Source organism: Drosophila rhopaloa, unplaced genomic scaffold, assembly GCF_018152115.1.
Source record: "Drosophila rhopaloa isolate 14029-0021.01 unplaced genomic scaffold, ASM1815211v1 contig_2, whole genome shotgun sequence".
Lineage (NCBI taxonomy): Eukaryota > Metazoa > Arthropoda > Insecta > Diptera > Drosophilidae > Drosophila > Drosophila rhopaloa.
In genome coordinates this window covers 1,272,000-1,410,629 of record NW_025335083.1, presented here as the reverse complement: position 1 = coordinate 1,410,629, position 138,630 = coordinate 1,272,000, and the positions used below count along the sequence as shown (strand labels likewise).

Genomic DNA, 138,630 nt, shown 5'->3' with positions numbered 1-138,630 from the left:
TTTGAAGCAATGCGGCCAAGTGGTTTAACTTACAATGTACATGTACTACATGTACTTACAAATTTTTGGAAATTTGTAATTGAATTAAAGATTATCGATACCCTGTAAGGTGTAGAAAAATGTTATGAATAAATGCAAAATGAAAGTGACTGCAATCGATTTAAGTGTGCTTCAAACATTTTCGTCAAGATTTATCATTTAATTAAATTTTACTGCTCCGGGAAACTTTTCTTGCGAGGTTTCCATTTAGTGTGGCAAGTGCACCGAGCTAGACCGGAAAATCACCTCCATATAAAATGATTCAACATACGCACACTCGCGATGTCGGTTTTCAATAACCGTGCCATATTGTGTCAGGCACTGATTTGAGCTGGCCACCCTTCACCCCTGCACCTCCAGATTTCTCCTATATATCAGTTGCTTTTCGGGCGCTAATCAACCGCCTCCCCTCTCGCCCTGACTTCACAGCAGGCTCAACACACAGTCTCGCACAACACACGCACACAGCCAATAAATAATGGCGGAGGGAGACGGCTTCCATGCCAATAACAGATTTTATGCAGTATAAAAAGGTTTTTATAAAGCGTCCGACGAAGTCCTGAGCTCTATCTATCCCCTACCTTTTCCTCGTCAGAAACTTTTCATTGCGTGCCAATGCACTGGAGCCACAAATCATTTTTACTGAAAGGGTTAGGAGTACACAGTGAACAAATATTTCCAAATAACAAGGACGTTTTAATTAAAAATAAAATATTTGTACTTATTGCAACTTAAGAACTCCCTGCTTTGCAATTCTCATAAAGCAACTGTTTGTCAATCCTAGAATTTAATAATCGAAATTAAATTTGTGAATATCAGCCTGTACATTAAAGAAAAGACAATTGTTTTTAATAAATTTTATAATAGTGAATAATAAAGGAACAAATTAAGTTAATTCATATAAAATAGATTTAAGTTATAATAATAATTAATTACTAAACAGTATATTTCTTAAAGCAACTTAACTTTCAAAACTTTTCTTAGTGTAATTTTGATCCGTATAGCAGGACTAGCAGGACTCCCAAGTTATTTTCAAGTTTCTTGTTTTGTTTCTTTTGCTTGCTTCCTTGTTGGTATCCTTTTTTCAGCTTGGGACTCCCTAATATAAATTTTGACACCTGATAATTGCTTTTCACTCGCTTCCGCGTTTTGTGCTGGATGCGACGACGACAGCTGCAGTTCTTTCACCTGCCACCCCAACCCGAGGAGCACCCTGCCCCCTTCGCCCTTCCCCGTTCCCCTCTGAGCCCACCAGCACTTCGGGACTTCCCCCAAACCTCCCACCCCCCGCTGATGGTGGCCGAACATGCAAAGCTCCTGGAGTAACTGGAGGTCGAGGAGTATCTGCAGGATAGTTTGTTAGCTGCTTAACTGCCATAAATTATGACTATATTTTCGCTTTTACGGCGCCGTTTAATAGACAAAAGTTCTGGGTGAGTTATAGACGAAGCGTCAAGGTTGCCAACCAGCTTAGGAAATTGCCAATTAAAAGTCCATAAAAGTATATGATTATATGGAAATAGATGCAAGTTTTCGTTCTGATCGGTTGCCTTAAATTAAGACATTAACAGGGAAGCTAATTGCACATTATCAACCTTCCCTTTGGGAGCTGCTCTATTAAATGGCGTTAAATAAGTCGCGCCAAAAAGAAAGGAAAAATAATAATAATAGCAACTACTTTGTCTGATGAACAATGACTTTTAATTAAGTGCAACCTCAACAACACGTTCAAGCTACAAGAAAAAAAGACAGGGACAAATGGAAAAATGTGATACGTTTTTGGAAGTAATAAATAAACAAATAACTATAATTAAACAAAATAATAGAAATATTAAATATAATATTAATGCTCATCGTTACACCAAAAATGTATTATAAGACACAACCATTTTTGTTCGTGTTTAGCTATGGTTTTCTTGCGTAAAAATCTAAAATTGACAAAGTATCTGTTGTAAGTGTTTGTTGTCAGAGCAGAGTATTTCTTAGAGCAAAAATAGACGGAAATATTCCTTTGCAAGGCAGCTTGTGCAGCTATGATTTTAAATTAACGAAAATTTATCCGAAAACTTAAAAAACCACTGTTAAATTTAAATTGTAGGCTTCAATCCGAGTACTTAGATTGAAAAACAAGTTCGCAAGCGGAAAATCTTTAATCCTTCCAGGGCAACCGCATTTTTAAGCGTTCATCAGAACAAAGTGTGCTACGGTCTTATTGATTGACAGAATCAGCTGGGTTTCTTGACAAACAGTTGACATTCAAAAAACTTATGTGCAGCAAAGAGCCCCCATGCTATCGTACTACTATTTTGACATTCATTACTACATTTTTTTTGTTCCTATGCTGTGTCGGAAATATTTTATTTGTTAGCAATGCTTTCACATGTTGTTCAGCTTAAGGTGCTTAATATGACAATAAAAATAAAAATTCAATCTTAAAAAGTCTAAGTGTGACAATTAACTATACCTCGCGATCAATACACAATTTTAATAGGACTAACGAACCAAAATATCCATCCAGTACTCTCATTCCGCAACCTCTTCGTGCAATTCGTCACCACGTAGACTTCCGTCCATAGTGTATATAGTAGTATATAGTGAAAAAGCTCGCCAGATTACCAGCTCTCCCAACATCTCTTCCTCACTTTAAGTGAAAATCGCACTCTCTTATGTTTATGATTGTTTATACATATGACAACACGCACTTGGACATCTGAATCAGCTCACAAAAACCGGGGATTGGATCAGTTAAATTCGTGGCCCGTAATTGTGAAGTCGGGTCTTGCGGGTTTTGGAACTCAGCGGGTTGTGTACTTTAAGTTTGTGAAAAAGACTGCGACGATTTTGATAAGCAAGTGAAATAAGAATAGCAGCTCATAAAATGCGTCATACATTTTGTTGTTATAGGTGAGAAATATAGTGTATTTAATTATTAAGTGTTTCGAGGTGATACAAAATACCCAGTTTTCAACTAAGGTGCACTTCCTGAACAGCCCCATAACCCACAATGACCACAATTCCAAAGCTCGTGTATAAATCTGTGAGCCGACTTTCGATCCTTTTCCATTTATTGATTGATGCCGCTCATTATGCCGGCAGTGAAGCTCTTGCTTGCCCACAACTAATCACCAAAATGGCCAAAATGTTGAGACTGTCCACTGCTGCCACTTGTCACAGTTTCTCATGAGTCCACATGAGTGTCTCCTGATTGTGTGGGCAGCTCCAGTCATAAATTTAATATGACACCTGCAGGATGCTCCACTCGACTGCCCCCGTACCCCGTACCCCGTACACCGCCCCCTGACCCCGCCCACCCCTTGCCAGATGCATTATTCACACATATTTTGCTAATTAGCAAAATATTGTAAATGTTTGGATTTGCGCAGGCAACTCACACACACTCCTCGGAGGAGGTGATTGAGGGGGTGGCGGGGTGTCGGGCTGTTGGCCATCGGAGAAGTGCATCAAACTGAACCGCAATGGCTTTTGGTCGGCTCACATGGCTGCCCAAGGCCCCACTCCCCCTCCCCCTCTCCACACACACACACACACACACACCTCAACCTGTGTCGCTTGTGTTGATTTAATGCCCATGGTGTCGGCTTCTGGGATAACTGAGCCATAGCCTTGGGTGGTGGAGGGGGGCGAGGGGGTCGGGCGGTAAGGGGGCGTTTGCGGCTGCTATAAATTTTGGTTTCGACCGTCGAATGGACGAATTTAATTGAATATTCTGCTGACGGAACGGCAGGCTGTGTTGTTTATTCCCGTTTCGAATTGTGTTTACATTAGGCGCGACTCCACCGGATCGACTTGCAACCGAACGCCCTTTCTGGGCAGGAGTGTTATGTTCGTCTTGGTGACGGTCAACTTTAAGGGGGGGTGCGCTCCGCGGGGCAGGTTGAAGCGAAAGCGCTGCGCAACGCGATCAGGCCCTCCCCCCTGCTGCTGTCGGTGCACTTTTGGCCGAAACCCGTTGGTTCTCGGACTAAATCTCGGGATCGAATGGTTGGTTTACAATAGTGCCTTGTTCAGGACGACGGGGTCACCGCCGATGTAATGTTTATATTGTAAGTAAGGTTGTTTAAGTTTGTTTGACATTATTCGAAGATAATTGATATTTAGAAATACAATTAAACGAGCAACAACTGACATGTTAGACAGTTGTTACTAAGTGTTGCTAAACGGATACCCACTTCCTGCAAATTTCAAATGTAAATAATGTAGGAATAATACAATTAACATTTTTTTGTGCCCTTGCAGAGGGTATTCTAATTTCAGTCAAATGTTTGCAACGCGGTGAAGGTGACATTTCCGACCCTATAAAGCATATATATTCTTCATCAGCATCACTAGTAGAGTCGATCTAGTCATGTCCGTCCGTTTGTCCGTTCTTTGGGATTTGGTAATATTTAAGTATTATGGAATAACGGTTTTAATTAAATTTAAATCGGACAACAATATCATATAGCTGCCATACAATACCCGTGCAGAGGGTATTATAATTTTGGTCAAAAGTGTGCAACGCAGTGAAGGAGACATCTCCGACCGTATAAGGTATATATATTCTTGATCAGGATCGCGTCCTGAGTTGATATAAGCATGTCCGTCTGTCCGTCTGTCTGTTTATACGCGAACTAGTCTCTCAGTTTTAAAGATATCGAATTGAAACTTTGCACACACCCTTTGCTCCTTTGCACGCAGTATATAAGTCGGAACGGCCGACTATATCCTATAGCCGCCATATAACTGATTGATCGGAAATGCCATAGCTTTGGTGTTTGTAAAGTTAGGAAGTTGGGATTTTCTATGGGTTTTATTTTTGGCCAATCAATCCGACCTACCAAATTTCATAAGGATCGGCCGACTATATCTTATAGCTCCCATATAACTGAACGATTGGAAATGACATAACTTTGGTGTTTTTAAAGTTAGGAAGTTGGGACATTTTATGAGTATTAAGAATACATCATATGAATAATTTTGGACAATATAATTTATAAAATATTCTGCAAGGGTATATCAACTTCGGCTCCGCCCGAAGTTAGCTTTCCTTTCTTGTTTTTGTTTGGATTTTTAAAAGATGATGATTGAACAGTAGTGTTCAAAGATTCAGCAATTCATTAGCACAGAGATGTAGATTCTATCCCAACTGTTAGGTGGCAATCCAGATCCTCCAATCTAGTAGCTTTGCCTGCTCACTTTGAATTTTCCTGGATGACAGTTGTCGCCATTTGCCATTTGCCCTTTCCCCATTTTCAATTGTGGCAGCAGTCACCCAACGTGTGAGCAACTCACCAGCAGCTCCGGAATATCGAAATTGTTTGCAATGTAAGAGTTCAGGTTGTGCAAGAGTTCAGATGCCCACGGAGAAGGGCAGCAAGGCGAAGGACGGGGTTTAGCCCCCCACAAAGCGGCAGAGGAAGGATCGCCGGGAGCGCAAGGATGGCAAGGAGGTAATCCCCGGCGGGGGAGGAGGAGGAGCTGGTCCAAGCGTGAGGAACAGGTCGTCCACCCCCTCGATCGCCACGGAGAGCAGCGATTGGGGCGACAGCGAGTCCAGCCACTCGGACTCTAGCTTCAGCTCCACCTTATCCTCGAGGTTCTCCAGCTACTCCAGCTCCACCAGCTCCACCAGCAGCAGCTCCTCGTCCAGCGAAAGCAATGAGGAGCCGGAGGGCTCCACCAAGAAGCCCTCCTGCTGCCGCCATCGGCACTATCACCGCCATCGGCGCCACCACCATCCCTCGCGCCACTCGCACCGCCGACGTGGGCGTGGCAGCCGCCACCATCGCTGCGCACACGGCCGCTCCACGAAGCGCTCCTCCAAGAAGGGGCGTCGCGGCGTAGCCTCCCCCACCGCCAAGGCGCCACTTGTGATCAAGGAGAAGTCCCCAGCCGCGCAGGCCATCCTGATACCGGATCCCATTCCCCTGCCCGTGCCGGCTCCCATTCCGGCCGTCCTCGCCACGCATCCACATCCGCAACCGCATCCGCAGCCTGTGCCGGCTCCCGCTCTAGCACCTGCTCCTGTTCCTGCTCCTGCTCCTGGTCATGCTCATGCTCCGGTGGCCAAGCCAGCTCCCCAAGCGGTGCCCATGGAGCATCATCACCGCAAGACGCGCGTGCGCAGCTCCGGTTCCGGCTTGCAGAACTTCATCCCAGCCACCAGCAGCCACAGCCAGACCGTCTTCCAGGCGAAGACCATCACCGTCACCGTCACCAAGAGCACCGCCACTCCCACTGCCGCTCCAACCGCCATAACCATGCCCAATGATGGCCAGTCGATGGGCTGTTCCTCGGAAGGCAAAATCAAGGTCGGCGGTGCCCGATCCTCCAGCACGAAGATACGCCTTGCCAATGCCATGGCCAGCAAGTCCGCCAACCAGGTCAATACCCCGGAGGCCAGCTCGTCTTCAAAAGCTCTGGCAAAGCCTGTTAATCCCAGTTCGAGGCACTTCAATGTCAAACCCCGCACCCTCAGCAAGAATCCGGAGACCAGCAAGATTGGGACTTCCAACAATGAGCGACCGCGTCGTGGACCTTCCACGCCAAAGCGTCAGTGGGATGATGAGCGAAGTGATGGCTGCAAGTGGAAACAGCGGCGCAATCGTAGTTTCGTAGGATCAGGAGGATCAGGAGGAGGAGGGGGAGGAGGAGGAGGGGGAGGACGAGAAGGAGGTGGTGGAGGTGGTGGAGGGACCCGAGATGACTCCTTCGATTATCCCGACACAGTGTGTCCCCGTCCACAGTGCGACCTGCCTAAGGCGAACGGGACGCGTGGCGTTGGTAATGATAGCGGGACGGCGAGTTGCGGCGATTCACCGGCGAGTAGCGGCGGTAGTCGCGCCACGGAGCCTTCAGCATGCTCTCCTGGAAGGCGGACACCGTGATCCGCTTGCCGTCGATCAGGCCGCCGTTCATGTGCTTGATGGCGCTGGCGCAGTCCTCGGGACGGACGTACTCCACAAAGGCGTAGCCACGCCCCAGGCGCACCTGGTAGCGGTCCATGGGAAAGTCGACGGCGGTGAGGGCGCCAAAGTGGCCGAAGATCTCGGTGATGTGCTCCTTGGTCACCTGGCGGGTGAGTCCTTTGATGTGGAGGCGCACAATGCGGGCGGGCTGGCGGAATCTGAAGGTGGGCTTGCCATTGCGGTAGGCCACTTGGCTGCCCTCGGCGTCGGGATCATCAAAGGGGTCATCTCTGGTTCCTCCACCACCTCCTCCTCCTCCACGGCCTCCTCCTTCTCCTCTTCTTCCTCCTCTTCCTCCGCTTCCGCCTCCTCCCCCTCCTCCGATTCCTCCTGATCCTTCGAAACTACGATTGCGCCGCTGTTTCCACTTGCAGCCATCACTTCGCTCATCATCCCACTGACGCTTTGGCGTGGAAGGTCCACGACGCGGTCGCTCATTGTTGGAAGTCCCAATCTTGCTGGTCTCCGGATTCTTGCTGAGGGTGCGGGGTTTGACATTGAAGTGCCTCGAACTGGGATTAACAGGCTTTGCCAGAGCTTTTGAAGACGAGCTGGCCTCCGGGGTATTGACCTGGTTGGCGGACTTGCTGGCCATGGCATTGGCAAGGCGTATCTTCGTGCTGGAGGATCGGGCACCGCCGACCTTGATTTTGCCTTCCGAGGAACAGCCCATCGACTGGCCATCATTGGGCATGGTTATGGCGGTTGGAGCGGCAGTGGGAGTGGCGGTGCTCTTGGTGACGGTGACGGTGATGGTCTTCGCCTGGAAGACGGTCTGGCTGTGGCTGCTGGTGGCTGGGATGAAGTTCTGCAAGCCGGAACCGGAGCTGCGCACGCGCGTCTTGCGGTGATGATGCTCCATGGGCACCGCTTGGGGAGCTGGCTTGGCCACCGGAGCATGAGCATGACCAGGAGCAGGAGCAGGAACAGGAGCAGGTGCTAGAGCGGGAGCCGGCACAGGCTGCGGATGCGGTTGCGGATGTGGATGCGTGGCGAGGACGGCCGGAATGGGAGCCGGCACGGGCAGGGGAATGGGATCCGGTATCAGGATGGCCTGCGCGGCTGGGGACTTCTCCTTGATCACAAGTGGCGCCTTGGCGGTGGGGGAGGCTACGCCGCGACGCCCCTTCTTGGAGGAGCGCTTCGTGGAGCGGCCGTGTGCGCAGCGATGGTGGCGGCTGCCACGCCCACGTCGGCGGTGCGAGTGGCGCGAGGGATGGTGGTGGCGCCGATGGCGGTGATAGTGCCGATGGCGGCAGCAGGAGGGCTTCTTGGTGGAGCCCTCCGGCTCCTCATTGCTTTCGCTGGACGAGGAGCTGCTGCTGGTGGAGCTGGTGGAGCTGGAGTAGCTGGAGAACCTCGAGGATAAGGTGGAGCTGAAGCTAGAGTCCGAGTGGCTGGACTCGCTGTCGCCCCAATCGCTGCTCTCCGTGGCGATCGAGGGGGTGGACGACCTGTTCCTCACGCTTGGACCAGCTCCTCCTCCTCCCCCGCCGGGGATTACCTCCTTGCCATCCTTGCGCTCCCGGCGATCCTTCCTCTGCCGCTTTGTGGGGGGCTAAACCCCGTCCTTCGCCTTGCTGCCCTTCTCCGTGGGCATCTGAACTCTTGCACAACCTGAACTCTTACATTGCAAACAATTTCGATATTCCGGAGCTGCTGGTGAGTTGCTCACACGTTGGGTGACTGCTGCCACAATTGAAAATGGGGAAAGGGCAAATGGCAAATGGCGACAACTGTCATCCAGGAAAATTCAAAGTGAGCAGGCAAAGCTACTAGATTGGAGGATCTGGATTGCCACCTAACAGTTGGGATAGAATCTACATCTCTGTGCTAATGAATTGCTGAATCTTTGAACACTACTGTTCAATCATCATCTTTTAAAAATCCAAACAAAAACAAGAAAGGAAAGCTAACTTCGGGCGGAGCCGAAGTTGATATACCCTTGCAGAATATTTTATAAATTATATTGTCCAAAATTATTCATATGATGTATTCTTAATACTCATAAAATGTCCCAACTTCCTAACTTTAAAAACACCAAAGTTATGTCATTTCCAATCGTTCAGTTATATGGGAGCTATAAGATATAGTCGGCCGATCCTTATGAAATTTGGTAGGTCGGATTGATTGGCCAAAAATAAAACCCATAGAAAATCCCAACTTCCTAACTTTACAAACACCAAAGCTATGGCATTTTCGATCAATCAGTTATATGGCGGCTATAGGATATAGTCGTCCGATCCTTATGAAATTTGGTAGGTCGGATTGATTAGCCAAAAATAAAACCCATAGAAAATCCCAACTTCCTAACTTTAAAAACACCAAAGTTATGGCTTTTCCGATCGTTCAGTTATATGGCAGCTATATGATATAGTGGCCCGATCCGGCTCGTTCCGACTTATATACTACCTGCAATAGAAAGACAACTTTTGGGAAAGTTTCAAGCAGATAGCTTTAAAACTGAGGGACTAGTTTGCGTAGAAACGGACGGACAGACGGACAGACGGACATGGCTATATCAACTCAGGAGGTGATCCTGATCAAGAATATATATACTTTATAGGGTCGGAAATGTCTCCTTCACTGCGTTGCAAACTTTTGACTTAAATTATAATACCCTCTGCAAGGGTATAAAAATACTATTAGCTGTCTACAGTACAGGAATTTCCTTAATACTTATTATTTAAATAAGTAGTGAAAATATATTTAAACAAGAAAGGAAAGCTAGCTTCGGGTGGATCCGATGTTGATATACCTTTGCGGAATAGAGAAAACCAAGAATTTATACATAAGTATTTTTTCTTAATGTATAAGATCTTACAATATATGATATTGTATAAATATGTGTATATATATACTAAGTTATAGATTTAAAAACATCTTTGAATATGATATTGATTATGATTTTGGAAGTTACAGAACTTACAAAGATTCTGTGATGTTCTTTTGAAAATTAGTCTCGGAATACGTCTGGGAAATTCGAATGAAACTGGAAAAGTTTACCATCTTTCCAAAAAAATAATACTTTAAGTCGCGACAACAGATCCACAAGTTAGTTTTTATACAACGAACATTTAATTTACTCCAGAAAAGTAAGTATATTATTGTACAGTTGAAATCCCTGAAAACAAAATTGTATAGTACCTTTCATAATTATGCCCATTCAAAGGTTATTATATTATGGACAATTCCAACCCTATTAACTTTTTACGCAAGCTAGTCACTCAGTTTTAGGGCACCTTGATTAAAGTTGTTCAAAAGCCTTATTTTTAGTGAAGGTAGTAGTTGGAGAAGGCCGAATCGAAACGATCAAAACAATTGGAAAAATAAATGAAAAAATATAACTTCGATGTTCTTAGAGCATTATAATAATTTTAAACAATTTCAGGTCTTAGTTTTTAAAATAAATCATAAAGCTGCCAACAAAACGATTGCAAAATGTATCATAACTTATCAATAAATCGAAATAAAGCCGTTTTATAGAATATTAACTTTTTGTAGCAGAAACTTTGGATTGCCAAGTTTAGATTCGGTTCTGGTTGATTGTAGTTTTACGTAGTAAAACTCCGCTTCTAGTTTAAAATGTTTTTTTTACAAAGCCAGCAAGCTTCACAATCTGTCCGTAAATCGATTTTAACCAAATTTTGTAATCTTGGGAAAACGGGTTGAATTGTATTATAAGATTGAGAAATTTGAATGCAATTAATGGATGTTTTTTTAAATTGCCATGTACCTGGGTAGGTACAAACATCTACACTCAACTAAATTTGCTTGATCAAATTGATCAATGCCCATAATTATCCAACTACTAAGCATTTTTCGTAACAATTTAAAACAGTAATTGATGTTTTTTGTACTAATATTTATTTAAGCGTTGAATAACCAACTTAATGGCTTTAAAAAGCATGGAAATAACAAAGAAACATGAAACATAACAGAAATAAAAAAAAATGGAACAATTCTATAACCAAGACAGTACTACTCTTTCCACTCTTTGGACCTTCATGACATTTGAGTCTGAAGCAGTACCCCATAATTGGAAGTAAACATCTTGTTGCTGAGGCTGAGTTTACTTGTTCCTTTAAGTATCCAATCCACGTAAGTAAGTCGTTTGTAAAGATTGCGGTATAGCTTTACTCTTGGGAGGATTTTACTTTTAAAAGAGAAGTTGGAGTGCCTGGGACTTCCGGCTTATCGAAATGTTCTATTCGTCCATTCGCCATAGAGGTTCAAAAAGTTTTGAGGGACTTGAGTTGGCAATAAAGGCTGTATCATCAGCATATTCAGCAAAGAGGGTACCCGGTTCCAAGGGTACGGCAAGTCAGCGGTAAATATAGTATATAAAACCGGACTTAGTTTAAAAAATGTTTAACATTTCCTTAAAAAAAATGATTAGTTTACTGAAGTTTCTTGGCAAGCTATTGCAATTCTGCAATGCAATACCCTTCCTTCTTTCGTTTGTAAAATTTGTACAAACACACTGACCTTACTTTACACGAATCGAGTTCGAAAAAGCTCTCCTGGAAACTGACCTCACTAGACGAAAGCTTTCGGTGGTTGCAGTCCCAACTGTCGGGAAAGTGGCCTTCTAATCAAACAAATTGTTTCCCAAACTAAGTCCTCATTAGACGCCACAATCCATTTCAAAAGTAAATACGAACTATTTGATTTGGCAACATTTGTCAGGTCAGGCGGTTCCTCATAATTGTGGCGGTTCGACAACTCCTGCGAAACTGTGTCCTGGGCGAAGAAGGCAGATGGGTGGGAATGGCAAAAAACCACTGCATACGAAAGAGGGCAGGACAAAAAGCATACCATATCAAAGAGAAAGGGGGAAGTCAAGTCTCACAATGGCAGCAGTTGGCTAGAGTGAAACAAAAACGGACCATTGCTTTTTATTTAAAGTCAGTGTTGGCTTTAACCCGATGACGAAAGTTGGCCTGGAAATGTGATGGCACTGGCTGTATTTAATATGCTGTCAAATATTAATGCTGAATATTTATTGCGGCTTCGCGTCATTAAACCGATCAATGTCGCGCGGGCAAAAAAAGTGTCGCTGACAATAGAAATTATTTCACCGGCAACAACAGCAATAATGTCGAATTTCTCTGCCCACTTTTGATAATGGTGCAAATTTCCATTATCAATTATATTGATAACATTATATTAATTTGTCATATACCATGAAATATTAATACGTGTTAAATATGCAGTACGAATAAAAATTACGATTTGTCTCCAAAGCTCACAGGAAATGGCTGATGCATTTTGTTAAACGTATAATAATATATACCCATGAAGAGTATATCGTTTGTTTTTAGATATTTTTTAAGCATCTTAGCATCCTTAACACATCCTTAACACATTCAAGCGCCAATGAAATATTTTATATAAAAGAAAAAAATATAAATTCAAGGAACATAATTATTTGAAGATTTATTTTAAAAGTAACAAATTATTGAATATGTTTTATGTTAATAATATTCATAAAGAATAATGTTTATTTTTAAACACAAAAAATAAACATCTTGAAGAATAATTTTGTTCCAAAAAATAAAAGGGATAAATAATGTTTATTGATGATTTACATTTTTTTTCCCCACGCAATCTGTAAACCAACATGTAACACCACAAAATAAGATTGACAATTTAGCTAGTCTCTCCGTTTTAAGGCCAGATCGATTCACTATATCATATAGCTTCAATAGGAACGATCAGGGAAAGGATATAAACAATTTGCTGTGTTGTTTCTTATTTTATTCCCATTTCAAAATTATACATATATTTTATTTGAGAAGTATTTGTTTTAATTACTATTAAAGAGTTTAATACCATGACCATATCAAACATATATTTCATATGAGCAGTTGTTGTTTGATGTACCATGACCTGGAGTAGTCCTCATACGACTTTTGTGTTGGCACACAGTTCTGACACCCGATCTAAGCTATACTCCACGTAACGCACTCTGACCAACAATTATTTTTTTTTTAATTAAATGAAATACAATAAATAAACTAAATTAAAAATTATTTACCAAGATTATGTTTCAATTTTACTTAAAAAAGGTCTAAAAGAATTAGTCATAACAAGAAAGGAAAGCTAACTTCGGACGGAGCCGAAGTTGATATACCCTTGCAGAATATTCTGTAAATTATATTCTTCAAAATGATTAATTTGATGCATTCTTAATACTCATAAAAAGTCCCAATTTCCTAATTTTAAAAACACCAAAGTTATGGCATTTCCAATCGTTAAGTTATATGGCAGCTATAAGATATAGTCGGCCGATCGTTATGAAATTTGGTATGTCGGATTGATTGGCCAAAAATAAAACCCATAGAAAATCCCAACTTCTTAACTTTACAACACCAAAGATATGGCACTTCCGATCAATCAGTTATAAGGCGGCTATAGGATATAGTATAAACACCAAAGATATGGCACTTCCGATCAATCAGTTATATGTCGGCTATAGGATATAGTCGTCCGATTATTATGAAATTCGGTAGGTCGGATAATTTGGCCAAAAATAAAGATCATAGAAAATCCCTTCTTCCTAACTTTAAAAACACCAAAGTTATGGCTTTTCCGATCGTTCAGTTATATGGCAGCTATATGATATAGTTGCCCGATCCGGCTCGTTCCGACTTATATACTACCTGCAATAAAAAGACAACTTTTGGGAAAGTTTCAAGCAGATAGCTTTAAACCTGAGGAACTAGTTTGTGTAGAAACGGACGGACGGACGGACAGACGGACATGGCTAGATCGACTTTTGACTGAAATTATAATACCCTCTGCAAGGGTATAATAATATTGGCTTAGCATAGTTTTGTGTTCATTAAAATAAGCATAAGTATTAATTATAAAGATTTAAAATGGGTTTGCTTTTGGTTTGCTTTATAAAAAAGTTTGTTAATCTCAAAAGCTCGATCGTTAATAATTAATAGGAAAAAAGAGAGATAGCTTTGTTGTTTTTCAACACATTCACTAATGGTCGTAACTATATAAATTAGAATTAGACATTTATTTTACATAGTGTAACAGGCCAAGTATAATATATATAAGCTGGCCACATTATTAGAGCAGTGGCTATCTCTTTCAAGAGAGGTGCTATCCCTCTCTCTCAAGAGAACGCCAGAGAGAGCTGCCTGCGTGCAGCGAAACTCACTCTCGATCGAACCAGAAAGTAACGACGACGTGTGTGAGAAATAAATAAATTAAAATAAAGAGACAAACTATTCCTGATACAATCTCAGAAGTGGGATTCATAAAAAACTTTTTTTTATCAACTGAGAACGCCTATAATAATAAATAAAAATATGGATATAAACATATCGGAAGTGACAGTTATCCAATTAAAAAAGTGGTTGGAGCTTCTAAATCTGTCGACGAAGGGCACCAAATCGGAACTTTTTGCTCGGCTTTGCAGCGTTCCGGAAGAAATTCGCGGAAGGGCGCCCGAGAACCTTGTGGAGCAAGCTGAATTGGAAAATGTTGACGAGAATCGCAGTGAGCTGGAAGTGGACGCTGAGACTTTGGAAAATTTGCGAGCCGAAATTTCGAGGGCTCAGAAAATTCTAGAAAACTTAAACTACCAGATCAACAGCGCTGGTGGCAACCGAAATAACGGAGGCAGAGGAGGCGAAAATGCGTTTCAACAGAACGAGCAACGGCGAAACAGCGGCGGCGACAGAGACAACGGCGGCAGAGACGGCGACGGCAGAGACAGCGGTGGCAGAGAAGGCGGTGGCAGAGAAGGCAATGGCGGCAGAGGCAGAGACGACGGCAGCGCCGTTTATGACGAAATGGCATCGTCTGGTGGTGGGTTTTCGTCATCAGGATTTAACATGGCCAAGGAAATGTTGATGGACTTCACCGGTAAAGTGCCTGTTCGATCCTGGATCGCTCAATGGGGCAATATATCGGCTCTATATAGCCTTTCAGACTTGCAACAACGTATCTTGCTGATCAGCAAGTTAAAAGGCAGTGCCTTGCAGTGGTTGCATGCGGATGAAGGACGTTTCGCCAAGCCGACGAATGAGCTGCTTGAACAACTGCAGCTAGCTTTCGGGGGCGTCGAATCGAAGGCTGCATTAAGGCGCAAGTTTGAGGCGCGTATCTGGATGCCAACCGAAAAATTTGCTTTTTACTTTGATGAAAAGTGTCGACTTGCTCGAGAGGTCAGCATGGAGGTGGATGAGCTTTTGGACGGACTTGTGGAGGGCATTCCAGCCCTAGGATTGCGTACACAGGCCAAGCTTCAATGTTTTGATAGCCCGGAGCGTATGCTTCGTGCTTTTGCGGACATCATGCTGCCGAAAAGGGCAACAACAACTAAAGGGGCAACACCAAGGACGGATCCAGGAAACAGCGAGACACGTTGTTTCAACTGCAACGCAAAAGGGCACTGGAAGAGGGAATGCACCAAGCCGATAAGACCGCCAGGATCATGCTATGGTTGTGGCGCAAAAGATCACCGCTTGGTTGAATGTCCCCAAAACAAGAAGAAGGTCGAGAATAAATATGTAAGATTATTTAAAATTTTTAGTATTGAAAATCCTAACCAGCCCATTGTTACAGAATGCCTGATAGATTCGGGAAGCCCGGTGTCATTAATAAAACGTTCATACTTACCAGTAAACATTAAATTAAAACCTCAAGAAGAGGAATACTTTGGCCTAAACAAAAGCTTATTAAGGAGTTATGGTAGAATATTATGTTTTATATTTAAAAATGAAATAAAGATTTGGTTTAACTTAATTGTAGTGGCTGACGAATCTATGGGATGTAACATTGTGCTGGGTAGAGATTTTATGGGTGCTTGCGATTTAAAAATTGATTTAGATGCGCTGAAAATGGTTACTGTAGAGTGTATTGAAACCGAAGTTGAGAAGAAAGCGGAAGATAAAGTAATTTCTAATAATTGTATGGAAATTAGGAAATTTGAAACCGATTCGGAGGGCGAAGAGAGTTTAGGTAAAAGTTTAGGTACAAAGTTAGGTGAAAAGAGTTTAGGTAAAAAGTTAGGTGAGAAGAGTTTAGGTAAAAGTTTAGGTACAAAGTTAGGTGAAAAGAGTTTAGGCAAGAAAAATGTAGGTACAAGTTTAGTTGAGGAAAATTTAGCCAATCATTTAGGTGACAACAATTTAGGTACATCTTTAGGTGAAAAGAGTTTAGGTGAGAAAAGTTTAGGTACACATTTAGGTGGAAAAAGTTTAGATAAAAACAGTTTAGGTAAAAATTTAGGCGGGAACAATTTAGGTACAGGTTTAGGGGAGAAGAGTTTTGACATATGTTTAGGCGATGATGATTTAGGTGAGAAGGATTTAGATAATGTATTGTATGAAGAAGCTTTAGGTTCAGGTAGTTTAGGAAAGAGCATAGAGGATAATTTTGAAAGTGAAATGTTAGAAATAAACATTTTAGAAGATGAGACTAAAGAAATGGCTTACAATATCGGGGATCAGGTTAGTTATAAGGATCAAATGAAGTTTATTGAATCATTAGAGGAAAATTATATTAAAGTATTGCGACCTGAAAGTCCTAGAGTTAAATGTGAGTTGAATATTATTTTAGAGAACACAAAACCATTTAGTTGTGCACCTAGAAGACTGTCTTATAATGAAAAAGAGGCATTACAGAAATTGTTAGATGAATACTTAGAAAAAGGAATTATTCAGAGTAGTAAATCGGAATACGCATCTCCGATCGTTTTAGTGAAGAAAAAGACTGGGGAGTTTAGGTTGTGCATTGATTTCAGACGGTTGAATAAAATTATGGCTAAAGATAATTATCCTATCCCCTTAATTGACGATTTGTTAGATAAATTGGTGGGAAAATCGGTTTTTACAAAATTAGATTTAAAGAATGGGTACTTCCACGTTTTCGTGAACAAAGAGTCAGTGAAGTACACATCTTTTACAACGCCGCTAGGGCAATTTGAGTTTTTGCGAATGCCAATGGGTTTGAAGACGGCTCCCCAGGTATTTCAAAGATTTGTAAATGATATTTTTTCTGATATGATTCGTGATAATAAGGTGATAATATATATGGATGACATTTTAATTGCAAGCCAGAGTATTGAAGAACATTTAGGAATATTAGTAGAAGTATTTAGGAGATTAGTGGAGAATAAATTAGAACTAAGAATGGATAAATGCAAGTTTCTTCAAAATAAGGTAAAATATTTAGGTTTTCTAATTTCAAATGAAGGAATAAAAGCTGATGAGAGGGGATTAGAAGCTATAAAGAGCTTTCCTATGCCAAATAAAGTGCAAGCTGTACAAAGTTTCTTAGGTCTTTGTTCTTACTTTCGCCGCTTTATAAAGGACTTTTCGATATTGGCGAAACCATTATATGATTTACTGAGGAAAGATAGGACGTTTGAATTTGGAAATGAAGAGTTAGCTTGTTTCACACTGTTGAAAGATAAATTAGTTGCAGCCCCGGTGTTAGCTTTATATGATTACAAGGATGAAATTGAGCTCCACTGCGATGCGAGTGCGTTAGGGTTTGGGGCTGTACTGTTTCAGAGAAAGGAAGACAAGAAGTTGCATCCGATTTTTTATTTTTCGAAAAGATCAACATCGACTGAAGCTAAATACCATAGCTTTGAATTAGAGACGTTAGCCATTATTTATGCACTTAGAAGGTTTAGGATATATTTACAAGGGAAACGGTTCAAGATTGTTACAGATTGTAATTCTCTAACATTAACGTTGAATAAGGTAGATTTAAACCCACGAATTGCAAGGTGGGCTTTAGAATTACAAGAATTCGATTATGAATTAAAACACAGGGCAGGAAAACAAATGCAGCATGTTGATGCACTTAGCAGATGTAATAATGTAATGATAATAGAGGCAAATACGTTTGAGAATAATTTGGTAATTTGTCAGTCAAGAGATAGTAAGGTACAAGAAATTAGGGAAATTTTAGAAAACGGAGAGCATAAGTGGTTTGAAATGAGGAACGGGGTTATATATAGAAAGAATAATAATAACAAGTTACTGTTTTATGTACCAAATAGAATGGAGGAACACGTGATGTATAAATATCATGACGAATTAGGTCACATTGGAAGGGATAAGATGTTAGATGCGATTAGTAAAAGTTATTGGTTCCCGGGCATGAAACAAAAGGTTTGTGATCACATTCAGAACTGTTTGAAGTGTATAGCTTTCTCTCCTAAATTAGGCAAAGGAGAGGGAGCGCTGCACAGTATCCCCAAAGGGAATAGACCATTTGATGTTATTCATATTGATCACTATGGGCCAGTAGATAATAGTAGAGTAAAAAAGCATATCTTAGTGGTAATAGATGCATTCACGAAGTTTGTTAGGCTTTATACAACAAAAACAACGAATACAAAAGAAGTTATGAGTGCTTTAACAGACTACTTTCGGTCATACAGCAGACCAAAGTGTATTATTTCGGATCGTGGGAGTTGTTTTACGTCAACGGATTTTACAAACTTTACCGAGGAAAGAAACATAAAGCACATTAAAATTGCTACAGGGTCACCACAGGCTAATGGGCAAGTTGAGCGAGTAAATAGGAGTTTGGGACCGATGATTGCAAAACTATCGGAACCAGAGAGAGGATTACATTGGGATGTAATTATTGAAAAAGTGGAGTACTCGTTAAACAATACACTTCATAGCAGCATCAAACAGCTTCCTAGTGAAACCTTATTTGGAATAGCTCAGAGAGGAGAAAATAGTGATGAATTAAAGGAAAAATTAGGAGAGGAAGAAAAGATTGAAGATAATAGACAAAATTTAGAACAGATTAGGCAGAACGCGGAAGAAAACCAAATAAAATCTCAAACAAAAAACGAAGCCTATTACAATGCGAAAAGGAAGATTAATACAGAATATAGAGAAGGAGATTATGTCATGGTAAAGAATTTTGATAGTACTGCAGGGGTTTCGAGAAAGCTTATACCGAAGCACAAAGGACCATACATTATTGGAAAAGTTTTAAGAAATGACAGATTTTTATTAAAGGACATCGACGGGTTTCAGTTATCTCGGAATCCATACCAAGGTGTTTGGAGCGCAAGTAATATTCGGCATTGGATAAAAGATGAAAATAAATCTTAATCAATTAAATAGAATAAAAATACTGATAATAAGACTGAAATTATAAGAAAAAAAATTGTACAAAATTGTTAACTACTTCTAAGACTTAGCTTAAGATATGTTGTAACGCCGAGATAGTGGGCTATCTCAAAGCCAGGATGGCCGAGTTGTAACAGGCCAAGTATAATATATATAAGCTGGCCACATTATTAGAGCAGTGGCTATCTCTTTCAAGAGAGGTGCTATCCCTCTCTCTCAAGAGAACGCCAGAGAGAGCTGCCTGCGTGCAGCGAAACTCACTCTCGATCGAACCAGAAAGTAACGACGACGTGTGTGAGAAATAAATAAATTAAAATAAAGAGACAAACTATTCCTGATACAATAGCTACTATAGATACAATTGTTATGGTTATACTCGAATACAGTTCTTTCGCCCTTTCTGTTTATCAAAAGCATTGCCTTCAAAACCCAACTTGTTTTATTAATACCCTTGCAGAGGGTATAGTTTCCGAATAACTTCTTACCATTACTGGGCAATATATCGTGTCTATAGATATTGAGCTAATGAATAAATATATACCGTCTAAAAACTTGTTGTAAACTTCGTCTTGCAAAAATTGTCTTATTTTGTTGTTTTTTGGCCACTTTTTATACCCGTTACTCGTAGAGTAAAAGGGTATATTGTATTCGTGCAAAAGTATGTAACAGGTAGAAGGAAGCGTTTCCGACCCTATAAAGTATATATATTCTTGTTCAGGATCACTAGCCGAGTCGATCTAGCCATGTCCGTCTGTCCGTCTGTCTGTCCGCGACTATAGCGTTCTCTCTTGTTTTACATTAAGTTTCTCGACAGTTTTTATGCGTATTAAATGTTTTAACTCGTACGAACTAGTTTTGATCTTCGATAACTAAATTTACTAGTGATAGAATGTTTAATAACTTTCCCATAAGCGTTTTAGAAAATTGTTTGTCATTAAAGACGCTGGCAAATTTTTCAAACAATTTTAAGGGTATCCCTTTAAAAGGATATGTGACAAAACCGGTAAAAATCGAACCCAAAAGCCTGAAGTACTAATAAGTTTTATTTTGAGGGAAAACAAAAAAGGAAAGCTAACTTCGGGCGGAGCCGAAGTTAATATACCCTTGCAGAATATTCTGTTGGCCGGGATCGGCCGACTATATCCTACAGCTGCCATATGCATGACTAATCGGAAATGCCATAACTTTGGTGTTTGTAAAGTTAGGAAGTTGGGATTTTTGATGAATATTAAGAATATGAATAGTTTTGGAGAATATAATTTACAGAATATTCTGCAAGGGTATATCAACTTCGGCTCCGCCCGAAGTTAGCTTTCCTTTCTTGTTTTGGATTGTTACCAGATGATACCTTTTCACTTCTATTAGAACGCTTTTAATCGATTAAACAGTAGTGTTCAAAGATTCAGCAATTTATTGGCACAGAGATGTAGATTCCATCCCAACTGTTAGGTGGCAATCCAGATCCTCCTGGTCACTTAAAATTTTTCTGGATGACAGTTGTCGCCATTTGCCCTTTGCCAATTTTCATTTGGCAGCAGTCACCCGACGTGTGAGCAACTCACCAGCAGCTAAATTTGTTCGCAGTGCAAGAGATCAGGCTTAAGAGATGCCCAAGGAGAAGGACGGGGTTGAGCCGCCAACAAAGCGGCAGAGGAAGGATCGCCGGGGGCGCAAGGATGGCAAGGAGGTAATCCCCGCCGGGGGAGGCAGAGGAGCTGGTCCAAGCGTGAGGAACTCGTCGCCCACCCCCTCGATCGCCACGGAGAGCAGCGATTGGGGCGACAGCGAGTCCAGCTACTCGGACTCTAGTTTCAGCTCCACCGCATCCTCGAGGTTCTCCAGCTCCACCAGCTCCACCAGCAGCAGCTCCTCGTCCAGCGAAAGCAATGAGGAGCCGGAGGGCTCCACCAAGAAGCCCTCCTGCTGCCGCCATCGGCACTATCACCGCCATCGGCGCCACCACCACCCCTCGCGCCACTCGCACCGCCGACGTGGGCGTGGCAGCCGCCACCATCGCTCCGCACACGGCCGCTCCACGAAGCGCTCCTCCAGGAAGGGGCGTCGCGGCGCCTCCTCCACCGCCAAGGCGCCACTTGTGATCAAGGAGGAGTCCCCATCCACGCAGGCCATCCTGATACCGGATCCCATTCCCCTGCCCGTGCCGGCTCCCATTCCGGCCGTCCTCGCCACGCATCCACATCCGCAACCGCATCCGCAGCCTGTGCCGGCTCCCGCTCTAGCCCCTGCTCCTGTTCCTGCTCCTGGTCATACTCATGCTCCGGTGGCCAAGCCAGCTCCCCAAGCGGTGCCCATGGAGCATCATCACCGCAAGACGCGCGTGCGCAGCTCCGGTTCCGGCTTGCAGAACCTCATCCCAGCTACCAGTAGCCACAGCCAGGGCGTCTTCCAGTCGAGGACCGTCACCGTCACCAAGAGCACCGCCACTCCCACTACCGCTCCAACCCCCATAACCATGCCCAGTGATGGCCAGTCGATGGGCAATTCTTCTGAAGGCAAAATCAAGGTTGGCGGTGCCCGATCCTCTAGCACGAAGATACCCCTTGCCAATGCCATGGCCAGCAAGTCCGCCAACCAGGTCAAGACCCCGGAGGCCAGCTCCTCTTCGAAAGCTCTGGCAAAGCCTGTTAATCCCAGTTCGAGGCACTTCAATGTCAAACCCCGCACCCTCAGCAAGAATCCGGAGACCAGCAAGATTGGGACTTCCAACAATGAGCGACCGCGTCGTGGACCTTCCACGCCAAAGCGTCAGTGGGATGATGAGCGAAGTGATGGCTGCAAGTGGAAACAGCGGCGCAATCGTAGTTTCGAAGGATCAGGAGGATCAGCAGAAGGAGGGGGAGGAGGAGGGGGAGGAAGAGGAGGAAGAAGAGGAGAAGAAGGAGGAGGCCGAGGAGGAGAAGGAGGTGGTGGAGCGACCAGAGAGGACCCCTTTGATGATCCCGACGCCGAGGGCAGCCAAGTGGCTTACCGCAATGGCAAGCCCACCTTCAGATTCCGCCAGCCCGCCCGCATTGTGCGTCTCCACATCAAAGGACTCACCCGCCAGGTGACCAAGGAGCACATCACCGAGATCTTCGGCCACTTTGGCGCCCTCACCGCCGTCGACTTTCCCATGGACCGCTACCAGGTGCGCCTGGGGCGTGGCTACGCCTTCGTGGAGTACGCCCGTCCCGAGGACTGCGCCTGCGCCATCAAGCACATGAACGGCGGCCTGATCGACGGCAAGCGGATCACGGTGTCCGCCTTCCAGGAGAGCATGCTGAAGGCTCCGTGGCGCGACTACCGCCGCTACTCGCCGGTGAATCGCCGCCAGCGCCGCCACTCGCCGTCCCGCTCTCGCTCCAGCTCCCGCTCCCTACCGCGCTTCCTGTCCCGATCCCGTTCGCCGAGCTTCTCCCGCTCCCGCTCCCGCACCCGTTCCCGCTCAAGTTCCCGCTCGCAGTGCAAGTCGGGATCGCGCTACAACCGCCGCTACCGCACCCCCTCCCGTTCCCCCTTTTCACGCGGCCGCTCGCATTACCACCGCCATGCTTCGCGTTCGCCTTAGGCAGGTCGCACTGTGGACGAGGACACACTGTAGGAAGAGCCAGATAAATGACAGCGAAGTCAGCCAGTCCCATACAAATAAAGATTCCGTTGAACAAAATGTGGTTGGTGATTTGTTTTTTGGGGCCTTTAAAGATAATTTCCCAATTTCAAAAACAAACAAGAACCGAAGTTGATATACCCTTGAAGAATATTCCTGAAAAAGGTGTCACCGCCGATATATTGTTTATACCCTTGCAGAGGGTATTATAATTTTGGTCAGAAGTTTGTAACGCAGTGAAGGAGACGTTTCCGACCCCATAAAGTATATATATTCTTGATCAGGATCAATAGGGGAGTCGATATAGCCATGTCCGTCTGTCCGTCTGTCCGTCTGTCCGTCTGTTTCAATACCGTTTGCGAGCTCAGTTTAAAAGCTAGCGATCTGAAACTTTCACACTCGTCCTAAAACAAGTGTACGCAGATCAAGTTTGAAAACCGCCCCGATCGGATGTCTATATCCTATAGCTCCCATAGGAACAATCGGATATAACTTGCAAGAATGGAAGATATTTCGCGCAGTGTAAAAGCTATTGACATAAATCTTTCCAAATCGTATTTTTTTATGCATACCTTGATCAGGGTAAAAGCGCGTGACGATCGGACGTCTATATCCAATAGCTCCCATAGGAACAAAAGGGTAAAATCGGTTAAAATTTAATGATTTTTAGGATATTTCGTGCAGTATACAAGCTATTGACATGAATCTTTCCAAATCGTATTTTTTTATGCATACCTTGATCAGGGTAAAAGCGCGTGGCGATCGGACGTCTATATCCTATAGCTCCCATAGGAACAATAGGGTGAAATCGGTCCAAATTTGATGATTATCAGAATATTTCGCGAAGTGTGTAAGCTACTATCATAAATTTTTCCAATTCTTATTCATTTACGCATATCTTGATTAGGGTAAAAGCGCTTGCCGCTCGGAAGTCTATATCTTAAAGGAAATAGGAAAAATTGTTTAAGGCTGCGAAAGTATCCCTTTTTTTCTATTTGTATATGACATTTTTGCAGTATAAAAGCAATTAACTTGAAACGATGCAAATCTAGTTTACTTATGTATACCTTATTCCTTTCGCTACTTTTTCACTTTTAGCAATTTCGGCAAAGTCTGCAAGGGTATTAAAACTTCGGCTTGCCGAAGTTAGCTTCCGTCCTCGTTTTATAGTAAGTACACTTACACATTATAAATATTCTTGATCACGATCAATAGATAAGTCGATTTAGCCATGTCCATTTGCCTTTCCGTCCATATCAACGCACTGTGGGCCGAAAAACATTTCTTAAAAGTTGCCAAAGTAAGGTTGTTTAAGTTTGTTTGACATTATTAGATGATAATTGATATTTATACCCTTGCCGAGGGTGTTTTAATTTGAGTCAAAAGTTTGCAGCGCAGTGAAGGAGACATTTCCGACCTTATAAAGTATATATATTCTTGATCAAACTAGTCCCTCAGTTTTAAAGCTATCTTCTTGAAACTTTTCTAAAAGTTGTCTTTCTGGACAAACATCTTTTCCTCATCTGCAGAAATGTTCAGAACATGCCTTTTATCTACACACTGTCATACATTTTCATAATGATTATATTCAAATTTCGGCGTGCCAAAAAAATTGAAATTTTAAGTTTCAGTTCATTTGAGTTTTGGCTTAAAATCAAGAGTAGTTGTAAGAAAATAATTTCAGAATCAAGCTTCAAATGGTTGTATCATGAGCGGAAGGGCATGCACCATTACAGAGCTCATTTTCCGTGGTTCTTAAGTCTGTCCGCATACTTCCCCTTGCCCTTCCCTCTTCTTCCGCTGCCTTCCCATATCACCGACATATACTTTTATACGTTTTCTGACTTACAGCACATGCTCTGTTAGCTTTATTAACTGGAGCCTTTATTGTGGCAATGGTCAGGCGGCCGAAATGAGGGGACAGGGGACAGGGGACAGGGGACTCCGACTCTGCAAACGTTTCACATGCCAATTTTTTGCCATTTACCATGGCGTTGTGTGAAACTCGAGTCAAAATGCCATGGCGGCAGCAATTTGATTTTTTTGGTTTATGTGTGCTTTTTTCGACTGCCGCTTAACTCTTCAACTCCTGAGAAAAAACTAGCCACGTTCCATTCTGCCCCCGCGTCTCACACGCTGGCTCCTTTAATTGCCCACTCGACGAAGTTTATGGGGGCAGCAGCAGACATTTAATTTATTTTAATAATTATTTTTTATGTTTTTGCGCTGGCAGTTCTGCTCCGTTCTGCTCTGCACCGCTTTGGCCAGCCCTCCGCTTTTTAAATTAAATTATAAAGTCGCGAGAGTTTTTGTTGTGCTCACTTTTTTAATGAAAATGAAAAATGTTTTCATGTGGGTCGATGGTGCACAAATTCACTGGCAAAGTAAACAATGGCAACGGGTGGCGGGGCTTCAGTTGTTTGGGTATGGTACATTTTGCGGTTCGGTAAATATTCGCTTTGGGGCTATTGCATAATAAGGGTTGCTTCGTAAACCAATCCGTTGGCTATGCATTTTCACTTGCTCATTTTTCGGATTGAATCGCTCCAAAGGCATTTTCAGTCGATCTAACCATGACCGATCATCTGTAACCTTGCCCTTAACCTGTTTTGTAAATACAAAATTATGTAAAGATATTGGCTACTTCTATTTCCACAGAGTGGATCTGTGCTGTCTGGATATTTGATAAACCCCAATTTTAAAATGGCCATTTTATATCACACTGTCGTATTATATTTTATCTCTATTCAATTTAATATTGAGAATTTAATTTAATTGGTGTCGTATAGTTTGTTATTACAAAAATGAAAACAACTTTTTCGATTTTTAAAAAGTAATGCCGATTTTTCGATACATTTTGTGATCGTGGCTATGGTAGCTTTATGAAACAGTCGTTCAATTTTAATTTATTTTAAACTTAAATTTTAAAATGTTTGTAAAGTTAGAAAGCTGGGATTTTCTATGGGTTTTATATTTCGCCAATCAATCCGACCTACCAAATTTCATAAGGATCGGCCGACTATATCCAATAGCTGTCATATAACTCGAACGATCAGAAATACCATAACTTTGGTGTTTTTAAAGTTAGAAAGTTGGAATTTTTTATGAGTGTTAAGAATGCATCATATGAATAATTTTAGAGAATATAATTTACAGAATATTCTGCAAGGGTATTTAAACTTGGGCTCCGCCCGAAGCTAGCTTTCCTTTCTTGTTTTAACTTAACTTGATTAAAGATTAACTTTAATCACTAAGTTAATTTCTAATTTATTTACTTTGTATTTTATTTTCTTTGCCATTGGAGCAACAGTGATTGGGGTTCAGGGACTTGAAGAATGCTTTTCTTTGTGGGATAAAGAACATGAGGTGATGATGTGGGTAATGTTTATTGCATTGAGCAGAGGGCAATTTGTGGTGCGGTTTCTTTCGTTGGTTAACTTACTTTGGCAAAGTCTTAATCAATTTATTATAACCTGAGTTGTTTTATTTATGTTGGCTTTATGTAGAAATGTGGTGGGTTTTAATGATTTATACCTGGGAGTTGATAATCCAAGAAAGTTTTTAATTGATTATACAAATACTGTTTAAAATCGTGGGTTGTAATGTGGCGTGTAAATGAGCAGATTTAAATGCTAGGTCTCCAAATAAGTCTGCGGCGTGGTTTCCCTATATAACTATTTTGATAGGAATCCAAGTTATGATAATTTTGCAGAAGTGTTTGGCTAATATGGTTAATATACGTTTTTAATGAGAGCTTAGAGAGGAAAGATAGATTTAGGGTGGAGAAGTATGTAGGAATAATGCCAGATTTGATTAATCATTTTCATGAGTAATAATAAAGCCAGATAAATAATTCGCTTTGGATCCATCGGTGTATAAGAAGGTGTGTCGAGAGTAGGATGATTTTAATCAATTGAAAAGACTATTCCAAAGATGTGTTATAAAATTTAGCGGCTTGGAGAGGTCGAACCTAAGTTTTGAGATGTGGGAATTGTATTTGTTGTTGATGAGGAGTCCTAGAATTAAAGGGTATTGGTACTCGGAATGTTGGTATCGCATGTAACACTCTTGCCGATGGTTATGATGTGGAGTACTTGGCATTTTTATTTTGATATTATTGATTCAGAGTTTGTGCACCATTCGTCCATTTGGGTAAATAAGGATTGAAGGCTTGTTGTGTGGTTTTGTTTTGGTGTGCTCTATTATTAGATTGAAATCGTATGGAAGTTATGTGGGAGAGGATGTTGAAAGCTATGATAAACAGTATAATTGAAATGGGAAAGCCTAGAGGGATGCCATTTTTTAGAGGGAATGGTATTTAAATAACCTAGTCCATTTCTTGAGCAGGATTACTATGGAGTGAATGCCAATTTTGTCACTGCTTTGTTAAAATCAAGAGAGATCAGTGTTTGGTGTTCTTTAAGGAAAAGCTATGTCCTGGTTGATGAGGCTGTTATATAAAATGAACCACCACATCCTCTTTGTGATGATTTTGTCTATCGTTTTTGCAAGGCAAGAGTTAAGAAATATTGGGCGGTATGGTTTAATGTCGGTCCATGGTTTTTGTAGCTTTAGAATGGGAAGTACCAGGCTATGTTTGAATTGTAGTGTAAGATTGTGGTGAAATGATTAAGGATTCTGTGTTTAAATAAGACAGGGGGGTTCTTGATCATAATGTAGGAGATTCAATTTAATCATAGAGTTTTACTTTTCAGGGAAATTGAATAGGCATCTGAATTCCAAGAATGAGATGTATTTTTCTGTTTCAAGTGGCCAGACTTCAGTATTGTTTGGCTAATGTAGTGATTAAATGAAGTTTATTGGAACAAAAAGTTGGTGAGAAGCTAGAATCTTCGGCAAGTGCAAAAGTTTGCATTTTTGTGGGGTAGAGACGTCTAGTTGGCCCAAGATTTTGCTGTTGATGGAAGGCGTTAAATTCGGCTCTGAAATTTAAAAGAGAGGACCGTTTGGATTCTTTCAAAGCTTATATTTTTCGTTGACATTCAATCAAATAAAATCACTTATACTTTGTTTGAGTATGGCTTATTTAGATATCTAGGTCTTTTTCAGTACATATAGCTTATGATTCCATAATATATGTAATATTATATAATATAATGTATATAATATAATTTGTCTTATATAAGATGCTTCATTATTAACATTTTTGGATACTTGGTTAAAATCAGAATTAATATGGACTTATTTTCCGTAAGAATACCAGTCTGCATTTTAAGGTTGGTCTAGCGGACTAGGAAGGTTAAAGTTTGTTGAGGTTTATGGAGAATAAGTTCGGGAAACGGTCAGTGAGGGTCGTCAATGGTTTTCCAAAAAAATTCTGGGGCAACGATGGATGAGGCGTAGGAAAGGTGTAAGTGAGTGGGAGAAGTGGGTTAGTGATATGCTGTTTAACAGTATGAAATCTGAATGATCGAGCAGTTTGGCTAAGATAATACCTCTAGGCGTGTGAACGATACTAAAGCTCCGAAGAATCTAGTGGGAGCATCGTCGAGGTTAAAGACATTTTTAACATTTTTTTTTTATTTATAGTGTTTAGTGGATGAGGTTTAGATAGATATCATATTCAGGTTTATGTTCAATTAAGACTGCAGTTGCTTCACGTCTTGATTTGCTGTGAGTTGTTTTTTGGAAGATCGAATTGTGTATCGGTTGGTTGGTGATTGTTGCTATATTGTTGATAGAATGTATAGTCAATAGAAGTTGGCAGAGAGTTAAGGTTGGTAATGTGGGTTCCTAAAAGGTTTTAAACTAAGATACTAAATTAAAAAAAAATTTTTAATTATTAGTTTTCTTGAGGTCTATTGTATTTCTCATCTGGGTTGTGATGTGAGGCTTGTCTTTTAATACTAAAAGGGATGAGAGTATAAAAAATGGTTTACCCTTTAACTTACCTATGCATTTTTTTCGCAGAAACCAGCGATATTACAAAAATGTAGAAAATATTTGTACCTCCCAAACAATGGTAAGGAAATAGAAATATCCCAAATTAATAATACTATTGCCACTCGCAATGTTGGTTATACGGACGTGGTTTAATCGACAAGCAACTTTTCTTATTTGATGAACATGATAAATTTAATTATAAATTTATTGGTGTTGCATAGTAGCCTTCTTACCTAAAACATTTCAAGGACTTTATATATAGGTTTTGATGTTTTATTCTTAAAGCCTCTTTTAAATGGCATATTAACAATGATCCAAGCTTTCCAACTTAACAAAAGGTATAATAATGGGATATAGATTTGTCGATTTCTGTTTAAGTAAGCTAAAAAAAACACACATTTTCTCTGAAGTTTACATGATTTAAGACGGCATTTTATTTTTTCTTAAAACAAAGTGTAATTGTTTATGTTATATTTATTATACAGCTTGCAGTGCTTTGAAACTAAGCTAGAACAGGGCTGACAATAAAAATATGGTTATCGGTTGAGCCCGGTGACTTAGATATAATCTAGGATCTAGTCTCATTTTGTAGACACGTATGCTGATATTTATATTCCTGGCCTACAATAACAAATTTATAGTAAATCTAAAATATTAGTGAATAAAACTTAAATTAATTTTAAAAATGTTTGTCCTTTGCTTTTAGGCTTAAAAGTATCTGTGAGATACAGGCATATTCTCATAAGTATTAAAATATTTAAATATAATATATAAAATAGTTAAATGCAAAAAAAATTTTAAAAATCTGACAAAATTGTATTTCTATCGGACTGGAAAAGAACGTCCCAATCTTTATTCATGAGTATGGAGAATATTAAATAGAATATTAAACCAGAAATATAAATAGCAACTTTCGTGAAAAGCCTAAGAACATTTTTACGGTTTAAGCCCTTATGCATTCTAATACTTTGTATTTCCGTTGCGAATTCCAGTTCCCTCCATTTAATAATCGATCAATCCACTTTCCGCTTAAATTCTAAATTTACCTTAAACATCAACAACTTTTTACAGTAAGCAACTTTCCGAATAGCACAAAAATTATACATTTGTCTTGACCAACACGATTTATAAGGGTATTGCTTACGAAGTAGTTTATCTTAGTTAGACTAGCACTGGGTTTCCATGGGTATTTGTACACTTTCCCTCGAGTAGATTAGCCCGGCCACGCCCCCAGATAGCCGGAACCCAAGATCAGGGAAAGGGTCAGGATCGGCAGGATCGGCAAACAGGGTGCGAGGCGGTGGGCCCAGCCCTTGAGGTCCTGCATGCGATCCAGGTCGTCGGTCAGGGACTTGGCATCATGCTTTATGGGGTGCGGGCTCTTGCCGTCGGAACGATAGGAGGCGCTGTGATCCGATCCTGGAAGTAGAGGAGGGGAAAGGACTTCGATGATTGATTGAAATATATATGGTTCTTTTGTGACTCTTTGTTTTTACTACACCGACTTAATCAACTGACACATGCCACTTTATGATGCGCCCTTCATATTGCTGCGACTCGAATGTCATCAGCTGAATGTCCTTTTTCAATTATGCGCTTGCCACACGCCAACGAGCATAAACAATAGACCCAGGATGCGTTTATGACCAGCCATTTGTACCAGGCGACAATGCGAAAGAGATAAAACGACCGAGCACCGAAGGGCCGGGGGGAAGGCGGGGAAAGCGGGAAAGTCCGAGGGGACAGTGAGCTCAGGATACAGGATACACAAACCCAAACTGTTTGTCAACTGGCGGAGCAGAAAGTATTGCTGGCAAAAGGGACACAACTTTGCCTGCCCCACTTATTTATAACATTCTCACTTATACAGTTTCCCACTCAATCTCTTCGCAAGAAGCGAAAGTATTCCACCCCCCTTCTCCCCCCCCCCCTTCACTCATCCTCCCTGCCATTTTGTTTCAATTTCACTTGGCAGCATCGAAAATTGTTTCGATTTTTATTGCTTAAGTGCGTTAAACCCTTGCGCCATGCATTCCAAACAAGGAGGCGACTTGTGGGGGGCATTCAGGACACATGGCGATTGGGGCGGGGGGAGGGGTCTGTGTAGTGAGGGGGGAGTGGGGGGCTGTGTATTGTTTTTGCCATCAATTTATCGAACAGTATTTTTTGCGAGTCGTCTTCCCTTTTCGGCTGTTTGTTTGCCCGGAAATCTGGTTCATTGGACATTTGTTTGCCTGTTGGGCTCTGCTCTGAGTGCAATGGAATGGGCGTTTCGGTTGCTTTTTCGTCCAACTCGATTTGGTTCTGTTTGACTTTGACGTAAGGCCATTGGTCATTAGGTGGATGGCAAACAATTGTTTGCGAAAATCTTGTTTGGTCTGAGCCTGCGAGCAACCTGGAATATAAACATTCTACGAACTACAGTCAGTTTGTGGTGTATTGCTCCAGCTTCAGCACAAAATAAAATATAAATAAATAATAAATATCAATAAAACGTTAAAGTTTTTTGTGGGAGAGTGGGAAATTGCCGCCACTGTAGCAACTCCGCAACCTGCTTTTATCCAAGAAATCATTGCTAACTAATTTTTTTAGTATAGTCCAAGTCTGCTGTAGTAACACCAAAAGAGTTGGGCAATAAGACAATTAAATAATAATATTACAAAGCATTTTAGTCCATTCAGTCCGTTCGCATAATGTATTTGACATTTATATCCCATGTGGGAAAAGAAAGGAAAACAAGAGAGAACGCTATAGTCGGGTGCCCCGACTATCAGATACCCGTTACTCAGGTAAAGGGAGTGCGAGGGAGATGGAGATCATTTCGATAGGTATTGATAAACACAATAAAACTGCATTTTTACTTTTCCGAAATATTTAAATTTTTAAAATCGAATATAAGCGATAGTGGGCGTTAAAGGGGGCGTGGCACCTTTTTGAAACAAACTTGCGCTGCGTAGGAACTCCTAGAATCTGCATGCAAAATGCCAATCTTCTAGCTTTTATAGTTTCCGAGATCTCAGCGTTCATACGGACAGACAGACAGACGGACAGACAGACGGACAGACGGACATGGCTATATCGACTCGGCTAGTGACCCTGATCAAGAATATATATACTTTATAGGGTCGGAAACGCTTCCTTCTAGCTGTTACATACTTTTGCACGAATACAATATACCCTTTTACTCTACGAGTAACGGGTATAACAAGGAGTGGTCATGTCTACAACAGTTATGCATAAACATATAACATTTATTTTAGTTTATTTAGGTTAGCATTATCTTTTTTAAATCTGTTTGCAAATCTTTTGATATTAGAATATCGATACTGCAGAAAAAGAATCGGGGCACGCTTTTGCTTTTTGAGCTTCCGGGAGAGAAGATGTAAAACCACAAAATCTTATGTTTTTCCGTTTCAAATAAAAGTCACTAAACTATATTTGGAGTCGTAATTGAACCAGTCAGTAAGAAGCTGTAGCAGCGCCATCCAAATAGATAATACAACATTTTTACACAAATATTTTTTAGAAACGAACAAAACTAGCTTATTTGAAATTTTAAAAAATATGTATTGGAATTGCTTTTTTCGGACACTTGCGAATGAACATTTATTGTAATTTTTCCCATTTAAAAAAACCAAAAAACGAATTGGCGAAATAAGGCGACCCATCGTTGACCGATTTTCCATAATTGCATTAAAAAAATCAGGTTCTTATTAAATAATAAACATTTTTGTCCTGAAAATTAAAAAAAAAACGCCATGTTATGGCTCTTTTATTTAAAATACCATAAATTTGAGCCATGAAGCTTTAGGTTGTACGGCGCATTTCAAGATGTGGTTTTGAGAAAAAGCATTTAAAGTTTTGTCGAGTAGTGCATAGACACAGTTCTCTCAACATTCGTGGAAACTTAACAAACAAACTTCTCCAACTGCTTGGGAACATAGATAATTGCATGAGCTTCAAAATGTTAGTTTTAAGCACCTTTATGATTTTTGCCTTTTGGAGCCCAGCCCTCACCTAAATATGCCGGAAAAGCAAAAAAAACAGGATCGAGTGAATCGCCTTTGACCCCACAATTCGTAATCGACGCAGTCGAACTCCATTGCATTAAACGAACTTTGTCATAACTATGAAATATGGCCCGACGGCTGGTCCTTCATTTTCGGTGCTGCCACCTTCGGTCCATTCAGGGACTTTTCGTATTGTTTTTAACGAGAACCCTTTTATTTTTATAACGGAAATGCGCAAATTGCTTTGCACCGGGCTGGAAATGTATTTGCCAGTCCATGTGTGGGTGTGTGTGTGTGTGAGTGGGTGTGTGGGTGTGTGATTGTGCCAGTGTGTGTCTCCTGCTTTTTTATTTTTTTTTTCCGTAAGCAGCTTTTCCACAAAACTCCTTTGGCTGCCATTCCTGGCTGGCGTTGCCTTGGTTGTTTTGCTGGCGTCTGCAAACATTTCCATGTGTGAAAGCCGACAACACCAACACGCATCGACTCGTCTGTGTGTGTGTGTGTGTGTGTGTATGTGTGTGTGGCTGATTTTTATTGACGTTTGAGCATGTGTTTATGCGTGCCTCGGTGTGGGTGAGCAGGGGGAGGGGTTGGAGGTGGGAGGTTGGATGTTGGATGTTGGGAAAGTCCCAGCGGTGTCCTTAAAGAGCTTAGGCGCAAACGGGAGGGAGGGGGACGGAAAGGAGAGAAAGCAAAGAAGGCCCTGTTTGCCGAAGCAAAACGCTTTGGCTCAAACAGAACACTCTTAAAACTACTCGAAACTTTAAGTCTTTTTGCATAATTCCCCGGGCGATCCGCGGGGAGCAATTGGGGTAATAGAAATAAACTGCTTCGGCTTATGATACCTGGTATCTCTATCAATCCGCAGGATAAGCCGTGTTCAAACCAGGGATGGGGATTAGCTCTGGGTTCAGCCACAACTCCATTAGCGAGCGGCTTTCACACCTCGACTTCCGAGCCTGTTGCACTTAGGCGAAATGAAAGAAAAAGTGCAGCCTGCACTCAGCACTCGAGACTCACTTTGGTGCTGCCATGCGGCATATTTATTGTGCAGTTTTCCCCAATCCCCACTCCCCACTCCCCACTCCCCGGTCCTGTTTTCCCCCCTCCGAAGCACGCGATGTCTGTTGCATTTCATTTACTTCATCATTTTTCACTCCAAGGGCGGCCGGCCTGTGCAAATTACAGGCAAATTATTGCCAGACACTGAATGCTGAAGTAATCATCCGTCCAGGATTCGAGTTGGAGTCGCAGTCGCAGGCCGAGTTCTGCATTTCTGCATGTGACCTCCCCGGACAGTGCAATTTTCTTTTATTGCATTTCCTTGTAATTTGTGCCATATTGTTTGCCTGTTGGCCGCACAAATTAAATATGACAGTGCCAAGCGGAGGCAGCAGCTCCTGTGGTTGATTGCAACATTTTAATGACAGTTTAAGTGGCGAGCCGAATGCATCTGCAGCACTTAATGGGGACACCGGGTTTGTGGCCTGGGGCGAACTAAGCGCTGACCGAGCGAACGAGCCGTTCGACTCCATTGATAATTGGAAATTGAATTTAATTGGCATGCGGACAAGTGTTCGCACATCTGGGCGCAAGATAAACGGACTCAGTTAGCCCGACCACTGCAATTAGATGGAATTCGAAGTTTCATAGTGAATCGTTGATGTGAAGTGTACATTTAGAGTTGGATTTTTGCTTTCCAATTACTAGTCCTATTACAGGTGAGTAAATATCTCCTTATTGATTGTGTTTGCTTAATTTCCGACCTCAGCTGCAATTACTTTTTCCAAGCGCACAACATGTGTATGCAATTTCGTCTCATTGAATAGCTAAAGGCTTTAAGTATGCAAAGGGCAATTAACACAGTTGAATACAATGTGATGAAACGCAAACATAATTTGAATTGGAAATCAATTTTTTAGTACACATAAATGAAATAAGTAGAAAATAGAAGGAAGTTCAAATTCAAAATACCTATTGAATTTTGAAAATCCCTGGTGACGGCATCACTTTCGCTTAACACATTCCCATGTCCCCGCAAATAAATGTGTGTGGGCGGGGGGCGGGGCCATGTCGCCCAAAACGGGCGCTTTGGTCATGAAACTCGCTTGTCGCTGGCTTGTTCCGCCTTAAAGTGTCAGCGGCCGAGCAAAAACAGTCGCGACATATGCAAAACGCGGCAACGATAAGCGAGCCACCATACCACACCCCCCCTACCCCCTTGGAGGTGGGTGGTTATCCTGCTACACTATGCATAACCCCCTCCTGGCACGATATGTGCAACATCTAGCAGGTAATAAATCTAACTGTAAACGCAGCGCTTACGACGTTGCATGCAGCGCTTGAAAGTTGTCGTCATTGTAGCACCCGCATCCAAGAGCCCCATTTACCAACCATTTCCACCCCCCACTTCACCCACCTCACCCACCCCCCTTTAAATGGATGGCCATCCTGCGAGGGATGCAACATTTCTGCTTGCGTTTGCCAAAAACGACGGGATAAGTTTGGGGGCAGCGGCAACTCTACCGCCTTGACGCCTTGTGTGCAATTTGTCTGCTATTTTTATATTGCGCTTTTCGCTGCCCCCCTCTCTGCAGCACCCCCCTCTGCAGCACCACGCCCACTCTCATATTCAATTTGTTCGATTTGATTTTGTCGAGTGCATTTTATTTTTAGTCGAGCGCGTATGCAGAAAATTTCCACATCGCAGCAAAGGGCCTGTAAAGTTTTATGCGTTCGTCCTTGCGGAGGGGCGAAAAGGAACTTGTCGCCAATTGTGTGATCGGCGGAGGAAGTGGAAAACGCAGGGGCGGGGAGGGGACAAGGAACAGGGGAAACGGGAAATCGGAAAGCAAGTGTAAAACTTTATGCTTATCGATTGGCAGCTGCTCCACGGGGACTTTGACTTGCGCTTTAACCAACCAGTTCGATAGTTTCATCGGCACCTCGGGCTAAATTTTTCCTTCCTTTTGGCCAACAACAAATAGCAAAAGCCCATTATTATTTATTATGATTGTACATTACGATGGTCCGCATTAGCAGCACATTATAGCAGACACATTGTCAACTCAGCAACTGGGGTGAAGATTAGATGGAGACCGAATAGATCCCAGAAACCTTGCCGTTGCATGCTAGAAAGTCATATTTTCTCTGACAACCCGACAAAAAATACACACCAGCAGACAGACAAGAAAAGATACAAAAATGTGTTGGCCAAATATTTATACGCTTTTGCCATTCATGGAGGAGTATGTTGGACTATCGGAACTTATGATACTAATAAGGTGTTATATACTCACGTTTATTTTCAAAGAATGTTTAAAAACATTTTTGTGGGTGCAAAAGAAATCAATTGCGTTTTGAAACCATTTATAATAGTGTCTAAAAGTATGCAGTGAAAAATAGCACGTAATTCCTAATAAATCCATAGGACTTTCGTACACAATATACAGTATTGTTGCATATTTTTGTACATTCTTATAAGTGATATTAAAACCTTTGTGCTTTCTGAAGAGCCTCCTTACATACAAAAAGTATTATTTTTTTTACGGTATCCGCTAGTCCAATTCCCTTGGTTTCATGCCAAAGTTCTGTCGCAGCGTGAGCCAAAAGTATCTATATCTAACAAGTGGCGACAACGACATGCCAGGGACCCTTAAGCCAAGCAGCCAAAGTCGTTATGATTTGTCATAAGCATAAAATAAAAGGCGAAATATTTATGGTATGCTCCATCGCCCCCAGAGAAGGATTTCCCATCAATTGCTGAGCCTGCGAGTGGCTTAAAGAGGCGGATTCCCAGGAGGTTCCGAGGGGAAACCAACTTACCGTGGCTTTGTTGCTGCTGCTGGTGGTGCTGCTGCTGATGGTGATCCCTTCCCCGCGAGGAGGAGAGGTGATCCTGCGAGTTCCACAGACTGGACGTGGCGCCCACGAAGACATTGTTCAATCCCGAGGAGGACTGATCCAGGCCCTTGTTGTTGGACTTGCCGCGCTGCAGCTTTGTGTTCTGTTGCCCGATGCCGGGGTTGTAGTTGTACGGGTTGTTGTTACCATTGGCATTCTGGTTGCGTTGCTCTGCGATTCGGAGATGTGGCTTAGTTTCCGGGGACCCAAGAACTCGGGATTACTCACCTTTGTTGTACTTCACCATGACCACGGGCACTGTGTTGATCGAAACGGTCGGAGCCATTGTCGTCATCGTGGTCGTCTGGGGAATATCTGTGGAGGAAGGTAGGGATTGTTTAGCGATTCAAGGCAGCTAAATTACAGTCGGTGATGCCCAACTTTGCTGAAAACACATCTGAACCAGCTGCTTTAAGAGCAAAGAACCAACATTCTGCAGGTTAATTGAAATCAATGGATTCGAATTTTACTTTAGTTATCAATTTTCCCATTGCACCAACTATGCGAGGTATTACTAGGTATTATCTGAATCTTTGCCGCCATATAAAATAAAGATATTTAGTGTTCTCATTTTGGAAAGATATTTGTCTAAGCGATAAATCTAGAGTTAGAAAACCCACAGGCTTGATTGTTTAATGAAGTTTTTTCGTCAACTCCTACTATTTGTGGATTGCCATTAATTTCCTGGAAATTTCCATATGTTTCACTTTCCCTACCCAAGAGTGGAGGAAGGGTTTCGGGCCGCAATAGCCTGCTGCTCGTAAATCAATCACTGACACTGGGAAAATGGTCACCTTCGAACTCCGAAAGACCCTTTGTTTTGTGAAGCTATCCGGCAAACACACATTGCCGTCGGCTCACGCAGAGTCATTGACTCAAATTAATTAAAAGCATCGGCTGGGCAAATAGTTTGCGCCTAATTGCCGAGGGCGCTCCGACTTATGGCCATTGTTGTTTGGCTTTCGGCTACGGTTATTGTTATTGCTATTGGCTCTGCTATGGTATTCATGTAGTTATTGTTACTTACGCCAATACTTACGGTACAGTTTGATCGCGCCGTCAGTGTCGCCCAGGGAGTTTTTGGCCACACATCGATACGCCCCGAAGTCCTGGATGTCCACCTCGAATATGGTGAGGCGCATGGTTATTTTATAGCCCGATTCAAAGGTTTCCGGCACAAAGCGCTCACCTGAAAGCAGAAACGTAGGGCGGTGTAAGGACCTTTTCCCGAAACCGCAGTGCACTGTGCCCCTTTTCGAACTGAACTCCCTGCTCGACAGCTTCTTGTCAAAGTAATTTAACTGAGGAGGAACTCTACTCAGCTCGGCTTAGCCCGGCTCAAATGGATCCACCTTGCTCCTGGCTGGGTTTTCAGACCCTGTTGCCCCTGTCAAATGGTTCGTTTTAATTTATACAAAAAGCAGTCTGCTCTCGGTATTGTTGCTTGTCCCGTTTTTGTTTGTCATGCAGGTTTTGATTTACGTTTGATGTCGGTTAGATTTAGTAGCACTAAGCCGAGCATTACATTTTGTCCAGGTTCGGTAATTGTTATGCATGCCGGCTAGGCGACTGATTACCCCAGCAAAATGCCATTGTGATGGCCCGGCAGAGATGTAGATTTTGGCCCTGTTCTTGATTAGAAATAATTGGGTTTCGGGGGGAGCAGATGGGTAGTGTATTTTAGTTGCTCCCCGCTAGTTGGGCACTTTCGCCGCCTAATCAAGCCTCTTTAAATAGCTTCTCTGTAACAGTTGGTCGGTTTTTGCGGTTATGGAAAATCAACTGACTATCTCAGAACTAAAACAGAAAACTCCATTAAAAGCCAACGGCGGTCGGACAGTTCCCGGCAACTGCTTCTGACTTGAGGTCATTTTCAATCACTTTTCCCATTTTCTCCGCTGGCAAAAAACAACTTGAAAATGACTGGAAAAAGGAAGCGTACCGACTGCATGTCTGTGACTTTTTTCCGCCGGCCTCTATGCCGATGACGATGCCTTTTCCTGTCCACGGGGCAGTAGGGGGTTAAGTGGAAGGGTGGGACGGGGGGAGGGAGGGGGGTCCACTACCGCAGTTATTCTGCGACCGCGGATTCGAGTGTTCGGCTGAATGTTTATTTTTTCATCGCTTTTTTACTTGTGCTCTGCAGGACTTTTTGTCATCGTGCTCAGTCCATTTCTCACTGAAGATGAGTGGGGGAGTTGAAGAGGTTAAATGAAGGCATGGACCCATCCATCGTTAAAGGCCCTTAGAAAATTAAATTGAACGAACTGGATGAGAGGCTGAGCAAAGGGAAACCTTACACTGTCGAAGTTTAACTGGGAACACGTAATGGTCAATGGAGATAGTTATTAAATGAATATTCCTTTTGCAAGGATTCCAAACAAGCCCTTTCAGTAAATCAATTTGATGGAATTTTGGATCCCCTTTAACTTTAATCTAAAGCAAGCTCAATTTAATAATTTAAGTTTCTTTGAAACTGTTAAAATGCAATCTTTTATTGGGATAACAAAACGAAGTAACATACCACGAAACTATATTTGTGTATAAATTCATTTTGAGCATTAACGAAGTGTCTGTCAAAACATTCTCAATTAAAATATGAAGCTTTTGCGGAGTTAAGGAAAAGTCTTTCTCTAACAACTTGGCCTACAATTATTGGTTTCAAAGGTCTGCTCTACTGATCGCTATCCCGACAAAGACTGTGAGACCTGTTTGTTATCCCCAGAGTCACATCCCTTAATGTCCTTCGAAACACTCACCCGGCACGATAATCGTATCGTTCTTCATCCAATAGTTGATGGACTTGGGATAGGCCTCCGACTGGCATTCCAGGGTTATGTTCTGAGTGAGGGCAGCGCCGACTAATTGATTTTGTATCCAAATCATGGGGGGAACTGCAAAGGAGTAGAGAAATGCGAAATGCCGAAACCAGGAGTCAGTGGTGGGAAATATGTGGGCCGAAGTTCTGCGTCAGGTGTGGAATGTTTGAGCGATTGAAGCGAAGTGTGTGTGTGTATGTGGGTGTGCGGGTGTTTTGCGGGCGAAGAACAAAGAATTCCCATTTATAGAGAAATTCCGTTCGTTATCGTTATTGTTTTTCTAGTGCTTTATGCTGCCGTTCAATTCCGGCAATTCGCTGCGGTTGCCATTTATTGTTTCCAACTAATTGCTTTTTAATTTTATAGCAAAGCCACAAAAAATGCTTTGCAATCGAAACCGATCTGAAGCGAACCGAACCGAATTGTGGTTGAATAACCGAAGAGCATTCCTCCAGAGCAACTTCTCTGGCAGCCTCGCTTAAATATGTGCCGTGAACTTACCTAACAAATTGTTGAGCAATTTTAATTTTCATTTAATTAGCGAGAAGGAGCCAGGCAAAGTGCCCTGAAATGCTAACTAGCTGCGAGGGGGCGGGGAGCTGAGCACACACTTAATTATTTGCTTTATGCTTGGCACCTAAAAGTATACAGCATTTTCCGGAACCCCCCTCCCCAACAAACACTCGCACTGGAAAATTAAAATGCAGGGCATATTTAGCATGGCAAGATTTCAAGTGGGGCTTTGTGTATGTCGCAGTCTGTGACTGTGTCTGGTGTTTTCCATTGCGGTCTCGCCTGGAGCACCCTGCCCCTTGCTCCCTGCCCCCTCGAGTGGCAAAAGCAGCAGGAGCTGCAGGAGCGGCAGGAGCAGCATGCGGTGTCCTGGCGCAGAACTATAAATATTTAAATATGCTAAAATTGATGGGCCGCCCCGCCCCGAATACTCACAGTGCACAATGAGCATCACACGCTTGCTGACTGTTGGCGGGATGCCATTGGAGGCGATGCAGAGGTAGGCGCCCATGTTCAGCCGCCTCACTTTGGCGATGGTCAGGAAGGATCCGTTGAACGCGACGGCTGCGGAGGGAAATATAATATCTATTAATATCGGAGGCTCCACTGGGCAAACTTATCTATTTCAGCAATACTTTTTCGTTGCCATATTCACACGGAGTTCTCCGGCATCTTGATTCCCGCCCTCAGCCCCAAGGAAAATCTACATACTATTTTGAATTCGACAATACGATACCCAGTTTCCACATAAACCACTTCTGTATTAAATATTTATATAATGCAAAGAAGTCGGAATAGAACATGCTAAGTTTAGCCCTTACTTTTGTGAAAAGATGTACCTTCTTAGCAAATGAAGATTTAAAATAATATTTATTTATATTACTTGTAATAGGGCATTGCATTTTGTACTCCGCATAACTAGAGTAGAGTCTTGATTCTTGGCTTATATCCATATAAATATTAATGAATATAAATTTAAAACAAGAAAGACAGCTTACTTTGGCAAGTCGAAGTTTATATACTTTTAAAGCTACCAAATGATGTGTTATTCTATAAATGCTATATATAACAAGTAGAAAACCAAACTTCTGCAAGCCTATTGATTTTAATATAAGTAAAACCTTATATCTTAAATAGTTATTCTATATAAAAGAAGAAGGAAAGCAAGCTTCTGCAAGGCTTTTCATTTTAATATAATATATTTTAGATATAAGGATATCTTAAATTGCTAAAAATACATGGATATATGGACTTTTTAAGTTTCATCCAAATAGCTTGCTTAATAATGAACAGACGGACGAACATGCGGACATGGCTAGAAATTTGAAGTTTTAAACCAAGCTTCAGTGAACGCGAAATCCCTTTGACAATTCCAGAACTAAGCTACAAAACATAAATTGCATAACTTTGGCATAAGATCCCTTCTATTGCACACATCCAACTTACTCGCTGTAAATCCTATATATTTGGCAATAAGTGTCTGATTGCAACTTTTCCTGGTCGATAGTGATTTTAATCTGGTGCTGTACCCTAATCTTGTTTAAGCCACAGGCCGATCAGCATGTAGCTGCGACTAACAATTTACCCAGTTTACTTACATCAGCCGCAGTAAAACAAATTATGTAGCTCAGATTTGATACTATTGGGCCAGTTGCCGACCTCTTTGACACCGGCACACATGAGTTAATTACCACGGAGAGAAAGTAACTCTAAAATGTTTTGTAATGAAATTTAATGCTGCGAGAGCACGCTCATGCAATCCCATACCCCCAATCCCAATCCCAATCCAGGAACCCCGTGGCATGCAACTCACCCTCGGCGCCATTGGGGAGCGGAATCAGTTCGCCACCTTCGCGGCGCCAGGTTATCGTCGGAGTTGGCGATCCCGTCGCGGCGCACTTGAGGGTTACGTTGGAGCCCTCACGTATTACCATATCGGTGCTGGTCGGGTAGTCCAGTATGTCGGGCGGAACTGTGGGCGGACCCGAAACACGTGCGCGCACGTAGGCGGAGATACAAGTTTTAAAGCGGCATATTATTCATACGCAGCGTGGGACAGCGACCGAATTGTTTGCGGGAATTGTTCGCCGGGTGTCAGACAGTTGGCAGCAGGTTCAGTTCCAGTTTGTTGACGGTGATGAAGATGTGTGTACATGAAAGAGAGCAATTTAATAAAGACATTGCCATTAAATTGTTTAAACTGCTGTTGTATAATAGCATCTTTTTCAGGAACACCAATTAAAACGTTGCTAATTTGTTACTAGTCTTCAGATAAAAGTTTTATTTGTAGTTCAGAGGCATCCACAATTAAAGCAAATGTTTAATTTTTATTTTCCCCATGGCAGACCAAAAGGTAGCTCACAAATTACTGAAAACTTAACATTTCCAAGCCATAGAAAACTGAAGAGCTTTGTGTCTGTATGCACCTTTTGCCCAGCGGTGCAATTAATTATAATTTTACGCTCGACTATTCTGCACTTGCCCAAAAAGAAACAATTAATAAAGGCAAAAAATAAGTGTCCAAAAATAAAGAGACCCTGATGATGGGCCCAAGAAGGGAAACATTTTTTTTCTAGTTAGATTTTTGTGTGTTTCAGATTTTTAAGGAAGGTTTCCTGAAGTGGGCAAAGAATGTGTCATAAAAATGGATTTTCACATTTTAACTTTTCGTAAAAAGAATTAGTTTCCAAATTGATTTCCTCCATAAACAGCATTTTATTTTTTATTGCTTTTGATATCCTTCACTGCCGCAAGTTATGACTCACACACAATGTGACTTCAAAGTCTTCATGCCAACAATGATGTGCATGTTTTACAAAATGTACTTTGACTTTTCACCCGGCCCACACACAGCTGTATACGTCATGTCCTACAAATTGAATGTAGGCTCCGCTCCAGCTGCTTTTCCTTAGCCCGTGTTGACTTTCCTTTAATAGCTCGACTCATGTCACAGGGGCCAAATCGGGGGGCGGCCTAAGTGGGCGTGTCTGGCAATTTCTTTTCTTAGCCGCCATTATTGTGCGCGGCATGAGTTGATAAGTTATGAAATCAGGTGAAATGGTGTGTGATTAAATTGGCGTTACAGAAATTAATTTCAATTGGATTGAGATGACGGCAAATGGCAGATATGAGTTTGACTGATTTCGGGATTTTCGATAAGAGCCTAAACTAACTTTGTGCACTTAAAGCGATAAAACCTAACACGAATGAAAATTATTTTTAAGAGTATCAGCCGCAAAGCTGGCTTTATTCCTCCACAACAATCGAATTCAAAGGTATCCTTAAAATTGATATTTGTTTAATCGTTTATTCATATTTTTTAAGCGCTTTTCAAATCAGCTCGCCCATTTTCTGAGCTGACCCCTCGGCAGGGGTCAAACCAAGCCCATTTAACCATAGGCAAAACGTCGGTGCGAGAACATATTGCTTTTTATAAATTATTCAATGCCTGGCTGGCTTCCACACTCATGCCAGTCCATCGTTCGGCTTAACAAAAACAATCATCGCCAAAAACAACAAACTAGCCGACAAAACAAGGCCATACAACTTCAGCGCCGAAATTGTGAGTAAAAATAAGAAAATTTGTTTCAAAATTTGTTTCCTGACCGTATTTTTCGGTTGCTCGCTTATTTTTCATTTTAGTGACTTTTTTAAGAGGATTTAACGATTAAATTAGTTGGCAGCTTGTCCTCTTAAACCTCTTAATATTTTTTCCTTCTGGTTGTCTTATTTATTTATACATTAATTGTTTTAGTACTACAAGATTGCAGTATAATCAGGGCACTAGACAGGTTTTTTGGGCTTTTTCTTTCAACAAGCTATTAATATTTCAGGTGCTTACTTCAATCAGATTGTTTGGTTGCGCTATACCTTTACGTGAGTTATTTTTGAATATTCTTAAGCTTCGCCCAACCATGTTATGTTGACAATATTTTATATTTTTATTCCCCAAAACAAAGATAATAATAACAAAATAGAATTTCATTGCTTTTATTCGATTTCTGCAGCTTGTCATTTCTTCTTAAGAGTATGAATAAATGATTTAAAATAATCTAATTTTCAATTTATGAAAAAAATTTTTTTCTAAAATTTGAAGGTTACAAATTAATAAAAATAAAGTATTTTTACCATTACAGTTACTTCACTGGACATTCGAAACGACGTCAACTAATCTAACTAAACACATCCGCTGTAAAAGCAACTGCTTTATAGAATGTTTACGACCGCTGAAAGGCACGTAACTCAAGACTTTGGTTTAAAGTTTCCGTTTCAATGTATATAAATATTATTAAGACTTGATAATGTTTAGGTAAGTCAACATCGTTGCGTTTTCCCAAATGAGGTCACAACATTTCTACAGCCTTTGCCAATTTCGGTTTATCAGCTTACCCTTTTCCATTTCCCAGCGACTGGCTTATAAGTTCTGATCACTTTCGCGCCGCCGTTTATTTGCCTATTCCGCGGTGTGGAAAACTACAACGGCGGCGACAACAATAATAGTTGGTTGCCATCGCGTGGCCCGGATTGCCGAAGGGGGGAGGGGGTGTGCGGATGGAAATGGAGATGGAGATGGGTGGGGGCACCACAAAATCGAGCACTTTGTCAGTGGCAGCTGGAAAATCCGCGCTGATTTAAAGCGGCTTGCCATTTTGCTTATGGACTTAGTGCGGTTGTGTGTAAATTATTTCATGGCAAGCCGCTGTTGCGCTCAGTGTATCGGGGCGGACGACTGGGTCCTTAATGAATTTCAACATCAATGAAAACACAATCAACCAGAGTGGTTACTTATGCGGACGGTGCGAGGCAACCGGAAACGAGACACAAAACCCCAGCTCCGAAACGGGGCGGCATGTTCATTTTAAATTCGCCTACGGGGCGGATCTGCCGCTCTGTGTGCTCTGAGGTTTTTCGGTGCCGCTCCGACGTCTACGCCGTCTGAATAATTAACGTCGGGACATGGACGACCTGGACATGGATGGGACAGGCGCAGGTGCAGGTGCAGGTGCACGTAGCATGTAAATGGTTTCATTACCTGCCGCTCTCCGCCGTTTGCGGGAACGAACTAATGTGTTGGCTAAGTGAAAACTTTCCGACAAAAGCCCGTTGGCATACGGCATTCGGCTTAAGTCGAATACTCGCTTCTTCATTTTGCAATTAAACCCAATCGGGAGTCGTTGAAAGTTGCACAACTGCGTTTCCCTAACCCAGTTTCTGCCTTCAATCGCCACTTGGCTGAGCAATTAGTGCTATTTGAAAAACTATCAACAGCAACTTTGTTCCAGCGCCGAGCCACTCAAGGCAAATTACAATTCATTTGAGCTCCCTTCGGAGTTACATGCATCAATTTCATTTCACAAGCTTTGCTCTGTTTTGCTGTTTGCCAGCTTTACGCAATCCCCACTCGAATACTCACCGACGACGTCCAGGTAGCCAACTTGACTCTTCATCGGATCCGTGTTTATTTGGCACATGTACCTGCGAACGATGCAAACGAGATTTGTTTATTAGATTTTAGACTTAACAATTAAGGAACTGTTTGCGACCCTCTCATACTTTAAGCGATAGTAAAAGGCATGGGGCAGATATCTAAATATGCAGCCTGATAGTGGGTACATTACCAGCCTTTGTCGGACTCCTTTACATCACGTATACGCAAAATCCAGGCACGTTTCTCGGCGTGAGTTATGCTCATGCGATGATTTTTGGTTATGACGTGATTTTGTATCGTTAAAATGGTCTGTGTATCGACACGTAGCCACGCAATCTAGAATAACAAAAAAATGTACGCTGGAGTAAAGAAGTCGTTTATATTCGGGTAGATTTGAGTTGTAAAACTAAAACGTTCAGCGATTCCTCGACCCAGTGCTAATGCCCCAGTGGCGTGGCCGGAGCTCATTTATTACGCCCAGGGAAAATGTCACCGAGGAGTGAAAAGCCCTTTGGATAATGCGCCTAACCGATGAGAATTAGTGGAAACTGTGCCCATGCTAGATGGATTTCAATGTTGTTCTATATTCTTAGTACTCGGGTTGATAAAGACCTTTCCTTGAGGCGGCTTTGTCATCGGGGGTATTATGAAATATAGCTCAAAGAAACTGGAAGGCCCATCGCACCAATCTCAAGTTTTGTGCTAGATTCTGAGTATTCCTGATTGCATAGCTTTGAGTTCTAATTGCTATACGGTCCGGGACACTTCTAACATGGTATCAAATCTAATTCAACTGAAGACCTGAGATCGTCCTTAGAGCCGAGTTCTCTTTGATCACCGGTTACTGAGGTTGTTCTCGCTCCGACTTCGTTTTCTGGCGATCAAATAAACTCGGCTTTGAGTTCAACTACCTCCACGGGGCACTCAAGCTATAAGGTAGAGAAACTGTTGTCTTCCATACTACTGGACATCACTTTCACTAGCTTTCAGCTTGTTTGCCCCACGCAACAGTGATAATGATAACATCGTTGGACATTACAATACAGCACAATGAGCTCTAATAACCTGGCTGGATATAATCAAATCGCACGACAAAATGGTGGTGTATGGGATTTGCTATTTTCGTTTCGGCAATTCATTGAGATTTATTTTTCGTTTTGTTTACCTTTTAGTGTGTCACGAAGACAAAGTACCACCAATGGGCCCCGGAACGTGCCCAACAAAAGGGTCAACTCAACCAGGAGGACGACACGCAAAGGTGGAAAACTAGGCCCAAACATTTTCAGCATTAGTAGATTAAGTGAAAATGGTTAAAGCTGACGGCGCAAGGTGTTCCGAAACCCCTTTTTTTTGTTTGGCACAAACGTTAAAATGAAAGTAACTAATAAGCATTGGCTTTTTAATGCAAAAAAAGTCTATATTACATAAGAATCAAAAGGTCCAACATTCTTGTTTGGACATCTTTTTTCCTTTTTTTTGAGAAAATGGTTGTTTTTAATATTTTAATACAACATACCTTAATATTTATTTCACTTGGGTTACATTTTTTTTAAACTACGATGCTAAAATGTTTGCGCGACAAATCATTAATAAAAAATCATGGGGCGATAAATTAAATCGTACGCAAGCATTTTAGATATGTCTAATTTTTTTATTATATGTTAAATTTGGTATTGATTTGTTTTGTTAAATATTATAAACATTTTTAAAATATTCGTTAACTTTCTCTCAGTAGATCTGCCACTTAGTCTCAAAAATGTGTGCCTAAAATATGATGTGCTTATAATATAAGTGCGTACGAAAAAACTAACGAAAATCCACTATCATCTGCTTAGATTGATTCCCCTTTAATGTGGAACGCACTTTGAAGTACGAACGAGAAAATAAACCTTATACACGGCTTACAAAATTAAAATAAATTAAATGGGAAAATTAAAAATGGGACCTTGGAGGCTTTCCATTTTGAGATAAAAACTCACCTTGTAGGTCTGCAAATTATCGACTACGCACTGGAGTATGGCCTCCCGACTCACGGGCACCGTCACGTTCTGCAAGAGTTCCCCGAACTTTGGAAGATCTGCAAGGAAGGAGAAGAAATGAGTACTGACTGGCTCTCGATCTAATCTAAAACAAGGTACATATCAGGTTGTTTCCTATATTCAACCGTTGAAACATCTGTATCTACCTTTGTTTCGAATGGACAAAAGACCAACTCCACCATAATAAATTATTGTGTTGCCAAATTATTCAAGCCCAAGGTCATACTTGCCTTAGAATAGGGGAGCTTAACTTATGTTCGTTGTGTTTAAGTTAAGAGCCTTGATTCTAAGATAATTCGACCATCAAAACAGCATGCTAAATATATATCAGATAAAATGTAATTTCGTAGATATAACGAACTTGAAATAGGTTTGTAAAAAATACGGGAATTAATAAAGTACAGTGACAAAATATATGTTCGGAAATGTTTGCTCATATTCTAAAAAAATAAAAGGTCAAGTGCTTGGTTGGAATTGAAAAAATTTAATTTAATCAGTCCTTACTTCCGTTACAACTAATTTTCTTGGAACAGCTTAAAGCCATTAAGATTTATCGGGCATTTGGCTTAATGTATACCAATATTTTCTTAGTTTAGTGAAATGCAAGTCAAACTCGTAGGGTAAGAAACTGAAGCAGGTTTCTTTGTATTGAAGATAATTCCAGGCGTACAAGCCCGTGTTCTTTGTACTGCTTACTCTGAACTTAACTTTTCAATTATATGACAGCCTCCACATAATAAATGAATGCAAATTAAGGAATGCAGCATTTCATTTAATTTAATTTGTGAGCCCTGATTTGGATCGGATATTAGCGGCTGGGAGCATGACCATTCCATTCTGTTTAACATAACCCACGTCAACATCAACATCAACAATCGTGGCCCAGACTGGCCTGTCAGTCAGTTCTCAACCAGTCAATCAAAGTCCCTCCACCGCGCTGCCACCCAGATCGCAGCCACCCACACTCCTCACACCCACACACCCACACTCCTCACACCAATGCTCAGCGGAGCGTTGGAAAAGCGCGTTGACTTTAAAGGCGCGCCCGCAAGTATGCAACAGATTTGTGGTTTGCCTTTCGAAGGGGAGGGGAAAATCTGAGGGCGGGGCTGAAAACTTAGCCGCCGCTTTGTGTTTGTGTTTGCTCTTGTTTGTCGCTGACATGCTCAGAAACCTCAACGAAGTTTGCTCTCCGCATACGCTCGAGAATAAAATAAAATAAAAACATAAATGTAGGAAAAACAAGTGAAACTCTGGCAGACGGAGGCCTTTTCTCATATGCGGGGCACGCATCGGTTAAGGCAAATCAACACATAACAATCTTGTACTTAAAATGCGTAAACAAGGCGATAAGCAAGGGTGATGGCCAAGAAAGTGGCGGGCGAATTTTTTGATGTTTATTGATGCGGCCGTAAATCTCAATTGCGGCGGGCAACATGCGCAACGTCGGGAGAAGGGCAACTTTGTGCTCGTCGTTTTTGTGTGTCCCCATCCTGCCGTTTATTGTCGCCTAATCTCTTCCTAAACATCACGTTTCGAGTTGTCAACGATACCCTTACTTTTGCTCGGGTAACGGGCGGTTGGGAATCGCTCTACGCGTGGAAAGCATTTTCATGGCACAACACTGTGAAAATTACATACAGCGCAAGTGGCGTACCCCAGAAGGTGTTAGTGTATGCCATAGACTTTCAAAAAAAATAAAAATGAGTCGTCGTTTTCAGAAAAGCGCGAGGTTGGTTTCGCCCCACAGGTCAGTTCTCATTGTCATACATCGGCCATCCGTTTTATTTGACAATAAAAAATGCCTAGCGCGGTTTTTAATAGCCTTCTATTCGTTCAGTTATATGTCCTTTATACTTAACATTAGGATAATAAAGTAATTAAATTAATAAAAAGGTAAGAAATCATATATTTACAAATCACCGATTTTTTAGCAATTCGAAGTCGTGATCTAGGTCGCATCACCGAGGGATTAAAACTGAAAGAGCATTTCCCAGCTCGCATTTCGTATCTCTCGTGCGCCTCACTTGATAATAATAATGCAGGCGAGTGCCGAGTGCCGGGTAGCCCCACTAACAAGTTCGATCACACAACCATCGATTCGTCAAAGCCCAACTGGGCCCATCACATGCTGTTTTGTCATCGTCTGCCGCCTTTTGCCAACTCATTTGATTCGCCTCCGCTTATTGATACATCCACAATAAGGATATGCCTGCGTGGGTGAGGGCTTTTATGGCCTACTTTCTGCGAGGCGGTCGTGTGTGAATATGTGGAAATTTGTTACATATTTTGCGCTCCGTCTTTGGGATTGGAAGTGTGATTGTTTAGTGGATTTATGGGCATATGAAATTAGGATTTAATGGGCATTTGCTTTGTATCTGAAGTGGATATATGTGCCACAGAAACCTGCGGATCCCAAGACGCTGGGTGCTTAGCATAATGTTTATGATGTGAGGAATGAAATTGCAAATCGCCGTTTAGCGTCTGTTCTTTGGAGGCTTAGTGGCTCGAGGAAAACGCAGCTTAAGTGATGCCCCTAACTCATCCGAAATGTTGTCTATCTTCCAGTTACCTTCTGCTCATTGGGGACGTCTTAAAGTGGCCAGGACAAATGCAATTTGAATACCCTTAAATCATGCCCAAGCAAGTCTCCCATTTGATATTATAAACTGCTTTGGCTTAGTTGTCAGTGCCTAATGGACCACTTTCTCAAGCTCACTAGGCACAATTTCCCACTTTCCTTCCGCTGCTTAAAGCCAACTTTATTAAGTCAAGCCGTCTTGACTGGCATTCCAACTTAATAAGCGCAACAGCAACATCCAGAAGCAGCAACAACAAGTAAATGGCGCTATTTAAATGCTAAACAACTCTATTAAGTTGCACGACACACTCACACACTCGCACGAGATGTGTGCGAGATACACACACTCGTGCAGCCATGCCTTACTTTCTCCCATAGCCCATACCCCATAGCCCATATTCATGCCAAGGGCGAGCTTGACATTTGTCCGCCGTCTTCTCTGCAGAGAAAACTGAACCTCAGCACGTTTCAAATACAATTTACAATAAATAAAATTTAAAAGCGAGAAAAAAGACTGCGACAAGAGCCAAAGCAACTCGCATTCAGAGACACTCGAGGGACGAGAAAAGCGGGAAAGCGCGGGGAAAGCGACTGCCTTAATGGCGCCGGTCGAAAGTAGGGGAACGAGGGACGCAGGACGAAGGACGAAGGACGAGGAAGGTGCAGGAGACGCCGGCTGACAAGAACTGAGCACGTGACGACACTGGGGATAAGCTTAAGAGATATAAAAACGCTACGGCTTGAGGCCCAGGTGGATGTGACCGTCGGCTTGACAATTAATTAGTCTTAATATTCATAATTGGAATATCAATTGACCGTGTTTGCGAACGAGCTTCTTTCAATTAATGTGTTCGAGCTTATTAGAGACAATGTATTACTGGTAGAGGTAGTAACTGTGTTTAGTAGTTTTATAAATAAGATAATTTAGGGGGCGAGCATGTTGCTTTTTGCACACCCCTTCACAAATATATTTATATTTTTACATTTTCCAATTAACGCGATTGGTCAAATTCGAATGCATTTAAATTTTCTAACTTTTGGCGCAATCCATTGATTTTGACGACTATAAAAAAAGAAAAATGTTTAATTTTTCAGCGTGCTGAATGAAAAAGTTTTAGAAGGTGTATTTATTTGATGGATTGTTTATCCATTTTTCATCACATAATATCAAAACTTTTGTATGTTGGAAGTGCGACTTTCGGCACAACTTTTTTACCTGGTCTTTTTTATATCATAAGTTTTTATTTTATTTTCCGTCAAAGTTTCCCAAAACCATGACGAGAAGCCGTTCCTATTTAACCAAAAAAGCAACACAAGCAGTTGTGACCCCTGATTTTATCTGAAAATTCAAATTTTGTCGATAGTTAACTTGCTTATGCTTATAAGATATATCTTTAATTATAAGGCACTAATAGGAGTCGTCATCATGTTAATTTTACAGATCTGAAATGAGTTGCTCTTTTTATTTTCCGAGAAAAATGTGTGGCATACCAAAATTTGAATATCTCAGAAGGTATAGAAGTTCGAAGCTAAAAATAAATCACCGGGGTCGTGTTAAGTCTGGTGAAATGTGAACTCAAAAATAAACTTCTGGATATAATTGATATCTTGAGATATAATGTCAAAACTAAGTATAACATTTATAAAAACGTAAAAGCTGTAGGCTTTTGAAATCGAACCATTATTTTAGGACCCTCTACCCACAATTTGATGCTTGTGCACAGATAAAATAATTTTTTATACCCTTGCAGAGGGTATTATAATTTTGGTCAGAAGTTTGTAACGCAGTGAAGGAGACGTTTCCGACCCTATAAAGTATATATATACTTGATCAGGATATAGCCATGTCCGTCTGTCCGTCTGTTTCAATACCGTTTGCGAGCTCAGTTTAAGAGCTAGCGATCTGAAACTTTTACAGTCGTCCTAAAACAAGTGTACGCAGATCAAGTTTGAAAACCGCCCCGATCGGATGTCTATATCCTATAGCTCCCATAGGAACAATCGGATATAACTAGCAAGAATGGAAGATATTTCGCGCAGTGTAAAAGCTATTGACATTAATCTTTACAAATCGTATTTTTTTATGCATACCTTGATCAGGGTAAAAGCGCGTGAGGATCGGACGTCAATATCCTATAGCTCCCATAGGAACAAAAGGGTAAAATCGGTTAAAATTTAATGATTTTTAGGATATTTCGCGCAGTGTGTAAGCTACTAACATAAATTTTTCCAATTCTTATTTAATTACGCATATCTTGATTAGGGTAAAAGCGCTTGCCGCTCGGAAATCTATATCTTAAAGGAGATAGGAAAAATTGTTAAAGGCGTTTTTTTCTATTTGTATATGACATTTTTGCAGTATAAAAGCAATTGACTTGAAACGATGCAAATCTAGTTTACTTATGTATACCTTATTCCTTTCGCTACTTTTTCACTTTTAGCAATTTCGGCAAAGTCTGCAAGGGTATTAAAACTTCGGCTTGCCGAAGTTAGCTTCCGTCCTCGTTAATTTTGAAAAGAGTCTCAAAATTATGTTTTTTGAATAACTCTTAAACGTATAAAAAAGAATGCAACCATTTTTTTTTAATTTTTACTTTCACCGCTTTTTTTCCTAAGACAAATGATTTTATGTCTTAAGTCTTGGTTTGCTTTACTCGTTCCGAACGGACAATCACAACAGATTTTCACTTATACGGCTATATATTAGTGTCACCCAACCAAAAAATTACATTAAAAAAAAATGAATTACCTACGGGTGCTGAGATGGAATATTTCCAGCAACACAATATTTTTTAATTCTTATGATTAACTTCTGTTAAATTAAATATTTTATATTCTCTCTGAACAAACTTACATTTACATAGCATTGCGCTGAAACTAAAAAATGAAATATAAATACCAACTTAATCTAATCCTTTTTTTAGTAGTTTCTGTAAAGGACTAACTTTAAGGAAACAATGACCTAAAAATTTTTTATTGAAAGAATTCTACAATAAATATTTAAGGAAACATTATTCAAAAAATTTGCTTAATACGTTACCTAAAGCAAAGGGAATTTAGCTCTTATTTTATGAAACAATTTCTAATAACATCTTACACATAACCCAATAAATAAAAATAAATCCTTAGCAGACGTCGGTGATAAAAGTAACGCTTAGTTTTGTAACCCACCCTACCAAACCAAATACTTATCCTGCTTCGATGAATTGATTAATATATATATACATAACAAGAGCATTAGATGGTTCAGGCTTAAAAATATATGTGCATTTAAGAATTACACCAAATAAAAGCTGTCTACCAACGGTAGTGTTTAATAGTTTAAGTGGCGATTCATTTATACGTAATTAAATTTGAAAAGCTTTAAAATAGCCGAATTTCTAATGAATAGTGGCCATTGTTTCCAACATTTAAAGCGGTAAATAAACAAATTTGTATTAGTTGAGTGGATACTAGCACAATGAATGAAACCAAATCACACAATTATAAATAAATTAATAATTTCAACCTTCAAATAATCCAACGGAAACAATCAAGACAATACATAAACAATTGCTGGCATTAAGCACCTAAAAGCACCGTCGTGTCCTTAAAGCATGCGTTCTAGGCTAATGTGCATGAGTCCTGTCACAGGGATACACAAATCTTTTGGAAACCGAGAATATGGAAATTCAAGTTGGGCGACATGGGCAATCGGGGGATGGGGATGAGGTGGGGCAGCAAGTTACTTACCTTTCTCGGGAATCGCATTGACGACCGTATCCTCGCGAATGTCTTCAAGTAGCTCATCCTTATTTTGCATTTCCGCTGCGAGATTTCATTCCGAGTGCCACCGAGGCATGAAAAGCGTTGAGAGTTTATCCAGGGCAGGAGAGATGGAACGAAGAGACGGATACATTTAGAGAGGTAGTTAATATTGGCTTGGTTATCCTTAGTGCAAATTCAATTTGCGGTGAGGAGTGTGTAAGGAATATAAACAGATACCCCGGCTCGTCCGCACTTCTTTGAAATTGGCAAGCTTTAAACCCCAAAAACCGCACCCAACGCGCCCAGAATACCAAGGGAGAAAAACTTCTCGTTTGGTGAACTTTTCCAATATTTTAGGGTCGTTGCTTTTTTCAGCGCCTTTCTTTGCAGGCGCTCAGCTTGTAATTTTCGCAGCCACAAAATGAAGTTGCAATTTGACTTTTGTGCAGCTGCATCGGTGGAGCAGCTGAAATCGATTGCGGGAAAAAGGGGTTCAATTCCCGCAGCTAACAGGTGAATTGCATTTTCGGGCACGCGTCATAAAATATTTAGGAAATGCTGGCAAATGGGTAAATAGATTTACTTTTATGAGCTCGCGTTTAGAATGTGGAAATACGAACTGCAGGCCAGCCTTGGGGAAATTCAGCTGGTACATATTTATGGGCGTATAAATCGTATAAGTTAATTAACACACCAATATATCCACAAATTTATCAAAATAAAATGAATGTTAAATTAATTACTGACATTTTTAAATTCGGCAAAATAGCAGTGCTCACCTAAAGCTGCAATTTGTTAAAGAGCTCTCCTTTCGATACAGAAATGAGCCATTGACACTTTCCCAAGTCGCCGACTGTTTTGATATTGATTTCCATTTCCACTTGGCCCGGCACCTTGGCACACATACTTCTGCACCGCATTTTCCGGGCACTCCGGCTGCGCCATAAAATACTGTCATCTATAACCGGAGAGACCTTGAACGCGTGTCTCTGTGCGTGCAGACAGTCGAGTCAATAGCGCAAATGGATTCCCATTCGCTGTGTGTGTGGAAATGGAGCTGAGGAAAACTTAAGGCCGAGGCAGGGAACGGGCAGTGAATTTTCAATTAATTTTCGTGTTGCGACTTCTCGAGTCGAAAGCGTTTGCATTTTAATAAAAGCATAGCACATGCTAACTGGGCAGGAGGCGGCTGCTCCGGCTTTTCCGACTCTACCGACTTTTCCGAATTTTCCGACTTTTCCCACATCTGTCGCAGCTGGCTGGCAATGCAAATACATTTTGTGGCTTCCGCAAACGCATAAGAGTGAGCAATAAATTCGATTTCTTGTACGTCTATTGGAGAAATTGTTTTGAGATTCGGGAAAGAGGGAGCAGGCAGAAATCAACTGATGGAGAGCAACTTTTGTGTGCGACTTGGTCTGGCTGCTGTTTGTAATATTTTGTGTTGCATACTTGCAGTCGCCCGTCACTTCCCATTTTCCCAGAGCATGGCAGTGGATTCCTCGCTTCTTGCGGCTTTCGGTCCATGTGCAGACATGGAAAACGCATCGAGCTAGCCAACAAATGTTTCGAGGGACCGTTACGTGCCCCAACTTGAGTCTGAGCTCCAAAAAAACCGAATGAAAGTGTTCCGAAAGTTGCCCAAAAGTTCCCTATTCTGGTCTTGTCCGTTTTGCTCTTTTTGTGCCTAGTATGACGTGATTTGCAGGCAATACGACGTGACCGTGAAAGATTCACAGCGAGACTTACGAAGGGAAGAGCAAAGTCTTGGAACTCGGGGATTGTGATGGACACCTCGAGACTGCCGGCAACTGTGTTGCAATTTAGAAGCCTCAAAACAACTGCATTTTTGAAAAAGTTCAAGTCAAGGCTCATATAGAAGAATTTTTTGGAAATTATAGTTGAACATTAAACCCATTGACAGAAAGTATCTTGGTTATACCACACATTTAAAAACCTGCTAATTTTATTTTGCTCTCATTATATTATTTGCATGTTAACAAAAAAACTGCTTACATATATTTTTGATTGAATTTATAATATTAAGAAATATTAATTTATAGAATAGAAATCATGGCCCTAATTAAAGAAGAATAGACGAAGCTTTTCAATTCTTTTAGCGAACTATCTCGAAGAAAAGTTTTCGTATAAAAAATACATGCTCGGGCTGATTTATTTATGTTTTATTGTGTTTTAAATACAAAAAAGAAAAGAAAGAAAAATTAAGTTTGTTATTTTTTATTCCAAACTCATAATCCTATTTGTGTTTCCGATTTTTCTGTGAGCGTATACCACACCAGCCATCGAAAATAGGTTTTTTTACCTAACAATAACACCATTTTTTTCATAAATATAAAAATGTAAACATGTTTACCAAGCATAAAGTCTTTAACTTTTCGTGCCATTCCATTTAAGCATTTAAAATTGTGAAAATATTATATATTTAGGTGTCGATGCTTAAAAACTTGTATATCTGAAATTGATAATTCTATATACTTATATACTACCTGCAATAGAAAGAAGACTTTTTGCCAAGTTTCGTCAAATTGCTTTATAACTGAGGGACTAGTTTTTTAAGAACGAAGTTCTTTCAGGTGTTTTTTAAGGAATTTAATTAAATTGTTATCAATATGATAATACCAAACGTTTTTTCATAAATTATTACTACAATTTGCAATCGGACGGAAACTTAATTCTCGCTGAAATAAGTCTGATGTATTCCCAAAATGTATTTTAAAGCGAGCCACATTTCGTGTCCACTTAGCTGCACACCTCGAGGCAGCCCCATTTTCCTGCTGTCTAACCTCAAAACTTCATTAGCCAAAAAGCACGCGCCGCCAAATTGAAACGACAGAAACAACAAACGCGAAAATATCTTCAAATAAAAAAAATGGGAATGAAGGCTGGTGAGGGGAGAAGTGCGTTGAGCGCTATAAATTGCACGGCGGCAGAGAATAAATGTAAAGTAAATGGCGCTAATTCAAAGTAGATTTATTTATTATGCCATTTTTCCCGCGGCCCAGCGCCAAGAAATATGCCTTAAATTTCCCATCCGAACAATGTCGCTGGCAGACAATGTGGCAGCTACAAGGGCGCGGAGCGGAACCGGAATTCCGCGGAAGAGGAACACGCAGTTACAGGAAGCAGGAGCAGCCCAAACACGGCGAAGGCGTAGCCAAAACAAAACCGGGCAAAAAACATGGGCAAACAAATGAAAATGTATTTGGCCAGAGCCCCGAAAATTATGCAACAAAAACGCGGGCGAAGCTCAAACATCCGCAGACAGCTTTAGGCCCTCTCAGTTCAGTTCAGTTGCGAGTTCAGTTTCAGAGCCTCAATATGGGGCACATATTTACTGCGGTGGCAGGGCGCCTGAGAAGCCGAGCACCTGCTGCCACAGACAGCCGCCGTTGATTTTCCTAACGCACTTAAGCCAATTCTCTTCGCCGTCTGCCGGCGGCCCAGATGATTTATTGGCCTGCCCGACAGGCAGGAACCGGGGAATCGCCGGATTATCATTTCGGGAGGTGTCAACAACTGCCCGAAATTTGCGCAAATTTGTCTATGATTCCCAACTGTCTGTAAGTGTTTGTTTTGGCCCGGCTAATGATTCCAATTAGCCGCATTTGTACAGTGGAGAGGGAGGGGAGGGAGCTCCATTTCAGCTGTGTCTTATCTCAGCGCAACACCTTCACGGCCCGCTCATGCTCATCAATCTCCCGCTGGCCAAGTTCCTGAGCCAACTTTGTCAGCCTGATCTTACTTTGCTGCAGATTTCTAGCACTTTCCTTGGCCAGCAGGAAGATATTATGCAGGTTATATTCTGTTAGGGATTTGACTAGCGTTTTCATTGCGGACGAGGCACAGTTACCGAAGTGGAAAATCAAACTTCAAATGTAATAGTCGCCAAAAATTTTTTAATTTCTATCCATACATGATCAGCTAAGAGCTTCAAAACACAGCAGAGTTTGTTGTGATGCTGCGAGCAGCTTTTTACGCAATTAATAAAATAATCTTTAAGGAACCAGATTTAAATACCCGTGTCAATCATCAATAAACTCCTTTTCATTAAAAACTAGAATTTCTTAAAAAAAAATTTTATTTTTGAATGTGGAAATAAGGAAATTGGTTTTGTCATTTTGATACTAAAATCATGTATTCATTTGAACCTGAAATGATTCTAGAAATTCTCTTAATAAGTAACATAACAATACGGAAAAGCGATAAAATTAAAGATTCTAAATAAAATTAAAGATTTTAAGAAAATGTTAATGGATGCTGCCGAAATCATATTAAAAATTTTGAAAATATATGTTGGATGATCTTCTTACCAAAGACTTTGATATCTAAATAGGGGACGAAATATGGTTTTGGTAAAAGAACTAAAACATACGAGTTATTAGAATTTATTATTATTTTCTGTATGATTACAATACAATAAAATTAAGCTGATTTGGTCCGATCTTTCCTTTTCCTTAAAATTACTAAATGTCTGACATTTTAGTAATTTTAAGTTTGAAAGAATAACTTCTCATATAAAGCAAAAGTTGTGACGAAAGCACCTTTCTGGTTTCAAATTTTGTGACGAAAAATTATAATGTTTTTGTACAAACAAGTATAACATTGTATACATTTTTCTCTTTTGGCATCAAGCCATTTCGGCCTATTTGCGATGGAAACATTTGCCTAATTGGGCGGACCGGCTTTTTTGATGTCCGTCAAGATACCTGGTGAGACGCAAAGCCGGCCCCTTACCAAAGATAAACAGTCGAAGAAATTAAATTTGACTGAGCACTTAAAGGAGATCAGGTGGGGAAGCGAGCCAACAACAAAGACATTTTCAAACGGACAGCGGAACAGGAAAAATGAAGCTTTAACAGGGATTCGCCAGGAGGCAACAGCGAAAAAGCGCAACAGCAAACGGAAAGAAAAACAAGAAAGGAAAGCTAACTTCGGGCGGAGCCGAAGTTGATATACCCTTGCAGAATACTCTGTAAATTATATTCTCCAAAATTATTCATATGATGCATTCTTAATACTCATAAAAAATCCGAACTTCCTAACTTTAACAACAACAAAGTTATGGCATTTCCAATCGTTCAGTTATATGGCAGCTATAGGATATAGTCGGCCGATCCTTATGAAATTTGATAGGTCGGATTGATTGGCCAAAAATAAAATCCATAGAAAATCCCAACTTCCTAACTTTACAAACACCAAAGTTATGGCATTTCCGATCAATCAGTTATATGGCAGCTATAGGATATAGTCGGCCGATCCTTATGAAATTTGGTAGGTCGGATTGATTGGCCAAAAATAAAATCCATAGAAAATCCCAACTTCCTAACTTAACAAACACCAAAGTTATGGCATTTCCGATCATTCAGTTATATGGCAGCTATAGGATATAGTCGGCCGATCCTTATGAAATTTGGTGGGTCGGATTGATTGGCCAAATATAAAACCCATAGAAAATCCCAACTTTCTAACTTTACAAACACCAAAGTTATGGCATTTCCGATCAATCAGTTATATGGCAGCTATAGGATATAGTCGGCCGATCCTTATGAAATTTGGTAGGTTGGATTGATTGGCCAAATATAAAACCCATAGAAAATCCCAACTTCCTAACTTTACAAACACGAAAGTTATGGCATTTCCGATCAATCAGTTATATGGCAGCTATAGGATATAGTCGGCCGATCCCGGCCGTTCCGACTTATATACTGCGTGCAAAGGAAAGAAGGGTGTGTGCAAAGTTTCAATCCGATAGCTTTAAAACTGAGAGACTAGTTTGCGTAGAAACAGACAGACGGACAGACGGACAGACGGACAGACGGACAGACGGACATGGCTATATCAACTCAGGAGGTGATCCTGATCAAGAATATATATACTTTATAGGGTCGGAGATGTCTCCTTCACTGCGTTGCACACTTTTGACCAAAATTATAATACCCTCTGCAAGGGTATAACAAGAGTGGACCAACATAAAACACAAATTACAAGAACTAAGGCAAATAAACGACAACACAGCCTCAAAGGCCAATAGCCGCAGTGATTGTTCGGCACTGTGCCTGCTGCCCCAGCACCCCATTTTGATTACCGCTCCACTCGGTTGGCTGCCAGGACATGCCAGGACATGCCAGGACCTGCAGCCCAGCCCAGCGTGAAAAAGTCGTGCATACTTTTAGTTGCAGCCCGTAAGCGTGTGAAAAAAGCCAGCACGCACAACAACGAGCACAAACACACGGACATAGACAACCAGAAATGGCTGCGAATAAAAGGGAATTGACATAGAAGGCAGAGCCCTCGAAGGGCGAAACATTTTTGCAGTCCATGGAGAAATGGTTGAAAAATTGTCAAACAATTGCCTGCACATCAGCGGCAATTTCAGCTGAAACAAGAAAGGAAATGGCAAGCCGTATCTTAAATACCCTTACAGCTGTTATAAATATTAAAATATATATTCCATATTTTGATTGCGATGGTTAAAAGCAATAAAATTAGGTCGATTTTCCGATAAAGTTTTTGAACTATGATATAGAAGTAAAACGGTAGTTCTGGAATCGGTAAAATTTATTACATCTCGTATATATTTATACGTTAAGAAATAAAGAAATAAAAATAAAATAAGAGTTATTGCAAAGCTTCATCCAAATAGCTTTAAAACTGAGGAACAGGGAAAAACGGACATGGCTAAGTCGTCTAGCTATATATATGTACTTTATAGGGTCGCAAACTGTATACTGAATGGTGTAAACATTTGTAAATTGACACGGAATGCAGGGAGCAATAATTCTTTGAAATCATGCGAAAATTAAATTTGACTTAAGCGAAAACTAGATACACTGTGATATACCCCCTACTTACTGCCATACTTACTGATACATAATACCATTATTTAAATATACCGCTTAACTGTTCAGTCCTTTATCACTTTAAATAAAAGCATCACTATTGTATGGATATGTTTTAGGATTGTTTTTTAAATTATTTATTTAAATTCTTATTTTCTGCACACAATGTCAGAAGGAGAAGATAAACAAAACAATATTTAATAGTAGGGATTTCTGTAATGTTAATTTTTGTAATAAACATAACAGTAGTGATGGCATATTAACAAACATTTACGGTAGTTTTCAAAAATATATTATATATACATGTATGGTTTTGCAACAACACATTTTTACCTATTTTCTAGTTGGTTTTTTGGTTTGACGATTGAAATAAGAACTGGGCGTTACAGGAGACACATGTCCAATTATATGGGCCAAGGTTTTGCAGACGAATATAATCACAACGATGTGTATACCGTGCAAGGACCCTGACTTGCTCGCTTATAAATGTAAAATAATTGAAGTCAGTTATTTGAAAGGCATATCCCTGTAACTTATTTATATTCTTGACAAACATTACCAAGTTACTGATTGGTTCGGCTACCATAAGGATGTGCAATTCCATTAATAAATCGAAAATGTTCAGTGTTCCCAAAAAAGTACACTAACAAAACCATATGCTAATACCCGACATTCAAACGAGAATCGTTTCACGTAAAAACCCTTTTCGAGAAACTCATGAAATAGTTGGTCATCAACTCAAGTCATAAACCCAGAAACTGACGACCCAAAGTGCCATCAATCACAATGTCAATCACTTTTTGTCATAAGTAGATACTAGCACGAGCACAAACATCTCACATTCGCCGAGGGTATTCTCTCCCTATTTTCAGAGGTTGAACATTGTGTGCAATGTCAACGTTTGTCCACTTGTTGAGCCGCCTGGCGCAGGATTCGGCTTGTTGCCCACAAGCCATAGACAAAGAAACTTAAGTGGTCACTTGTGTGTCTGAGCTTGGGGGAGGCGGGGGTCCGGGGCGGGGAGGAAGCGTGTGTCAGGTCAGGAGCCAGCCGGAATACGCATACGCCATGTGAGCCCCTTAATTATGCTGTGGGCTCTGGGCGGACAATGACAACTTAAACAGCCACTAAAGCCAACCAAGCACGTGCTTCTGGCTCCTTCCCCTTCTCCCTCCCCCGCAGCGTTTATCCTGCCCCAATGTGTGCCCAATGAGCCAAGCTGTTTTTTAGGCCCGGTCAGACTGCCAGTCACATAATTCACTTGGAATGACATCCCGATAGCTTTGGCGAGGGTGCAGAGTTTAAGCCACTCAAAACTTTTTGTTGCCACTTGGCAAAGGCGTCAAAGTTGACCTTGTGACCGGCACACAGCAGACAAAGCAAATGGAAAGTGCTGGATCCCAGTTCGATAACAACGATCAGAAAAACTAAGGAAGGAGGATGACAAATCTATTCGCTGGTGAGCTCGTTCGAACTTTGACGAGATTGTCGTGTTGCCCAAAATTGGAAAAGGAAGTGCTGCTAACCCAGGTAATCCATAAGTGTAGATGTTGTTAGTCACATTAGATAAAGCCTCATTGGACTCAACAAAGTTAACATTTTCGAATATTTTTATACTTTCTCGTTACGACTTTCTTATATCGAAAATCGGCATTTTTGTTCAGGAGTTTTTTTTAGAGCTTCAATCAAAATTATAATTGTAACTTTTAGTTTATAGATTTAGTTAGTTATACCCATTACTCGTAGAGTAAAAGGGTATATTGTATTCGTGCAAAAGTATGTAACAGCTAGAAGGAAGCGTTTCCGACCCTATAAAGTATATATATTCTTGATCAGGATCACTAGCCGAGTCGATATAGCCATGTCCGTCTGTCCGTCTGTCTGTTCGTCTGTCTGTCCGTCTGTCTGTCTGTCTGTCCGTATGAACGCTGAGATCTCGGAAACTATAAAAGCTAGAAGATTGGCATTTTGCATGCAGATTCTAGGAGTTCCTACGCAGCGCAAGTTTGTTTCAAAAAGGTGCCACGCCCCCTTTAACGCCCACAATCGCTTACATACGATTTTAAAAATTTAAATATTTCGGAAAAGTAAAAATGCAGTTTTATTGTCTTTATCAATACCTATCGAAATGTAGAATAAATTTTTCAAATTGGACCATTCGTTAAAAAGTTATGCGTGATCAAAGTTTCTATCTCCATCTCCCTCGCACTCCCTTTACGGGTATCTGATAGTCGGGGCACCCGACTATAGCGTTCTCTCTTGTTTTTACTAAAATGTGTAAAATGTCAAAAGTTGATGAATCATAAGAACTACATAGTCGAGAGTTAAAAAATAAATCATTTAAGAAAGTATCTACAAGGAGCCAATCAACTTACCCTTAAGATACTTTTTATCCTAATTTAAGCTATTGTATTTAGACAAATTAAATTAAGGTACCAAGATTGGCATTTTAAAATACCCTTACAAAGAGTTGTATTTGTTCTCTGTAGCTTTAGATGTTTTTAAGTTATAGGAGGAAAAAAATGAGCTTTTTACCCGATTTCGAATTCTGGTTTTGTAAATTATCTTTAACTGGAATATCGGATTTTAACAAGTCATTAACCGAAATGCAACTTGGATAAAATCTACATAATTGCAACACCGGCCCCAACAGCCCCATTTATCTAATTTTTTACTTTTTCACTTTCTCCGCTATTTCCAACTAATTAATTTCGTGCTTGTTATAATCGGACCATCGTATCAGATTTTCATTACTGTTAAATGCATTTTGTGATCCCCTTCGCACACTCAAGTCTTTTTTAACTTTTCGAAAACACGTTTAATGCAAAAAAAGAACCCATATTGGTCTTAAATTGAAATTGATGATTTAAGCAAAGAAACTCCCATTTGTATTTTAAGATGCAATTGGGTTGTCCAAAATATTCGTAGTTTGGATTAGAGAGAGTGTGGGGAATGTCACAGGTGACCTGAGAATCCAATTAGTTTTAGATAACTAAACAATTACTGGATAGAACCAAGCTTTAATATTGTGGCTTATGTTGGGCTTGGGTACAATTATGAAGTGATTTATTAATCCAATTTAAATCAGGTGGAATTCGATCCGTGAGAAGAGATTAGTGAGCCCAAGCACTGCCACTAGTAGTAAAGCCTATTAAGGGGGTACAGTATTTAAATTTTTGTTAGGATTTTTTTTTCTGAATGCACAACATTTTAAAAATATTGTGATTTAAATTGATCCGAGTAAAACTTTATGGGCGAAAGTTGTGGGTAGTTGAACATGGGTAAGTTAGCTCGTTTTGTATTCGATTTTTGGGTGTCCAAAACTTAAAAACGATCGCTGTCGAGTTTTTTTTTTTGACCATTTAAACTGACAGATAACTTGGATTTTAGGGCGAAAAGATCGCCTTATTCGAATAATCGAATAGGATTATTCTGTGACCAGTTATCGTGTACACCGCAAAACGTGTTTTTTTCAAGGTGCCGCCGAAAATTGCGTATATCTCACTCAGTTTTAAAAATTTTTGGATTCGAATTTTCCCACCTAGTGTTTAAATGTTGTATTATCACATGGTAAAATAAAATTTTAGCTGAGACTATACTTATCGCCAATAAAAATTCGTAAAAAATGACCTATTTTGCAGCGAATTAACCATACCATTGAATAAAGGGGGATAATTAAAGGGAAATGGATCTTCACTTACCCAAATGGTGGGCGATATGATCGTGCTCCTCGGACTCGCCGATGATGAAGTCCTGGTGCTGGTGGTGCAGCTGGTCCAGGTGGTGCAGCTCCCCCTCGTCGTCGCTCTCCTGGGCGGCGCAGACGGAGAGCGAGAGGGAGAGGGAGAGGCAGAGGAGCGAGGCTGCGGCGGCGGTGGCAGCGGCAGCAATTAGACGTGGGGATATTTCCGGCATTTTCCGCTTCCGCTGCAGCTTCCCCGCGCCCCTTCTGTTCTGGCGACGCGCGGCAATCGTCGCTGCATCCGCTGTCAGCGGAAATATATTAATTTTCATTTTTTATTCGCTAGCGCCGTTCCGGGCTTTTCCCCTTTCGCTCGTCCCCCCGTAGTTGTATGCCCTCTAATTTCTCCGGCACTTGGCTGCTTCGGTTGGGATCTGACTCTGGCCGTTGCTTCACTTTCGATATTCTGTAGCCCTCAAGTATTTATGCACATTGTTTTGCTCAGCTCTGGGCCGAGAGGCTGGAAAACATTTCCAATGCATAACTATAGACGGTGAACCAGAGTTCGAATCCCCTGCGGAGGTTTTTCACTGAAATTGGTAGGACGAAAAAACGCACATTCAGTGTATGTAAACTATATATAGGAAATAAGTGGCATGCTTTTAATTTTCCAAAGCAGTTTTTATAGCCAGTTTTCACCCTGCTCCCCTTCACCTGTGCTGCAGTAATTGTTTGTCATTTTATTATTAAATAGAATTCATTATTAATGCACACACACTCCCTGCTGTCGCAATTCATTATGCAGGATTGTATGTTATGCGAAATGGAAAATGGAAAAAAAGGTGAGGAAAGGAGCGTGTTTAAAAGGCAGTATTGTAAGAAAACAAATATTTTTTAGCGTAAAAGCTTTAATAAACACGAAAAAGAAAGTTGCTATATAATAGCCCACAGTATTGAACCTAAAAAATCTCATCAAAAAGAGGTTTTTCTTTTGGTAGCTCAAACTAATTTAAAAAATCCAGAGAGCTGAAAAAAATCGGGACACAACTGTTTTGAAAGTTTAAAAACAGTACATAAATATAGCATTTGTATTCCCTTTCTGCAAAGTGCATTATTTCACTTAAAGGTTGGCAACGCATTAAAGCGCACATTTCAGTGTTTCTTAATCTATACATAGTAATATCACGATTAAAGAATTACGGTGTTACTTTTATAAAAATCAGACCCCTATATCATATATATCTGCCAAAGGAACGATCAAAAAATTATTAATAAATATATAACCCGAACTAGATTCATTGTGTTTAGCATCGCAATTGAAATTTAAAATAGTATAGGGTAAATAAACTTCGTCTTGTTTCCTTTCTTGTCTTATTTCTAACCCAGTTAAAATTAGATCGGATAAAATTCATTCATTCATTCATTAAAATACAACAATCTACACGTAATACCACAAAATAACAAGAAAGGAAAGCTAACTTCGGGCGGAGCCGAAGTTGATATACCCTTGCAGAATATTCTATAAATTATATTCTCCAAAATTATTCATATGATGCATTCTTAATACTTAAAAAAAGTCCCAACTTCCTAACTTTAAAAACAACAAAGTTATGTCATTTCCAATCGTTCAGTTATATGGCAGCTATAAGATATAGTCGGCCGATCCTTATGAAATATGGTAGGTCGGATTGATTAACCAAATATAAAATCCATAGAAGATCCCAGCCTCCTAACTTTACAAACACCAATGTTATGGCATTTCCGATCAATCAGTTATATGGCAGCTATAAGATATAGTCGGCCGATCCTTATGAAATTTGGTAGGTCGGATTGATTAACCAAATATAAAATCCATAGAAGATCCCAGCCTCCTAACTTTACAAACACCAATGTTATGGCATTTCCGATCAATCAGTTATATGGCAGCTATAGGATATAGTCGTCCGATCCTTATGAAATTTGGGAGGTCGGATTTATTAGCCAAAAATAAAACCAATAGAAAATCCCAACTTCCTAACTTTAAAAACACCAAAGATATGGCATTTCCGATCGTTCAGTTATATGGCAGCTATATGATATAGTGGCCCGATCCGGCTCGTTCCGACTTATATACTACCTGCAATAGAAAGACAACTTTTGGGAAAGTTTCAAGCAGATAGCTTTAAAACTGAGGGACTAGTTTGCGTAGAAACGGACGGACAGACGGACAGACGGACAGACGGACAGACGGACAGACGGACGGACAGACGGACGGACAGACGGACAGACGGACATGGCTAGATCGACTCTCCTGGTGATGCTGATCAAGAATATATATACTTTATAGGGTCGGAAATGTCTCCTTCACTGCGTTGCAAACTTTTGACTGAAATTATAATACCCTCTGCAAGGGTATAAAAATAGAGTTATTTGAAATTATAAGAAATAGATTCCATGAGTAAAATGCGAGTTTTTAAATATGTATCCCAATTACCATGAGCTCCTTTAGATGTATGTAGGTTAAAATAAACACAAAATGAACATAAATAAAAAACGAAGCTTTTATAGGTGGACAAAATCGCACTTTATTTTTGCATATTAACATAAATATCCACCAAAACCGCCAACGTTTTTAAATGTTTTTTTAAAACACAGTTTTTGCTTAAGAAAAACATATAAGCACACGGCCTGATTTTTTTTATTTTAAATGAGTAAAGCTGCATAAACAAGGATACACGGAATTATTATTTTAAAATTGATAAACCAACAAGAAAGGAAGCAAAGTTCGGCAAGCCAAAGTTTATCTACCCTTGCAGTTATTACAAATCGACTACATTTCGATTTCTATACTACTAAAAACAATGAAGCTATGTCGATTTTGAGCTGCATTTTGCCATCGTTTCTATGGCAGCTATATGATATTGTTGTCCGCTTTTGATAAAACTGAAAACGTAATACTCATATAGTATATAATTACTATATTTCAAAAAAATATTTTGATAAATAGAAAAACAGCAAAATAGACTAAAAAAAATTTTTTTTTTATAATTTTTTTTTTTTATGGGAGCTATTTGATATAGATTTCCGGCTCGTTCTGACATAATTATATACTACCTAGAAAGACAACTTTCGTAAAAGTTTTACAACTGACAAGTTTGCGTAGAAACGGGCGGACGGACAGACGCACGGACGGACAAACGGACATGGCTAGATCGTCTCTCCTGGTGATGCTGATCAAGAATAAAGTATATAACTTTATAGTGTCGGAAATGTATCCTTCACTGCGTTGCAAACTTTTGACTGAAATTATAATACTCTCTGCAAGGATATAAAAACAAACGAAAGACAGAAATCCTAGTTCTTAAAATAGCTGTATGCATTGAGAAAATAAAAATTAAGCACTCCATTGACTGTTAATGGTATTCATATAATATTCTATAAATACCCGTTATTCAAATATATGCAGTGACGTCATTATTAACACTTTATCTGTCCTATAACTTCTAAGGTACGATTTGTAGTGTGTCGATAGATATTGACCGAATAAGCTGTTGTGTTAAAAACATTTTGAAATAAACTTGCGATGCTCCTAGCTCTTATATATAAGAAAATATAAATCTTTTCTTGGATTTAGAAAAAATAAAGTTTTATGGCGAATTTCTAAAATTTAGGGTTAATTTAGCTATGAGTGTAGTTTTTGAGATCACGACGTTCATACGGACGGACATAAATTTTTGAAATACACCTTCTCTTAGAAATGAACGATATTTGCATATTGAATTCACCAGGTTAGTGCTGACGAAGTTATGTATTTGCATAAGCGATTTCAAAAGTACCTATTGAAAATAGCTAGAAAAGTAAAATATTTTTATTTGTTGACATGCTGACATTTTCACTGGCAGCAATCTCGACTTAGGTCGCGAGTCAAAGAGGTCCTTGAAATACGTAAATGCTCTACGCAATTGAGGCAATTGCAATCCAACGAGGCGTATGGGTAACTTGACATGCTTCAATTGGCACCACATAAGCAGAGTGCAACATTTTCTAACCGCAATTCGTTTTCGGTTACATATTTTCCACCTCCCCTTCATTCCCCCTTCGCTGCCTCTTCTATACATATCATTTAATACATTTTGTATGCGAAGGCCGTAGCTTCTTTAATTGCTGGGAGCGGCAAATATTAGAAAACTCGAGCAGAGCGCACCCACACACACACACACAGAGAAGGGGGAAAACCAGTTGGCAGAAGACGCACAAGATATGGCCAGGCCAATGTGGAATCTGAACAAACTTGAAAACAAAAGTCAAGCGCAACGCAACGGAAAGCGGCAGAAAGGCATTTAAACTTTTGGACAAGTTTAATTTCCCGTCGAGTGTGGCCCACAGTAAGTGCCAGAGATGGCATAGGACAGATACCGGGAGGGGGAGTGGAAGGGTTGGGGCTTTCTCGCTTATGAAATTGAAAGCACTTTCCATCTTTGAAGAAATTGAGTGCTGACAATCAACTAATTGCGGTCAGATCCCTGGCCATGATTTCCACGGCAGCCGACCTCACTTTTTATCGATGGGTCGGTCGGAAAAGGGTCTGCCATTTCCGTTATTAATATTACTATTATCTGCTTAATGTCGCCACCGTTGATCATCCTTGTCCACTGCCCATTCGCTGTTTCAGTTGACCAGTGGAAATTAATGAAAAATATTGCCAGGCTGAATTCTGTTATTATTATTCTTTTCCAGGGGTTTTGTCACCTCTGTGTGGCCTTTGGCCATTTTCGGCATTGTTCGGCGGGATTGTCCGTTCCCTGTGTTCGCTGGAAAAATCATAAAGATAGCGGTCACAAAAAGCGGGTGCCAAGGGTGAAAGAGTAAAGGAATGGGCTGCATTAAAGAGATAACAAGAGTGTGCGGAAAATTGGACGAAACGTGAAAAATGGCTGTTTATTTAATAAATTGGCTAAAATGGTTGACATGCAGCTTAACAACCGAATCTCATGAACCACACCTAGAAAATTCGGGAACTAATAAGCCAAAATGGGCTAAAATTTTGATGAAATGGATTGGAACAGAATGGCAAAATGTGGACTAAGTCTTATTTGTTTAGAGTAACAGAACTTCTTTTTATACCTATTATTTATATATTTTTTTTATTTATAAGTCCATTCCTTTGTTCATTTGATTTTATGTTAATTTATTAAATTTTTGATTAAAACAAATGGGATACTTTTTAAATATTTTTATTTTTTTTGATAATTAAAAAGGTTTTTTAAAGTATGTGCTAACGAATTGTATTGAATTGAAGATGAGGCTCATCTTTCACCGGCGCACTAATTGACACATTGCATTGGCTGCAAGCATTAAATTATGATTGAAGAAGAATCCCAAGCGAATGTACTCAAGTCGCGATTTAGCATCGCATTACGTCAGGCCATTGTTCCGTTCATCGTCCGTTATCTTTGATAAACAGCTTAGAGACCCGGGACCCACTGCCGCTCCCAAGGCAAATCTGCCCGGCCAAGTCCACCAACGGCATAATGATAAATAGCCGAGAAAAGAAAGAACACGGAGTGCCCCAGCAATCTTGGCCAAGCAAAAAGTCAAGACAATTGACACCTTTCGATGTGGGCCTGGGTGCGTCATTAACATTTCTTTTTGACGGCCTGGCGGTGTCTTACCTTCGACTGCTTTCATTTCGATTATTGTGTGGCAGCCTTTGTTTTGGCCAGGTCTCCGTACCGTTTCATTTTGTTTCGTTCTGTTTATCGCCAGCTGTCAATCGTTAAATGACAAACAAAGAAATGCGGCCAGCAATTTGCAGACGGCTAAATGGCGTCTATGATTTCCAACTGTCAATGACAGTTGCTAATCCACGGCATTCCTGCTTTCTCGGGCTTTTCCGCTGGCATGCCTCGGAAATGAAATAACAAATGATGTCTCCCTCTGGACTCCGCATTCTGCTACCCGTTGCTCGTGGAACGAAAGGGTATATTCAATTTGTGAAATACCAAGAGAATTGGGATATTATTTTAACTTATAAATAAAAAAATTAATTTTTAAACATGGGTTAAGTAATGTAGTTTGAGCTTTGTCACCACTGAGTTTAAAGTAACGATTATTTCAGATTTGTATACATATTTTATAAACCTCAAATAAAACCTTTTCGAATTTCTTTTTATAAAAAGTCTTAAGTAAGAGCCAGTTGTTATTTCACTTAAATTTTGGTATACCAAAAAAGGGTAACGAATGCCGGTCTTTCGTGTTTAATATACCCATATTCCTTTTTTTTCTGTTCCACCCGCTTCCTCGATTTCTTTTCCTTTTGCATTTTTTTCTTACTGCATTTTTTTCATTTTATTTGACATTCTTTTTTGAAAGCGTTTTGCTACTTTCGCGTGTCAAAAACTGCAGCAGAATGCCAAATAAAGGGCTTGTTTATGTCACCTAGACTGGTGCAAACTTCTGTCTGTGTTGGTATGTACTTTGCGCTCTGTAGCTGCCGCTGGCTATATGCAGAAAATGGCATTAAATTACACTAAGCCCTACTAGCACTTTTTAACAATAAAAAATATGTTGGAAGCGCGGCCGAATGGGATTATATATCTTTTTAATGCTCCTTTTGTTGTGTCACCTTATTGTGAAAATTACGTTTGATATTTGCGGTAACTTTAAACATTCAAATCGGTCATCGATATCCTAATAATATCATTTTAACGATTATGCTTGAGCTCGACCTTCGAACAATATTAACATATTAATCATAATAAACCATTTTTGCAAGTATTTTGGTTTTCTGTGCGTCAAATTTAGGTAATACACCGAGTATTTTCGTTATTGTTTATTAATTCATTAAGTGTTAGTCTTAATACTAATAAAATTTAAACAAAATTATTTTAAAAAAAATGTTAAAGAATATAAAAATAGTTAAAGACAACGGTTGGTACAATTAATATTTTTCTTTTAGCTTAAATATTATACGGGTTAATTACTTTTTCCATGACAATTCCTTATTTTTGGTTTGAGGAAGTTTTAACATTTAAGCAATATAATTAATTAAAACTTGCACTCAACTATTTTTGAAGGCGCTATTGAAGTTCGCCATTCTTAAAGTTCACCAGCTTTCTTAAATTTGGACGAGCTCTGGCATCGTATGTGTGTAAACGCAGGAATCTCTAAAATGTGTATTAGAAATTAGGACCGACATTGGTTTATTAGAGCTCAAGAGACAAAAGAAAAATGTAGTTTACATTTAATGTAAAAAATTTAAAAGTATCGTATTCTTTTTTTTAACACCTTTTTTCCACATCTAATGCCTTGGTAAACACGACCTTAAAAATATCCATATTTGTATATTCCTGCGAGGGTATTGTATTTTCAGTCAAAAGTTAGCAACGCAGTAAAGGAGACATTTCCGACCCTATCAAGTATACGTATTCTTGATCAGCATCACCAGAAGAGTCGATCGAGTCCCTCAGTTTTAAAGCTGCTCGAACCTTTCCATTTGCTTCCATTCTTCTTTTATTTAAAATAAAATATTGGCATTGAAGATTTTTTTTCATTATGAAGAAATTATAAATAAGTTATTAATCGAATTGTTTTTTTTTTCAAATACATAATACATAAATACACAATGTTTACTCATAAAATTGCAGGACAAATCAATTTTTAACTAAATATTACCACCATATGAAATATTAAATAAATCCTCATAAATGGCATTTTGGTATGTCAAAGAGAAAATATATTTATTTAATTTAACTAGCAAAAAAAAACAATACTTTGCTTTAAAAGATTAAGGTCATCGGAAAATAGCAAAAAATAAAACCAAAACCATAAAAAAACTCGTTACAAATTAGAATAAAACATTTAAAAAAATTTTTTTTAATGACGCTATACGGTAGCTAACTATGTTCGTGTTCAATATCCAAATGTAGACAATCCCCTCAAAAATTGTTAACCGAAAATTGTCATAAATTCATAAATTACAAACATTTAACCGCTTTACCACTTTTAAGTTTCTACTGCCAAGAAAATATGACTGACTATTATGAAAGAGAGAATACTTCCAAGACAATTTCTTGTTTTAATGTCTAAAATGAGTGGTTTTTATGAATGCACAGTTTCAGCACTTCTTGCCCTCTATTTAATTAGAGCCACATCCACAGCGTGCATTTACATCATTTGCAATAACTCATCTGTCCACTGACTGCCAGCTGCTGTTGTGCATAGCTCGGAATAAAAATCAAATCACAGCGCCGTCCATCTTGGCTGTCAGATGCCATGAGATGCTTACTTGTTTTTCTTCGCCTTGTCTCTCCTCGGTGGGGAAATTTCTTTTAATATAACAAGCCATGCGAAATGCGTGTACAAAAATGGCAAAATGTTTGCTCCAACACCCGCTTACACTAACTAGCCAGAAGCAGCAGAGCGGTTGCATTCGCCCGCTGCCACGCAGCTTGTGCATTTTCCTCGTCTTGCATTTGATTAACCTACAAAAAGGCGTTTGGACGTGGGCAACTGGGGCGTGCCCGGGTTGTTGCTGTGGTTTCTGCGCTTTTCTTAACGGGCAACTTTAATAAAAAGCGGCCAGTGGGCGAGGGGGGAACGGGGACGAAAATGCATAAATGCATAAAAAATTGGCCAGCTTACAAGCCGCTTTACATATACAATACGCGTGCCTGCTGTGAGGGTGTGTGCAAGTGTATTGGCGCACACACACTCACACATTGTTGCAAGCAGTCCTTTTTCCGACACGTGTTTGCTTTCCCCACTTCCGTTTCCGGCGAAGCCATTGATGTGACTTTCCGTTATTTTGGGGTACAACTGGCCGTTTCCCGAGCCCTTAGAAATCCTCCATGAGACTTAATTAATATACGCAAGATCGCTTGCGCCGCTTTCAACGCTCGGAAATAATGGAAAATTTGGGAAAAGCACCTAAGGTGGCACCTGTATTTGTTTTTGTGATGGAAACGCAAAGCTTTGTTGAAACATTTTTGCCACCAGACCGAAAGTATGCAATGAAATTTTCGCAGCCACCTGACAGCATACGGATATGCATGCGTGTGTGGGTTTGCACTCGTTGTGTTATGTGGGTTGGGTTGGCCATGCATTTCCGGTTTTAATGATTATAACACAATCAAGTGCACATTGCCTAATTAGCGATCCCCAGCAGCAAGCGCCGTCCATAAAGTGCATAAAATATTTCCCTCACTCACTGCGTGTGTGCGTCCTCGCATATTTTATGTCGCTTATTGGGACGCATTCCACCACGAATTATGCACAGTGTACACGCTTTCAGCAGCGAAATTTCATGTTCATGTTGTTTATATGTTTATATGGCTTCCGTTCGGGGTGCGTGTGCGAAAATATTGTGTGTAATTGTGTGGTCGGCTGTCCGTTTTATTTGATAATTTTGCACCACACTCCCCACCAATTCATTAGCACTGACGAAGAGCGCTTCACAAATTTGTAGACACAACAAAGCCAAATGCTATTCCATTTCCCCTCGGCAGTCTGACACTTGACGTGGGCTCCCATTAATTAAGTTAAAGCTCGGCTGTGTTCGCCCTTCAGCGTGCAGTTTTCGAGGTACAAACGAAAATATGCTATTAAAAGTTTGACGATACCAAAGAGTCGATACTACTACATGGTATTTTCGATAAGTTCGATGTGATGAAGGTAAGCTCATTATTTAATGAAGCATTTAAGATTAGTTAAGCTTTCAGAAATAATTTATAAGACAAGAAAGGAGGCAAACTTCGGCAAGCCGAAGTTTATATACCCTTGAAAATATTACAAAACGTCTACATTTCGATTTCTATGCCTATATTATAAAAAGAACGAAGCTATGTCGACTTTGCGCCGCATTTTGCCTTCGCTTCTGTGACAGCTATTTTATATAATATTGTATATGATATCCGAATTTGTCAAAATTAAAATCGTAAATCTGTTATAGTAAATAATTACATTATTCCAAAGAAATATTTTGAAAAATAAAAAAACAGCATTTTAAATTTTTTTCATTTTTATTATTTTTAATTTTTTGATTTTCCTATGAGAGCTATATGATATTGCTGTCCGATGTTAATTGAATTAAAACCCTAAATCCCTAGTATTTAAATATTACCAAATCCCAAAGAACAAAAAAAAATTAAACAAGAAAGGAAAGCTAACTTCGGGCGGAGCCGAAGTTGATATACCCTTGCAGAATACTCTGTAAATTATATTCTCCAAAATTATTCATATGATGCATTCTTAATACTCATAAAAAATACAAACTTCCTAACTTTAAAAACACCAAAGTTATGGCATTTCCAATCGTTCAGTTATATGGCAGCTATAGGATATAGTCGGCCGATCCGTTATGAAACCCATAAAAAATCCCAACTTCCTAACTTAACAAACACCAAATTTACGGCATTTCCGATTAATTAGTTATCTGGCGGCTATAGGATATAGTCCTCCGATCCAGGCCGTTCCGACTTATATACTGCGTGCAAAGGAAAGAAGGGTGTGTGCAAAGTTTCAATTCGATAGCTTTAAAACTGAGAGACTAGTTTGCGTAGAAACAGACAGACGGACAGACGGACATGGCTATATCAACTCAGGAGGTGATCCTGATCAAGAATATATATACTTTATAGGGTCGGAGATGTCTCCTTCACTGCGTTGCACACTTTTGACCAAAATTATAATACCCTCTGCAAGGGTATAAAAACAACAAAGTCGTACGTTTTTTTAATTTTTTTCAGGTTGTTCCTATGGGAGCTATATGATATAGTCGCCCAATCCGGCTCGTTCTCACATATACTACCTAGAAAGACAACTTTTGGAAAAGTTGCAAGCTGATAGCTTTAAAACTTAGGAACTAGTTTGCGTAGAAACGGACGGACGGACAAACGGACATGGCTAGATCGACTCTCCTGGTGATGCAGATTAAGAATATATACTTTATATGGTCGGAAATGTCTCCTTCACTGCGGTGTAAGCTTTTGACTAAAATTAGAATACCCTCGGCAAGGGTATAACAGAACTCAAGCTACTTTTTACTTAAAAAAAAAACATTTATTTATTCCGATTTATTTCGAAAATGGATATTTTGCTCAGAACTTGTTGTACCTTTCGTAAATTAAACGGTTCACTTCAAAATAAATTCGTTAATCAATTAACTACCAATTTCCTTTCCCGATTTCTTGCTGTTTGTTTTTAAGTTTTCATCTAAGACTGTTTTAAAAATTTATTTTCTCCTATGCTATAAATGAAAAATACGTTGCATTTATTTTTAACAGAAAAAAATTCAAATGTTTAAAATTAATTTCACATATAATCCCATCAATTTCAGCACGTTCTTTCAGTTTTATCTTCGGAAGGCCTTGCAACGTCGATGCGAATGTATTACTTGAGCAAGGGTGTGATTTATTTTTACTATGGGTTCTTTAAAGTAAAATAGCTGCACAAAACTGATTTAAGTGCGCTCTAGCTAGCATGAGAAGTATTAGGGTTTGCAGCAATACTCGTCTTAGTCGTGGGTCCAAGTAAATGGTGAAACTGATTGCATCGCATCCCAATAGCTTGGCTCTTAGTTGCATTTTCGGCTGCGGCAGTGAGCTTGGGCTGCACCCTAAGATTTTTAAAGTCACCCACGAACAGGTGATGGCTTTTCAGATTTGATTTAAAAAAGTAAATTTAATAATATAAACTTAACTTTAATATAAAGTAATATGAAAACATATAATTTAAACATTTTTAAAAATAATGTTGCAGAATGCTACTCTTGTGAAAAATATTTAATATTAGGTAAATTTTTTAAAACGCCATTCAAGCAGCTTTTAGGTGTTTGTTTTGTTTGGATTTGTTCGGAAAGTTTCAAATTCGATATCTTTAAAACTGCGAGACTAGTTTGCGTAGAAACAGACAGACGGACATGCTTATATCAACTCAGGAGGCGATCATGATCAAGAATATATATACTTCATAGGGTCGGAGACATCTCCTTAACTGCGTTGCACACTTTAGACCAAAATTATAATACTCTCTGCAAGGGTATAACTAGCTTTTTCCCATTTTTAGGCACCTGCCAGACAGCTATGAGAAAAAGAGTTTCGCCCTTAACGCAATATAACTGTCATAATAACTGTAAATAGGGCTTTAAGAATGTACGCATCTAGACGAAGGAAGGTCCAACATGTAAATAGACAACGTAGAGTATATAGGTATTTGTTTGGCTCCTATGGAAGCTATATGATATAGTCGATCTATCTTACTACCTGTAATGGAATCAAGATTTTCCTTACCATATTTGAAAACAGAAATGTTGTAAGTTAAAGGTGCGATCGTCAATTCTATCTTATATTAATCTAACTTCCTTTAATGCTTAATCATTTACTGTTTTTTTTAACTAATAGGTGCCGATCGATAAGTAGCAGCCATCTGGCAGACACAAGAGCGGTTAATTGGAATTTTCAAAACTTCGTGGCTTATATTGTATTCGTTGAAAGGTATGCTACAGGAAGAAGAATTCGCTAAATCGCAAATCTTTATTTTTTGTTTTGTGCACTTTCCTACACCTCAAGTTTATTTTTAAAATTTGATTCTAACGCCACAAGCCGCGAAACTCTGTACTGTCTTGGTAGATAATCGAGGCTCTTGACTATTATCCTTCCTTCTTTTATAATGATGTTTGTAATCCATCTTTTGTACATCATGCAGTCTTTATAAAATCGGATTACTATTTCCTATACAAGTACCACTGTACATTGTTCTGTCAATTTTGGCCAAATAGTTTTTAATTTTAATTCTAAAGAGGACGAAAGCTAACTTCGGCCGAAGTTTTAATACCCTTGCAGACTTTGCCGGAATTGCTAAAAGGTATACATAAATAAACTAGATTCTTATAGTTTCATGTCAATAACTTTTATACTGCAAAAATGTCATATAAAAATAGAAAAAGGGATATTTTCGCTGCCTTTAACAATATTTCCTACGGAAGCTAGAAGATATAGACGTCCGATCGGCCAGCGCTTTACCCTGATCAATATAATTAATAATATAATTAATTTATGTCAAAAACTTACACACTGCGCGAAATATTCTGAAAAACATCAAATTTGGACCGATTTCAACCTATTTTTCCTAAGGGAGCTATAGGATATAGACGTCCGATCGGCACGCGCTTTTACCCTGATCAAGGTATATATAAAAAAATATGATTTGGAAAGATTCATGTCAATAGCTTATATACTGCGCGAAATATCCAAAAAATCATTAAATTTTAACCGATTTCACCCTATTGTTCCTATAGGAGCTATAGGATATAGACCTTCGATCGCCACGCGCCTTTACCCTGATCAAGGTATGCATAAAACAAGAAAGGAAAGCTAACTTCGGGCGGAGCCGAAGTTGATATACCCTGCAGAATGAAAACTCTGTAAATTATATTCTCCAAAATTATTCATATGATGCATTCTTAATACTCATAAAAAATCCGAACTTCCTAACTTTAACAACAACAAAGTTATGGCATTTCCAATCGTTCAGTTATATGGCAGCTATAGGATATAGTCGGCCGATCCTTATGAAATTTGATAGGTCGGATTGATTGGCCAAAAATAAAATCCATAGAAAATCCCAACTTCCTAACTTAACAAACACCAAAGTTATGGCATTTCCGATCAATCAGTTATATGGCAGCTATAGGATATAGTCGGCCGATCCTTATGAAATTTGGTGGGTCGGATTGATTGGCCAAATATAAAACCCATAGAAAATCCCAACTTTCTAACTTTACAAACACCAAAGTTATGGCATTTCCGATCAATCAGTTATATGGCAGCTATAGGATATAGTCGGCCGATCCTTATGAAATTTGGTAGGTCGGATTGATTGGCCAAATATAAAACCCATAGAAAATCCCAACTTTCTAACTTTACAAACACCAAAGTTATGGCATTTCCGATCAATCAGTTATATGGCAGCTATAGGATATAGTCGGCCGATCCTTATGAAATTTGGTAGGTCGGATTGATTGGCCAAATATAAAACCCATAGAAAATCCCAACTTCCTAACTTTACAAACACGAAAGTTATGGCATTTCCGATCAATCAGTTATATGGCAGCTATAGGATATAGTCGGCCGATCCCGGCCGTTCCGACTTATATACTGCGTGCAAAGGAAAGAAGGGTGTGTGCAAAGTTTCAATCCGATAGCTTTAAAACTGAGAGACTAGTTTGCGTAGAAACAGACAGACGGACAGACGGACAGACGGACATGGCTATATCAACTCAGGAGGTGATCCTGATCAAGAATATATATACTTTATAGGGTCGGAGATGTCTCCTTCACTGCGTTGCACACTTTTGACCAAAATTATAATACCCTCTGCAAGGGTATAAAAATAAGATTTGGAAAGACTTTTGTCAATAGCCTTTACACTGCGCGAAATATCTTCCATTCTTGCAAGTTATATCCGATTGATCCTATGGGAGCTATAGGATATAGACATCCGATCGGTGCTGTTTTCAAACTTGATCTGCTTACACATGTTATAGGATGATTGTGAAAGTTTCAGATCGCTAGCTTATAAACTGAGCTCGCAAAGGGTATTGAAACAGACGGATAGACGGACATGGCTATATTGACTCCCCTATTGATCCTGATCAAGAATATATATACTTTATAGGGTCGGAAACGTCTCCTTCACTGCCTTACAAACTTCTGACCAAAATTATAATACCCTCTGCAAGGGTATAATAAGAAAGGAAGCAAACTTCGGCAACCCAAAGTTTATATACCCTTGCAGTTTTTACAAAACGACTACATTTCGATGTATGTATATGCCTATTTGCGCTGCATTTTAATACCCTTGCAGACGGTATAATTTATAATTTCAGTCAAAAGTTTGTCACCAGGAGAGTCGATCTAGCCATGTTCGTCTGTCCGTCCGTCCGCTTCAACGTAAACTAGTCCCTCAGTTTTAAAGCTATTTGCTTGAAACTTTCCCAAAAGTTGTCTTTCTATTGCAGAGAGTATATAAGTCGGATCGAGCCAGATCGGGCGACTATATCATATAGCTCCAATAGGAACAAACGAGAAAAAATTCAAAAATATTATAACTTTGTTGTTATTCATTTTTTATTTTTGTTAATATTTAACTAATACGGAAATACGGTTTTAATTAAATTAAAAACGGACAACAATATCATATAGCTGCCATAGAAACGATGGCAAAATGCAGCCAAAATCGACATAGCTTCATTGTTTTTAGTAATATAGGCAAAGAAATCAAAATGTAGTCGATTTGTAACAACTGCCAGGGTATATAAGCTTCGTCTTGCCGAAGTTTACTTCCTTTCTTGTTAAAACAAAAATTCAACTAAGAAAAAAACCAAATCTTATTCACACTTTCACCATTATTTCTCCTCAATCAAATGATTTTCTTAAAGTCTTGGTATGCACACCTCTTAAACCAATAGTTGTTAAACGGTACCTCTGTCCCGAATGTCACGACTTTCTTACCTCAAGAATGAGCCGAGCCCCAATATCAAAAATGCATTAATCAACAAAATGAAAATTTCAGGGCATGTAGTAGTTTTTCAAAAATATAATTTAAATTTGATAGGATTCTCTATCAATAATTATTTTTCGTTTTTAATTTTTAAGGACGTCTTCTGGCTTGTGTAGAAATGGTCTGAGTTCAAATTAACCTTTTCTTAAAATACCCCAAATAGACAAAGTTGGTAAGCTCATTACAACTAAAACTTTGTTATGTTGCTTATATAAGTTCTTGTTTCATATCTGAATGCGTTATCTTTTTAAGAAATGCTCTAATATCCTAAATGCTGTTGTGTTAAACAATTTTCTTCATATCGAACCACCTCACGTTGTTTTAGCAGTTAGGGTTCGATACACTTATACACATTATTTTCAAATAAAACGCTTTTACTCTAACAGAACCTGCTGATTAATACTTATTGTAAGAAAAAGTTTTGAATTGTGTTGATATTTATTTAATGTGTTTTCGGAAACTAAACCAAACGTATGCCAATAATTCTGATATTAGATAATTATTATAAACTTTGAAGTAATTGATTAAACTCGAAGTCACAAGTTGTTTATATTTTAATTTCTTCTATAATAAAACGTTTTTCCCCCTTAATATTTTTTAATATAAATATTATTATTTATAATGATTTTTGTAAATCTGTCAATTATTCCACTCAGAAATTTTTTTTATAAATGGTTCCGGGGGTTTAGGTTTTTTTTTATTTTATACATTTATAGTTGGGCGTTGAGCATCCCAGTTATTAAATAGTTTGAAATCATATATCCCAAGCTAAAAAACTTTACGTGTGGAATTATATTTGCAAATATTCGCATAAGATTGAATTCAGCTGAATTAATTACTGATGGGGTGTTAATGAGATGTAGTTTTCAAGGTATGGGTTGCAGACTTTTCCCTGGAGCTATGGTACCCTATACAATGATCTTAAAGTGGCTCTGCCATTTTTTGTGCATTACTTTCTTGGTTTTAAAATTATCTGTTATAGTATGTATTACTATTTTTGCTATTATTTCTGTAATTTGCATATTTCATTTATTTTCATTAAAAAAACTTTTTTGCTGATTTACTTTAAGCATGGGTTTAATTTCAAACCACAGTTGAAATGCAATACTATTTTATGCTGTCAACCACTTTCAAAAGTAATTGAATTTTTTCTAAAACGAATTTCATGATTCCGTTTCATCCTGTGTGATCATAATCCGGCCCATTTTATCTCTTCTGCTACGTTAGTTTTTTTTAATGCTGCTCTTTGCAGGCCATTTTTAATTGCAATAATTAAACGTCAAATTAAATCCTAAATTCCGCGGTGGAATTAATTCAATTGGCGTGACAGTCAAAGTGAAATGGCGAATAAAACACCGCAATTGCACAAGGCCGCTAGGGCTCTTCCATAAATGCCATTGCCAGGCTCTACAATCCAAGAGGAATGCTGTGATTGTTTTCCGTCAATTCGGTCTCGCAGTCTACTCTTATAATTCGCCAGCCATTTAATGAGCCACGCTCGACTTGCCACCAAGAATGCAATCAGCAGGGAGGGTCGCAAACAGGATGCAAGGATAAACAGCCGGGACCTTAGTTCCCAGCAAGGAGCCAGGAACCGGCACAATTTGCGTTAAGCGAGTCGTGAAAAATGAAGTACGAAATTGAAGTTGGCAGCCAGCGTGTCCGGTTGCGCCTTGCACTTATTATACCCTTGCAGAGGGTATTATAATTTTGGTCAAAAGTGTGCAACGCAGTGAAGGAGACATCTCCGACCCTATAAAGTATATATATTCTTGATCAGGATCACCTCCTGAGTTGATATAGCCATGTCCGTCTGTCCGTCTGTCCGTCTGTCCGTCTGTCCGTCTGTCCGTCTGTCCGTCTGTCTGTTTCTACGCAAACTAGTCTCTCAGTTTTAAAGCTATCGGATTGAAACTTTGCACACACCCTTCTTTCCTTTGCACGCAGTATATAAGTCGGAACGGCCGGGATCGGCCGACTATATCCTATAGCTGCCATATAACTGATTGATCGGAAATGCCATAACTTTCGTGTTTGTAAAGTTAGGAAGTTGGGATTTTCTATGGGTTTTATATTTGGCCAATCAATCCGACCTACCAAATTTCATAAGGATCGGCCGACTATATCCTATAGCTGCCATATAACTGATTGATCGGAAATGCCATAACTTTGGTGTTTGTAAAGTTAGAAAGTTGGGATTTTCTATGGGTTTTATATTTGGCCAATCAATCCGACCTACCAAATTTCATAAGGATCGGCCGACTATATCCTATAGCTGCCATATAACTGATTGATCGGAAATGCCATAACTTTGGTGTTTGTAAAGTTAGAAAGTTGGGATTTTCTATGGGTTTTATATTTGGCCAATCAATCCGACCCACCAAATTTCATAAGGATCGGCCGACTATATCCTATAGCTGCCATATAACTGATTGATCGGAAATGCCATAACTTTGGTGTTTGTTAAGTTAGGAAGTTGGGATTTTCTATGGATTTTATTTTTGGCCAATCAATCCGACCTACCAAATTTCATAAGGATCGGCCGACTATATCCTATAGCTGCCATATAACTGATTGATCGGAAATGCCATAACTTTGGTGTTTGTAAAGTTAGGAATTTGGGATTTTCTGTGGGTGTTATATTTGGCCAATCAATCCGACCTACCAAATTTCATAAGAATCGGCGGACTATATCCTATAGCTACCATATAACTGAACGATTGGAAATGCCATAACTTTGTTGTTGTTAAAGCTAGGAAGTTCGGATTTTTTATGAGTATTAAGAATGCATCATATGAATAATTTTGGAGAATATAATTTACAGAGTATTCTGCAAGGGTATATCAACTTCGGCTCCGCCCGAAGTTAGCTTTCCTTTCTTGTTTATTTATTTAATTCTGGCTATTTCCTCTGCTTACGTACAGTGCTGGGCTATTATCCTACGATGATTTTGAAGCACTTTCTCGGGGAGTTGAATTCAAGCGAGTGACGAATCGCGAACGCGTCCACTTTCGGCACTAGTGTGTGAGAGCTGCGAACTGGCGCGACCGTCAGCGTTGCGCACTAAAACCATACTAAACTAATTTGCTTAGCAGGACGCACTGATTACACAAAGTCCTCGAAGGGCGATAATCGCCGCCATTCGTCAGGAGTGCCGAGTGCCGAGCGCACTTCGGCTCGGAGTTCGAGGAGTTCGGCTGGGACTCGCGAAGTTGCCGAAACGAGACGAAGGCCAAAAGCCAAGAGAGCCCAGTCCCCAAAGAGAGCACCAGAGCCAGGGCACTGTTAAGAGGTTAACAGTGCGGTAGCAGGTTAAGAAATCAACGCAGTCACCATGGGTTAAGGTAACAAAGTTAGCCTCGTGGCCAGAAATAATGGCTCTATTTTAAAGCGAATCATCAAAAAGAACTTTCAATAGGCCAATCTACTCTTCATCTTATTACTGACTGATTTATTAGTAACTGTTTTTACTAATTTATCGATTTAAATGCAAAAATTGAACACAAATTCCGTGCCAGCTAGCCGGCATTCCCCCATGATGACCGAGCTTTCAATCATTTAAAATTCCCCAAGCACACACTCGCGCAACGAACTCTTCTCTCATCAATGCAAAAATCAAACATTATTTATGCAAATTACAAACCATTATTATTAAAGCCAACAACCACAAAGGCAGTAATAGTAACAGTAACAGTCTGAGGAGGAGGAGGAGAAGGAAGGGAAGAGGGGCTCCGACCAACAGTCATATCCGTCATAGTCCTGTGGGGAGGTTAAGGGGGAAACTGCCAATGCTTTGGGGAACCAATTTGGCAGCCGGCATAAATAAATTTTTACTTAATGTAGGTCAGTAATGTGTGCTGCACTCTCTCTGCTGTGAGCTCTCTTTTCAGCGTGCGCCACTCTTTAGCCCTCTCTTCAGTCGCGACGCCACTAAATATGCTACTAAAGTTGCTTCTTTTCCGGCTGCGTGTGTGTGGGCGTTCGGGAAGTGCCATCAAGCCTCAAAGGACCGGGAATGCTTGCATAATACAAACAGCCAATGATATTGTCATGATTCGTTGAATAATTTTCAATGCAGTTGTGCCAACATTTTCAAACAATAAAAAGCTAGGCCCTTTTTAGCTTAAAGCAGGGCCTGGTAGTGTCTTAACACATCAATTTTACTGGTAATTTCTAGATTCCATTACACACAAGTATAACTTAGTTAATCTTTTTCTCTTCCTCTATTGCAGACAATTTAGAATTAGAGAACGAGCATTCAAATTAAAATATAATGTGACTTAATATGTACGAGGTGTGTTCAAAAAGTAAGGTGACTTTTCAAATTTCGCGGGCAACATATTTTCGATTATCGATTTTTTTGTTTTGTTATATTGGTACACTCTTCCCTAACATCTGTACCAAGTTTCAATGGAACATCCTCTTTTGTTTGGTTGTGAGAGGCGTAAAGTTACAAGTTATTTTGCGAGCTCGGCGATTTTTTGCTATCGAAAAATATGGATCAAAGGATTTGCATCAAATTTTGTGTAAAAAATAAAATTAAGTGCTCTGAAACACTTGAAATGTTGACAGTGGCATACGGTGAAACTGTTCTGAGAAAAAAAATGTGTACAAGTGGTACAAACTCTTCCAAGATGGCCGGGAAGATGCCAATGACCAGCCTCGCTCTGGACGCCCAAGCACGTCAACAACTGATGAAAACGTTCAAGCAGTGACGAAAATTGTTTTGGAAAATCGTCGAATCACTATCAGAGAAGTTGCTGAAGATGTCGGTATATCGCTTGGCTCGTGCCATGAAATTTTTTCAAACGTTTTGGGTATGAGTCGTGTGTCAGCGAAGTTTGTTCCGAAATTGCTGAATTTTGACCAAAAGAACCGTCGCATGAGCATCGCTCAAGAGCTGTTGAATGACGTCAACGACGACCCAGATTTACTCAAAAGGGTCATAACTGGTGACGAATCATGGGTATATGGTTATGATATCGAAACCAAAGCCCAATCGTCCCAATGGAAGAGCCCAGGCGAGCCAAGACCGAAAAAAGCACGCCAAGTTCGATCAAATGTCAAAGTTTTGATCACTGTTTTCTTCGATTACCATGGCGTGGTGCATCAGGAGTTCTTACCATATGGTCGTACGGTCAATAAACAGTATTATCTGGAAGTTATGCGCCGTTTGCGAGAAGCAATACGAAAGAAACGTCCAGAATTGTGGAAAAACAATTCATGGCTTTTGCATCACGATAATGCCCCTGCTCACTCATCTTTGCTTGTGAGAGATTTTTTGGCCAAAAACAACACCACAATAATGCCTCAGCCACCATATTCACCGGATTTGGCCCCATGTGACTTTTTCTTGTTCCCAAAACTGAAGAGACCTATGAAAGGACGGAGATTTGCAACGATTGAAGAGATAAAGACTGCATCGCTGCAAGAGCTCAAGGCTATACCGAAAAGTGCTTATGGGAAGTGCTTTGAGGATTGGAAAAACCGTTGGCATAAGTGTATTGTATCTGAGGGGGATTACTTTGAAGGGGACAACATAAATATTGATAAATAAATTAATAGTTTTTCTTGAAAATACAAAGTCACCTTACTTTTTGAACACACCTCGTATGTCTGGTGGAAAAACAGTTTTATTTGCTCTTTAGATAGACAAAACCAGAGTCTTTATTAATTGTGTGATTCGAGCAACTCAGATTACCACCACAAACTGCAGTGATCACAGGCTTATGACAAAACTGGACCGTGTGACAGTGTATGCCATTTTCGATCGCTACTATAATATTTAAAATTTATTCTTAACAAATATCTGAATACGTTAAAAAACATCGAGGTTCGGAGAATTTGGGTTTTATTTTAGTATAAGTATTCGGATTTTTCCTATGTCAGCTGCTTTTTAAACGTGTCTAAATGTTCAATCCTAATTTTTTATTAGCAGAAAAGCCATACATATATTTTGTTTCGCAACATCGGAAATAGGTATCTGAAAAAATAATCCTTCTTGGTTAGTGATACTCCTCTTAATTTGTTTAATGTTCGACGATTAGAAGCACTTGTTTCAATTCGTGCGTATTCGTTAATATTGAAAAACGTATAAAATGTCTATTAGTGTAATATAACAACAATAAATATACGTTAACAAATTCATTTAAAGCTGGTTTAATTAATTGAATGTATATGTTATGTTACTTACATTTTTTATAAAGAGCAACAAGGCTGACTTAAAAATGTTAGCATAATAATATTCTCGGCCTTAGCTTAGCTTAAAAGTCACTGACCAATAAACTTAACTTCAGTTTGAAGTTAACAAGAAGCGAGTGGTTGAGTGATATCCATCCCCAGCACAGTGGTTGCATATGCCAGTGGCAACATAAATAAAATAGGATACCGAAACAGAGTCAACCGACTAAACGCCAAACTCGGTTGGTTTCCCATGGATTTTTGCGTAAGTTTAGCTCTTCTCACAGTCCTGGTCCGCCCTCCCCCCGCTGCCTCATCATCATATCCTGAGACCCGCACAAAAACGTCTCCTTGTAACGCATCCTGCAACGCAAGTTGGTCCAAATTTATGTACAAACTCACTTAGGCAAGAATGTTTATGCGTTTTGTACGTGTTGGTTACTGTCGCTCATGTGGAGAGCATCCTCCACATTCCTACCTTACCATCTCATCCCTCCGAAAGCCACTCGTTTATTTTGGCATTTCTACGAATTTTTTGGGGAAATTTTGTAATTCTGTTCTGTGTTCTGAATGTTGTCTCTAGGGAGGAGATGGGGATGCCAGAGGGAAATACGTTCTCACGCACACTGAAAAGTGTTATGAAATTTGTCTTCTCTAATGACCTAAATGCAAAGGAATTTATCCAGCATTTGAGCTAATTGCTATTGCATTTGGTACAATTTAAATTTCGGAAATTAAACAGCAGTCTTCTTCATTGTTAGGGAACTCCATTCGCAAGGGGAACGGGTAGAATCTGTAGTCTACTACTTACTTCACTATTTAAAGTTTACTTTATCCGTTAAGCAAACGGGTAAAATCAGTAGTATTACAGTAAAGGTAAACAACTCTTGATTATTATCGAGTATTTTACTTTTCTATTTAATGTGAGCAAATAAAATAATTAATTTGCAATAAAAAAGTTAATTTTGTCAAACAGGTGAGAGATTAAATCACAACTGGAATATTCTCGAACAGTTAATAGCAGTTAAACATCCAACTACCAACATTTCAGCAGTCGGAGTACTTGCATTTTTATAAATTTCTCTAGGGCAGTCTTGAGAGTCGGCACTTGAAATCTGCCACACTTTGACAATTTTACCATTTTCTTTCGCAGCCGTTTTCCCTTGATCACTACGGCTGAAAACTATACTTGGCAGTTGCAAGAGGGCCAATTATCTGGCACCCCGCGCGGCGGTTTCTTTCCAGCTATTTACATATAATTAGCGCCCAACTGGAAGGCCGCAGCATCGTTGTTCGCCACTCTCGTTCTCAGTATTTGCACGACGCAGTTTTTGAGCTTTTCCTTGCAGTTTCCCACTTCTACTTTTCCTCACGGAATTCTCTTCACCAGCATGGCCAACTTTGACAATGAAGTTGCAATCATGACGATGCCAAAAAATTGGAGCCAGAGCGAATAAATAAGAAAACCATACCCAGCTGCAGTTCCAAAGTTACCCTAGTAGTATCAAGTCAGAAATACCATCTTCTAAGCTATTTGAAGGTGCAGAAAATAGATCGGAAACACATTGTAAGAGGGAAGATGTGCGAGTAAATCACTCACTTTTTGGCAATTAACAGTAAATTTTTATGTAATTAAATATGTGAATGGGAACACTTTACTATCAGGCCACAAATTTCATTTTTTTAATTTTTGTCTGGAACAGAGTTTACAATTCGCTTAGTAGAATCGTCAACAAGATTTTAAAAGCCGTCATGGATCCCAATAAATCGGTCTCATAAACATTTCGGACACCCCATTTAATTTGAAAAGCAGAAGTACATAATACCCTGGCAATGCCGGGTATATGAACGGCAGAAAAAGTTTTCCCGGCTCATAGTAGTTGCCATCGAGGCGCCAACTTAATAAGGCCACCAAAGCGCCGAGTGGGTGGGAATGCGAGAATGCAAAGCAGTGGGCTACAAAAGGGAATTCTGGCTGTAGACAAGAAAAGTGAGGCTTCCTTCGTGGCAACACTTTCCACAAAGCAGGCTTAGAGCGGGAAATATTCCGACTGATTGCACCGAGATGGAGACCGTGGAGCAAACAAAATCAAACTCTCGAATGGTAAAGGCTGGTGCCCAGACATCCGTCAATTGCAACTCTTTTTGGCAGACAGACAGTTCGGATATTGTTTGTTGGATCAGCAATAAGTGAAACCAGCCCGGCGTATTCGTAATGGAGCTTATCGACGAACGATAGTAAGCTCTGGCCTTTTTCATTTTTGATTCGCCACTCGCAGGTTCCACCATAATTACCCAGTCATCTGTGGCGGTCATTTTCATTAGCTGGCATCATGGGCGACGGGCCAGAAGCCACAACAACAACAGCAGCCTTATGCCACGAATCGAGTGGAGCGTTGTTCAAGAACATCAAGTCTGCCCATAGGTAATTTCGCGGATGTTGTGCTGCTGGCTCAGCAACTGTTTTGGCAGCCAACTGCAGTCAAAACCAATTATGTGAGGCCGTTGGCGAATCTCTGGGAGACATGCCCCTAGACTGGTTACCTGTAATCTGGTGGAACCAAATAAAACCAGGGGTGAGGAAAAATTATGTGTTGTTATTTTTTTCGCTTAACGTATATAATAAAAACAGTGCATAATATTAAGTCATAAGAGGGTAATCATCTATGTTTGCACTTGTCTGGTCTTCCGCAAACACAATATTTATCCACGCAGGTGAACTGGTGTTTTTTGGTACAGATAAAGACACCTGTGCGCATTACCCTTCTGCCTTTAAGGGCCAGCTCACATTCTAAGTGTCCTCCACAAAAATTACCAGCTGTGAATATTGCGTAAGTATTACACATCAGGAAGAGCACCCATAACAAACTCATTGCTCTTCGTTGGTATTCCGCTGCCCTGGAATATTCAATCCTAACGAATTTAGGGACTATGAGATAAGTTTGTAACTAGACAAGCGATAAGAGTCGCCAGTCCGCATATTGTAACCAGATTTACATTTAGTAAAAGCGTGAATAAATCAATTTTGTACAGTTTTCTATGACTTAATTAATTACTTATATATGCTGTTTGTATAGATGCAGAACTGAAAATCTGTTATTCTAAAGCTCTTTTTTTTCTAAACATTTTTTGTCAATTGGTTTTGGAGAAATTATGGTGAAGGTTATAAAATTATTTAAAGTATTGAAAGTAATTTAGATAATAGCATTTTTTCCTTTTTTTGAACCTAGAAATTTTGCTCAAGTGCTTGGATTTATTTTTATTTTATTTCTAGGACTTTTGAAAACATCTATACAAAGTGAGTTGGTTTTTATAAAAGACCTTACTTATTTAATTCATTATTTAAATTTTTTATAGATTTTTGTTGCACTTAGTTTCTATTTTGATATAAAGGTGATGATAAGTTACTAATTTACTAAGATAAATATAAAACTATAGCTAAGAATTAGTTTACTAAATATTACACACGTGCAACTGTTTTTTTTTTAGGAACAGTTTACATATCCTGTTTTCTCATTCAGCGCTATAAATATTTGGCTAAAGCTGACTGAAAATAAAGTTTTAGAAAATGCTTTTATTCGATCGAATGTATAATCATTTTTCGTCGAAAAATGTTATATACGAAATTTGGTATGTTTAAGATGTGATCCTCATCACTTTTCAACCTCTTTGAGAGCTGTTTTTATACCCGTTACTCGTAGAGTAAAAGGTAAAAAAAGTAAAAATGCAGTTTTATTGTGTTTATCAATACCTATCGAAATGTAGAAGAAATTTTTCAAATCGGACCATTCGTTAAAAAGTTATGCGTGATCAAAGTTTCTATCTCCATCCCCCTCGCACTCCCTTTACCTAAGTAACGGGTATCTGATAGTCGGGGCACCCGACTATAGCGTTCTCTCTTGTTTTTAATATACATGTTAAATTTCTGATTCGTGTATTTAATTTACTAAATATGGTTATTTGGCAAAAGGGAAGACACCTATGTAGGGAAGAAACGAATATATTTCTATAAAGCGGCACAAATCAGTAAAATTGTACTTTTTTTCAATGTGTACTGTAAAACTTATATTTAAACTAGCTTTTCGTAATCAGTCTATGAAATTAAAATTTCACGTTAATAAAATGGAATTTCCGGTGACACCGTTTGTTGCATGTTTTAGGACTGCGATTTGGTACTTGAATAAATTTCTAGGCGGTCGGCAATGGTTCTCTTAAAGACGTATGTTAAAGTTTCGAGGCTTGCTATATGAAATAAAATACTATTAATACTATTAAGAAAATAACTTCGAGGGTGATTTTAAAACAGAAGTTATTTATCAATAAGAGACAATTAATTTTAATCTCTCGAAAAGAAAATTCTCAATAAAACATTAGACAAGAATGTAAAAAGTAAAAATGAGCTCTTGGAGGTGTACAAAATGTCTGTCTGCATGCGGAACGTGCTGTCAATACAAGTATTGCATCGACTTCGATAAATGCCAGAAGGGTTGCAAAAGGAATGAAAAACACATTTTTTTTTGCATTTGCAAGCGTTTACTGAACGTGATTGGAGTTATTTATCGACCATATATTTGCTTCACATCGACATCTAGAAACTATTTTTACAAGGTAGGGTCATCAATTCAGGTCCTTTTCGGTAATTTTTTCACGTGGATTTAACAAAATTTGTTTGTGATAAAAATCAATAAAACCTTAATTACCCAAAATAGATTTTAATAATTTTATAATAAGCATTACATTTCTTTGTAAGGAAGAACTAAAAGATCATTTATTTAATGCTCGCCCAAACATCTGGGTCCTCAAACGATTTTACAGTTCTTTGAACTACTATAATAGTGTTATATTAAAAACAAGAAAGGAAAGCTAACTTCGGACGGAGCCGAAGTTGATATACCCTTGCAGAATATTCTGTAAATTATATTCTTCAAAATTATTCATATGGTGTATTCTTAATACTCATAAAAAGTCCCAACTTCCTAACTTTAAAAACACCAAAGTTAAGGCATTTCCAATCGTTCAGTTATATGGTAGCTATAGGATATAGTCGGCCGATCCTTATGAAATTTGGTAGGTCGGATTGATTGGCCAAAAATGGGTTTTAACCCATAGAAAATCCCAACTTGATAACTTTACAAACACCAAAGTTATGGCATTTCCGATCAATCAATTATATGGCGGCTATAGGATATAGTGGCCCGGTCCGGCTCGTTCCGACTTATATACTACCTGCAATAGAAAGACAACGTTTGGGAAAATTTCAAGCAGATAGCTTTAAAACTGAGGGACTAGTTTGCGTAGAAACGGACGGACGGACGGACAGACGGACGGACAGACGGACATGGCTAGATCGACTCTCCTGGTGATGCTGATCAAGAATATATATATTTTATAGGGTCGGAAATGTCTCCTTCACTGCGTTGCAAACTTTTGACTGAAATTATAATACCCTCTGCAAGGGTATAAAAATCGCCTATTAGCTTTAAAGTACTTTTTGCATTTAGATTTTAAACAAGAAAGGAAAGCTAACTTCGGGCGGAGCCGAAGTTGATATACCCTTGCAGAATACTCTGTAAATTATATTCTCCAAAATTATTCATATGATGCATTCTTAATACTCATAAAAAATCCGAACTTCCTAACTTTAACAACAACAAAGTTATGGCATTTCCAATCGTTCAGTTATATGGCAGCTATAGGATATAGTCGGCCGATCCTTATGAAATTTGGTAGGTCGGATTGATTGGCCAAAAATAAAATCCATAGAAAATCCCAATTTTCTAACTTTACAAACACCAAAGTTATGGCATTTCCGATCAATCAGTTATATGGCAGCTATAGGATATAGTCGGCCGATCCTTATGAAATTTGGTAGGTCGGATTGATTGGCCAAAAATAAAATCCATAGAAAATCCCAATTTTCTAACTTTACAAACACCAAAGTTATGGCATTTCCGATCAATCAGTTATATGGCAGCTATAGGATATAGTCGGCCGATCCTTATGAAATTTGGTAGGTCGGATTGATTGGCCAAATATAAAACCCATAGAAAATCCCAACTTTCTAACTTTACAAACACCAAAGTTATGGCATTTCCGATCAATCAGTTATATGGCAGCTATAGGATATAGTCGGCCGATCCTTATGAAATTTGGTAGGTCGGATTGATTGGCCAAATATAAAACCCATAGAAAATCCCAACTTCCTAACTTTACAAACACGAAAGTTATGGCATTTCCGATCAATCAGTTATATGGCAGCTATAGGATATAGTCGGCCGATCCCGGCCGTTCCGACTTATATACTGCGTGCAAAGGAAAGAAGGGTGTGTGCAAAGTTTCAATCCGATAGCTTTAAAACTGAGAGACTAGTTTGCGTAGAAACAGACAGACGGACAGACGGACATGGCTATATCAACTCAGGAGGTGATCCTGATCAAGAATATATATACTTTATAGGGTCGGAGATGTCTCCTTCACTGCGTTGCACACTTTTGACCAAAATTATAATACCCTCTGCAAGGGTATAATATGAAACTGCAATTTCAATTGGAGGCAGAAGCTTTTTTGAACCAAATTCAAAATTATAATTGGAGAACATATATTTAGAAACAATAGTAACATAAAAAAATGATTTACTATTGCTAACTGGATTATATGTCGAGTGAGTAAGTTTTACTGTAACTTTATTGCAACGAAAATACTATTAAATATAAATTTATGGTTTAATTTCGGGCAATTACCTGAATTTACCTTATCCAAGCTCACATTTATGTACACTATTGTTTATCCTGAGCTAGTAATCATAGCCTTAGTCATCACACTATAGTCATTAAAAAAACACGTATTGTAACAAACAAAAATAGTATAATTTGGAGTGTAAAGAGATACCGGCTACCTGCTATAAGTTCGCGATTGTTAATTCCAAAAATAAGTATTGAAATTTGTGAGGACTAACTGCAGGTAAATAAGATTATTTTACAAATAATTGTAAACAAGTTTAAGGTAGAAAAGCGAACATCATTCTTTGTGGTCTTTTTATAAGAAAATAAGAAAACAAAAAATTGTACTTCATCTCCCCAGTTTAATATCGACACATTGATGGAAGTCTTGACATTTGCAATTGCTGTGCATTTTATTGACTTCCATTCCCAGGGCTTCTTCTCCCAGTTTTTCGAGCTATCCATCAATGTTAATTGTTCATGAGTTGGGTATATGTGTGTATGTGTTCGCTTTAAATTGCCCTCGAAAATTTTGCAGCCAGAAATCATTTAATGGAAAAGTTTACTACAATTGAATCAACACCCACAGACTATTTTTCTCTGATGCTTTTGTTAGCTGCTTCTTTTGATCCTTTTTCATTTAATGGAAGCAAAAAGTCGAATTGAATTTTGTTTGGAAATTTGCACTTATACAACGACCAAAAAATACGTCCCTGACTCGACCTATCAATTCAAGCTGACCCAACAGTTTCCGAAATTGCCTGACTCCAATTAGCTCCATAAAGTTTAATTTTTAATTTATGCATTTTTATTTTCCACTACAGCAGCAAAAATATGTGAAAATGCAATAAAAAATGGCGATTGAGAGAGTGAGCCGAAAGAGTAGAAAAAATTATTCATAATAGTTGGAATGGCTTCCGAGTTGCCAACTGGTTGGCAACCAGCCAATGGATTATTGAATAGGGAGAAGGCAAGAAACGGCTTAGTCCCGAACTGCAGAGAAATGTTGAACTTGTTGCCATTTGTCTAAAGTCGGCCGCCTGTCCACACAATGATAAACTGTATTTCCTTAGCGGACCTATCTTTCATTTCAAAAGATTGACTAATATTCATTAGTACTATTAAATAGGATAATACACATCTTTATATTTTCGATTAAGGGCACTTCCTGTACAGTCCAAAGAAAAATTGTATTTTGTTTTCACTTAATTTCTGAGATAAGGGATATTTTGATTTCAATAATAGTTCTTAAGATTTATGTATGAGGTCCTACAATTTTGAGGAAACATCCTATTGCAAAGTTTAATTACTCTTCTTAAAAAGGTAATGATTTTTTAAGTGAACTTTTAATAAGGCCACTTCGGGCAACACCAAATTAAATTTACATATTGGCATAGAGTCCCCTAATTCTTTTATGCACTTTTCACAAAGTAATTATGTATAACTACAGGGTATTAAATTTTTGGTTTGCCATAGTTTTTATACCCTTGCAGAGGGTATTATAATTTTGGTCAAAAGTGTGCAACGCAGTGAAGGAGACATCTCCGACCCTATAAAGTATATATATTCTTGATCAGGATCACCTCCTGAGTTGATATAGCCATGTCCGTCTGTCCGTCTGTCCGTCTGTCCGTCTGTCCGTCTGTCTGTCCGTCTGTCTGTCCGTCTGTCTGTTTCTACGCGAACTAGTCTCTCAGTTTTAAAGATATCGAATTGAAACTTTGCACACACCCTTCTTTCCTTTGCACGCAGTATATAAGTCGGAACGGCCGGGATCGGCCGACTATATCCTATAGCTGCATTTAACTGATTGATCGGAAATGCCATAACTCTGCTGTTTGTTAAGTTAGGAAATTGAAATTTTATATGGGTTTTATATTTGGCCAATCAATCCGACCTACCAAATTTCATAAAGATCGGCCGACTATATCCTATAGCTGCCATATAACTGATTGATCGGAAATGCCATAACTTTGGTGTTTGTGAAGTTAGGAAGTTGGGATTTTCTATGGGTGTTATATTTGGCCTATCAATCCGAACTACCAAATTTCATAAGGATCGGCCGACTATATCCTATAGCCACCATATAACTGATTGATCGGAAATGCCACAACTTTGGTTTTTGTTAAGTTAGGAAGTTGGGATTTTCTATGGGTTCTATTTTTAACCAATCAATCCAACCTATCAAATTTCATAAGGATCGGCCGACTATATCCTATAGCTGCCATATAACTGAACGATTGGAAATGCCATAACTTTGGTGTTTTTAAAGTTAGGAAGTTGGGATTTTTTATGAGTATTAAGATTGCATCATATGAATAATTTTGGAGAATATAATTTACAGAATATTCTGCAAGGGTATATCAACTTCGGCTCCGCCCGAAGTTAGCTTTTCTTTCTTGTTTTTTATAAAAATATATTATTTAAAAAAACAAACAAACTCGTTATACATGTCACTTTTTAAGGTCAATGAATTATTTAAATTTATAGCTTAACGAAAAAAAGTGGGTTTAAGCCGGTTTTTAAATGCTTTTTGCCAACTTGAATTCGAGTGATTCGCCTCGAACCCTCCATAAATTTCATTCATAGAAGCGCCATCTTTTAATTTTTGGCAGAATTTTCAAAATAATAAATATATTTTTTATTCGTACTTATGTATATATTATAGATTAGTAGTTTGACAGTATTTGTCCTTGTCCTTACCGAAAGATTAAATTCCTTCTCATTTTTGGCAATTTAAATTCAAAGATAACTGGCAAGAGCGTATACATTAACATGTTGGTGTAAAATGACAATTAAAAAATGGCCGAAGCATTTTAGGAATATGGAAAATTGTTCTAAGAATTCTTGAGTTGGTGTAGATGCTTGGCTACATGATTTATTTTAAGATGTATACTCTTGCAGAGTAAAGAGTTTGGAACGCAGTGATGCAGACATCACCAGCATCACTAGGAGAGTCGATCTAATCCGTTGCAAACTTGTCTCTTTATAACTAAGCTGAATACAACTTTTTCAAAAGCCTTTTTATACCCTTGCAGAGGGTATTATAATTTTGGTCAAAAGTGTGCAACGCAGTGAAGGAGACATCTCCGACCATATAAAGTATATATATTCTTGATCAGGATCACCTCCTGAGTTGATATAGCCATGTCCGTCTGTCCGTCTGTCCGTCTGTCCGTCTGTCTGTTTCTACGCAAACTAGTCTCTCAGTTTTAAAGCTATCGAATTGAAACTTTGCACACACCCTTCTTTCCTTTGCACGCAGTATATAAGTCGGAACGGCCGAGATCGGCCGACTATATCCTATAGCTGCCATATAACTGATTGATCGGAAATGCCATAACTTTGCTGTTTGTAAAGTTAGGAAGTTGGGATTTTCTATGCGTGTTATATTTGGCCAATCAATCCGACCTACCAAATTTCATAAGGATCGGCCGACTATATCCTATAGCTGCCATATAACTGATTGATCGGAAATGCCATAACTTTGGTGTTTGTAAAGTTACGAAGCTGGGATTTTCTATGGGTTTTATATTTGGTTAATCAATCCGACCTACCAAATTTCATAAGGATCGGCCGACTATATCCTATAGCTGCCATTTAACTGAACGATTGGAAATACCATAACTTTGGTGTTTGTAAAGTTAGGAAGCTGGGATTTTCTATGGGTTTTATATTTGGTTAATCAATCCGACCTACCAAATTTCATAAGGATCGGCCGACTATATCCTATAGCTGCCATTTAACTGAACGATTGGAAATGCCATAACTTTGGTGTTTTTAAAGTTAGGAAGTTGGGATTTTTTATGAGTATTAAGAATGCATCATATGAATAATTTTGGAGACTATAATGTACATAATATTCTGCAAGGGTATATCAACTTCGGCTCCGCCCGAAGTTAGCTTTCCTTTCTTGTTTTATTGCAGATTGTATAAAAGTCTGATCGGGCCTGATCAGATGACTATAAAAAAATAATGCCTTTTTTGTTTTTAAGTATAAATTGATAGATTCGTAACATAGCAGTCTAAATAAATTTCGAATTTCTGTTTTCATTTTTTTAAAAACGGTCGTAAAAATGTATTGCATAATCAACATAGCTTCATCTTTGTGCAAAAATTCAAATGTGCTTGTTTTTATAATAGTTAGTTTTGGTATAAGCTGCTAGGTATTTATTTAATACTATTTAAGCATCGGCTTGCCGAAGTTTGCTTTCTTTCTTGTTACAAATAAATTTAAGTTCTTAGAAATAATTTCAATTCTTAAGAATAAGTTTTGGTAATTAATAAACTAAAAAAAAAAAAATTTTATTTACTTTTATGATAACTAGGTATTATTCCACTAATTTTCTAAGTGTAGAATGTATTGTACTTAAATCGTACTTAAGCCGCAGCATTTTATTTCTTTAGTTTAGTATTTCGAGATAACTAGATTCAGCACATAGTACTAGATTTCTTTTTCTGAGTGTAGCACCAAGAGTCAATCAATAATGTGTTTTCTAGCCTTACTGTCAGTCCTCTTAGTGCAAACAATAAATGAAAAGCTTCAGTGTACTTTATAATTACCGGACTCACTCGGGAAAGTCATTTCATGCCGGGCCTTCTGTGCCACAAGGAAAAGAATGCAACAAAGAGGGCGAGAATAATGTGCGAAGATGGCAACAACAAATGGAATTGTTTCAATTATGTGGGACAACTTCTCGACTTCGTGCAGCGCAACAATGGCACCGGGGTGCTGCACATTGGCTTAAAGCGCCACTCTGCAGTCGTGCAGTCCTCGCAATTATGTCAGGACCAAGGACCAAGGACCAAGGACCTCGCACCACCGAACTCAGAACGGGTTGAGCCGGGCCGAATTAACGCTGGTGCTCCTCTTTGTTTCGCACCCAGCATGTTACACATATCTTGTTTATTGTGTCTCCGAATATAACTTGTGTATTTCCGTATTATAATTTGCATAAATTTTGACTACCAGCGACGGGTAGGGCAAAAGCGAATGAAAGAAGGGAAAGGAGCAAAGGGCAAAGGAATTGCGGTAGGAGGTGTCTCAGAAAACAATTTAATAACGAGAAAATACAAGTGACAAAATGAATTATGTTGTTGTTTCTCTTGCATAAACACACACATCAGAGCATCTTGGTCTGAGGAGACAATTGTAAAGAGATTCTTTACATGTTGCAGCAAGTGGGACTTGTGATACATGCAAAAGTAGAATTTCCACAAAATGAGCAGCATCTTGAACTATGTAAGCACCCATTTTTTTAATTTATTGCTGCCATCCAGATAACAGCTATAATTGACTTGCTCATGATTATGGCAATATGAAGTTTCCATTTAATCCAGACGATGGAGTGTCATTACTTTTTATGATTAATCTCTCTATTGTAGTCTAAAGCTTTACAAGAAATCAAAGTATTAATTAAAAAAAAAAACACCGTCCTGGCAGGGTCTTTAAAATAAATATATTTTAATGAGCCTGTTCAGAAAAAAATATAATTGGAAAAATTGAGCTCACTATGTAACTATTCAAAAATTGTTTAGAGGGTAATGCTGTGAAAAGTCTGCACATACTTTTACACTTTTAAATCGAAATTTTATAATTAAAAACAGAAATCTAATCTAATAGTGGAATTACTATGGTACCGCTACTATTCATTATTGCTTTAAAATTTTCGTGGTGAAAGTCCTATAAACATAGTAAATTAACAAGTATTCATGAGTCGGGGATCTTTAATTACTTTTCGTAGTTTTTTGTGATATTAGCTTGGTGTTAACTTTACGTGAACGGTTGGGTAATGCATTTTTGTGTTGTGTGTAGCAGTTTGTTACAAATTTGTATATATATAATGCGGAGGGTGTCACATAATTGTCTTAATTCATTTAATTATTTTAAACTCTCTACACAACCAAAAAATAAAAGGATATTTTATATTAAAGCCATTTAAAGACACTTAAGCTTAGATATATGCAATTTAACTTGAAGCTTCCGCTTATTAATTTGCTTTTGCTGTAAGGTTAATGGTAACTTCATGTTTCACTGAACAGCACAACCCAATTCAAGTATGCATAACGTATACGCCCCCTGGCAAAGCTTCATCGGCGATGTTCGCAATTGTGCAAAAAATGAAAGGGGGAGAAGATCTGGCTTTGTGTGCACTATACATATCGTATATAAATACCGGTCCCCCAGCTGGTCCAGCATTGGTATTCCTGTTTTGCCCATTTCATGGCTGCCGTTGACGGATATAATACAGCTTCGATTATTCCGTCGCGATGTATTCGTATGCATATACATACATACATACATACATGTGGGAAAGGGCGACCAGGCAGACAACAAATTGTTAGACGCTACAATGAACTCTGATGCGATTGATTGAAAGTCACTAGGAGAGATAAAATACTATTGGTTTATGCTGTCATCTGGCAGAGGGAATCCTTCTACTCCTCACCATGCTTATCCCCTTCAACCCAAACTTGGTTAGGCATCCTCTGTCATGTCAACAAGTTGAGGGCAAACAATTTAAATTACAAAGCAAACTCAATAAAAATGTTAAAAACTTTTGGCCATGAAGAAGACATTCAGGCTGATCCGAGATTTGCTTAGTTTCGAGGTCCTTGACGTGCATAAGTTATGTCTTTAGAAGCGATATAGCAAGAGGAAGTAAAAGTTTTATAAGGAAAACAAATCGTGTTGCTTATTTATAAGCCAGTAAACAGATTTTATGAGCCTGCCCAAACATTGTCGCCCAGGAAGGAGCAAAAGTTGCAATCGTCCTTTGAGTCCCGTTATCGATTTTGGACCTGCGTCCCTTCCGCAGATTTTCAATTTATTAAAATGACCGTCAAAAAGCGTTTGTGTGCGAAAGTTTGCGCTTATCCCAAAACACTTTTTGGACAGTTCAAACTTCGCTCTTCCCCTATTTTTTTCAAATTTGGCGGCAAGCGATGACTGCTTTAAGGCAAAACTTTTCGATCGACCAAAAGTTTTCGGGATGTGTCGGACTTATGATTGCCTCGAAATGCATTGCATCTTCGGGTCTGAACTTGTTTTTCATTCAACCAGACAGCATAATTTTTGATTGCGTAACTTTTTCACTGTTTTCGAAGGGAACAAAGTGGAAAGTTGTTATCCCCTTCTGTAAATTTCTTATGCCGAAAGCCGTCACACACGCATTGCTTAACCCAGTGTGACCTTTTCCACCTGACCTCCCATAACCAACGCGCCGAATTCGCCGAACGTATAATGCGAACCAAGGGACCTAACCTAAATACCGGAAATGCCCTTTATAATGCGCTTCCGGCTCATGTGAGCATGCCCAGACAACGGGAGGGGGGTGGTGGTGGATCAGGGTCAGGGGTCAGAGGTTGGGTCTGGGTGTTTAAAACCAAACCAGACAGCAGCCGAGCCCACGCCAAGCCGTTTCGGCTAATCAAAGTGTGCAGCCAACTGCAAAGGACCAAGAAAAACGGGGGGAATCTGCGGCAAGCCAGAGGGGCATGCAACTTGACGGCAGCTGACCACATTAAACAACCGTAGAAATGCAGCAGAAGAAGGCATCAAATTCGCTGTTCACCTTTACCAGTCCTGCTCTGGAATTATTCAGTTGTCCCCGATTTAGTCGTTACTGGACATCGCATTTTAAGTGAAGCATAACTTAACTGAGCAACACAACATTTTTTAAAAAACATCAGAGCATCAGAATCACCAAACGAAAGAGTAAAACGATTGAAAAATGTGTCGAAAATATATGCGCATAAAAATCAATATGTAGTCGACTTAATGAATATTACATTTTAAATGTAGCTGCAGGAGAATCAAAACTTCGGCTTGCTGAAGTAAATTTTGTTCGCTTACAAATAATCATAAAACATTTTCTTGTTTACATACAATAAGATAGATAACATTTGAGCTTTGACATTCAATTTTTTTTTAAATTTAACTTAATTGGTCTGCAATTAAACTTCTTTTTATTCCCTAGAACAACTTCTTAATCTAATCTTTTCAATTCGTAGCTTGTAGTACTGTTCTCCAACAAATGTCACTCCAGCTTTATATTATTTAATAAGTTATTTTTATACTTTTAAACATGCTATTAGTTTAAAAATAAATTAGTTTTTGATAAAACATAACATTACAATACGGAAATATAACTGGTTTTGGATTTCAGATTCTGAAATTTATTATCGATTCTAGTCACATTTCACTTAAAGATTCTCTGGCTAAGCTAGCCCTTGAAAATTAAGGCGACATAAAGATTTGATATAAAACTGGACTGACTATATCTCTTAAACCGTTTCAAATTCCAGGTTCACGTCGTTAGCAGTATTGTATGTATATTAATTTACAAATTATATTAATATTAATTAACTCATTTTAAAACAGTGAACTACAAAATGTCGACTCCAAAATAAAAAAAAATGCATTTGGTATTTACGCATAATAAACATCTTTGTTATTTATCTGACATTTTAAAGAATATTTCACAGTAGTTTACTAAAGTGTTGTTTTGGATTCGGAATCCCACACCTATGATGATGATGATGAGTACTTCGATGAGTATTTTCAGAATCAGAAGTCCAAATTGCGGTTACAAAACCCTAGAAATGTTGCAAAAAAAATTATAACAATAATAAAAATGTTCTCGCATATACAGAGATCTAAGGGCCAAAAGCTTTTCTTGCCTTTTATCGTTTATTTTTCCCATCCCATAAATAATATTTTTTTTCAAATTTTCCTTCGAACAATAGACTAACAAACTTTCCCGAAAAATCCGCTTTTCCTTTCAACTTTGGTAAGATTTTGACCACCACTTTTACATATCTGTTGCCTTTACTCTTAGAGAAAAAGGGTATGTTGTCATTATACAAAAGTTTGCAATAGGGACAATAAAGCAATTTTGAAATAAGAAATAAAGTATCTTCTAGATCAGAATCGCTATTTTTGTTTGAACCCTAAGAACTTAATTGTTTCAACCAAATTTCTTTACGCAGACTAACATTTTCAAATAAAACAAAATAAGTTTGTTCATATTGTCTTCCTTAAGTTTGCATTAATAATACAACAAACAATTTTGCAAAACACACCATCTTTATGAGTGTTATATTCTTAAAGTTTGATTGATCATTTATTCTAATGAGGGTATCTGGTAGTCGAGTCTTTCGACTAAAGCGCTCTTTCTTGCTTTAATTAAACTTTGTGCCGTGCCATTACCCTTCTTATACTTAGGCTCAGTGCCTCTTTTCGATCCATTTACCGGTCCCATCCTTTTTCCTGTTGCGTGCCAAGTTTTGTGGTTAATTATCGATTATGGGGGTGGTTGAAGGAAAAGGGAAAACCGCGTCTGGGAAAGTTCCTGGACGGCGGGTCGAAAGAGAAGTTAAATGAAGTGCAAAGACTTTTAGGTAAGCATTGTTGGGAAAAGTTAACACAAAAGCTGAGCATCAATAGGTTAATAAGAGGCCAGATGGTTCACCCCCATTATGCTCCGAGCTGTTGTCTCATTACGTTCTCGCCAACAATATAATTATCAATAACACTCGGACTGGAACTTCACCTGATTTATTTGTCTGTGTCTTATAGTTATACACAAATGAAATGAAACTAATGATTACCGTTTGCCTAATTTATTGGTTTTCTTCGCGGACTCAACACGCAAATGGACAGGCGGAGGTCAGTTTTCTTGCTTTGTCGTTGGCCTTCTTTCGGGTCATTTATTAATTGCGCTGCGAATGCGTGTGCTAATCTCTTCATTATGCGATTTCATAATGGATTACATTCGAATAAATGTGCCTCATTTGCCATCTCCATTCAGCCGCACGGCCGACTGCTAATTTTCTTTAATTTCGTTGCCATTTTCCTAATGACGCGTGGGTTCTCCTCAGCCTACTCCAATTCCCCGTCCCCACACCCGCAGTCGCGTTAATAGGTCAGTGTTCTCTTGTAATATTAATGTCTGCTCATTTTCGCCGGCTGTTGTAATTAAATCAGATGCGTCACTTATGGCATGTGTGTGCGCAGGGAGGCCGAGCGAGATGTATTATTGTAATCGATATGGTTCTTATTAACAGATATTGCACTGCATATTTAGATAATTACATCTACTGATGCACTTCAGACATTCTTAGTAAATGGGTTATCATGCGGGGTTCGGTTTCTGTTTACTTTCCCTTCTCGGTTAGAAAACTTTAATTTCTTGTGCTTCGTGACAACATAGCTAAAATGTAAGTAAGTTTTATCAAATTTAAATAATGGAAATAGTTTCAAAAGCCATTATTTTTGTTGCCGTTTACAGAACGTTTTGTAAATTAGAAACTAATACATATTCAAGTTTTAACATTTAAAACAAGAAAGGAAGAAAACTTCGACAAGCCGCAGTTTAAATACCCTTGCAGTTATTAAAAAACCAACAAAACTACATTTTTATTTCTATGCCTATATTACTAAAGACAATGAAATATGTCGATTTTACTACACCCCTTTTGTTAGTCTTAGTTTTGTAATCCTTACTATCATCTATAATAAATAAAATGTATAAATATGTGTCGACTTTTCACTGCATTTTGCCATCATTTCTATTGCAACTATATACTATTGTTGTCCGATTTTAATTTAATTAAAACCGCCATTCTATAATATTTAAATATTACCAAATCCCAAAGATCAAAAAAAAACAAATTAACAACAACAAAGTTATATTTTTAAAAAAAAAATTTCCGATTGCCCCTATGGGAGCTATATGATATAGTCGCCCGATCCGTGTCGTTCTGACTTATATACTACCTGCAATAGAAAGACAACTCTGCATAAAAATGGGTCTTCACGTTTTAATGGCAGCTTTAGGACTGAGTAAGGAAAGTCCGTCCAAGAGCTACCACCTAATTTTTCATGACTTTATTGTTAGTTTACAAATAATTGGCCAGTTGATACCATCAAAAACACAGTTTTAGAAGGAAAGATTTTCGGAAACATTAATTTTATCCCTGTTTTTTTATGCCTCCTATTCATAAAATACTTATACATGGCGCTGACATAGTCAAACATTCTTCGCTTTTAATTGAGATAATGTCGGAGGAATCAGATGTAAAGTCTTTCCAAACATTCGAAAACTTCAAATGTCTAGGTGAAAGAAGAAGAAAGGCTCTTCAAATGTTTAGTAGTTTTCTCGGACCCACTAGTAACGACAAAATTAAAATACTTAAGAATTAAAACAAGAGAGAACGCTATAGTCGGGACCCCGACTATCAGATACCCGTTACTCAGGTAAAGGGAGTGCGAGGGAGATGGAGATAGAAACTTTTATCACGCATAACTTTTTAACGAATGGTCCGATTTGAAAAATTTCTTCTACATTTCGATAGGTATTGATAAACACAATAAAACTGCATTTTTACTTTTCCGAAATATTTAAAATTTTAAATTCGTATATAAGCGATTGTGGGGCGTCAGAGGGGGCGTGGCACCATTTTGAAACAAACTTGCGCTGCGTAGGAACTCCTAAAATCTACATGCAAAATGCCAATCTTCTAGCTTTTATAGTTTCCGAGATCTCAGCGTTCATACGGACAGACAGACAGACGGACAGACGGACATGGCTAGATCGACTCGGCTAGTGATCCTGAAGAAGAATATATATACTTTATAGGGTCGGAAACGCTTCCTTCTAGCTGTTACATACTTTTGCACGAATACAATATACCCTTTTACTCTACGAGTAACGGGTATAAATACATTTTAAACTGTAGTGTGAAGTAAGCTTTAGCAGGATTGTGGCATACTTCCATACTTAAAAAAAAAATTGTTGTTCAGTTATAATCAAGGTAGTCATAGATGTTTTTCTTTTTAGCAAAATATAATTCTAGTATTTGCTTCTATCGTTTGGGTCTTATCTAATACGTGCCACATGGCCCTTTCAGTTCCCCAATAAATCTATTTTCCGCCACCAGTTGTATTTTAATTCTAACAAGCCTTATCCAAAGATGCAATAATCGGATGGCGTCATGTGTTGTCACAGGCTGAAGGCAAATTTGCACTAAGCTCCAAGCTCGTCTAAGAACGTCTTGACACTTTCAGGTAATTAAAACACAAATATTAGCGAATGGATGGGAGAAAAGTGTGGGGCGTGCCTGTAAGCACCCACCCACCCACAAAACCCATTTTGCAATTTAAATTTTCATGAACAAGCACCGCCATTTGTCGCCGTCCGCCCGGTTGTCTCCAATGCCTGTTGTCCCGCCACTCCGATCTCTGGTCCCCCTACACTCGATTTTCCGGCTCGCCTTACGCTGCCTCAGCAGTTTTCAATTTTCAGTTCGCTTGTAAGCGCAGCTGACAGGGACTAGCGAACGATACCCGGCGAAGAGCTTATGTTTCTTGGAAACGGGTGAAAGGGGAGAAAGTGGTGGGGGAGCCCATTCCCCTTGGCTTTTATTGTATTTCGGTCGCTGTCGTCGCACATTTTTACGACTATTTAAATGGTTTTCACTTTTCGGTTACAAATTGTCGTTCAGGTAAAAGTTCTTTAGGAAAGGGAAGAACTGGAGGGAAGGGTTGAATAATGGTTAGCGATATCGTCGGACTAGAAGTGGCCTATTTCAATGGCTAAGAACAATTCAGCCCAGCGACTATGATAATTTCGTTAAAAGTAAAACCAAAATAGAAGGTTTAGGAAAGCAATAGATTGAATTCCATTGCTTGCAGCTGTTACAATTTGTGATCAAGTCTAATTGTCAAAGAGCTCAATTGCCAACTCCTTTCTTTTCCCATATTTATATTTTAAGCGATAAAAATATATATTACATGCCGCTGGTACAGGTCAAACCGAAGTTTATATAGTCCTGCAGTATTCAATATTTCGAATCGATGAGAACCCATGTCGATTTTCCGATCTATAAAAGTAAAAGAGTATTCTGAAATCGTTAAGCATAATTTTTATGGTGTGTATATAATTGAGTTTTAATTTTATTTTATTTTTCCCGATTGTTTCTATGGGTGTTACATGATATGCGGCCCGTTCCGTCTTAATAACGGTCAAAGTATATTTCTTATATTGTATTTATAAAATGTGTTTTCATATGCGAGTTTTATATAGTTTCAAATGTTTTGATAATTTCACTCTTTTTACTATTTATACTTGTTCCCAGTTCAGTAAAAGGATTGTATTTGTTGCCACCTAAAATTGTTGAATTGCACCATCAGCTGGAGGCCTATTTGTTTTGACATTGGTTAGTTGAGTGGTTAGGCACTGGACAATCGCGTTTCTCCTTGGTTTTATTTGTTTCAAGATATTAAAAAAAAAAGTATTGGACAACAAAAAACGGTATCAAACGAAACGTAATGTCAGTTAAAATGGTTTATTTTGGTCAAAGTCAATATAACGTTTTTACCCATTTACGAATGGTATAAGCGAGTAAGAATAGGACATACAAATTTTCACACAAATTTGAAGCATCAACTAAATTGTTGATCGTTACAGCTTATTTTGAGAGGCTCAGTAGGCTGGATGCCAGTGAGTTGACTTGTCAGTAGCATTTGCTGTTCGAGTTCCCCATTTCACATCGAACCACTGGAGCCTCAACAGTGCTAACGTATTTATAACTAAACGGCAATAGTCAGTGAGTGTCCCCAAACCCCAAACACATTAAAAACACTTCCATCCAATTCCATTCCCATCCATTCCCACCCACAGCTCGTCATGATGCGCATGCTCACCAGTTGCACCCTGCGGCGTACTGCGCGGATCAGCCACATCCTGTGGGGGCGCTCCTACGCCAAGGACGTGAAGTTCGGGCCGGAGGTGCGGGCCATGATGCTGCAGGGCGTGGACGTGCTGGCGGATGCTGTGGCCGTGACCATGGGCCCCAAGGGGCGCAACGTGATCATCGAGCAGAGCTGGGGCTCCCCGAAGATCACCAAGGACGGCGTGACGGTGGCCAAGTCGATCGCCCTGAAGGACAAGTTCCAGAACATCGGGGCCAAGCTGGTGCAGGACGTGGCCAACAACACGAACGAGGAGGCGGGCGACGGCACCACCACGGCCACCGTCCTGGCCCGTGCCATCGCCAAGGAGGGCTTTGAGAAGATATCGCGCGGGGCCAATCCGGTGGAGATCCGCCGCGGCGTGATGCTGGCCATCGAGACGGTGAAGGACAACCTGCGCAAGATGTCCCGGCCGGTGAGCACGCCCGAGGAGATCTGCCAGGTGGCGACCATCTCGGCCAACGGCGACAAGTCGGTGGGCAACCTCATCAGCGAGGCCATCAAGAAGGTGGGCCGCGACGGGGTGATCACGGTCAAGGACGGCAAGACCCTCTGCGACGAGCTGGAGGTGATCGAGGGCATGAAGTTCGACCGCGGCTACATATCGCCGTACTTCATCAACGCCGCCAAGGGGGCCAAGGCGGAGTTCCAGGACGCCCTCCTGCTCTTCTGCGAGAAGAAGATCAAGTCGGCCCCGAGCATCGTGCCCGCCCTGGAGCTGGCCAACGCCCAGCGCAAGCCGCTGGTCATCATCGCCGAGGACGTCGAGGCGGAGGCCCTCAGCACCATGGTGGTGAACCGGCTGAAGGTGGGCCTCCAGGTGTGCGCGGTGAAGGCGCCCGGGTTCGGGGACAACCGCAAGGAGTCGCTGGCGGACATGGCCGTGGCCACCGGCGGCCTCGTCTTCGGGGACGAGGCCAACCTGGTGCGGCTCGAGGACGTCAAGATGAGCGACTTCGGGCGCGTGGGCGAGGTGGTGGTCACCAAGGACGACACCATGCTGCTGAAGGGCCGGGGCCAGCGGGCGGACGTGGAGAAGCGGGCGGAGGGGCTGCGCGAGGCCATCAAGGAGTCCACCTCCTCCTACGAGAAGGAGAAGATGCAGGAGCGGCTGGCGCGCCTCTGCTCGGGCGTGGCCCTGCTCCGGGTGGGCGGCTCCAGCGACGTGGAGGTCAGCGAGAAGAAGGACCGCGTCAACGACGCCCTCAATGCCACGCGGGCCGCCGTGGAGGAGGGCATCGTGCCCGGCGGCGGCACCGCCCTGCTGCGCTGCATCCAGAAGCTGAACGACTTGAAAGGCGCCAACGAGGACCAGAACATGGGCATCGAGATCATCCGGCGGGCACTGCGCATGCCCTGCATGACGATCGCTAGGAACGCCGGCGTGGACGGGGCCATGGTGGTGGCCAAGGTGGAGATCCTGGACGGCGACTACGGGTACGACGCCCTCAAGGGCGAGTACGGCAACATGATCGAGCGGGGCATCATCGACCCCACCAAGGTGGTCCGCACCGCCATCTCGGACGCCGCCGGAGTGGCCTCGCTCCTGACCACCGCCGAGGCCGTGGTGACCGAGCTGCCCCTGGAGGAAGCCGCGGCTGCCGGGGCGGCAGCTGGACTGGGGGCCCTCGGGGGCATGGGCGGCATGGGCGGGCTGGGCATGTAGTCCTCTGGAAAGGCCTCGTCCCTCACCCCTCTGACCCACTCAACACTCACTCCTGGAATCGCCTTAAAACACGGGAACGCTGATGGCTGATCACATTACACAGACAGCCAAACACTCTACACTCTACACTTTTACCACTCCGATACGTTAGTAAATGGAAATGCCTTGACCTTTAAATGAGTATAGCTAAAATTTAATATAAATATTTCGTTCAATTTGGTTTATATGAATACAAAAATTTATTGTTGTGCAAACAGATGGAAACTGATGATCTTAATAATAACTTGGTTATTTCCCATGTTGAAGAAGACATGAATTTGGTTTAATCCAAAAGAAAAATAAAGAACCAGATTCCATCATATGTAACGATTGTATTATTACCCTTGCAGAGGGTATTATAAAATTGGTCAGAAAATGTTATCGCATTGAAGCAGAGATTTCCGATCTTTTAAGGTTTATATATTCTTGATCAGTCTGATCACCGCCGGTTTTTATACAGTTTGCGAGCTACAGATTGAAACCTTCGCAATCGTATGTTGTGTACGCATGAGACTATATCCCATATCTGCCAGTTATCTGTCATACTGTCCACACTGTTATATGCCGATATTGTTATTCCGTCTTTATGAAGACAAAAGAAGCAAAGACACTTCAAAGCTACTACCGCTGCTGAATAAAAATAGCTTTTAAAAACAATTGACCAAGATTTTATAATGCAAAGAAGAAATCAATAATGCGAAGAGTTGATACTGAAATATTGTTTTTAGTCGATAATAATAATAGCATAGAATAGAAGCATGATTCACGGCGATCAAATCGAGGTTGAGGTAACACTATTTCCAAACATAACCTTTTTGTTTAAGCTCTTGCGAGTTTTGCAACACCAATTCACCAACATCAACAAATCATATGCTCTTTAATTTTGGTCATATATGGACGAAGAAAAACTGCAAATTCCTTAAAATATGCTGCTCGATAAAAATTCTATTGAGAATTCCCTGTGAAAAGTCCGTATTTCCTGACAATTACTCCACGTTACACATTAGATATAAGATTGTGAACGCTAACAAGGAAATTCCGAAAATACATATGGACAAGAGCGAATTACATAAAACTGGTATTAAGTGTTACCACTTTTATTCTACACACCTTAAGCTTTATTTTCCATATTTTCATTAATTTTAAATCAAAGAAATTAATATTTTATGTTTAATTAGACAAGTTTACTTAACTTTCAAATTTTTAATGAAAAATAATCGTTAGCATTTTTTCGCGTTTTTTTCACAAGTCTTGAAATATTTTTTTAGCAGCATTACTTCTTCCACGGGTAACAAATTTTACCTTTTTTAATGAATATAATATTAAATTTCCTATTCATTACAATTCAAATTCGAAGCCTCCAGCACATTAAAAAGGTTACCGTTTACTCGTCTATTGAATTGAAAATGTGTTTGCACATGTTGCTACTTACTACCTACCAATCTTTACTCGGAATATTACCAAATCGTTAGGGCACTATTATCAGGCTTACTCCGCCCTTTAATGATGGTGGAGCAACTGTGGCACGCTTTCGGCAGAAGGAGTGCCGGTGACGTGGTCGACATCACTTGGTCTAAATGCTTCCTCCCAGGGTTTTTGTTCCTTCCATGTTTTAATCCTTTTCCCCAGACGTCTGTTGCTTTGTGGTGCCCTGGCCACTGATAGTCCGCCTGTCCTGGAGTGCTCCTTTACACATGTCCTTTGCTGTGCTGTGTCACAGTTCCACTGTCGAGCTAACCACTCGTTGTAGTTTTTGCTGCTCTCGACCCTTCCGTTTTTGCATTTCGCCATGAAATATGAAGCAGACAGAGCTTCTAATTGTGTTGGAGAGCGGCAAAAGGACGAGGGGATAAATAATAAACCGCCACTTGACTTTCATGCATTCGCTGCTTAACTTTGCGACGTTTATAATGGCATTCGTGGTGGCCTTCGGGCGGAAAGAAACCTACTTGGATAGTTCCCACTTGGCCTTCCTCGAAAAGCGGCTAAGAAATCGCTTGGCCCGCGGGCCAAGTGGGTAACAGAGCGTGTTCTGAGCCCCGTTCCCCTCTGCCCCTCGTTTCGGCACTCTGTGCATGTCGAGCATTATCCCGCGGCTCATCCTTGGCGCTGCCTTACACTCGAGTCGCTGCTGTTGCAACATCCTGCAGCCCCTTGCTGCACCTTCCTGCCCCTTGCCTCCGGCTGTTTATGTTGTCAACGCAAATTGCACTTGCTGCTCGCCGTGTGATGTTCAAGTGCCTGTTAGGAAGATGATCCGCCCACGTGTCTTAATGATGCTACAAGAGAATCCACGCGGCCTCCGGGCTGCAACAATGCGCCACTTAATTATGAAAAAGGCCGCTTTGAGTGTCGTCTCGTGTGTCCGGGGATGGGATGCCAGCACGTTCGCCACCATAACGCCCCATCTAACTGCAGATTTACGACTCCGGCTAATCCCGTTCGCTTAGCGCATTAAATCAGCTCCGAAATGGCCATAAAATTGCCCTCGCCTACATTGCAAACATTTCAAAAATTGACAATTTATTGCAAGAGTTGCGTTGCATGGTCGGGGACTGCGGTGAAGGAAGGGAAAGTTTTTTTTCACAAAAATAGTTTCCACACCCCGGAAAGAAATCTTACACTCGCTTACATAATATAACCATGAAAAATGTTTGTGATCCACGATAAAGAAAAATCACGTTTAAACATACAAGAACCAAACTAAATCTATTTTTGGCGTATTTATAAAACAAAATTATGTTATTGTTATTGTTTGCTGTGGAAATTCGTTTTTCTTTTATTTTACCTTAAACTTACATACAAATAAATAAAATAGGTCAAAACACGATTGTTAGCTACTAAAATATTTTAACAATATTAATATTAATGCATTTTGCCTGGAGACAGTTTAAACATGTTTAAATAATGTAAAACATAGAAATATATGGAATAATTAGCAAGACTAAAACTATTCACTTTCAATACATTGGAGAATTCGATAACACCATAAAAAAAAGTTTAAAAACAATTAAATAACAAATAGAGCTAGCATTCAAATAACAAGTTCTTATTAAAGAAGAATAACATTTTTCTCTGTCATGTAATGTAAATGTAAATGTAAACCAAGATTACAAAAACAGTTTAAACAAGAGAGAACGCTATAGTCGGGTGCCCCGACTATCAGATACCCGTTACTCAGGTAAAGGGAGTGCGAGGGAGATGGAGATAGAAACTTTGACCACGCATAACTTTTTAACGAATGGTCCGATTTGAAAAATTTCTTCAACATTTCGATAGGTATTGATAAACACAATAAAACTGCATTTTTACTTTTCCGAAATATTTAAATTTTTAAAATTGTATATAAGCGATTGTGGGCGTTAAAGGGGGCGTGGCACCTTTTTGAAACAAACTTGCGCTGCGTACTCCTAGAATCTGCATGCAAAATGCCAATCTTCTAGCTTTTATAGTTTCCGAGATCTCAGCGTTCATATGGACAGACAGACGGACAGACAGACGGACAGACGGACAGACGGACATGGCTATATCGACTCGGCTAGTGACCCTGATCAAGAATATATATACTTTATAGGGTCGGAAACGCTTCCTTCTAGCTGTTACATACTTTTGCACGAATACAATATACCCTTTTACTCTACGAGTAACGGGTATAAATACAATTTGTTGCAAAGTAATAATAATGTTGCCTTTACTTTCGAAACAGTTAAATGAATTTTTTCAGCTTTAATGTTTGATTCAGCATAAGCAATTTTAATTTTCAATTCATAAAATATTACCAAGTAAAACAAGAAGCAAACATAGAAAATACCCTTACAGTTGTTTCAAAAATTATAAAGGTCGATTTTCTCATCATTCAGAAATTCTAAAATTATTTTAAATGGCGGAATATATACTTTTATATTCCATTTCCCGATTGTTCCTATGGCAGTTATATAATAAAATTGGCAATAGGTATATGTTAAGAAACAAGTAAGATATAATTTATTTTACTATTTTTTCCAATTTTGCTAAGAGAGCAATATCATGTAGTAGGCCGATAAGTATCTATTTTTCCAATTTCCCATGAATATTTTGAGGGGCGAGTTAGATTCACACTTCTATGTCGGAATGTTGCTTGTGTTGCCATTAATTTTTAAATTTTTATTTCGAGGACTGGTACAATTTTCGGACCTTTATGTCCGATAGCTTTTAAATAGTTGCATAACTATTGGATTTTCATGTTAGTTTACATTTTTCCAGTAGGCTACAAGCATCCTCGGTTGCTCTAGAGTATTGAATCGAATATTTATACCCGTTACTCGTAGAGTAAAAGGGTATATTGTATTCGTGCAAAAGTATGTAACAGGTAGAAGGAAGCGTTTCCGACCCTATAAAGTATATATATTCTTGTTCAGGATCACTAGCCGAGTCGATCTAGCCATGTCCGTCTGTCCGTCTGTCTGACTGTCCGTCTGTCCGTCTGTCCGTCTGTCTGTCCGTCTGTCTGTCCGTCCGTATGAACGCTGAGATCTCGGAAACTATAAAAGCTAGAAGATTGGCGTTTTGCATGTAGATTTTAGGAGTTCCTACGCAGCGCAAGTTTGTTTCAAAATGGTGCCACGCCCCCTCTGACGCCCACAAGCCACAAGCTGTGGCCACAGTTTTGATGCTATTATGAAAATTTTAATTGATATGTATTTGTTTCGTCAATACCTATCGATTGGCCTAATAAAAGTTTGCCACGCCCACTCTAACGCCCAAAAACCCATTAAACGCTTAAGCCTGGCTAGCGCCTACATTTCCGCCTTTCATGGCGCCATCTAACGGATGACTTTGGAACAGCTGGCCAAGGTGCTCAACAGAGTCAACGTTAATTCTCGATAAGGATTTCTATTAAAGGAAATTGCGATGGTTTTCATTTGTCAATACCGAACTATATCCCAAGAACTATGCAAATCAAATCTAGTTAGCCAAATTGGAGGTCTGAGTCAAACAATGGCGTATGTGTGTATGTATGTAAGCATATACATATGTATGTATTTACATTGTACACAGTTGCAATTGCCCGGCAAAGATAACTCCTTTCAAAGAAAGCTATTCGCTATACCCGTTACTCGTGTTGTACAAACATTTAGACTTTAATATACATAATACTATTTAAGAATGTTTGTGTTTAGCCAATATAAGTATGTATGTTTAATATTTCTAGTCAATTTATTGCACTCAAAAACATAAACATAAACACAGCTGCTGGTGCAGGACAAAAGCTGCCTGCGCTAAAGCAGCGCTGGTGCTGATGCTCGTGCTGTAAAGCTGCCGTACCAAATTTCATAAGGATCGGCCGACTATATCCTATAGCTGCTATATAACTGATTGATCGGAAATGCCATAACTTTGGTGTTTGTAAAGTTAGGAAGTTGGGATTTTCTATGTGTTTTATATTTGGCCAATTAATCCGACCTACCAAATTTCATAAGGATCGGCCGACTATATCTTATAGCTCTGACGCCCACAAGCCACAAGCTGTGGCCACAGTTTTGATGATATTATGAAAATTTTAATTGATATGTATTTGTTTCGTCAATAAATATCGATTGGCCTAATAAAAGCTTGCCACGCCCACTCTAACGCCCAAAAACCCATTAAACGCTTAAACCTGGCTAGCGCCTACATTTCCGCCTTTCATGGCGCCATCTAACGGATGACTTTGGAACAGCTGGCCAAGGTGCTCAACAGAGTCAACGTTAATTCTCGATATGGATTTCTATTAAAGGAAATTGCGATGGTTTTCATTTGTCAATACCGAACTATATCCCAAGAACTATGCAAATCAAATCAAGTTAGCCAAATTGGAGGTCTGGTGCAGGACTTGAACTTTTTGTTTTTTTTTCCTGTGGTCACTCTAATTCACATTATGTTAATGCAAAATCTAAATCATTTGAAATGGGGCGCGCATTTTGTCTCTTTTTGCTCCTATTCGTTTCTCACAAGTGCATTCACCTGCGCTAGAGAGAGACGGAAGATGTGCTAGGCAGAATGCAAAGTTCTAGAAGGCACGGTTCGCTGTTAGCAAAAAGGGCGGGAATCCGTGCAAGTAAATTGGCGGTTATGAACTTTGCAGAGCTGCAACTATTCTGCTCTCGCTTTAGTCTACGACTAACCATCGTGTGTGATCTCTCTTCTCGTCTGCGATTGCGATTTTTCTCAGTTTTGCCTAAATTAAAACAAATCTCCCTTAACGTAAACTATCCATTTTTACTTGCATTTTTGTAAGCTCGTTAAACTCATTTTTCTGTGCTTAAAACTAACGTAAATTTTGTGAAGAAATTGTTACGCGGTCGCGAGTTGTTGCTGCCTCTGCCGATTTGCTGCCGACGTCGCTGCCGTTGTTTGCTGCTGGGCTGGTTCCTGCGCTCGCTGCTAAGTACCCATTTTAACGTAGATTTTTGTTAATAATAATATAAGATTAAGTCTTTTTCAAGACTTACTCTTAAATTATTATTATTCATATTTTTCACATTTGCAAATTTTTAACGTAATTCATTTTTTGCCGCTCTGCCCCTTTTAACGTAGATTTTTGTTAATAATAATATAAGATTAAGTCTTTTTCAAGACTTACTCTTAAATTATTATTATTCATATTTTTCACATTTGCAAATTTTTAACGTAATTCATTTTTTTGCCGCTCTGCCCCTTTTAACGTAGATTTGTTAATAATAATATAAGATTAAGTCTTTATCAAGACTTACTCTTAAATTATTATTATTCATATTTTTCACATTTGCAAATTTTTAACGTAATTCATTTTTTGCCGCTCTGCCCCTTTTAACGTAGATTTGTTAATAATAGTATAAGATTAAGTCTTTTTCAAGACTTGCTCTTAGATTATTATTATTCATATATTTACCTTTTGCAAATTATTAACGTAATTCATTTTCAATCGCTTTGCCCCTTTACCCGTATATAAATAAAAGAATTCAGCCTTTAAGGCTTATTCTTATATTTCTATACATTTACGTATTTATCTTAGTAATAGTACTATAAGTCTAAGTCTTTTTTAAGACTTACACTTATATTTCTATTATTTATATAATTTATATTAACTATATTATATTATAAAATTTATATTATATAAATATAAGAATTTAGCTTTTTTAAAGCCTTATTCCTATATTTCTATTAATAATCGTAGTAGTCATATAAATTTAAGATTTTCAAAAATGCCTCGTTTAAATAGACCCACTGCATCTCAGCGGGCTAGGAACCAATTGTTGAGAAATAGGGCCAATAGGGAAAATCCAGAGTATGCAGAGATGGAGAGGGTAGAAAATTCTGAATCTCAGCGTAGGAGAAGGGAAAATGCAGTAGCCAGGAATTCAGAGCAGGGTGTAAATACAGCGTCTCGTAGGTCAAGACGCTTGAATCCGCACACTCGTGCGGGTGAGCAGGGAGCAGATACTGCAAGACGTAGGGAAATTCGCTTGGATCCCGTTCTTCGTGGCGGAGAGCAAGCAGCCGACACTCGGCGTCGCTTTATTAGGCGAAGAAACACCGATGAAAGAGCTACAGAGCAGGTTGTTAATACCGCTGACCATCGGTTAAGGCGCTTGGATCCCGTTCTGCGTGCGGAGTCAGCAAGCAGCCGATACTCGGCGTCGCGCTATAAGGCGACAAGTTAGAGAAGTCCGAGCTACCGAGCAAGTTGGTAATACCGCTGACCATCGGTTAAGGCGCTTGGATCCCGTTTTGCGTGCGGGTGAACAAAAAGCAGAGCTGAAAACAAACCCCAACCCGTTCTGTCGGATGCAAGCAGCCGATACTCGGCGTCGCGCTATAAGGCGACAAGTTAGAGAAGTCCGAGCTACCGAGCAAGTTGGTAATACCGCTGACCATCGGTTAAGGCGCTTGGATCCCGTTCTGCGTGCGAGTCAGCAAGCAGCCGATACTCGGCGTCGCGCTATAAGGCGACAAGTTAGAGAAGTCCGAGCTACCGAGCAAGTTGGTAATACCGCTGACCATCGGTTAAGGCGCTTGGATCCCGTTCTGCGTGCGAGTCAGCAAGCAGCCGATACTCGGCGTCGCGCTATAAGGCGACAAGTTAGAGAAGTCCGAGCTACCGAGCAAGTTGGTAATACCGCTGACCATCGGTTAAGGCGCTTGGATCCCGTTCTGCGTGCGAGTCAGCAAGCAGCCGATACTCGGCGTCGGGCTATAAGGCGACAAGTTAGAGAAGTCCGAGCTACCGAGCAAGTTGGTAATACCGCTGACATCGGTTAAGGCGCTTGGACCCGTTTTTCGTGCGGGGGAACAAGAAGCAGATGCTGAAAGACGTAGGGAAACTCGCTCGAACCCCGTTCTTCGTGCGGATGAACGAGCAGCCGATGCTCGGCGGCGTTCTCTGAGGCGGTTGGATGCTACGTATCGTGCGGGTGAGCAAGAAGCAAATACCCTGCAACGAGCGCAGGCAAGATCAACTCAGGATCGCTTATTGCAAAGAGCGCAGGATAGGTTTAGGAGAGCTACGGCTAGGAGTTTTAGGGAACGTAGGGCCGTCGAGCAGGCGAGAAATACACTGGCTCGACGAAGTGCTCGTATAGCTGCTCGACAAGCAACTATCGATGCTATTCGAAATATTAGTCAGAGAGTTAGTCAGTATAGAAGCCTCAGTGGCAATAGGGATGCAGAAAACCTTCGGAACGCAAACCGAAGTCAGGAGATTCGACTTGATTTATCCCAGGGAAATAGGACTCCTAGAAATATACCTATTGGATTAGATGCTCACATAGCCAAATTCAATAGGTTAGTAAAACTTGGCCCCGATCAGATTTGCTTCTGCTGCAAGGGATTGTGGTTCCCCAAGCAAATACGTAAGCTTTCCAGAGCCTATTTGGAAGAAAATTGCGAGTTTAAGGAAGAGATTTACCAGAATGCAAGCCAGCTTGCTTTCACTGGGGAATCCTTTAAGTTCTGTGGCACATGCCACGGCAATATAAAAGCCGGAAGAAAGCCCAAAGGTGCCATTTCCAACGGCCTAGACTTCCCAGAAATTCCTCATTCCTTGAGGGGGCTTACTCCCTTGGAGGAGCGACTGATTTCACCTCGCCTTCCATTTATGATAATTAAGTCGATAGGTCATGAGCGTCAGAGTGCAATAAAAGGAGCTGTTGTAAATGTCCCCATTCCGGTTAGCAACATCGTGACGTCCCTTCCACGAGCTTTCCACGAGGCAGAGGTTGTACAGCTCCACCTCAAGCGAAGAATGGAGTACGGACATGATTTCATGGCAGAGACCATTAGGCCTTCCAAAATTGCTGACGCCATCAGGTACTTAGTTAGTACAGAGCTTTACAGAAAGCACAATGTGTCAGTGAACGAGCAGTGGATCTCTGATTTCACATCCGAAACTGTTCCATTTGTAGCTTCTCAAGCGGACTTAGCCTTTGTAGAGGAACAACTAGCCATCCAGCAGGAGGATGTAAACTTGGAGGCGGGAAATTCCGAAGAGAATGAAGAAGCCCAAGAGCTAAATCCTGGAGGACAGGAAACTCTGCTTGAGAATAACCAGGCACACAATGTAGGAATTCCGAGAATCACAATGGCTCCAGGTGAGGGCCAAAAGCCTCTCGACGTGATTCTCGATGTCGACTCCGAAGAATTGGCGTTCCCAAGCATTTATGCTGGCGTCAAGAGACCATCTTCGGAAAGTTATACAACCATAGTTAGATCAGAGCTTAGGAACGTAGATAGAAGAGGTTGTAGAACTGACAAGTTGTTCTTCAATTATAAGAAGTTGGAATTGTTGAAAATTCGAAACAATATTTCAACTTGCCTACGTAAGCGGAGCGCTTCTAGCGCGATAACTGCCGCCAACGTACTCGATGAAGCTTTCATGGGAAACTTAATTTCCCATGATGACGGATATCGAATTCTTAAGGACATTCGCACGTCTCCTGCTCACTGGGAAGATGAGAAGAAGAAAGTCATGGCTATGATTCGCCAATTTGGTTTGCCAACTTTCTTCATAACTCTGTCGGCCGCAGAAACTAGGTGGCCAGAGCTGCTAGTACTGCTCAAGCGCAATGTAGATAGGATTGACATTAGTGAGGAGGAAGCTTTGAACTTACAGTTTAGAGAAAAGGCGCGGCTGATCAGAACTGACCCAGTGACGTGTGCTAGGTATTTCGATTATAGGTATAGGGAAGTTCTAAAGCTCATGAAGAAGCCGGGGGAGTCTTTGGAAGTAACTTTGTTACTACCTATTATTGGCGAGTTGAGTTTCAACAGAGGGGTTCCCCTCACATTCACGGTATGTTTTGGCTGAAAGACGCCCCGGAAGTGGATTTCAACAGTGAAGAATCTATTGCTAGTGTAGTAGCCTTCATTGATCAGTTTGTAACTGTGGATGTTACAAACACAGATTTGGCTCCGTACATTGAATACCAAAAGCATAAGCACGGGCATTCGTGCCTTAAAAATGTGCGCGAATCCGTTTGTCGATTCGGTATTCCATACCCCCCAATGCCCCGCACGGAAATATTGAAGCCACTTCCCGAAGAAACTCCCAATTTGTCTCTTCATCACGAAAACTATCAGAAAATTCGCAGTCTTTTACTTCGCGATCAATCCGAGGATTTGATTAGCCATCTTAGCATATTCGAAAATTTTCTTTCTCACGATGAGGTGAGCCTCAGTTACGAGGACTATATATATGCTATTAGGTCTAGTTTGAAAAAAACACAGATTTTTCTGAAGAGAACATTTGCAGAAATTCAAGTTAACGCCTATAATAAACACATTCTTTCAATGCAAAGGGCAAATATGGATATCCAGTTAATTTTGGACCCTTTTGCGTGCTGTAGCTACATAATTAATTACATTAACAAGTCCCAAAGGGGTATTTCGAAGTTAATGCGCGAAGCAGCTAATGACATTCGAAGAGGCAACTCAAGCATTCGTCAAAAGCTACAGTATCTCGGTCACAAGTTTATTTCGGGCACTGAGATCTCTGCTCAGGAGGCCGTATATTGTTGTATGGGATTGGCGTTGTCAGAAACAAGCAATAAATGCGTGTTCATAAACACCTTCCCTCCAGAACAACGAGTTCGTATGCTTAGACCTACAAGCGTCCTGCAAAATATGCCTCAGGATTCCACTGACATCTTTCAGAAAGGTTTGCTGGACAGATACGAACAAAGACCAGATTCCCATGACGGCCTGTGTTTAGCCGATTTTGCTGCAAATTACGAGTATTCTAAAACCCGTGGTAGAGCTCGCCAAGGGGAAAATAGTAACAATGAGGCTGAAGAAGAAAATGAGGTCTTAGGAACAGTTTTTTTCGCACTTCGCGATGGTAGTGGATTTATTAGGGAAAGAAACCAGCCGAGTATCATTAGGTATAGCCCCTTTAATATTAATTCTGATAGGCCCAACTATTTTAGAGCATTAGTTATGCTATATTCTCCATGGAGAGATGAACAGGTAGAATTGTTTCAGAGAAATTGTGAGGATTTTTATCATGAGCACGAGGAGGCTATTAAAGCCAACTTTGATAGGTATAATGCCATAGACAGCTTAGAAGACGCGCTCAGAAGGGCCATGGAGGCTGAGGAAAGTAGCGAGGAAAATGTAGATGAGGAGGCCGCAGTTAATGAGGAGTTTAGGGCCTTAGCTTTTCCAGAAATATCTTCTCAAATAAATGTTTTAAACTTAGACGACCGTGTTCAGGAAGTAGATCCGGATAGCAATATCCGCATAATAAAGCTCCCGCCAATTATTTCCCCTGAAAATTTAGCCACCTTAGTTAGGTCCCTTAATTTAAAGCAAAAAACTTTCCTTACGCATATCTTGCACAATGCAAGGAGAAATGCTAGTTTCCATGAGTTCGTAGGAGGCGGAGCAGGTGTCGGCAAGAGTAGACTTATATCCACCTTATTCCAGTCCCTTTCCAAGGAGTATAATGGTAGAGTAGGATGCGACCCAACTTCTGTTAAAATACTGCTGTGTGCTCCCACAGGCAAAGCTGCTTTTGGAATCGGAGGCTCCACTCTCCATTCCATGTTCTCTCTCCCTGTAAATCAGGCTGGGTCTGCATTTAGGAGTTTAAGCCCTGATCTGTTAAATACCCTGCGTTCAAGATTTATTGATCTTAAAGTTCTTATAATAGACGAAATTTCTATGGTCGGCGCAACCATGTTTTCCCATCTGGACTCTCGCCTTAAGCAAATTTTCTCCAACGTTGATACTCCCTTCGGAGGCATTTCGGTCATCGTGTTCGGCGATCTTAGGCAATTGCGGCCAGTTTGTGATCGTTGGATTTTCCAGCCGCCGTCGCATGATCCATACAGCGCTATATTTGGATCCCACCTCTGGAGTCCTTTTAGGTTTTTCGAGCTCACAGAGATAATGCGACAGCGAGATGACCAGCCGTTTGCAATAGCACTCAACAACATGGCGTCCGGCCAAATGTCGTCTGAAGATATTGTCCTACTTAGAGGCCGCATTTCCGTAGAAAGTCAGATTCCAAATGACGCCATTCACCTTTTTTCAAGCAATCAGGACACAGACCGATACAATAGGGAGAAGCTCAACTCGATTCCCACTGATCAGTTCATTTCGGAAGCCATTGACTCTGTAAAATCTGCACATATTAGCTCAGAGCAGGGGAACAGATGTCTGGAACAAGCTAGGGCATTAAAAACATCTGAGACACAAGGTTTGTGTACCTCGCTCATTTTAAAAACCACTGCTAAATACATGATGACGGTCAATGTAGACACATCAGATGGTCTCGTAAACGGAGCCACTGGTGTCCTTAGGGAGATAGGTTTCAACACGTCCAACTCTCCAAACATTCTTTGGATACAATTTTTAGATGACAGTATAGGAGTAGCTGCACGATCAAAGTGCAGTCATCGCCAAGAGGCTTCATGGACCCCAGTAGTTAAGATCATAAAAAGCTTTCAGATTAATTCTAACCAGGCCACAACCATTGACCGAAAGCAGTTTCCAGTGGTACCTGCAGAAGCAATAACTATTCACAAAAGTCAAGGCGCTACGTACAGCAAAGTGGTGGTTCACACTAGTCCTAGCATGCAGAGAGCTGCGCTGTACGTAGCCTGTAGCAGAGCCACAAGTGCAGCAGGTCTCTATATTATTGGACCTTTCGTCCCCCCAAGATCCGCCCAGGGATCGGCTTCCGAGGAAGAGCTCCGAGAACTGCGTTCCACTAAGTTACTGAGTACCCATTTCGATTGTTTACTCAATAGTCCGAACCTTCATGTCTTTTTCCATAATACGGAAAGCTTGCACTGCCACATTAGCGATGTGTGTTCCGATCAGCTAATGCTTAAGTCTTCCATTCTGTGCTTCGTTGAGGCTTCCACATACTCAAATGAAGCATACGACATTCCTGGCTTCGCCACAGCAGTGCGACTAGATTGCCAGTCAGTAGCTAACGGAGCTCGACCAAAAAGAGGCATTCTCGTATTCGTTCGAAACGAACTCTTTGAGAATGTCAGTCTTTGTTCAAGTGGTCGCTTTCTGGCTAATTCCTCAAATATAGCCTCTCCAGTGTTCGAGTTTGCCATCTTTAGGTACCGGTCTTTAGGGATTGTAGTTATTTATAAAAGTCCGACCTATCCGTTGTTAAAGTTTGAAACAGAGTTTAAGGAGTTATTTCAGCGGCACACATTTTTAAATAGTAATAGTTTAGTGTTAGGAGATTTCAATTTATGCCTTCACTCCATCTCTGGCTGCTGTAGGAGAGTTTTCGATTTTCTAGCAGATGTAAAAGGGTTTAGTTCGTTGCTAGATTTGGACTCGTCGACAACCAATTGCAATACGCATATTGATTGGGCGTTTTCAAATATTTTCGATAATAGGGCCACTGCGCGCACATTTGAGACTACATATAGCTACCACAGTGGTATATTAGTTAGCGTTAGGGAGGCTGAATAGGTAGGGATAATTGTATATATTATATTTATAGTATGTATATATTTAAATTAAAAAAAAAACAAAAAAATTAAATAGTTGCATGCACAATTTTTTTTATAGTATGTATATATTTAAATTAACCAAAAAACAAAAAACCCAAAAAAAATTAAATAGTTGCATGCACAATTTTTTTTATAGTATGTATATATATATTTAATATAAACAAAAAATCAAAAAACAAAAAAAAATTAAATAGTTGCATGCTAAATTTTATTTATAGTAACTAAATTAAACCCTAAAAAAAATTAAATAGTTGCATGCAAAATTTTTTTATAGTATGTATATACTTAAATTAAACTAAATTTTTTTTTATTAAAAAAAAAACGCAAAAACCCAAAAAAAAAAATAATTAGTAAGGTCAAATAAGTATTAGTAGTATTAGTAGTAAGTACATAAGTATGCCTTCCGTATGTTACGGATAAACAAAATTTTGGGGAACATGGAGATTCCAAACTTGAATAAAGTTTGGCAACTCAAGTCGACTCGTAGGTCCCCAAATTTTATTTTGGTTTGAAAGACCCCGTTGCAAATCAACGGCCTCCACGTGGTGTTCCCTGGGTACCGATTTTAACATAAAAATCGGGAGCTAATTCGAGCGGCGAAAAACATACAAGAAGGCATATTTATATAAAGCTGTTTAGCTGAGTAACGGGTATCTAATAGTCGAGGCACTCGACTATAGCGTTCTCTCTTGTTTTGTATGTTATCGAGTGTTGCAAATCGTTTTTTATACTCCCGAAGTTGTGATACTCCTGAAAAACAGCGTTGTCGAGGCTCGAGCAGTAAGGTCGAGTGTCTCGACTATGAAGTAACCAGTCTTCACTTCGTTAAAATGACTTACTATTTTCCAGCGGTTAGTATAGTTAGAACTTAAGAGTAGCACTTTAACTATTTGAAACGTTACAAACTATTTTTGGTTACCCCAAGAAAAGGGGTTTTTTGACAATAAAAAGTTCTGGACTGTCACGAAAAGCTGTGATCGTTAATTCTCCCTCCGTCTGACATTTCCAGTTATCTCTTTCGAAAATGTGTCCCAAGCCGTCCGCCGCGAATTCTCCGAGAGCTTGTGCAGATTTATACTGCATTTGATTTTGATTTTTGTTTGCCTGTGGTGGCACACAGGCACATACTGGGGCGGCATGGGTCTGCAGCTGCCGTTGTTACATGCAGTTTTACATATACAATATGGCCATTGTTATGATTTATGCGGCCGAAATATTTCGGGCGCGCTTCCTGCAAATGTTTGCTTTTTTGTGACAGCACTAAGCGCGGGAGGAGGCCCACTGGTTTCATGGAGGGAGGGCGATTTTTGCGTTTAACCCGGCCAAATTCAATTTCAATTTGCACCCCATCAAAAGGCAAACAAAAGTCTTTGAACTTTGCCCATAAACATATTGGGGAATTTCGCTTTGCCATGTTTTTGGCAGTCCCCCAGTCTGGCGAACGGGACGACATGTGGAGCGACTTCGCATTCGACTTCTGTTGTCGGCTGGGGCGTTCCTCCATGTCGCAGATTCGGTTTCTGTCGACTCCGGCGGAGCAGGGCCATAAACCAATTCGCTTTATGAATTTACACGAGTGCCTTTCTGGCACCCCCAGTCGTAATTGAATTCAATGTACAGCGTCTTCAACTCTTTGATGCACAAACACCACACGGAAAGTGGTCTTTAAGCCCACTTTTTTTTTGTTGACTTAAATCCTAGACTGATCTCTCTGGGCCGACCAGATGGCACCCCAAACTGCCCCCAGGGCGGTGCAATTCATAAACGGAAATGGGAGTCAAACGTGTTGACCAACGCAAACAATGCTGCCATGGATTTCGTTTAACAGCTCAGTTTCGACCCTTTCACTCCTCGCCCAGGAAATGCAACGATACCCTTGCATTCGGGCTTCGGATTTCGATGTTGCAGTCCTTTGGGGCAAGGAGAGCGGGTTGTGCCTTGTGTCCTGGTCCCCAAGTGGCATGCGTTTCTAATTTCCTGATGGCCGGACCCTTGAATGGCAGGCCCCGCTGGTTGACCTGACAATTCCAAATTTCAGCACACACAATTTATAAAACCCACCAGTGCCTAATGTGTTCAGTGTTTCTCGACTGCCCAGTCGGACTGGTTTGTATTTCGAATAATTGAATTTGCAATGGCACTGCGTCCTGACAGGCAGACTGACAGACTGATTCAAAAGAAGCTTGATGATGATGAATTAACAGAAAAAGGATGAATTAATTTAAAAGGTATAAGCCAAATGCCTCTTCCATTAATATTCGCTACAAAGCAGGGATTCTCTACACAATAACCACTTTAAAAACAATACTTTTGGACAACGGTTATATCCTGTGCCACATTATTTCGTGTACCAGTTCCGCTGGGATTTTAATGTAGTTACATTTTCATTTCGTAATGATTGCAAATTTGTGTTCGGCAATCTGCAATAAAATATAAAAGCTGCGTTTCTATCCATGTCTTTTTCTATTCGGCGTGCGAAATGAGATAATATTCATTTGCAATCATTTTTTGTGAAATAATTTTTACACACAAATAATTGGCTTGGTTAAATTAATAAAATATATTTTTTTACATCAGTGAGTGTGTGGTTGCATACTACTGAGTTTTTGTCCAACATGTAAAAATATAACTGGTTTCAGCGCTCCATGCATTACGACCAACCTAAAAAGTCAAGTCTTTACTTAACATAATCTTTTCTGTTGGAAGTCGTTTTGCAATGACAATCTAACACTGGAACACCTGTTGTCCACCTGCAACTCTCTTACGAACCAAAGAAGCAATATTTTTAAAATTACTAACCCAATAGATCTCCTTTCAAATCCCATACCATCAAACATATCAAATATTTTAAAATTCGTTAAAATCGCTAATCTATACCACCTTATATAATTTAACACTAACTAGACTACCTATAGTATACATATATAAGAAAATAATAAACATACTCTAAAACCTGAGTAAACCTGCCATAGCCCAAACTCCATTGCTAGATCTTAATTTAAATTAATAGTTAGCTCTTTATAAATAGATCTTATTTTGCAAATTGTAATTTTATGATTATTAAAAGAAATATTTTTGATTATTTTAAGTATCACTACTATACATGTAAAGGGTTAAGGCAGAACAGGGCAGATAGTATATACATTTCCCTCGTTGTGAATGGTATTCAGCGATCGAGAAAACAGCTGAATCGGAAATCGGAGAATTAATTACGACGGATATCTTTTTGCTATTCGTAAGAAGCGGTCGCCTAAAAGTTGTCTTCAGTTGCTTGAGTTGTAATTAGAAGTTAAAAACGTTGCTATAACCATTGCTCATTTATGAATTTTTTGAGTTTTTCCGGCTCGAGGTCAACAATTGAAAAATGTTATAAATAAAAGTTTTAATTTTTATTTTTATTATTTCAATATATTTCGGTTGCACTTCGGCAACCGTCTTCAGGGCAAATAATTTTACACGTCTGCACCGTCGGACCCTGAAGACGGTTGCCGAAGTGCAACCGAAATATATTGGAAATAATAAAAATAAAAAATTAAAAACTTTTATTTATAACATTTTTCAATTGTTGACCTCGAGCCGGAAAAACTCAAAAAATTCAAACATACATCAAAGGTCGCCTACAAACAAAATTGCTCATTTATTTAATATCTCAGCGTACTTTTAATTATCCAGTCTCCATGGGCTGGGAATATTTAACCCTCTTTTTGTAGTTTGATAACAAATTTTTGATGGTTGCCTCAGGTAAATGTATTACGTACCGCGTTAATAAACTATTATCATTGTGTTGGGAACTGTTACTATTTTAATGGTTAGTGGATTTTCTAGCTTGTAGATATTTTGGATGGTACAGTGGCGACTATTTCTGTTAATTTAAAAAAAAAAAACAATTTATGAAAATTAATCGATGAAACTAACCAATATTATCACTTAGAAACCAGGAATTGGTAAACTACATTTATTTATTTTCTTGCTAAACTAATTAAGAACATTTATTGGTATATTCAAAAACACTATATTTTGTATGTATATTTCTCACCAGCTGAGCTTAGAATATTGGCTGTGTTTTTATTTTGTTTAAGTTTTTATTACCAGCTGTTATTATCAACCGCTGCATAAATGAAGTTTAATTCATTGACGCATAGGTAACTTAAGTTTCCCACACCTTAAATCTTGTTCAAAATGTGTTTGAACCGATCAGAACAGCTTACTGGGCTCATGGTAAACTCGTCGAGGGTAACAAATGATTGTCGAACAACTATACTACAGGGTCCACCAAACTCTGCTGATCAATAGACTTAAATCGAACAGTTGTTCACCAATCGGACTACAGGACAATCAAACGCTTTGATTGGATGGACAGCAATTACCACTGATTTTTTCGCGCCTTCATTAATTGCAAGCTACTGGCCACTGGTCACTCACTGTCCGGCCGAAAAGCAGCCGGCCGTAGAGCAATTAATCAATTTGGCCTCTTAATTATCCAGCCGAAAGCTGCGAAATCAGAGCAAGACAAACATTGCGAGTTCGACCTCCCAAAGAGTAAATGGATTGCGATGAGCCTGAATAGCCAAACAGTTAATTAAATCGAACGCTATCTGCCCATTGGAAAATCTTTAAACTCCTTAAAGCATTTTTTTCTGAAAAAGGGCTGTGTACCGGAGCCGATTAAAAGGCCATCAATTTGAAAATGGATAGCTTGCGAGACGGGATGAAACATCCAAGCTGTCAACTGTGGGAATGTGCGATGCGACAACTTAGGCGCCTCCTTCTTTCTGCATTTTGCAGCTGGCTCGTTGTTGCCACATTTCACGTCCCCAACTCGGCTCCCAAATTTTCCATTTCGTCTCATTCTGTATGCACTCAACGCATTAAGTGGCGACATGTGTTCCGCCGAAGACGGCTACACAGAGAAACAGCTTCCAGCGGCTGGCGCAAAAATGTAATGCCCCGAGGGGTGGCAGGAAGGGCGGGGCGGGGGGCGGTGGGTGGCAAGCGGGATGAGCCGCAGTTAGCTGGTGCTGATAGTGGGGTGTTAATAGAACCCAGAGGCAGTGAGCTGCATTCTGATGCATCACTGGTCCGAACATGACCCAAGTCGGCTTCCAAATGCCATGGCGCCACGCATTAATCAAATGTTAATCCCGGAGCGACAGTTTTTTCCAATCCCCCGAAAAACCCAAGCCGAACAGAGCCTTCTGAAGTGGAGTTTTGTAAACACGGAAACCAGCACTGAAATCCTCCAATTAGCCAATTTTGCCATTTTCCTTGGTTTTCGATTTGCGCATATTTTCTGCTAATTAAGGGACGTCGTTATGCCAACTGCAGGCATCTCTCATCATCAGGTGGCCACAATCAGTGAAATGAAATATTCTTCTCAACCCCTTCGTTTGAATTTCAAACAGAAAAGAACGCTACAGTCGAGTGTCAGACTTAAAGATTTCAGAATATGATCTGTACTTTAATCCCGATTTGGACCAACAGGAACTTATTCTGTACAAAGATTTGTTATTCCTTAAAAAGTGTTCGTGCTTAAGAATTTTATTTGTCTACGGAAGCAGAGAAAAACAAGGAAAATGCTATAGCTAAGAGTTTATTTATTTATCGCTCCTGGCGGTCCACAATTGTTAGTTTTTGTAGAAATAGTCAAAAATGTGTGTGTTTTTTTAGACGTTATGCAAATTGAAGGAGCGACTCTTTTATCACCTACGCTCTGAATAGTGCAATTATCCCCTGAAAACCTTTCTCGCCTTTTGTAATTTATTTATTAAACACTTGGCCAGAAGAAGGCAAGCCATTTGTGATGCCCTTGGGGAGAGTCACGTAGTAAATGCATAAAAATTCCGAATTCCGACAACCCAAAGAAAGTAAAGTCGGGTCCCCATGCATTTATGCAAACTGTAAGACATTGTTGCGAGACCCTCCTCCGACATTAAGCTGTGGTGCGTGTCACACTAATTTGGCCCAAAAGGTCTCAGCCAGCACGCACCCCATATAAAACATTCAAGCGGGATCAGCAGAGATGGAATTGCATGGTCGAAATAGTTCATTTTACATAATTCACAAGGCACGACAAAATTATAGGAGACGAGTTGTAAGACGATCCAAGCTGTATCTACTTGGTCCTCAATTTCAGGCAGTCAACCAGCCAAGCAGCCAAAGTATGCCAATCCCGCAGGCCAATAACACATACTATAATGAACCGCAAGCTGGCGTCGAACATATCAGTCACTAATTGAAATAAAATTTGATTTCCTTGCCACATCCACACTCCTACGGCTCAGAGCCTCCTGCGGTCTGCCATTTGGAAGTGCGCATTTAGATAATTATTTATTTCGCCTTCGGATTCCGAGGTTTGTAGCAGACGTCGGCCACTTGGGTTGACCACAATATCTGTTGGCATCAATGCGTTGGAGCATGCATTTCCATTTGGACAGTTTTGTGACAAGGCCTAACTGTTTTGAGCTATCCACATGTGTTTTGATGTTTATGTAACTTGTGTATCATTTTTATAAAAGATAATATTTTGAACTGAATAATATTCGAATTTTTTGTTAAAGTCATTACAACTATATAAAATACTTATTTATTATGAAATCAAATTAAAGGGTTTAGTTGAGGTTCTTCATAGCTTACTTAAAGTATTAAATAGTAACTAACAATAAAAAATAAAATTAAATTAAATTAAACCGATAAAGTTTCTATCTTGAAAATAATCGGCTTGAAACCTGTCAATAGTGTCGTTATATAAGCCCTACATATAATAAAAGGACAAGTGTCAATTAGATTCTTTTAAACAAAAACCCCTTTTAAGTTGAAAAATATGAATCGTAACGACCGCACCAGAGAAAAAATACTACATTTCTTATATTTAATTTTGTGACGAAAAATAATTTAAAATTCGACTACTTAGATCGCAAGCTACAAAAGTTTCGGTATCCGAAGAATCCGTAGAATAGCGGTTGCAACCAGGGGCTTCTAAAAAATCAAATTTTTCCGCTGTATATTCACTATTCTCACCTCAAATTTGTTATTTTTTGAGGAACTCAATACTATTGAATTTATTTTTGCGTGAAGTTATTGTTTCCTGTGAACCCATATATTCCGCCGTTGTCTAAACTTCCTGCTGATTTATATCACCTTTCTGTCATTGATTCTGTTTAAAATAAGGGATCAGTTTGTAGTTCTAGGAGATTTTAATATTGGTTTTTTGTGTAGGGCACCACTTACGCACCCTTATGATACTATTGAAGTGGTAACTTATTTTCGCAAGGCAGACTTCTGAGGCTAAATAATTTTATTTCTGGCTCTAATTGGCCTGACCAGTTTGTTTGCAGTTTTTTACACAGCAATAAATTATTTTTTAGTTGCTTCGTTAAGCAAAGAGTTAAAAGAAATGCAAAGTCCAGACTTTATAAGATATATAAAAAATACCGGGTTTCAAATGGTTTTTTTTCAGGTAATTCACCATTTCCATGTCGAACAAAATACTCGGTCCCACTTAAACCGAAAGTTATAAATTACTTGATCTTTTACGTGTTCTACGTGTTCGATAATATTCCCGGGTGCGTGCTGAGCTATTAAAAACAAGAGAGAACGCTATAGTCGGGTGCCCCGACTATCAGATACCCGTTACTCAGGTAAAGGGAGTGCGAGGGAGATGGAGACAGAAACTTTGATCACGCATAACTTTTTAACGGATGGTCCGATTTGAAAAATTTCTTCTACATTTCGATAGGTATTTATAAACACAATAAAACTGCTTTTTTACTTTTCCGAAATATTTAAATTTTTAAAAGCGTATATGGGCGATTGTGGGCGTTAAAGGGGGCGTGGCACCTTTTTGAAACAAACTTGCGCTGCGTAGGAACTCCTAGAATCTGCATGCAAAATGCCAATCTTCTAGCTTTTATAGTTTCCGAGATCTCAGCGTTCATACGGACAGACAGACGGACAGACAGACGGACAGACGGACATGGCTAGATCGACTCGGTTAGTGACCCTGATCAAGAATATATATACTTTATAGGGTCGGAAACGCTTCCTTCTAGCTGTTACATACTTTTGCACGAATACAATATACCCTTTTACTCTACGAGTAACGGGTATAATTATTTCCCTATTTCCCCATGTTTATAAGGAATAATTTGTATTTCTTCTTCACAAGAAAGGTAACAAGTTAGGCGACAGTACTAAAAGAGGCTTTCGCTATATTATAATTATATAAGAATATTATTATTATTATTATAATTTCAGTCAAAGTTTGCACGGCAGTGAAGAATACATTTCCGACCTTTTTAAGTATATATATTCTTGATCAGTATCACCAGGAGAGTCGACTAGCAAACTAGTCCCTCAGTTTTAAAGCTATCTGTTGTTAAGATATTGTCAATACAAACAAGAAAGGAAGCAAACTTCGGCAAGCCGAAGTTTATATACCCTTGAAGTTATTACAAATCGACTACATTTCGATTGCTATGCCTATATTACTAAAAACTTTGCGCTGCATTTTGCCATCGTTTCTATGGCAGCTGTCCGATTTTAATTTAATTAAAACCGTAATTCCATAATAAACAAATATTACTAAATCCTAAAGAATAAAGAATATGAATAGTCGTCCGACTTATATACTACCTGCAAAAGAAAAACCACTTTTGGAAAAGTTTTAAGCAAACACCTTTAAATCTGAGGGACTAGGTTGCGTAGAAAAGGACGGAAAGGCGGACATGGCTAGAGCGACTCTCGTGGTGATGCTGATCAAGAATATATATACCTTAAAGGGTCGAAAATGTCTCCTTCACTGCGTTGCAAACTTTTGACTGAAATTATAATACCCTGAAAGCAACTCCGCAAGTCAGAGTATAACCAACTCTGGTATTTAGCCGACAAAGAGCGACGTATACTTATACGCCCTAATAAAAGTGAAACTTTGAATGAACTCAATTGCTCGGGTACAGAGCAGTTTTTCGGAAGAAAAACATGATTTAGGAATATAAAGCTGTTCACATCATGTCGCTTACTGATAGAGCCATTGAATATAAATTGAAATTTATGAGGATACTCATGATGCTTTAGAAAGAAAATTAATCAGTACTACCCAATTTGGCCAGCATGGTTTCTTCGAACTAGATAAGCCTGACCAGGGCTAACTCCATAACTCAAGTTACAAACAGCTGCTTTTGATTTTGATACAGTAGGTGTTCAGACGAATACGAATAAAGAATTCGATTTTTTTATACCCTTGCAGAGGGTATTATAATTTTGGTCAGAAGTTTGTAATGCAGTGAAGGAGACGTTTCCGACCCTATAAAGTATATATAAATATACTTGATCAGGATCAATAGGGGAGTCGATATAGCCATGTCCGTCTGTCCGTCTGTCCGTCTGTCCGCCGTTTCAATACCGTTTGAGAGCTCAGTTTAAAAGCTAGCTTTCTGAAACTTTCACAGTCTTCCTAAAACAAGTGTAAGCAGATCAAGTTTGAAAACCACCCCGATCGGATGTCTATATCCTATAGCTTCCATAGGAACAATCGGATATAACTTGCAAGAATTGATGATATTTCGCGCAGTATATAAGCAATTGCCATGAATCTTTCCAAATCTTTTTTTTTTTTGCATACCTTGATCAGGGTAAAAGCGCGTGAGGATCGGACGTCTATATCCTATAGCTCCCATAGGAACCATAGGGTGAAATCGGTCAAAATTTGATGATTATCAGAATATTTCGCGCAGTGTGTAAGCTACTGACATAAATTTTTCGAAGTCTTATTTATTTACGCATATCTTGATTAAGGTAAAAGCGCTTGCCGATCAGACGTCTATATCTTATAGCTTCCGTAGGAAAAATTGTTAAAGGCTGCGAAAGTATCCCTTTTGTTCTATTTTTATATGAAATTTTTGCAGTATAAAAGCAATTGACATGAAACGATGCAAATCTAGTTTACTTATGTATACCTTATTCCTTTCGCTACTTTTCTACTTTCGCTAGTTTTAGCAATTTCGGCAAAGTCTGCAAGGGTATTAAAACTTCTTCCTCGTTAGGTCTGTGCATGGCATGTATCACTATGTAAATCGATCTAGAGGCATTAACTATTATCTGACAAAACCAAACCCTACAAGGAATCCCTGTTCGTACTTGCATCTATACGTGCAGACCATTTTAGCCTAACCAAATATAATGGCGTTGGCCATAGATAAGACCAGAATAAGAATTTCATGTTAGTTTCTTAATAGGGCTCTATAAAAAACAGAACTTAACTGAAAAGGTTGTTTCATTTACAACTTACCAATCAATTTCAGTTGGTGAAGGATTGTTGTTGTCTATCAGCCATATTTGCCTGCCATTTTGAATTTTCTTAGAACTCAGGCGTTAGATGTGGTAGTATCAGAATACTGCCGAATACTACCAAAGAAAACCATTAGAGAATAGTTGACTCAAAATAAAATTTTGTTTACCCTGGTTCAAAAGGCGAAAAGTAAAAAAATGGTATATTCCAATACCTTTGATCCTAGCTTAATTTACAATTACTTTATTGAGTGCTTTAAATTATCCCATTTATCCCTACCATGCGCAAATTTATTTAAAATTAAGTATGGTTAAATTTAAAGTGGTAGTGCCACTTGTTCTTGTTTAACAAAGATTTTGATCTTTTCTTCTCTGCAAACCTTCAGCAAAAATGTTACGCCATTTTAGTAGTGCTTCTCAGTTGAATCTCTCATTTGCAACAGCTTGCATCTAAATTAATGTTCCGAAACAGACAAACCATTTAACTCGACAACGAACTGTCGGCTCCTCCGCTTCTCCGCCGGAACCACAAAGCTGCGCTCATCGCTGGGAACTTACAACGTTGCCAATCCCTGACACCACCTAACCCAGCTCACCGCAGTTAATTTGTTGTTCAAGCCCGCACACAAATAAAGCTGGCAACGAGCAGCTGGAGGAACGACTCGTTTGCTTTGAGCCAACATGCAACACTTTATCCACTGGAAGACTGTTTTCAAATTTACAGCTTGTCAACAAGCGAGTACTCGTGCACGCACCCAAAGTTTCTGGGGTCCAGTTGGACCAGTTAGCCCACAGCCCATTAACCATATGGATGGAGCGAGGACACTGCAGTTGGCTTCTAAATTGTGTAAATACGAATTGCGTATACGTTCTGCTGCGCCTGCCAGCCGCATCCTCCTCCTCATGTGCTCGCTGAGTAAAGCAAATCCCAACTTTGCCGCCAACGAATACTACTCAATGGTATAGTTACGAGGTAAAAAAAGTCGGTAAGATCGCACCTTCAACATACGAAATTTCGGATACTGTTTTAATTCTAATTGTTATTATTTGATTTGCTAATTTGGCAGCAATCAGGTCCAACTACCTCCAATAAATTCTTCGGTCCTTTCTGTATAGTCATCCCATATAAATAAAATTAAATCCTGGTAAGATAAAAAATAAATATACTTTATGGGATTCCAAATGTCTTTTTCCCTGCGTTGCAAAACCTTTTCCTTTTACCCTCTGTAAGAATTATAAAATGTGGTGGCTGATGTGTTTTAAAATTTTTTTTTAATCGTTTCACTGGAAATTTAAGTTTTGTTTGTTTACGTAAGAATATCTGCAATTGCTAGAAATACTATATCTCGGAGAATGTTTTAATTTCTTTCCATTATTCCTGATTTTTCATATTATAAGTAGGCCGATCCCCCCGTTCCGACATATCAATTAGACTTTTTGCAAAGTGTAAGTCAAATAGCTTTAAAACTGAGGACTCGCCAGATCGACTGATCAGGAATTTATATACTTTATAGGGTGTCAATCACTACATAGCAAGCTTTTGAGTGCATTTGTAATAAATAAGAAAAATGGCCATAAACATAAGCAAAATGTGCTCGACCAATCTGCAATCTTAATGTTTTATAAAATAGTGTTTAATTTGGGTCAATATATTTTAAAATTGAAAATAAAATGTTCCCAATCCCGAATTAATAATACGTTGGCAGAACCTGAACAGAGTTTTCTTATGTAACTTGCATATTGATTTCATACTTTAAACACATCTGAACGTATTCAAATTGTTTATAATATATTGGGACATTTTGAAAGTAAACGTTCCTTACCCAGCTCACGTATTTTTCCAAACACCTGTACTAAACAATGGGCATAAAATCAAAGCTTAAGAAAAGAATAGAAAAAGACAAGGTAGATTTCCAACACCAAGATTTTTTCTTTCAACTTCACCGCCGTAAGAAAATACGCCACATGGCAAACACGTTTCGCATTGATGTTGAAATTGTACTCGGTTACTCCGGTTGTGATGGCTTTTTTTTTGCACAGTTGAGCTCACAGTTTATGGTCAAGTTGGATTCTGTTTCATTTATATTTCATGTGAGGTTTTTATTCTCCGTTTTCTCTGGCCAAGACAATTTCACATTTTACTTTTCCTATTAATGTCAATTTAAATGTTCCAACACTTTGGATGTTTCTGGGGAATCGCCTGGAGCTGTTCTCTGCTGTTGTCTGACTGAGATATTGTTTGCACAAAAGCACTTAAAGACTGCATTACTCCTCCTAGATAATCGCTCGGAAAATAGTTGAATAGCCCCTTTTCCGCTGGAGTCCAGTTCCGCAGTCATTTGTGGCAATTTGCGTGCTCATTGTTAATTTGATTTTCAGTTTACGATAAGCGGAAAACACCTCGACAGCTCCTGGGGCCTCTCCTCCCCTCTGTTCCCCTCCCCAATCTGCCCTCTGTTATTTGGTTTGGGTGTGGCTGGGCGCATAATTGAACGATAAATTAAATAAAAGCAATGGTACCACCAGAAACCGAAGTGCATTCAAACGTAAAAAACTCGTTGCCATTTCGGGTTTCTGAGGCAATTGAACTGTAAGCGTGAACTCTTCCATCTTAGCCCCACATTTGCCTACACTCAACTAAATTGGGGTGCTAAACTTGACCAACGCGTATAGTTATAAAACTGTACAATATAGTTTTTTACTATTACAAATAGCGTTTGTTTACAAGATGAAATCGACAATTTACCCTATAAATAAAAGATGGATTTTGTGCAATTGGACTCCCAGATTTTTTATGGTAGCATAATTACGGCTTTAGGCTGTTTTATTTGTTATGTCGAGTTTTGGTCAACTAATTAGGACATATTTGGCTTGTTCTACTATAAACCTACAACCTTCCCATACACGCTATAGAGATTGGTTCGTTATTTTAGATGCTACAACTTAACAAAATTAAAAAATGTTGTTAGGATTAAAGAGAAGAGAAGAGAACACAGATAAAAAAAAAAGTAGGTACGAAAAATGGCTTAATCTTCATTAAAAAAAAGAGTATTATTTTACGTGGGTCCTATTGATCAATTCTAATTCTATTGATCGATTATAATTCCCACATAGCGAGAGTTACTATTTCATAGTTAATAAAAAATAGTTTGGCAATCTTAAACTAAATACATTAGACATATTTATTTCAGTTCATATGCGATTCATAAAAAATTTCTCATAAGATTATCCTCAAAATTGCTACTTTAAGTTGTAACTCCTAATGGTACCCTACATACACATAATAAATAATTTACAGCCCTTCTATTTTTCTACCCTTTCAGAGGTTATTATATTTTAAGTCAAAAGTTTGCACCGTAAATATCTAGCCATGTCCGTCTGTCTGTTCACCTGTCCGTTTTTACGGAAAATAGTCCCTAATATGCTTAAAAACAAAGAATCATCCTAACGATTCTCCGATACAATTTGTTGATAGTTCCTATGCCAGCTATAGATAAAGTCGTCCCTTTTGTAAAAAGCTAAAGCCATAATTATGATTTTTCGTAGTATATGGTTTTTTTTATTTATTTTATTTTTTTTTTTTCGCGCGGATTCCCACGGTAAGAAACAACGAAGTTATATATCAAATAAAACCCATAGCAGCAAGTAATTAGTTGAAGTAATCACACATAACAAAACGGACAACCAAAACTGCCTTTACTAACCATTAGCATTAATATATACAAATACTCCTAAATATTTAAATAAATCCGTTCGGCACAGCCGTTTTTCGCCATCCTTGCAATTGGATACTTTTTCCGAAAAATTTTTTGATCGGGTTCCCCAAAAATCGTAGGGCAGTCTCCAATTGCAAGACTGAACGAATTGACAAGGGGAGTATATATTCCTTTATTATCTGAAGTATCCTTAGAAACCATTAATGTTTACTATAACGTGGAGGGGAAAACAACAACGCATCTGATCTTACTCCATGGCCTCTGCTTTCTGTGGGCTTAGATGTAAACAGTCTGGCGGTCATTTGCTTAGTTGAGCCCAGCTCGGGAGTGTAAGAAGCGCATAGAAGGGCCCATGGAAAGCAGCAGTAGCAACTGTAGCCTGCCTTGAACTACCTTTCACAACGGGTCTACGAAATTAAATGTAAAGTAGCAGCAACGGGCCAACAAGACGGACGAGAAAGCAGCTAAGATGAGTGACTTGCCAGTGGTGAGGCGGAGTACGTAGATGTGCCGCAGAATAGAGAGCTCCGGCTCAAGCCAATGTCTGACCTCAGCTATGAACGACCTAAGCCAGAGATCTCCCTACAGCCAGATCGGGTTGGGTGCTGCCGGCGGCTTCCTCGCCGGCTATGTGCTCCTGAAGGCCAGCAAGATGGTGGCCGTGGCCGCAGGCGGGTCCATTCTGCTAATCGAGCTGGCCTTGGAGGCGGGCCTGGTCAGGCTGGACATCCTCAAGGTGCTGCCGCAGTCGGATCAGAACCAAAATCGCGGGCAGCTCCAGTTCGCCGGGGAACTGGGCTTGGAGGGGACGAGTGCGAATCTCTCCCGTGTCCAGGAACTGGGCGATAAGGCCAGGAAGGCGTGTGCCACCAGCGGCCGTTTGTGTGTGGCCTTCTTGGGTGGCTTTCTACTCGGATTCGGCTGGGCCTAACTAATGCAAATCACCAACGCCATACATATAATATATTTAAATTGTACACGAAAGTTCCTACCTGCAATGCTCTCCGACAACATTTTTATTTCAGGCTTTCGGGCCTGAAAGTTCTCATAACAAAAGCCTTGAAAATTTTATAGAAATACTATTAACAAATAGCCGAGTCGCTCTTCGCCGCACACACACACTCAAACATGCATTCAAAGTTTGTGCCCCGTATAAAAAGCGTCCCAGCAAAAACTTCAAACTTGTAACAACATTTTCATGCGCTTTTAAGCATTTCAATTTTTACCCCGCGGAGAGAGAAAATTTATGCATAAGCAAAGTTTCCCACAACCAAGGCAATGGCCTAGCAATGTGGAGGGGTCGTAGTAGGTGGGTGCCTCACATTTCGTATGCATTGAGTAGACTAGGAAAATGTGTGATTAGCTAATAAAAGTCTTGTGGAGAATTTGGAAGACCAAAAAGAAGAATGTTGCACTACAAATTAATTATATTCCTTTCTTGCATTAGCATCCAGGGAGAACAATAAGACAACCTCTTAGTGAATGTCACGTTTAAATAACTAATTGAAATGGGTCCGAGGTATTTTTATCTATTTTCTTGAACACGCTGATGGAGAAAAAATGGCAGCGATTGCTGCAAACGAACGAAAAATAAACGAACCACACTGGCCAGGAAATGTTTCCAACAATAAAAATCAATTTAAATCGAGACCGAAACTCGAACTCTCACTAACATAACCAACAACACGCATCACGTACGACTACGGTACACATGTCGTATGAGCAATGAAATTTGCATTTGCCAAAGCCAAAAATTGTTTTCTTTTGCAAGCAGCCCCTGAACGCAATTTAAAGTCCGGCATCTGCGGAACAAGTTAAATTTGACGTTTTAATTATTCTAATACCGACTGCCCGATAATAGATAATCGCAATTAGCAGGGTATAGGAAAATTAATGGAAAAAGTGGGGGTGCAAAAGTCCTAAGATAAATGAAGTTGAGAGTTTGGCTTGCGATTAGCATGGGAATCAGCAGAGGCGGTGAAAAAGCGGAAGTCGTGTTGAGACAACAGTGCGGTTGTGATTGGAAGACTGCAATCGGTGGTAGATTCAACTAATTAAAGGTGATAATTGGGAGGCTAATTGGCAAAAAGATTTTCACTTTGTCAGAATAAAACGCTTTACACACGGAGACTCAGCTTCAAGGGATTACCGGTGGTTATAGTCTAGCATTGGGGAAATTAATTTAGTTAGAAGTTTGCAGCGCAGTGAACGTGACGTTTCCGCCTCTATAAAGTGTTTGTATATTCTTGATTAACTTTTCCGGACTAGTATAAATATGCTGAGGGTATTACAATTTAAGTCTTATAATCTAAATTAAAATCAGACAACAATATCATATAGCTGCCATAGAAACAATGGCAAAATGCAGCCCAAAATCGACATAGCTTCATTGTTTTTAGTAATATAGGCATAGAAATCGAAATTTAGTAGATTGGGTAACAACTGCAAGGGTTTGCTTTCTTTCTTGTTAAATATAGTGTTATATATTTTAAGTCAAGGTAACACACCGTCGCGCCTTCAACA

General features: G+C 39.7%; 7 protein-coding genes across 13 annotated transcripts; 5 read left to right on the top strand and 2 right to left on the bottom strand.

The window, feature by feature from the left end:
• The first annotated feature begins 3,043 nt into the window (after nt 1-3,043).
• LOC123037805 (helicase SRCAP-like) lies at nt 3,044-6,799 on the top strand. Its single transcript, XM_044460317.1, has 3 exons — nt 3,044-3,076; nt 5,454-6,726; nt 6,786-6,799. The coding sequence occupies exons 1-3, from the start codon at nt 3,044-3,046 to the stop codon at nt 6,797-6,799; spliced, it is 1,320 nt and encodes a 439-aa protein (XP_044316252.1).
• On the bottom strand, nt 6,796-12,277 carry LOC108053950 (mucin-1-like). The gene is made up of 3 exons (XM_044460316.1): nt 12,260-12,277; nt 7,376-8,547; nt 6,796-7,201 (listed from the first exon to the last, which is right to left on the bottom strand). The coding sequence occupies exons 1-3, from the start codon at nt 12,275-12,277 to the stop codon at nt 6,796-6,798; spliced, it is 1,596 nt and encodes a 531-aa protein (XP_044316251.1).
• A 1,818-nt stretch (nt 12,278-14,095) lies between these two features.
• On the top strand, nt 14,096-19,553 carry LOC123037791. Its single transcript, XM_044460219.1, has 2 exons — nt 14,096-15,541; nt 15,597-19,553. The coding sequence occupies exons 1-2, from the start codon at nt 14,336-14,338 to the stop codon at nt 15,603-15,605; spliced, it is 1,215 nt and encodes a 404-aa protein (XP_044316154.1). The 5' UTR covers nt 14,096-14,335; the 3' UTR covers nt 15,606-19,553.
• A 1,133-nt stretch (nt 19,554-20,686) lies between these two features.
• On the top strand, nt 20,687-22,805 carry LOC108039237 (serine/arginine repetitive matrix protein 2-like). Its single transcript, XM_044460315.1, has 2 exons — nt 20,687-21,957; nt 22,054-22,805. Exons 1-2 carry the CDS (start codon nt 20,745-20,747, stop codon nt 22,704-22,706), a joined length of 1,866 nt encoding a protein of 621 aa, XP_044316250.1. The 5' UTR covers nt 20,687-20,744; the 3' UTR covers nt 22,707-22,805.
• A 6,086-nt stretch (nt 22,806-28,891) lies between these two features.
• LOC108043219 (hemicentin-1) lies at nt 28,892-86,538 on the bottom strand. Of its 6 annotated transcripts, none has more exons than XM_044460272.1 (14): nt 86,432-86,538; nt 85,962-86,311; nt 64,251-64,821; nt 53,675-53,749; nt 47,302-47,399; nt 45,513-45,658; nt 45,308-45,369; nt 41,708-41,866; nt 40,330-40,458; nt 39,322-39,456; nt 37,602-37,751; nt 36,791-36,877; nt 36,485-36,733; nt 28,892-30,068 (listed from the first exon to the last, which is right to left on the bottom strand). In XM_044460272.1, the coding sequence occupies exons 3-14, from the start codon at nt 64,561-64,563 to the stop codon at nt 29,863-29,865; spliced, it is 1,809 nt and encodes a 602-aa protein (XP_044316207.1). In that variant the 5' UTR covers nt 64,564-64,821; nt 85,962-86,311; nt 86,432-86,538; the 3' UTR covers nt 28,892-29,862. The 6 variants fall into 6 exon arrangements, with proteins under 6 accessions (XP_044316207.1, XP_044316209.1, XP_044316211.1 ...); XM_044460274.1 differs by having other exon boundaries at nt 86,427-86,496; XM_044460276.1 differs by lacking the exon at nt 37,602-37,751.
• Nucleotides 86,539-92,779: 6,241 nt separating this feature from the next.
• On the top strand, nt 92,780-108,450 carry LOC108044643 (60 kDa heat shock protein homolog 2, mitochondrial). Of its 2 annotated transcripts, XM_044459665.1 has the most exons (3): nt 92,780-92,908; nt 106,140-106,278; nt 106,353-108,450. In XM_044459665.1, exon 3 carries the CDS (start codon nt 106,359-106,361, stop codon nt 108,087-108,089), a length of 1,731 nt encoding a protein of 576 aa, XP_044315600.1. In that variant the 5' UTR covers nt 92,780-92,908; nt 106,140-106,278; nt 106,353-106,358; the 3' UTR covers nt 108,090-108,450. The 2 variants fall into 2 exon arrangements, with proteins under 2 accessions (XP_044315600.1, XP_044315601.1); XM_044459666.1 differs by lacking the exon at nt 106,140-106,278.
• Nucleotides 108,451-136,496: 28,046 nt separating this feature from the next.
• On the top strand, nt 136,497-137,105 carry LOC108042359. The gene is made up of 2 exons (XM_017120586.2): nt 136,497-136,604; nt 136,662-137,105. Exons 1-2 carry the CDS (start codon nt 136,577-136,579, stop codon nt 137,036-137,038), a joined length of 405 nt encoding a protein of 134 aa, XP_016976075.2. The 5' UTR covers nt 136,497-136,576; the 3' UTR covers nt 137,039-137,105.
• Nucleotides 137,106-138,630: the final 1,525 nt, after the last annotated feature.

Bases quoted from the DNA above. Each gene is read 5' to 3' on its own strand.
- LOC108053950 (XM_044460316.1), bottom strand. The intron at 7,202-7,375 runs GTGGAAACAGCG...CGCCGAGGGCAG, and splicing joins GAGCGAAGTGATGGCTGCAA to CCAAGTGGCCTACCGCAATG.
- LOC108044643 (XM_044459666.1), top strand. From the start codon at position 106,359: ATGATGCGCATGCTCACCAGTTGCACCCTGCGGCGTACTGCGCGGATC.
- LOC123037805 (XM_044460317.1), top strand. From the start codon at position 3,044: ATGACCACAATTCCAAAGCTCGTGTATAAATCT. The intron at 3,077-5,453 runs GTGAGCCGACTT...ACAAAGCGGCAG, and splicing joins CAAAGCTCGTGTATAAATCT to AGGAAGGATCGCCGGGAGCG.
- LOC108042359 (XM_017120586.2), top strand. From the start codon at position 136,577: ATGAGTGACTTGCCAGTGGTGAGGCGGA. The intron at 136,605-136,661 runs GTACGTAGATGT...GTCTGACCTCAG, and splicing joins CTTGCCAGTGGTGAGGCGGA to CTATGAACGACCTAAGCCAG.
- LOC108043219 (XM_044460272.1), bottom strand. From the start codon at position 64,563: ATGAAAATTAATATATTTCCGCTGACAGCGGATGCAGCGACGATTGCC. The intron at 37,752-39,321 runs GTGAGTGTTTCG...TTCTGCTTTCAG, and splicing joins CGATACGATTATCGTGCCGG to GTGAGCGCTTTGTGCCGGAA. The intron at 36,878-37,601 runs GTAAGTATTGGC...CTTCCTCCACAG, and splicing joins CGGCGCGATCAAACTGTACC to ATATTCCCCAGACGACCACG.
- LOC123037791 (XM_044460219.1), top strand. From the start codon at position 14,336: ATGGATATAAACATATCGGAAGTGACAGTTATCCAATTAAAAAAGTGG.
- LOC108039237 (XM_044460315.1), top strand. From the start codon at position 20,745: ATGCCCAAGGAGAAGGACGGGGTTGAGCCGCCAACAAAGCGGCAGAGG. The intron at 21,958-22,053 runs GTAGTTTCGAAG...GAGGCCGAGGAG, and splicing joins GTGGAAACAGCGGCGCAATC to GAGAAGGAGGTGGTGGAGCG.